This window comes from Lates calcarifer, linkage group LG18 (assembly GCF_001640805.2).
Source record: "Lates calcarifer isolate ASB-BC8 linkage group LG18, TLL_Latcal_v3, whole genome shotgun sequence".
Taxonomy (NCBI): Eukaryota; Metazoa; Chordata; class Actinopteri; family Centropomidae; genus Lates; species Lates calcarifer.
Window position 1 is genome coordinate 16,824,241 of NC_066850.1, and position 118,141 is coordinate 16,942,381.

The window sequence follows — 118,141 nt, forward strand, 5'->3', positions numbered from 1 at the left end:
GACAGCCCACACAAAGGCTCTCTCTGCCCCACGTGCAGCCATGCAGACGCAGGCTACTCCCTCGCTGCAGACCCCTCCTGCAGCTGGGGGCCTTTTAGGGGTTCAACTGCCCCCATCCCTGTCCCACTGAGAGAGGTAATTCAGCTCTTTGTGGGGCAGAGGGGGTTGTTGGGGGCAGGAGGGTTTTGGGGGTGGGGTGGGGGAGCTTTACATTGTGCACTGCAGTGAAGGGAGGTGGTGAATGTAACAACAGTCGGTGGGATTAACAGTGAGACAAGTCGAAGGGAGGAGAGAGGGGAGGGAGGGGTGAGAGGAGAGAAAGTGAAGATGCTGTAAATTTAATGACCACATGGAAATGTTTGACCACACACACACACACAATCATCATCCACAATAACACACTCCCTGTCCTTGGAAACCAGACTGGTATGTGTGTTTATACGAGCTGCAGGGTGTGCTGACGGTCGGTTCAAAGTTAGAGCATCCATCCCATTACACACACACACACACACACACACACACACACACACACACACACACACACGCACACGCACACCTCTTCTAGAGGGTAGCAGGAATTTAAGACATCCCCCTTAGATGCACAGGCCATTGGAATCTCCATTCACTTGTGAGGATTTGCAATGTTTATCAGATTTAATACATTTTAAAAAAAGAGTATGAAACAGTGGCATTCCAGCTAAATTATCTGTTTCTTGCTGTGATCACTGCACATTGCTATATTGCATTTTACACAATTGTTAACCTCTCTCCTGTGGCTGGGCCTTTCGCTGCCCAACACCTCAGGGAATCAGGTTGGTAGTTGGTGGCAGACTTCCATTAAATTCCACAAATGCAGTCTGACATGTTCTCAAGTCCAGTCCCATCACTGATGCCACATCCAGTGTCTCTGAGACCATATCAAAGTGTAAAAAAATACTGTGATTGTTCCAAATGGCATGAAAATATACATCCACATGACTTTAAGATTTACTATATAAAACTTTATTAATATACTGATGTAGATACAAGCTGACAAAAGGCTTTCACACACTATATCTACTATTTCTATATCTATTTCTGTTTCTCTTTGCACAGGCAAGGGAAAAAGCCATTTTCTATTTTCCTAAAAAACTGACGCGTGAGGGGAGTTCCCAAAAAGTGATGAGGCGGATGAAAAGATTGCTGAGAAAATAAGGAGGGAAAGATAAAGGGAGGAGAGGAATGAGGAGGTTCTGTGCTAAGAGGAGGAGGTGGAGGAGGAGGAGGAGGAGGTGAGTGAAGGTCCATGATGGTACCAGCCACAGGCTTGATTAATGGACACCTGGGTGAGCAGCGTGGCATGCTGGGTAGAGAGAGGGAGTGAGAGGTTACACTAGAGATGAAGGCGAGTGGCTCTTTATCTGCAGCATCGGACAGTGATGAAACACTCAGCTTTACAGAGAGCAGAGGTTCCTCCCTGAGAGGAATCTGTGTCCACATGCCAGCCATGCCTGGCCTTTAAAAACAAGATCCACTGCATCTGGACACGACACACAGGTTCTAAGGGATGATAATGTAACTCTGTGACTCTGACACAAAACTACAAGTAACTGAACATTCTCTGTGATAGATATCTATCCAAGCAAGACTAAGTCTTTGCAAATTTTCAGATGGAACTAAGTTGATATCAGGTGGGAAAAGGTGGGAAATAAGTCAATTCTTTTTATCTGTACGGTAATTAAACAGCTAAAACATGTATATCTATCTATCAGAGTGATGCTTCAACAGGAATGATCTCCTGATAGGGTGTCAACATTTGTGCAAACAGGGGTTTCTAGGTTAAAACAGCTGTATTTTGTTGTAGTCTACAGTCTGACCACGGAAGGGTGTTTACGGCCGTCACAGTCCCCACACTCTCCTTGGGAACAGGGATGTTGACAAAGTTTTTTCCCATCAACTATTCTGTTTTCGCCCCTGTCCAGTGGTCAGTGTGCCAAGCAGACAGACCCACCCACCCACCCACCCCGTGTCCAGACGTACCATGGATCCCAACTGGTAGTTATCTTGTAGGAAATTGACTTATGAACCGGCAAATGCACAAGAAAGATTGTGACGGTAAGGAAGTGCTGGAGAGAACTGATAATTAATCGGGCTACCTTCTTCCTATTGTCCACACTCCAAAGACCTTATTTAAGCTCTGACACTTCCTTCAGATATTTGATGAAACAGTTCCGTTTGTTTTTTAACACGTCCACCTGACCTGTCACCTTTAAGGTGCTAGTTGCTGCAAATTAGCAAGAATATTGTTGGAGGTAGAAGCTCCAGTACAAAGGTCAAATGGCATGCTCGAAACTAGGTGATGCAAAGTAAGGTTGACTGTGAAAACTTCATGTTAAGCATGAGTAGGGTAAGAAATACAAGTTGATTCTATTTGCTGATGATGATTCGCAACTGTGAAGAGACACCAGACATTTTGAACAATCGTGTCCCCATAACATTAAGGTAACAACCCAAAAACCTCATCCTTCAGCCAAATAAATGCAAACTCACACTGTAGAAAATCCACTGCTGAACACAGATCAGATACAAGTTTAAAGGACTTGGTCACACATAAAACACTGATAAAAAGAAAAGTTTGTTTAGTTTCAGATCACAAGTGTCCTAAAGAGAAAAGGTGAATTTTCAAAGGTGATCTTAAATATAGTGAAAGCTTGAACTGAAGAGGGTGCACTGTGCTGTGCTGAAATATGCTTGTTCACTTTCTTGTTGAGATTTAAATGTTCAGATTGATGCCACTCTCACATCTGTATGATTTATATAAAACAAGAGACAACTGATGGTTAGTGTAGCTTAGCATAAAGACAAGAAACAGGGGGAAGCAGCTAGGATGGCTCTGTCCAAAGGTAACAAAATCCATCTAAAGACACACTGAAAACTCACTAATAAATACTAAAAATATATTCTGCCTGTTACAAAAACCAAAGTGTTAAAACAACAAGTTGGGGTTTTTGTGGGGGACGATGTGTCTGGATATTTCCTGGCTGGGGGCAGTAACTTCTAGCTGACCAAAACTGACACAAACAAGATATAATGTGTTCATTAGTCCGCTTGTTAGTGTTAATTAGTGAACAATACCTACAATTGGTACTGTAGGAGGATTCTGTTATCTCTGGATGGAACTGTTTCTCCCTATCTTTGTGTTACACTATACTGATAGGTGAAAGTCATCTAACTCCCAATGACACACTCTTCCTTTAGATCAGTGTTTTTCAACCTTTTTTACATGAAAAAGTCCTACAGCACACCACCAACCAAAAATGTTACAAAATCACACTGTGTGCCCTGATATAGTATATAAAACGACAATATGGTCTCTTAATTTATCTGTACTCACTCAGTGTGAAACCTGGGCCTGTTTAGATGAACACAAAGCGGATGTCCTGGCAGGAACTGAAGACACACACACGAAGCTCTTCCTCAACAGCTCTCAGTCTCTGTCTGTTTTTAGTTTTTAGAGCAGTCAGGCTTGAAAAGCTCAGCTCACGTGTGGAAGGCCCGAGCATCTCAATTACAATAGCTTTGCAGGCAGGTAGTATTAATGTCTCTGTCGCGGTGTGTGGCTTTCTTGAATTGGCAATGAGTTCCACAATGTGGTAGTTAGCTTTAAGGGCTCTCTCGTTGACCTTTGTGGTTTTTCCTCATTAAAGTTGCCTGTTTCTTCCGTGCGTTCACGCAGGCGAACAAAATAGTCCGCCATCTCCATCTTTTTTTTTTTGAAGCGATGGGTGTCTCGTTTGGAGATCGCCAATTTTGTCCATGGTCCAGTTTGCATTTTTCCTTTTAAACACTTCTCCATCACTGTCACTGCTACCTCTCGCGTGCATCACTACTTCTATTGTCTTAAAGTGACAAGGTAGGCTAATTAGCTACCTGCTGCCACCCACTGACATGGAAGAGTATTAAATTACTTTGCCAGTCACTAGATTGCAGCACAGACACTCGACTCGACAGTGGCATATTATTTCCAGATAATAATTAATTAATTAATTAATTAATTAACATTTTTTTAGACCAATTAAGTGAAATTGGGGAATTTCCCACGGCACCCAAGTGTGGTTGAAAATCACTGCTTTAGATATAATTCAGGCAGAACTACTTGTGCAGAGATAACTGATGTAGAAGTCCAATAGTAGCTCCTTTAAACAAAAAATTCCTTGGTTTCCTGTGGTCATGTGAAAGTATTAATGTGCATATTCAATATTGAACATCCAGGTGGTGTGAGATGGAGAATAGGTTCAAACTAACTAACAAACAAGACTGCTGACTGCTCTTGAGTTCTGCCTTTTCAAAGTAGTCAAGTGCTACACAACTCCTTCAGAGAAATCTCGCCTCACAGTAATTTATATTAGCAAACACTCAGAAAGTACAAAAAAGTACAAAATACAGTGTACATGACTGGGTTTTCAACTGCTCATGTGATAACACAGTTAAACATACAGACACAGGTGCATATTCACACACATACACACACACACACACACACACACATACACAAATGTGTCTGGCTTTTATTTTTAGAAAGTGCCGATAGGCTTCAGGCTGAGTTTTTGGGGCTGTGTCACATGTTTTTTCACACGTTCAAAAAATAAAAGCCTCCCATTTGAATCCATCCACTGCAGTGGAGAGAGAGCGGCAGGTGCATAATTAAAGAAAAACTCTCTCCTCGCCTCTCAGCCAGGGAGGAAGGTCAGGGGTGCACTTCATTATTCAGCCTCTTTCTGTCTTTGGATGAAGCTCTTGGAGGACGGTGTGTGTGTGTGTGTGTGTGTGTGTGTGTATTTTGAAGGAGGTGGGGGTGGAGGGTATTGGGGGGGGGGTCTTAACTGTGAGATGGTGGGGAGCGGAGGGGCAGATGCTTCAGCTCTGAGTCCTACTGTGCCATTAGGCATGATTATGACCACTTTCCTATAGAATTCATAGAATCTGCACAGCAACAGCTGTGGATTTTACTCTCCTCAACTTGTGAATAAGTTAAGACACAAAGAAGCAAGGAGACAACAAAAAGACTTGGACTGGCAGCAACGCTGGTTGCAGCACATTTCAATGTTGGCACTATTTCTTAGGCAGCATCCACTGCTGTTTCTTATGTTGTTTTTTTCCTCTTAGAGCTGCATTTGTCCACAGATTGAGAAAAAAAGTTGGACTTTTCTGTATTTAACAGCCCCTCATCTGTTGCCCCTGTGAGATTCTGTGTCATATTGCATGTGAACATGAGGAAACTATAAGCACTGCATGTTCATGTACACAAACTTCACCCTACATTGTGACATACAGCACAGTATGAGGTTCATACAGACACCCTCACCCTCACAAATCCGCAAAATCAGTATAAGGCAAAAATGACACATTCAATATGTTCATCATGATTTTAGTCAAATATTACTCGATTTTTTTTCCTCAAAAAAGCACTTCAAGAACTTTGATCATTTAGGTTATATGATCTCATCATTAAAAGTGACAAGTAAATGTGGATTTGCACTCAACCACATCCAGTAGAGGAAGGTAAAGAAAGCAAAGCACTGCGCTCGTCACAGTTTTGATGTACCTCTACTCTGTTACTACATTTGTTTGACAGTTGAAGTTACAAGTTACTTTACAGATTCAAATTTTACATTCAAAATTATATATGATGGGCATATAAAACACAATGCAATATCATGGATTAAACTACCTAACAGTATGTAGTATTTATTTCTGCCAAACAAGAATCTGTACTCTGATAATTGAATGACTTTGTGATAGTATTATGTACTTTTAGATGAGTATGATTTATATATTATATATATTGTACAGGCACAGTACTATAACCAGAGTAACTACTTTCATTACAGCATAATCAGTCATTTGATTAAGTGACTACATTTAACTTTACTTAAAATCAATTTAAGATCTAGAATGTTTACTTTACATTAAGGATTTCTGCTTTTACTTCAGTTAAACATCAGCAAACATGTGTGATGAAAACAGTCTGATTACTCTGAATCGTCTGTGCGCACCTGTTGCTGCTAACGCTTCACATCGTCTTTTTTTGGCTCATTTCTGTCTTGTGCGCTGCAGCTTTAAAGTGATGCTGCTGCACGAAGAGACCCTGTGCTTTCACCCCCCCCCCCCAAAAAAAGAGACACTCTAGAATATCAAATCAAACTATTCAAACATCAGAGAAAACTTTTAGATCAAGCAGGGGGGGGAAAAAAAAACATGAGCGACATAAACCCACAGACGCACAGTAAAGTTCCCGTGAGAAACATCACAGATGTGTCGTTATTCGTGGAAATAAACCGGACTCACTGAGTGAAAGCAGCAGCCACGCGATCCTCATTGTCGCTCTCGTCCTGTTACTCGTTTCTTCTCCTAGATGCATCCTTCATGCAACAATCCCTTACTATGTATTGGGAGCTGTGGTGCAGCTCATAAACCGTCTTGTCACGCCTTTCTCCTTGAATTTGTATCGTAAGCAAATGATCTTGCCCAGTGTATTGTTATTTTTTTTTTCTTCTTCTTCTAAATTGAAAGCCAAGAATGCTTTTGTTAGTCTCTGCTGCTTCTTTCTCTCCTCTCTCCCAGAGTTGGGGATTTGGGGGAAGAGTGTTTCTGCGGTTTCCTTGGCTGCACCGTTGTTGCTCTGTGTCTCTCTACCTCCCCTCTCTCTCTCTCTCCCACAGTGGCTTGCCGCTGTATTGTGTTGAGTCAGTCCGCTCCTGCAGAGTGTTCAGCTGTTCAGCAGCCAGTGGAGCAGACCAGGAGCACTGATAGTTCCCCCGGACTGTCCCTGCCTTCCTTATCATGAGAAAGCAGGGGCAGACCCAGTACAGCCCAATCCCACAACTTCTGGAGACTCTAGCTGCTGGGACATTTTCAATAACAAAGGAAGCCACGAGACAATGTGTTGCCCTGGTTTTGATTCTTTCCTAAAATGGTCCATGACTCAAGGACATGGGGTGAAGTCACATCAACACTGATGCTGTTTGATCATGGGAAAGACCTGTTTAGAGTCACACAGTCAGCATGTCTTCATGTTCACAACGTTTTCACTGAACTTTAACACGGACGTCGGTCTTGTTCAGATGTGGTTTTATTGGTTGGGATTCGCAGACATGAAAAACTGGACTTGCACTTTGACTGTGAAGCCCTGAGGCATGATCTGTGTTACAGCCTAAGGCAGCTCAATTTGACGAGGTGTATTGTCTCTCTGTGTTTTGGCCGTCCATCTAGGAACCTGCTTTATGATATAGTATTAAGTATTATGTGGTAAACCACTGCTGGTTGTGAGCACAGCATGAGTGGGTGCTCTCTTTGCTGATGTTGATAGGAGCAAAGATTCAACCACGGCACAAGCTGTAGTCCCAGTAGTAGCCATATCCACAGCCACAACTGAGGCTAAATCACACACAGAAATTTTAGTGTGCACTGAGATTTTCCCTTTAGCACAGGTAATTCTAACTGCCCTGCCCATTGACAAGTACCACAGTGAGCATGAGCTAATGTATATGTAGGATCAACCAATCCTGTGATAAGCAGATCCACACAACACATAGCTGAGATTTGGGATGTGTGTGCATCATCTGTGAGGCCTTCAGAGAACCATAATTAAACTCTTTGACAGTGACAGTCATCACACAGAAAAGGTGCTGCTATTCCTCTGCATTTATGATTGACTGATCATGTGGATGGCTGTGATTCAGGACATACCCCCACTAATCCAAAGGTCAGTGGTTCGATCCCCAGCTCCTGCATGTGCCGAAGTATCCTTGGGCAAGATAATTGCTCAAGGAAAAATCCAATAAATATTTTGTGCCTGTTCAGTTGTCTGGCAACAGAAACCAAAATATGTAAGGAATTGGAAGGAAGAGTTGTGAGCTGGTCTGTATGAAAACACAGCATCGGCTACGATGTCGAACTGCAGGGGAGTAAACAGGCTAAACTAGCTGATATTAAGCACAATAACCGACAATCCATCCCACTCACTACCGAATGTTGACTGCGATGCACACAATGAAAAAGAAGAGATTCGGCTGCTTTCTAGTTGTTTAGGTGTTACAGCGTGGATCTACATCTTAACGAAAACAACCTGATAACAAGCTGAACGTTAAAGAAACACACAATCACAAGTCGTTTCCTTCTTTTTTTTTCTTTCTTCCGTGTCAGTTAGCATGAGCATTCAACACAGAAAAAGGCTCGCTTCTGTTTTTTTCCCCTGCTTTTTCAATATGACAGAGATCGACCTACGTTTGGTCCAGCTTGTGTTTTGTTTGACTTTTGGATTAAAGTTAGGCAGTTTGGTCCCTGCAGGAGCCGCTGAGCTGTAGCCATGACAACACATATTCACAAACATCCCAGGAATTGCTTTCAGGGCACTTTTCCTCTGCCTTCATTCACTTAGCTCCAAATCTCTTTGACTGATGGGTCACAACTGAATTTAAGCAGATTTGTCTTTGAATGCAAATGCAAGAAAGACTTTGTAATCATCTAACTGTCATTGTGATTTTTGGAATGTGATGCATGTTCCACTGGCTGTTGATGGGAAGTCTGGGAAAGAATAGAGATAAGATCAGGGGTGTGGAGGTTTTCCTGCCACTGGAACATTTAGGAGTCATTAATAGAAGGCTGTAGAGACTGAGCCTCAAAGACCTGATCCCAGCATCAGGAATCACATCTGCAAAAGTTACACCGCGTGATGTCAGGATAGCTGTGTAACTGTGTGTACAGGATCAGATGTGCTTAGTTCACGTACAAATTCATCTATCCTCCCTTTTTGACGCTAATCCATGTCCAGGCCACAATAGCAACAAGCAAAGAAAGTATTCCTGATATCTTGAGGTGTTCTTAGGCCAGAAAGCATAATTGATTCTTGTCTGAATCATATTAACTGTCTTATTATGCTTTTAGTTTGAGTTCCTTCCTGGAGGTTATACACCTTCATCCTGTCCATAAGGTTGAACTCAACTTGTATCAGCAATCTCATTGTTTGGGTTCATGACCTTAGTTGAAAGTTGGATTGTGCTTCGACATTACCTGTCACCCACAGACTCAGCTCCCTGTTCACCGCAACAATCCAGTATTACTGTTGATGCAGCACCAATCTAATCACTCTATCTTGTGTTTCAGCTTACCTTCACTCATGAATAATATACCTGGGTATGTGACTTACTATCAACAGGACTCAGGAGATGGGTTGCCCATCTCCTGAGTCCTGAGGGACCAACACTGCAAGGTTTATGTAATAATTAATCACCTGATATTAGTATTTTCAATATTGATTTTTTTTTTCTTATTCTCTGATAGCCAGAAGCAAATAAACTGTTACATCTACACTACTCCCTATATGGCTCTCACTCCAGTTGCACTAGTAGTGAATGGCTCAAAGAGTTTTGTTGTGGCTAATATTAAGATTAACATGTTTAAATCTGCTTCATCAAATATAAAGTAGAAGGTGGAGTGAGAGTTGAATGGGTAAAACCCAAACAGAGTTTGATGTTTAGGTGTCATGTCAGTCGCTTACCCTGTGCCTCATGGCTTGTCTTTGTGGCACAGTTAAAAAGTGGACAAATTATCTGATGTTGTTTGATTGACAGCCTAGTGTCTGTCCAACTGGTCCACATGCTCTCTTTATCCTGTTGGTACATGTGGCTGGGCGAGGTCAGGAAGTTATGTCAGTTGTGTTTACACTGTTACTCAGCCTGATTAGCACTGATGATGTGTGCCTGCATGAATGACTGCCAGCAGCCATCCTAATTCTTGCAGCTGGTCACAAGAATGCCACGTTAGCTTTAGCGCTTACAAAGTGGCTTGATCCTGGAGCTTCTTGTAGATTTCACCCCTCATTATCACCTTGTGGCCTGAATGATGCATCTGTTCAGGCCATCCTGGATCCTGGACAGACAGGGTGTATGTGCACTTCAGTGAAGTGAGATCACTGAGGAAAGGACAGATGGAGGGAAGGAGAGGGGGAAGGATGTGTCACACAGCTTCCTGAAAGTGACTTAGACTTAGACTTACACTTTGATGTACTTTTAGCCACTCATAGATGATCACAGCTGCGTAGTGTAGAGTAAATGAAAAGCACATACTGCAGGAGAGAGAAGACACAGTAATGACATGTCATAGTGTGGTTAATATAAATACATGAGGAAAGAGAAAGAACAAATGATAGAAGAAGAGAGAGAAAATGCTTTTATATTATGCTTTTATAATATGATATAAAAGCATTTCCCTTTATCAGAGTTCACCCAGCAGCCTCGGCTTACGGGAGCATAACTACAGGATGGTTCAAGGCTCACCTGAAGCAGCCCTAAGTATAAGCTTTATCAAAGAGGAACGTTTTTAGGCCTAATCTTAAATGTACAGAGGGTATCTGCCTCTTGAACCTAAACTGGGAAATGGTTCCAGGAGGATCCTGATAGCTGAAGACTCTGCCTCCCATTCTACTCTTGGAAAATAGGAACCACTTCTTGGTCATTACTAGCTTTGTTCTATTCTGAATCCAGCCTAGTGCAGGTTCCTTTAATCCCAATGACATGTTCCAATCTCAGTCCTAAAATCTTGTGATGATGATGCTGCACTAAGATCTTGCAGGGCAAGTATAGAAACAAGTCCACTGTCTTACACAGTTGGTAACTTTCATGAGTGCTATTTCTGTGCAATGATATAAATCCTTAAAGATAGCATTCCTTTACAAATATTCACATTAACTGGTTTGCAACAGCTTTTTTGAGGATTTTGGAAATAGTGGATTGGATATACAGTAAGTCTATAGTTGGCTTAAACATCTGGATCAAGAGCAGACTCTAAAGTAGAGGTTTAATTACTACAACCTCAAAAGCCTGCAGCATTTAGCCTGTTAATAAAGATAAATTGATCAGATGTAATACAGACGTGTAAATTAAAGTCAAAGTATACCGCAATCTAATTGGAATTATAAATGCTCCAAAGCAACCCAGGATATATTGAGTGGCCATCACAGACATACATTCACACAGGCAGCATTAAACCATGTATATTGGTGCTCTAACACCATGTCTGCACTGGTGCAGTGTGAGCAGCACATTAAAGAACAGCTTCAGTGCTGTATCCGCACAGCAGGTGTTCAGGCACAGAACTGAGCTGTAGGCCACCTGTGCTCTGAAAGCACCTCAAGCTCAACACATGATCACGGTAGTGAGGTAGCATATATATATATATATATATATATATATATATATATAATATATATATATATATATTATCTGCAATATTTCATCTCTTTTTCAAACCTCTTGAATTTACGCTCAGGTATTTTTTAATGCACAAATTGAAAATATCTTGTGAACACCTTAAAGTCCTAAATTGTTTTTTTGTTTTTTTTTTTCAGAGTAGAAAAACATATGGATTTGGACCTTCAGGTTATACTGAACTTGAAAGGTTTAAAAAAAGACATGAGCCATGAAAATAAAATGGACTCTCAGTCTTTAGTTCATCAGGTCACAGAGGAGTATCCATCATGTCAGCTGTAGATGGCCAGAACTGGCTGATTTTTTTCATTCCAGCCCAGCTTTGGTCACCCTGGTGTAAATTTGAGCGTAAGTGTACGCAGTGTGTGTACTGTTAGAAAAGTGCTGGCAGCGAGCCACGCCCTCTCATGTCCGGCGTTTGGAATTCCTCAGCCGTGAGCTCAGCCGCTCGGTGCCAGCCGGTGGTTTTGTCCGCTCTATGGGCTCGGGGTAGCACTCGCTCTCTCCCTTGCCTCATTAGCCTTCTATAATCAGGCGGGCATGCCAGGAATGTGAGAGTGCATTCTTCCCCATACACCCCCCACACACCCCCAACTCCCCACCAGTAACCTCCTCAGCACCTTTTGGGTCTCCTTTAAACACTCACTGCCCCCCACCACCCTCCTCACACACACACTCCTCCACTTCTCACATAGCATCCCCCTTACACATCTCCTCTCCCACCCGTCGCTCCCCTCCTCACCAGACTCACACTTCCCACTGCCTCTTCCAAGCTATCACAGAGCTTTCTGAAATTCTCCAGAGACGTGGTACCAATCGCAGGGAGATAACATTCTAATCCTCCCTGGGATTTTTTGTATCAACTCTGAGCAGATTTATTGTCTGTGCCTCTAACATCTGTGTGCGAGAGTGACGGTTTTCTCTTCTTTTTCTCTCAGTTAATCACTCAGGATTTAGTTCTCTGACTGACAGCCACATGCACATGTCAGTCAGTCTTGTGAGTCTGTAAATAAAAAGGTAAAGGAAAGGAAATTCATCCCGGAGGAATCACAAAAAAAAAACTGTACAATAAAACATCTTCACAGACTACAAAGGTGAAACTATAGGTTATAATGCTGACCACTGAGACTGTCCTGTAAAAAACAGCTACCCATAGTTACATTATTTAACAATAGAGCAATAAAGTCTTGGGGGTGAAGAGATGTCATCAAAACACAGGACTTTCACACAGGAGACTACAGTTTGTTTCCAGCGAGTGTTTTTATCCATGACTGTTTCAACCCCTGAATCACATGTTTATTATTTTAGTGTCCTCTAAGCTTAAGGAAGGAACTCAAAAAGTGATCTTTTCCTAATCTAACAAAGTACTGTGTGGTTAAACCTGACCAAACCATCAATATTCCACAAGTTTATCTGTGTGATTATTATTGTAACCATGCCACTGAAGGTTCAGAATGCCAGCCCCTGTAGGATCACACATTTTACAATATAGAGAAATGTTCTGTTTGGAATATTAATGTGTCTGTTGTGGTATTTCCACAAAGAAGAATTCTTTAAATGATATCTCTCCCCTCTCCCTCACTGAAAAATTTGTAGGTTCCAAGTTTCCACATCATTCCTGTGTAAGTTTTATTGTGGATCATGATGTTAACTTTCCCCCCTCAACAGACTCACTCTGCACTGTGATGCTTTAACAATCCAATGAAGCAACACCAATCTGAGCACATTATCAAGTGGAGGCGGACTTTCAGTTTTCACATTTCATTTTCTCTTAAATAGCTTTAAGGCTTGAACAAGAGTAAACATCTACAGTCACATTAAAGACTGCGTCATGGCTGCATTTAGACCTCACAGCGCCCTATTATCCTAATAGGACGCTTATCTCTCAACATACAGGCTAACTTGTGGTTTCTAGTTTTCAAGAGTAGAATGGGAGGCAGAGCCTTAGGCTCCTATCTACTGCTGGGGAGACTCTCATAAAGCACTTCTCTTCTTCTCCTCTTCTCCTTTCTCTCTCCTCTCAACCCTGAGTCTGGTTCATATGGAGGTTTCTACCTGTTAACAGGGAGTTGTTCCTCTCCACTCTCTGTTCTCTCTATAATATTGTATGGTCTTGACCTTTCTCTGTGGAGTACCTTGAGATAATGCATGTTATGTTTTGGTGCTATATAAATAAAACCCTTTGCCCTTGCTCTTCACAGATGAGGGCAAACTAGGGCTGATTTGAAACTGCAATGCACTAAAGTGCACTAAAAAATTTTTTTACCAATCTATAAAAATATGTATAAACACCATTTCTCCAGCGCAATGTTCTGCTGCAGCTCATGACTCCGGTAATATTTAACTTTTATGTTAATGGTGAGACAAAGACAGACTTGTTCAGCCATGGGGATGAGTGGTAATTAACAAAGTGATGGTTGAAGTGAGAATCATTCATCAGGAAAATGTTCAGTGTTGCCTCTGTTCTTCACAGTGTATGTGATGTGGGAGGAGGCCTGACATAAGATGAATGGTAGGAACACCGAGCACTCCACACCTTGTTAGCAGAAGCCTGGTACCAAGTGGAGCTGCATCTGGAGCCTCAAGTACAGTATGTGTGTGTGTGTGTTTTTCTGACAGAGACAGAGTTTTGGAAAGGTTCAGTGTCAGAGGGTCCTGCTCCGAGCAGATGCTTCTTTCCTCTCTGTTTTGACCGTGAAAAGCTTTGTTGTTAACCCTCCTTCCTTCAGTTCTCACCGCCACACAACTATCTTCCCCTTTCAGAATGGACAAGGAGGACGAAGGGTCAAAGGTCAAAGGGAGGAAGGAGGTGACGTAGGATAAGTTAAGAAAGGAGTGGAAGGATGGAGGGTGGTGTGTGTCTGTGTGTGTGTGTGTGTGACCTAGAGGAACATTATCCAGATGCAAGGCCTGAGAGGAAGCTATCAGGCCAAGGAGCCTCAGAGGAATAAATGACAGGAGGGGTCAAGCTGACAAACAGATACCTCAATCTGCCTGTGATAGGATGCACAGAGCACAGACTTATCTTGAGGTGCTACTATATGGCTACATCTCTGACTGACACCACAAACTATTAGTGAGATCCACAGCAGACATAAACAGTCCACTGCAACACCCCCTGGGCTTTGTTTTCCAGAAGAGAATCTCCCCCTAGAGTTTCCTTTTCACTATTTCTCTGGCAAACATCAGCAAAAATGTTACAGGAGAGCTGATGATGAAGCTCACAGTTTCTCTGAAAAGGTTTCATTTCTGTGCACAAGTTAGCAGCAGGCTGGAGTCACACCCTAAAATTATTTTTGCTAAATAAACATGAGAATATATACTTTCTCATCAAGCACAACGCACAACAATCAAGACAAAACAATCTATGCTCAGAATCCCCTTTGAGGCCCCCCCCTCGATTTTGACTAAATCACACAGTTTTCATCAACAGAGGAAGTTTGCTCAGTTGTCAAACGAAGACGTTCAAATGCTCTCTGATGGTTTTCACTTTACAGAAAATGTTATGCTTAAAAGTTAAGCCTGACAGTTCATTTTTGACCTTGGAAACAGTAGTTGACGGTGTGTGTTTTGGAGCTCTCAATGTGCTTACAATGGTGGGACTATTTCATGACATCTGGCAAACTTCATCTGCTGATGAGGACTTGGTGACATGGTCAAAAGCTCCATAACATGATAGCAAGGTCAAGGCCAAGGTCAAGAATGAATTTTCAGTCAGGTAAAACACTGCCATTATTAGTCATTATTTGTCTGATAGGATAGCATCAATCAGAGTGCTGTTTGGTCAGTAAGTACACCAAACAGGTCCTCATACTGTTACAAAAACAATTGTGATCAGCCTGCTTTATTGTTACTGACAGGCTGAATAACTACAGTAGAGATATTTATTGAGGTTATGGAACAACTGCAGTCATTGTTGAGAGAAACCAACATTAACTGTTAGTAGGCTACAACATAAACAATTCAGACAGAGGACAATTATCAGCTTGGTATATCTAGGAATTACAATTCCACACCTCAAGACTAATGTCCAATGCCAGGATTCAGTAACAATACAGGAAATAGCGTCTTCATAATGTAGGGCAGTTGCAAATAAAAGTGTGGAGAAAGGAGTGGTGGATGAGCATATAGTACGTCTGACTTTAGAGCAGGAAATAGAATTGCTTCCCATCATAGACTTGCACTTCCTGTCTACCTCTTAACAACCTTGATGATAACCTTACTCTAAACCTTGCTGTAATCACAATGCACAAACATAATACACAATGAGAACATTTCAAATGTTAGGCTGGATGTAAAAAAAAAAAAAAAAAAGAATATGATACACTGGATGGTTCTGTGTCTAACAAATCAACAAATAAATGATGATAGCATTTTTTGGTGAGGACTTTCTACAATAGGCAGCAATATAGTTTTGGTTATTAGGAAAAAATATATTGCAAAAATATTTGTACTCTAATTGTATAGTGAGGAAAATACGATGAAATGTTATACATTATGATGACATTGTGGCTGTTTCTTCAGCACTACCCTCAGGACAAACTTTACATAATCTCCACAGCTTGTAAGAGCAGCAAAATAATCAACACTTTGCCCATTTTCTCTAACATGTTTGGATTGTGAACGTGTAATGACCATTATGTAGTTTTAGTAAGATGTTTCCCCAGTATGTGTGGTGAAAAAAAAACCATAGTAAAACTTGAACTTTGATTTTGAGTACTACGAGACTGTTTGCTGTTATTTATAGTGTGTATTAAATACAACAAAGAAATGGGTGGAGGGGGGAGGATGAACAGACAAATGGGTAAAACTGATGAAAAGGAGGAAAAGGAAAGGGAGGAGGCTCAGTTGTATGTGTCTTTGTTGGGAGTTGCTCCTCAGACACAAGATCGATGTGCAGCCAGTTTATTGTGAGAGTGCGCGTCTGTCTGTTCGTGAGGGGATGTAGGAGCCCACGGGCGGACACTGAAGTGTGCTGTTTATTCACAGAGTGGGAGCGGCTCAGGAAACAGCCAACGGGAGCTTCCCGGGGAAAAAGGCTACAGGCGATCCCTGCCGTTCTATAGGAGGAAATGAGCGTCGTGGGCGTGGGCTTAAGGGAACCCACTTCCAGCCCAGGGGCCATAATGCAGGGCCACCCACAGGAAATATGACATTTTACATTCACATTACGTGTACATTGAAATATTTAGCCTGTCGAGAATGACAGAGTACAATGTCAGAGACTGATCAAGATTACACTTTTGGAAGGTTAGGAAAACTGTTAAGAATGGACACGTCACATTTTACACAAATCATATTAGAGTATGTTAACAGAAGAAGAATCTGGAAAGGTTTTGTCTAAAGTGGCAGAGAAGGATATGCAGTACTTATGAGCAACTCCTGAGGGACTGCTACAACCTGCAAGGCGAGGCTCACATGAATGACAGAAACACTTAGAGGCCTCCGTAAGCTTCTTATTGGTTGCCTTGCCAGCCTGTCTTCTTGAACTGTTTAGGTAATCAGGAAAAGCCCATGTCGATGTCTCCCTCCCGTAGTATTCTTTCTCATTTCTATCCTGCTGTTAGTTTCTGTAGGTATTTCTGCTCTGCAGCTGTAGAGTCTGGACCTGTGATTGCAAACCACCAACTCTCCCCATGATCAACACCACTGCGAAGTCTAACCTGTTTACGAGAGTTGATTAGGAATGGAAAACTTTCAGACAGCCTGGTGCAACATGCTAACACAACAACAACTGCTGTCCCCAAATGTCATACTAAATAGTCATTTCCTCAGGTTATAGCTTCTAAAATGTGAGGATCTGCTGTCATTGCCTGAATATTATATTCTAATTAATTCAGCTCATTGCGGAGCACTAAGCTGTAATAGGCTCATTGCAGCACCTGAAACTGGAGGGCATAAGATGTCTACTGGTACTTGACAGTTGGTGAGAACTTCTTGTTGTAGTGGTCATTTTTCCCAAACCACCTCTGCTCAGATGGCAGCAGATAGCCTGTTCCAGGCTAAAAACAGACAGAAAGCAACACAAAAGCTAATCACAGGAATTTTGCACAAGGCCATACCCCTCCCAGTCTACAAGGCAGTGGAGCCCTCTCCCAAACTGGGCGGATGGTGGGAGGGTCTGGGTTTGTAGAGGCTTGACATGGGTTACATGGAAAATGCCAGATGCTTTGCCCTGAGCAGTAAGACAGAGCCACAGACCACTGATTACTGAGGCCTCCTGGTACCAGTCCATGGTTTGGAGGAAATTAGCCCAGGCTCAGCGCCAAGTACATTTGCAATGCCTGATGTAGAACTGGATGGTAGGGACACTGGCCTCCCTTTCCTGATTGCTGGCCTCCTTTTCCCTGCTGTTCCTTTCCTGATAGTAAGGACACTGGCCTCCCTTTCCTGATCTGGCCTCCCTCTCCTGATCCACCCACGGTCACTAACAGAGTGGAGGTTGGTAACCACGGGCACTGGAAGGGGGGGACATACCTGTTGTGAAACTGGGGAAAGAGCATACTCGACCTAGGAGTTGTTTGGACCATGATGAGGAAGTATGAATAGTGATGTAACACAATGCCATCTCCATCTCCTGATTCACCTGTTCAGTTTGGCCATAGTACTATTAGTGGAATCCAGAGGAGAGACTGTCCATGGCCCCAAACAGACTGCCCAGCTCACTCCAGAAATGAGAAGCGACTTGAGTTCCTCTGCCACTGCATAGGCTCCACCACACCACTACAGGTGCTCGAGGAATTCTACTGATCAGGCCACACAGACTCTGAGAGCAAGTGGAGAGTGAGTCTGGGTTTGGCTGGCCCTCCTCTTTTACTTGACCTTGATGGAAAACTTAATGACGTCAGGGAAAGATGTGAAGGAGAATTCATCAGGATTTAGGAAAAGAGAATTGTGGTATTTATTTGGACTGCACTTCAAAGACTGCCGCACTTCCACTAGGCTTTTTTAAAAACTTTAACTGTATACACACGTAGCAGATAGTACAGTGAATGACAGTTTCCTGTCCAACACAGAGTCACACATCCTAAAGAAAGGATGTTTTCAATTTATATATAGGGAACAGTTCCCCATCAGTTACTTAGAGGATACTGCTGAAAATAAATACAAAAACAAAACATTTACCCGTTGGTTTCACTCCATCAGTCTTCACAACAGAAACCAGCTGCTGTCAAAAATCCACTCTAAAATGATTGGACTCCCTCTCAGAGCCCTCTCCAACCTGTGTGATCAGCAGATCATAAGGAAAGCTGTCAGAATTTTACAGGACTGCTCCCACATCCTGTAGTCAGCATTTAGGTGGCTCTCCTCTGGGTGCCAGCTTCAATACCCAGGCTGTAGGACACAGAGGAGAAGGGCAACCTTTGTCCCCAGGGCTCCTCAACTCCCTATCATCCCTGACCTGCTGTCCACCCTCCTCACTCTTTCTCATATACAGACTCACACATACGCACTCACGTACATGGTGCTCGGACAATGCTGGCCATCAGCTGATGAGACAACTATAGTGTTTGGCCACTTCTATCAGCTTCCCTGGGCTACATTGCACTGCATATTTAGTCTTTATTTATTTGTTATTTCTATTGTGTCCTTTTTGTAAATTGTATTGTATGTGATTTGTTGAAGGGCTCTTCATGCTTTCTAATTGCCCTTTTGGGGATAAATAATAAATAATAAATAGTATTTTGTTGTGATGATGATAATAACTGGAAATTAAATGTGTTTGTTCTTCATGATGACTGGATTTGAAAGAGAAGAAATCTATCTGTGGATTTGGAGCTCTGCCAATCATAACCATAAGTTTTGGATTGTGTCACAAGCGTATGACAGTTCTCTCTCAGTTCTGTTGTTTCTTCATGTATGTGTGTGTGAAACTATGATGGTGCATTGCTTTTTATGGCGTGACATTATCTCCTGTCCTTTCAGAAAGGAAGGTCCAGTGTATGAAGTAATAAGATAGAAAGCACCGAAGCTCCTTCCCTTAGCATTTAAAGAATTCATCCAGCTCTTATCGTTGTTGTCACTTAGATACTTCTGGGTCATTTCACTCAGTTAGGAACCTTCCGAAGGAAAAAAGACTATTAGACCGCCGCCCTTGTCTGCTCTCGCCCCCTCAGCCGGCTATAAATGTGACGCAGTCAGTGCAATGAGAGAATCAAGGTCAACAGGAAGTTCAAAGGCAGGAAGTTCTTCTGTCAGCCTATCAAACAACCCGACAGAAAACTGGCAGAAATGCGGTTTTCACCTTGTCTATTTTCCCACAGTGTGAAATGAGCAAAAAAGATGTAAATAACAATAGTGTCAAAAATGCTGCACACGTCTCCACTAGTGGTTTGCTGAGCTACCCCTGTTTGAAAGCTATCTACTACGCTAACAGGCTGATCTGTGTTCACCTACCAATAAGGTTAGGTTGTATACAATTTTTATATGATTTTAAAGCTGCAATTAGTTGATTAATTTGTCAGTCAGTCAACAAAAAATGAATCAATTAATTGTTTATGCCATTTTCAAGTAAAAACAGCTGCTGACTAAAGCTTCTCAAATGTGTTGATTTGCTGTTTTTTTTTAAATCATATCTGACTGTAAACTGAATATTGTAGGGTTTTGTGGCATTGGTCAAATGAAACAAGCAATATAATACTTAATTTTGAGATTTGAGAAATTATATGGAGCACCTTTCACTTTCTCACTTTTTCACACTTCACTTTTTTTTTTTTTTTTTGTACATTTATAGTCATGATCGAGCCAGCTGTCATTGGGCAAGAGGCAGGGTACACCCTGGACTGATCACGGTACTCACATGTAGAGACAAACAATATTCACACCTAAGGGCAATTTAGTAGTAAAGTATCTATTTAATCTTCATTCTATGAAGGATACAACTATTTTGTTTTCTTCCTTGAAGCTCCTCGCTCCTGACACACTTAATTTAAGGGATATTTAAGGTACAGTATATGATTAAGGGTATTTCCCCACTTACAACATGTGGTACAAATGTTTTGCCAGAAGGTGGGAGTGTTTCACTATCAACAAAACTGACTCTGGTACTTGATGAATCCTCAGCTTATCTCCAGCTGGTACTTGCAGAGACTGGAGAAGTAATATTTGTTTTTTCCATGGAGATTGTCCTGCTAAGACAAAGTCATGCTGCACTACTAATGTGATCCTCCTCTACCTCTGTCTCCCCCTGCTCTGCCTAAGTGATGGTGTTGGTTGGAAAACAGTTTACAGAAAGGAGAGGACATATGGAAGAGTCAGCAGCTAAAGGCTCGTAAATTCTGTCTTTGTCTGGCAGCATATCACACCCTGCTGGCAGCTCTGGCAGGGCACCAGATGTACGGTCAGTAAATAACACAGTGGAAGAGGCTGGTGATTTACAAAAGTTAAATACTTTTTTTTTTCCACATAAATGAAGGCTGGATGTGAAAGTAATGCTTTTATCCTCTTTAGTAAATGTTTTTGGTTTAACATAGGGTGTGACTGTGCTCTTCTAGGAACTCTTCTTCATGGACTACCTACTACTACCTACTACTATAAGTGTGCATGAGCTGAGCAGAAGATGCGAAAGGAGGACTGAGAGCCATCAGTGAACTGCCTGCCTTCCTTGTCCAAAATGGAGGGTTGAATTCTGAATTCATGGGTGTACATGGATGAGATTGTGCTTGGGGCTGCAACTAGTGATTATATTCATTACAGCAGATTAATTTTCTGCCAATCGACTGATAAAGTGGCTGATTGCTGCAGCAAAGGTTGAACCAGGATTAACTTTTTTGTTTTCTTTTGTAAGAAGCCTTATCATTCAACAGTCTCTAGCACAGCATAAGTAAAATTAGTCTAGTCTGGTCCAGATGCCATGTACTGACCTGTTTCTGCAGTCCTAAGGACAGAGACCGCTTCACGAGTCCTGACATAGAAGCTACTTACACACTCATCTAACAGCAAAAGGCAAATCTGTCCCAAACACATCTAACATGTTAGAAGCAGTGTGAAGTGTCACATATGAAGATTTCGTGGTTTATGTGCCTTTCTGCTTTCAGGTCTGGAGGACAGTTCAGCCAAACATGGATGAATACAGGAGGAATCTACGAACATGAATGTGTACAGATGCTACAGACGGCAGAGAAGAAAGCTCCAGCTCAAAGTTTACAGAGCGTAAAATGATGCAAACTGGAGCTGCTTGACACAATTCTTCAGACAGGTTGGGAATTTACTTGTGGTGGCGCAGCATGTGACCGATGTGCATTTAGTTTAGAGGGGGACAATGTAACCCAGGTCATTACCAAGTGATTATGGTAAACACTGTTATGTGATGAATGAAAAAGGGGGAAATTTAAACATCACTTTTGAATTTTTATTCAAAGGATTTACATGACATTAAAGCACATGGTAAATTGTGTGAACTTACAAAAGAGCTGCATGATCTTATGTGACAGTAACAACGTGGCTTCTCTCAGTTCAAACAGAGAAGACCTTCAAAAATAAGCCTCCAAAACATCACGTCCCCCTACTACTATCCATCCCACAAGAAAAAATAATGCATAAAAGCAAACACATTAATACACACGCACGAAAACAATTCCACCACTAAATCATGTAATAAGACTAGCCTTTAAAATAAAGCCTCAAATTCCCCAGCTGCTTTGGACGCACTCCAAAACATTTGGTTCCTCACAACTAGAAACTACACTTTCTATTCAACAGGTAGTGATTTCTCTGTACACGAGGGTTTGTGCAGATGCCTCTCCCTCCTCCCTCCTTGCCCATCTTTACCCTGTGGTGGGGTCAGAGGTCATCAGGTGACTGCGGGCCAGGTGTGAAGCCGCTGTGTTCAGGCTTGGGGTAAGTCCTCGTCATGAAAACTGGATCTGCTGTACAGTGGGAATCTGGAACACAGCCGTACAGTTTGGTTGGGAGATGGCGTGTGTGTTATTTTCTAAATCATCCAGATCAGTAGTCAGGCACTCCCAGCTGTGAGCTGCTGCTGCTGCTGCTGCCTCAGTGTGGGCTCTTACCTGTTGATATGAGGTGGTGTATACCATGACGTTCTGCTGCTGTCCATCTGCTGTGATAATCCCAGCTGGCAGTGGGTTTGCTGATGAGTGGAGAAAAGGGTTTAATGCGACTGAGCTTCAAACATAAAGTACAGCTTGAAACCACAGAAAGAGACAATCTGAACAAAATCAAAAATATTAAAACTAGTTCTACTTACTGAAGCTATCGTCTGTGAGATCCTCGCCCAGGCTTTCTCCCACAGCCACCCCAGGCATCCCCTTCTCCCCCTTCATTGCCTGGAAGAAAACCAGACAAGCACTAAGTATTACACATGTGAGCACAGCAACATGTGGAACTAAACAAGAACATGGTCTCATCTGGTAACAAACTAATTTAGTCTTTAAGCCTTTGCAGTCACATGTAGAAACCTTCAAACTAGATGAAGAAGGCGACAGACACCTGAGCCAATGAGAGGTGTGTTTCATAAAGACAGATTATGCATTAAATCTAAGGGTATATATCCTGGCCTCAGTTACCATGTAAAACCAGGTCAGGTTAGTTTTCAGGCCTAGTTTCCCCTCCTGACTGAAGCAGAGCTACAGTCAGTTTGACAGACTCCAAACAGACTTTAATCCAGAGTTCCTCCTTGAAGGTCCCCGAGGTTACACGAGCAGCACTTATTGCCACTTTAGAATCTTGGCTTGGAAACTGCTGGGTGGGACTGGATCAGGCCATTTCATCACTGATTCAAAGACTAAAACTTGCTGCATTTTGTACTCATCTAGCTTTTTACATTCCCATTACATTTGACCAGATCTGAACAAGTCTTAGACTGAAAAATATCAATCGGCTAAAACTTCATCTAAAGCCATTCTAATGACACAGATAAGATGAGCAGTGAACCATGATAGAAACATGACAGTGAGATCTGATCCATTAAATAAAATGGACTCTGCTCCATAGGATGGAAACAAAAATATGAACAGAATATCATAAATCATTTGCTGCTATAATCCGATTATGGTACATGTTATTATACGATTGCACTCCTTTCGTACGTGGCCACTTGTGGCTACTTTGCGTCTCACCTCTCTGAACTTCTGCAGGTAAAGCTTCAGTGGCTCCACATACATGTCGAAGCCCAGCGTGGACATGGCAAACAGGATGTCCTCCCCGTTGATGGTCTTCCTCTTTTCCTGGTGGCAGCGCTCGCTCGCCTCTGAAGTGATGAAGCTGATGAACTCGCTCACACACTCCTGTACACACTCCTTGGCGTCTTTTGCAATCTTTTGGGGGGAAAAAAAATCATACACACACATATTAGAGAAAGCAGGAGAGCTGTCTTCGAATAAATAGCCTCTAGCCTTTGGCAATAAAGAAGAGTTTGTTGTTTCTATGAGGCCAATGCAAAAGAAAATAATTCATTTAAAACAAATGTTCACATTCATATACATATTCATTGGCAGTGACTCCACAGGAAAACCCTTTTAAAAGAGGAACATCCTTGGTCACTTTGTTTTGTGGCAATGGCCATGCTAAAATGATTGTGGCCACTGCAATGTTAGGAAATTCCAATTACATGACTCTTCAGAGGGCTTTTAATTTGAAATGACAGTCACAGAAAGTGGAGACAGCAGTAATACCTGGCTGAGGCAAGAGGGAAAGAGAGGAAGAAAAGCCGATTTAACTAGCTAACATTAGATTTGTATTTACTACTACTCTTCACTCTACTGGGAAAAATCCCACGTTCCTGTAAAGTTTTTATTGGTCGTGTCTGTCTCTGTGCCCAAATCTAAGTCTCAAAAAACTTTCTATGTGCTGCTACTTCGATGCAAGAATAAGTAACAAAAATCTCAAAAATAAGACATTGACAATGAAACTGATAATCCTCACAAACCTTTCCAGTCTGAGGAACAGCATTCTTCATGATGCGAGCCACGTTGGCAATAGGGAGATAGATGTCCTGCTCCCTGTAGTTCTCTTTGACGCCGCCATCTTCATGGTCATTCAGACTCTCCTCTGCATCATCTACAGAAAACAAACACACAGAGTCAGCAGGTCTTTGCTACCCACCGATGGTTGTTTTCAAACCAGCCACACTCTCTTTGCTCCTCACCATCTTGAGACTGGAGAACGTAGTGACTAGATGCCATGTACTCTCCTGTGATGCCCAGCTGGGAAGCGTCGGTGGTTGAGCTGTCTCCGTCCATCTGAAACACAAACACACATCACACATGTTGACTTCAGTGTACCTGCAAAGAGTGAGTGGACCAAACATCTAAAAACCACTTACTTTGAATCGCACTGAAAGTTTGAGAGGTTTTACCAAGCTACTTCACACACATGGCATGCGTGCACACACATACACTCCCTTGGGATTCAAAACAGTAAAGTGAAACATAATGGTAACTAACAGTCTAATGGTCTGGATAAGTCTGTGTTACACGTCATGTGCACCTGAATTACTTAATGATGACCTCAAAATATAACCACAACAAATTATGTATATGTTGACACTGCACATGGACTGATATCACTTATCTCTGCTTTGAGCAATGGACTCATGCAAGCTAATATGGTACTGCAGAACCCAAGAAAACCTTTTAACAAACTAGCTGGGAGAAATTATGGGATATGTGTTGCGTTAGAGCTTGAGAATCTTTGCTCAATGACAAGGAGTAGTTCCAATTCAACTTTGGAATCCTTCAAATGCATTCTCATTCACAATTTAAAGTTGGGGCAAGCTTTATATTCTGTAAATATTACACATCCCACCTGTTTTATTGTCTTCCAACTATACCATGATTGAGTTATCACACCTATGGTAAAGTTAGGCTCCTTTAAGATCAAGATGTTTAAGAACCCAGAGACTGCAGACATATCCAAGACAGCAGTGGGGGAACATTTTGGTTGAAAGGAAAGGACAGTTTCAGACTACAGTGAGAATGCATGTAGGTCGTTCTATGTATTTTCAGTCTGGGTGCCTTGCTTCCATGTAGGGGGTGGGGTTCCCATTGACTCATAATCTATACACATTAATGAGGTTCATCAGTTACTAAAGCCACAGAAAAAGCAAAGTAGACTTGCACTGAATTGTTTTTTGCACATAAACATTGGGAATTCAATTCTTCATACATAGTCTCCTCATCTCACTCCCATTATCATATCAGGTATGCCCAATGTGATGGATGTGTACTGGGCCTTCCGTATTGAACACATGGCCATGAATAATTGCTGGAAAGACCTCGAGTTGTTGTGATGGCTAATTTTCCTATCAATTAGCAAAAAGAATTTAAACATTTCTGACATATCCACTACATGGCTGCAGATATCAACACTAAACACGTCAATTTTCTGTTTGGTGGAGCAGTTACTGTTAAACTTGATCCAAATGTGTGGTTTGCTTTGCCTATGTGTGTTTACCAGGGGACTAGCTACCAGCTGGTTCATCATTTCACTGGCTAGGTGTTTCAGGTCATTGGTTCGAGGTTTCCATGTTAAAAATATCAGCTAGTTGTGCAGAATGTTTCAGAGGTCGGACACATATTAAGAGGTAGACAACCCCTTCATATTACCCACAGTGTGCAGGGTTATATAATTAAATACTATATAGACGCGACAATAGGACTGATAGTTGACTGTGTTAGTAAGGTTAGCTCTATACTTACGTGTTATACAGCTGTAACCCGGGTGAGGCCACTTTCCGTTAGCCACACGCTAAATACACCGATCTTTGTTTAGCTATCGTATGCTAACCAGACTAGCAGATGTCAGGCGCGGGTATGTGACATGTTTAGCTAACTAGCCAGTTCACTGGTCTCCATGAAACTAAGTTAATTGAGTTGAACTCTGTGGAGAGGGTCTGTCCAGCGGGCTGTTACCTTCTGTGGTTAACCTGTTCAGGTACATAGTGTCTCTTGGACAGATTCTCAATGTAAATCCACAGCAGCTGGCGCCTGCACAGACCGCGCTGGCCTGTTCTTTGTCGTACAGAGCAGAGCAAGACGTGGCCGAGGCCGAAATGATAGACTTCTTTTCAAGTTTCACCCGCTGGATACTTCCTGATGAGCAGCACTCATTCTCTCAGACAACAAATAAAAATCAGACAGAGACGGACATTTCCATTCGAGCTAACGAGAAATCGGTTAGCAATCATTGGCCGGAGCCAAGCACAAACCTGCAATGAAGCCCTGGTTGGTTACCTCCCTGAGACGGCTGTTTGGTTGGACAGAAAATGGCTGCGAAAGGACCAGTCCCAGCGCGGAGCCGCGGCTGCACTGCCGCCTGTGGCCGGCAGGGGGCTGCGCTACGTTCAGGGACTCATTACAAGCTCCTACCCCGCAGGTCTAAAGTCACTCCGGCAATGGAAACCTGGTGGAAACGCATAGCATGTGATAGACGATTAAAATACTGTTTTAAAAAATTGTTTGTTAGCTGTTTTAGTGTAACAATCAAAACCAAGCACAGCCTCACTGCATTCTGAAACGCCATAATGAGAAGAAAGTGCACATATTATGTGTATTTATTTTTCAGAAGCATAATATAATAGGAGATTGTTACATCAACGTGTTCGTATGGTTTTATACTTTTTAAATATGTAATTATAGATGGCCTTTAATGTAAAATTCGCTCTTTCAGGGTAACGTCGTTTGGTCGTTATCGTCTGAAATTCTATAATTCCTACATTTCTGTCTGCATTTGGACGCATCTCTTCTAGCCTTCCGCCTGAAGCTCCACGCAGGAAGAGTGGTCGTCAACAGAGAGTCCCAGCTCAGTATGGGGGCATCATACACATTACTGTTCCAATTGTGATGCCCGAAATCCCGGAGCCCACCATTATGGGGTTCGACAGCTTCGTGGAGCGGGCTAGACCCATAGATTGTACAGTGTGTGTGACAGGGATATACAGTGTTATTTTTAGTTTGTGTTTTTTAAATGGTAGTGTGCCTGTGAAACCGGTGTCCCGGAACGTTCTCTCTTTCTTTCAGGCAGAGCTGAGTACCCACTACAGCAGTTGCCAGAAGACAACACAATCACAGCTTGAAATGTTTAATACATATTCCACAAATATTCAATGCATAGGGTAAATAAATATTTGATACAAAATGTTCAAAATGCTCTGTGCAAATCTTGCAAATAAAAGTGCTAATATTGCTACCAAAGTGCAAAGTGCTGTCATTAATGTGCATAGTTATTTGTTAAAAGTGCAATTAATACAAAACCCACTTGTGCAATATTTAGGTCAAAGCTGTCAGTCACTAGTGAGTGCCCTTTGTTACAGGTGGGTGTGATGTAGTGTTTTCAATTCACAGAAGTTTCTCAGTCAAAAGCTATTAACCTTAAATGATTTCTGCCTGGTATTTGATTGCATTCCACACCATAACACTGTGATCATGTTTAGTTTTACATTTAGAAGCTTTAAAAGGAATTTAACATCTCAGTGTCAAAACATTTTTGCAATTTGGGGTCATAAGAAATCCAACCTAAGACTTGTATTGTGCAGGTGGGTCCTGCAGGTTCAACATGCACTGCCAGGATGGACCTCTGGGTGTAAATTGCACAGGGGAGTTGGAGTCCCATTAACACCTACCTGCAAGTCTAGTTAGTTAGATATTTAGTGTCATTTTTATTATTATTCTTGTCATTTTTTCTGTTGGTAAAAGTGGACCTGCAGTATACAGTGTAAAAGGTATGTCCATCAGTACGTGATGATATAATCAAGGTAAGGGCGTTGTGTTCAGTAACTCCCGCATCATACATTGCACATTCAAAAACCTTACAGCCACACCTTCCCTCAAATTGAATCTCATGGTATAGGCCACACCCATTTCAAAATACTGAAATGTGTTAAATTTTAGTTTTCCACTCTCATCTTATGCTGTAAGTATAATCTGCATGAAACATTGCATGTATCATGTATGTATCTATGTCCTCTTATGAAAAAATATTAAAAGAGTTTCGGATACTCCAAAAAGGGCAAAAGTTATAAAAGAAACACTTGGTTGTGTAAAAAAAAAAAAAAAACAGTAGGTGGCGCTTTAAAAACACTGCTAGGTAGAGTGCCCTCCAGTCTCTGTGCTGCTCTCAGCAGGTCCACAGGCTTGTACATACAATTCACTTTCACCATTCAGCCACACATTAATACCAGGAACTGGTTTTAATGTTGGGCTATGAAACATGCTGTCAGTAAAAGGTCCATAATTACAGCATCCTGCTTCCCTCAATCAAGCTACCTAATTAATCAGTCCATTGGGGGATCTGTGGATAGACACCAATATCACCAAACTGCTCCTTGGCTGACATCTCCAGGACTATTGACCTCCATTTTACACTCCAGTGAATGCCTTACTAATTAAGTTTTAAAAATCTGAAGTATTAACCTACTCATGTAGTGTGAGGTCAATTTCCTCAGAGATGGACTGTGGGTGATGGGGTTTATTAAATACTGTGCATCAATAATTCAGAAAGGCAGCGTTCAGAGCAGGAGACTCATTTGAATTTGCTGCTCTGGCACTGACCCCAGACGGCGGAGCTTTGTCAAGGGCTGAACATGATAATTTCTCAAAGTTGAATTCTCAGCACAGTACCTCAAAACAGAATGTGACAGGACATCAAAAAAGTTATAGTGAATTAATAATGCTGTCAAGGGAAAAAATCAATAGGTATCAAAAGCAGCAGACAGCCATTTTGTGCCTTAATAGCATTGAAACACAGCTGTTTATATGACATAGTGTGGAAAAAAGCTGCCGACCCAGGATAGATGCCCACAGTGGCCTCCAGCTGTTGTTTGGTAAGGCCACATTTCCTCACTGCAACAAAACGTTGAAGGATATCTCCAGCACTTGGGGCCTCGATGCCTGAATCAGAGTCGCCACCATCATGTTGGAGCGAGGTCCCAGTTTCTCAGCCATTAGAAACAGTATGTCTGTAAATTTCCCCATTGTGGGAGTAATAAAGGATTATCTTATCTTATCTTATGAATCTGGTCCAGAGTCTTCAGATGTCAAGCCTGAGCCCGGTACCAAGTGCTAAAGATTTCCCACAAAAACAATAATGAATGAATAAATATTTATATTATCATATTTCAATCAGGGATGACAAGTGCAATTAAAAGCATCTGAATAATGGGAGTTTAATTTACACAAAGATAATGTGCGTCAGTGAGTGGCAGAAAACATTGATACCAACACAGTTATCACCAGCTGGGAAGAGATGAGTTCTGAAATGCATTTATCTCAAATGGTGCCAAGTCATTTGTGGTAAGAGCTAGAAATATAACAAAGGGGTGGGTGGATAAATGAGGTGCAAGCTATTGCACATCTTGTGGCATTATGACTAAATGTCCCTAGAGGCAATGAAAAAAAAAATCTCTTCTTAATAACCGAGGCATTGCATATCACACTTGGTGAGAGTCTTCACTTTGTTTGGACATGAGTATAGCTACAATGTCACCACATTAGATATTGGGAATGATTAGATACTGACACCTAATTACATGCGGTTCTAAGCAATATTATATAATGTCATAAATGTTAAAATATATGATATGAATGTATAAATTCATATAATGTGAAGAAAATTGAAGTAGCCAAGCACTTTAGCAGAGACCATTGTAGTGGCTGAATGCAGAGAGGCATGAGGTGGACAAAATAACACAAACACCTGTCAACATGCTATACAGTTACACCTACAAACACTACCTTTGTGTGAAGTACATAATGTTCTGTTTTTTGTTGAGACTGTTGAAGAGATGTCTATAGTAAACGTGTCCACAGTGTGTGAAGTTATACTGGACTACATGTCTGATGTTCCTGTTACTCATTTGTGTGAATCCATTTCATTAACTGACTAGCTTTAAAAATGCAATTCAAATTGTAGATACACACTGAATGGGCCATTATAAGTAAATGCTTATAATAAAGTATTAGCTCTTAGCTCTGTTTTGGGCTCTGCCAACTCCTGAGGGAACATCTGGGTCTTAAACTGCTACAACTGGTGATTAGTGCAATGTTAAAGTCTAAGTGTTGCATGCAGAGTCCACTCCAGGGGCCAGTAGTAGCTCTGATACACCAGCAACATGAAAACTCCTGTGTGTTTGAGCATGCATGCTCATGTGTGAGACCACAGGCGGCATATTCTGGTGGCGAGAGCACACACTGTGAATCAAAATCATATTAAGTCAAAACAGTTTAACATTGTTGTCTCTCTTGTGCTGAATTTGGCTTGGATGCTGCCAGTACTGCACACATATAAAAACACACACATGAATGTTGAATGAATGAAAAAAAACCTGCAATGCACAAACAAATAAATGTGGGCAGACTAAACACATTCCAGGCTGAGCTACACCATGACACACTCTAGGCCACTGTTGAGAGAGAGAGAGAGAGAGAATTAAACCTCTCTCATAGCCTCTTGGAGAAGGAGCCATGAGGTCAAAGAGCAATTGTTTTTTCTTAAACCCTCCAGCTTTCTAAAGGAGGACAAAATATATGAGTGACAGAGTCAGACAGCGACTGAGAGGAGAGAAGTTACATATTTAAACTTTTTAAGCATCTGTCCTCAACAATAACTGCTCCTGCCCCTTCATCTCATTTTCACTTTCCTCTAGAGCTGCTCACAGATCACTGCATTATCATAAAGCCCATTAATATGATAATTATTCGAGCTGTGAGTTGGTGTCCTCTAACTACACCACTGAGAGGAAAGCAGGAGTTACAGCTGAATGCAAGCAGAAGAATGAAAAGTACAAATGCAAATAAATTCAGGTCAGATATTCTCTTAACCTCTTAACCTTTGAATTTATTAACTATCCATCCATCCATCAGCTAATATAACTTATCCTAAAGGGTCACAGGGGGGCTGGAGCCTATCCCAGCTGACACTGGGCGAGAGGTGGGGTACACCCTGGACAGCAGGGCAGACATAAAGAGACAAACAACCATTCACACTTACACTTATAGACAACTTGAAGTCAGTGTAGAGGAAGCAGGAATATCCAAGCACAAAAAAGCCCCGGGTGAACAGAGGCCATTTTTTGTGCATGAGTTTATGTTTCGTGTCTAACATCTGTGATCTTGTGAGAGGCACCTCTCTTTGGAAATAGCCTGTCTATGTCCTAACATCTCTACCTAATTGGCAACTATATAGTATGTGAATGATGCACAGTGTAATATAATGCAAAACACGGCATTTTTTAGTGACAGCAATAGCAGAAGACAGGAGCACTGTTCCTCCTAATGACCTTAAACCTGCAGTAACTGATTGTCCTGGCCACTTGTTTTCAGCACAAACAAGTGGTAAACACAACTCTGATATATCATCAGTCTTTAAGCTGATATGGTAAATGGTGAATGGACTGCATTTCATATCACTTTACACCACAGATCACTTTCCTCCATTCACACACACACACACACGGGTTAGAGGTTTCATGTTAAATCTCAGAGGTGTTAGTAAGTAGTCAGCAAGAATGTTTTAATGTCCTGTGCTTATAGAAAACTTTAAGTGATCAGAGTCTACCTACAAGATACTGTGATACAGGTGGTAGTGAAATGCAGCACTGTCTCCCTGTTTTGTTCTCTCATTGAGGGCCTGGAACACTCACCTGAGACTCCACCTATTCACCCTTTACTGTTGTTGCTGACTCCCTTGTTGGAGAAACCCTGTGCTTGTTTTACTGTGGTACCTAGTTTAAGCTTGGTTTTTAGCTCTTTTGTCTCTGCTGACTGTCAGGAGTATTTTTTTTTTTTTCAATCTTGGTAAAAGCATTGTAGGGTTTCTCTGCCTTCTTTAAAAATCTCCTCCTTTTATTTGACCTCACAAATTAGTTGGGTTATTTTCCAGTCAGTTTTGTTTGTTATTTTGGTCTTGGAGACCTTGACATATTTCTTTCTCTCCACTTTTTTTTAGTAAAGAAAAAAAAAACACTGCCTCAACTTCTGCAGGGCAATACAGTCTGACTTGCTGACACATGCTGATAAGGCACTGGTCTCCCTCTGCTCTCTAGGTGTTTACCTCATTGACCTAAAACCTGACGTATGTCTGAGGCCTTGATGCCGGGGAAAAACTGCTGAGGTTAGCCTCCTGCTGTTACAGCAACAGCAACAGTACAAAACAGCAGAGAAGTGTTTGTAATGATACCCAGAAGAGTGGCAGGCAGCAGGATGGTGCTCCAGTGACGTCCCCACCCAAAGCCTGATGGACAGGCGGGCAGGGGCTGACGCTCTGCAGCAAACACACCTCTTGTTTTGTGTGTGTTTGTGTCTGTGCTGCTATTTAAGTTTCTTTACATTTTTTATGAACTATAGTCCCAACGATGCATTTTTTAATTCCTCTCAGCTTGCTCTCTAAGGTTGTGCCTTTGAAACCCTCTGTACACTTTAATATAACAGAGTTATATTTAACAGAGTTTTTAAAGGCTCTGGGAGAGTGATAAGACTGGGGTTTGATGCATTTACATGGAGCAAAAGTTCAGGCTTACACTGTGTTTTTACTGCTATGGCTCCAGCCTCAAGGGTTTACAGTCTTAATTGTATGTAATGAACTACCTAAATTAATAGTGTTTATTGGAAAACACTCTTTAATTGATGCATATGTTGTCTTTATCAAGACATTAGGCCAGACTTCCTGATGCACTCTCTTGTTTGCTCTTCTTGCTTTATATTTTCTCTGATTCTGCACCTCCAAGCACAGCGAAAGCCTTGAAACAACTGTTGAATATTCATGTGGATCATTAAGTGAAGTATCTGATATAAATGAATGCAGGGAGCGGAGTGCAGGTATTTCTTTAAATCATGCTGCTAACCAGCTTAGTTTTCCCTTGCCACCTCGACTCGCATTGTACATCTGTGAGTCTACAACACGGGTGTTATTTTAATTCTCGCGGTGTGCTGTTGCTTGTCACGAGTCCCATCCACTCCACATTAATGCCTGTGCTGTCATGCATTGTGTTCACTACAGCACAATGATTAAATGCACATTTTCTGAGGTAATACTCCAGACCACCTTCTGACTCTCTCTCTGTCAGACCTGCTTGTGTAAGTAAGACAGACGTCCTAATTAGGAAAAGTGCACAGGACCTTCTTAAGGTATGTGCTCACATACCATTACCAATTTAATCGAAACAAAATGGCTTCCATGACTTTGTGCAGGTCTCACAGCGAGATTAAGATGCTACATAGGGTCTATCTATCAAAGCCTGTTTGTCTTGAGACAGTGTTGAGGAGTTTCATTTAACATTTGTGCAGCCTTATACCACTAGGTGGCACTGGAGTTGTATGTGGAACAGGCAAATGAAGCTACAACTACAACTGGTTAATCACTACAATGGCTATTGATATGACCACAGGTATCACTGCTACTTCTCTACCTGTTTCTACCCATAGATTGTTTTTGTCACTCTTTTTGTCACTGTGAGTACTACTTTTATTATGGCTACTTTTAATGATACTTTAAGGATGACTACTATCACAGTAGTTAGTAGTAGTACTTAGAATTCAGTGATTTAAGAAGTAAAATAAAGGATCTGAACCAAATAAAACCATACTGTAAAAATACATCATTTAAAGTTATTTAAAATTTTAAAACCTAGTATATGGCGGCATGGTGGTGCAGTGGTTAGCACCTCACAGCAAGAAGATTCCGGGTTTGAGCCCTTGTTCGAGCCCGGGGCTTTTCTCTCCAGGTTCTCCAGCTTCCTCCCACAGTCCAAAACACATGCAGGTTAATTGGTGACTCTAAATTAGCCTGTAGGTGTGAATGTGAGTGTGAATGGTTGTTTTTCCATATATGTTGGCCCTGTGATGGACTGGAGAGCCGTACAGGGTGTACCCCGCCTCTCACCCAATGATCAGCTGGTATATGGCCTAACTGCATCCTATCTGCATTCTGCCACATTTCATCCAGTTTCTGATTGCTTCTCTCCTTCTCTGTGCTCACATACAGAGTATTTTAAAACAGCCAAATTCCTAATAAAGCTGCTCAAATTGACATGTTTCTACTTTTGTCAGACAATGGAACAAGTATGAAACGGTGACTGAAAGGTGAACCCTTAACTCTACATGTTAACCAGCAAGCACTTCCCAGCCATTTCCATGCTGCTGATCTGCTTGAATCCTAATTTTCTAGCCATGACGTCAGCTGATAAAATCACCATACACGTACACCACTCAGAAAGAAACTTGGCTGCTCAAATTGGTTGAGATACAAAGAGAGATGTGCCTGCTGAGGGAAAGCCCGACCTCGTGCTCACAGGGTAATACTGGTGACTCTGCCGTGGATAATCACCATCTCTTTTCCAACGGTGATGCTACTGACTGTTGTACAATGACGGTGGAGCACCCACAGAGGGCAACTGCCACTATCCAAAATGCTAGAGATCCCTATACTAGGTCTTTGTACCGGTGGGGAGTGTTTGAGGAATAGTGTCACAAAGAAGGATGTGACAGTGTTTTGTGAAAGTGATTTTGTCATTCTTGCAAGACCAAATAAAAAGGCCTTTTCCATGGTTAACGTGTATTTGGCAACCATCATCTGCCATGTGGATTTGAGAGGTAAAATGGTATGATGGGAGCGTGCAGGCTTCTCCCTGTCTCCGAACTGTTGCCTAATTGGATGTGGTTGTGGATCTGGAGGGGCTTGAAACATCTGTCTCTGACAACTGTGTAGCTACTAGCTCTGGCATTGGCCAAATGAGCAGGCGATGATATCCATGGGCTCTCAGGGAAACCTTCATGCTCTCAGTTTGCCCCAGAGGAAATGTGGATGACACTGAAGCCCAGCCCAACCTTTTGTGCACACTTGACACATGTCTTGCCTGCATCTGGGGCCTTATTCAGGTGAGTTTCTGTTCAGGACATCTGCCCTGTGGGGAGTTGGTCCTCGCCCCTCATTTGAACAGGGTGACTCTCTTCTGCGGGATGGTGGATGCCAGATAAGCCTGTCTGACAATGCATGAGCGACGACATCCCATAGTGAGACACTGAATGAAACGTTATGAAAAGGTTACATACATATCTCTGGTTCTTTGAGTAATACGAGTGAGATGCCTGCCCTGGACAACCCTTGATGCTTGAATGACAGTGTGTCACCCACACACACTATTGATGGTAGGTGGCACTATGAACACATTCACCACCCAATCAGGATTGGCATCATGGGATAAGGGCTTCTGAAGGTTGCAGTGAGGTTTGCTCCCATAGCGAAACATATCACTCTTATTATACCAAGAACTGTGCTTTTAATTCTTCTATATTTATTTAGCAGCTGTAGTGACTTTACAGATTAAATATTTTATGCCAACTGCCCAACACTGCACTAGATAAAGTAGTTCAAATGAGCTCTTCCTGCCCCAGCTACAATTTTAAATTGATGCCTCTTTCACTTTAAGTAAATGATCTATTCTTTCCTCCACCGACTACATTTCAGATACTCCACTAAGGGCTTTTGCATTATATTAAAGCTGCAGTTAGGAATTTACTCACAAAACATAGACTCACTGCATTATTATACATTAAACTCTCCACCACTCCCAGCTGCAACACTGAAATGCAGCTTAAACATGAATGCTTTAGTAATTATAATGCAATCATATAATACAGTATACTATAATAACATGAACAAAGGGGCTATGTTTTCTGCATAATGAAAAGGCATATGTATTAGTGCTTTAAGTACTTTTTTTTCCCATTAAATAAAACCTTGAATCCAGATGTGCAGTGTGGGAAATTTTTTGCATTGTTGTTTTGCTAAAAATGGTGAATACTTCTGCCAAGTGTCACACAACTGTGTTACTTCAAAACTGTATGTGTCTAGTTGTTACTTTTCACCACTGCTATGACCACTAGTTCTTTGTAATATTATCACACATTCTATGAAGTACATTTATCACTAAAACTGTTGCAGTGCCTCTGTATACAAATAGAATTATACTCAGCTCCTTACTGTTGGCAGTAATGTAAGTGAGTAGAATAAAAGCAGCAGTTTACAGTATAGGCTACACTTGAACAGTGCAGTTCACCACAAGTTTCAGTTTCTACCAAGTGAAATGATTTTATGAATACGAATCCTTTTAATGTGTGGGTCTGTGTCTGTTAAAAACATTATACTCCTGCGGTGTTCAGATGAAGGAAATGAAATAGTTTTAATGTGATGCTCTTGAACAGAAACGTACATCTGGACGCGCTCATTTCCTCCGAGCGGGGAGGGGAGGTACCGTCCCAACCCACCCCACCCCACCCCCCCCACCCCCACCCACAGCCCGACAGTGGTACGCTCCGTGCTGGATGCGTTCAGCTCATTGACCGGCGGACAATCCTCATCAGTACCAGCAGAGACCCCGGAGCTTCCAACAAACCGGCCCTTCATTTCCCCTCACAAAGCGAAGCGGCACCCTCCACCCTCTCCACCCCGCCATGAAACAGACTCTGAGCGAACTGATGAGGATGAGCAGGATATGCCGGATGGTATTTGCCACTTGTTTGGGATCCTTTATTCTGGTCATCTTTTATTTCCAAAGTATGTTCCAACCAGGTAGGACCTCTCTCTTCTCCTCTCTCTCCGATGTGTGTGTGTGTGTGTGTGTGTGTGCGCGTGCAGCTGTGTCTATACTGATGTATGGAGTCTTGTCTGGCAGCCTCCTGGCATGTTGACACATCGATTTGTTCAGGCTGTACAGTAACGCAGCAGATGCATAATTGATAGTTGTGTCGCGTGAAGGCGTAAATCATCCAGCAGGCGCACACTGTCTCAAATCAATCTTCTCTTTGGCACAATTACAAGAGTACAGGTCGGTTGTCTTGTTGCGCTTTTGTCCGGATCTTTTCTCTTTGTGGAGGTGTGCGTTTTAGGTGTGATTGGACGCGAGCGACCAAGCGCTGTTCGCCGTCAGCTGACAGACAAGTGGCATGGAGATGGTAAAGGGAGGGTTTTTGTCTCCAGAAACGTGGCTCGGTGCACGGGCAGGCAAGTGGGCTTTTGACAGAGTGGGCGCTCGCAGCCTGAGGCGATCCAATTTTGACCCACCTAGAGGTGCCTAGCATCCGGATCGAGGGAAAAGACCGAGCTGTGATGGGAAAATCACTTTGTCTAAAAATAAACCGTGCGAAGGGAAACCTAAAAGCGATGTCCTGTCTGATCTGCGCACGGCCGGAGACCCCCCCGTTTAATTTATCACGCGATACGTCCACTCCGTATCAGCGGGGGAAGAATGTGCATCAAAGTATGTTAAAGTAGGGAACTGAATCAAAGAAACCAGCGTTCAGACGCGCAAAGCAGCAGCGCACAGATTATGTAGACTCAGTGCTGCTGACCTACTGTACAACAGGTTTACTGTACGGAGAGGGTTTCTGGGTATCTGCTTTCCATGAACAGAGACTGAATCATTCCCAACAGAAATGATAATCCTGTGATGCTGCTGTTGGAGACAGAGAGTCTGCAGTTTAGACTCTATATGGCATACTATGATTTGTCAGGTTGTGATAGCTCCTGTAGGATCTGTAATGGAATGTCCATTGGTGAGATAAAAGGGGATGTGCCAGCCAACATGCAGAAATGTGCATCAGTCTGTATAGGTGATGATGTGGAGGCAGAGTTACAGAGACTTGGTGAATCTGAGTGATGGAACCTCTCGGAGACAAGACCGATGAATCATGAGGTAGACCAGAGAGCAGGAATCTCCCCAGCGTTAAGCTCAACAGACGTTCTGCTACATCTCTGATTCAGGAGGCGTATCTCTCCAGACACACCGGCTCTCTGTGAGTCACCTGTGTTGCAGCTGGTAGCAGCTGATATTTCTAATCCCCACAGGGAAAAATCACCATGATACACACATGACACCCCCCCACCCCCCAGTCACAGTACCCACCAATCACAGAACCACAGCAGAGTAAAGTTCATAGTATTTAACCATGTTTTACAGCTGGGGTCTCTTAGAGTCAGAACAGAGTTCAGAAATATGTCAGGTCTGCTGTAATGGGCAATTCTAATAAAATAAAATAATAGTGCAGTGCACAAACCTCCAGTAAATGACAACAAGTTTTGTTTTAACACTTTGGTTGTGTATGGATAAATATAATGTGTTGCAGGGTGATTTTTGTTCCCTTTGGACGGAGCTAGTTTCTCCATCTCCAGTCCTTATGATAAGCTAATCATTTCTGCTTCCATTCAAATCAATGGAGGTGATTTTAAAAAAAAAAAAAAAAAAAAGGTCTTCACAGCATTAAAAAAATCTTATAACATTTTGTGGCAACATCTTTCTCCCCAGTTTTCTTTGGCGCTACTCTCTTACGAAGTGATCGTCCTGTTAAACAGTTGACAGTGTCGAATCATCCAGAGTAACAGTTGCACTGATGCTCATGCTGAATGAAACCACTGGGTCAGAGCATCTCACAGCAAGGCTTGTTGGGGCTTCCTGATCAGCAGTGGTAGCTACCTAGCGACAGTGGTCCAAGAAGAAGAACTGTAAACCAGAGACAGGGTGTGGGTGGGTGGGTAGGTGTATGGGGGATATGCTCATCCAACAAGATTTAAAGGATCTGCTGCTAACATGTTGGTGCCAGATACCACAGGGTCCCTTCAGAGGTCTTGTAGAGTCCATGTCTTTGGTAGGCAGTAGCAGAGCTGTTTTGGTGGCACCTAGAGGACCAACAGGTCCGTAGGCAGCCAGTGTTTTGGCTCATCAGTGTGTGTTGTCTGTGTATTTCGTACCCTGTCACAGGAGCACTGTGTGGAGTGAGACCTCTCTTCTACTGTCCGTCATTAAATGAGCTTCCAGGGAGAGAATTCATCGTAAAAACTGAACCGAGACCCCACTAAATCCAAGTTAGCGATCCCTGGATTCTGCTCTTAGAGTCGGCCTCTGTCTGACACACACACACACACACACACACACACACACACACACACACACACACACATAGACAGGTCACAAAGTGGATGTTTTATTTTGTAGTGGTGATGACAGGGTGCTGCATCCAGGATGCTCTGATTGAAGAGGAGACGTCTAAAGTAGAGTGTTTGCGCAGGAACTTGGGTATAACTTTTTAGTGATGCAGTGGGCATTTATGTAGGCTTACACAGGTGAGATGAATACTAGTGAGTTTTGTGTGTGTGTGTGTGTTGTTGAATTCCCCTATAACCCTTCTCCTTATCTCTATCTCAGTCTGTTTGTCTTCTCTCTGGGATGACTTCATTACTGTCTTGATTTTTTTCTCTCTCCCTATTCTCCCCCCTTTCTTTCTCAAGCACACACCCACATAGACACACACACACAGCACACATCATTGTTGTCCATCAGATAAAGTTTCAGGCAGCGTCTCCGTGGTTCAGGCATGTTTAACAGACCTGGGAATCCCATCTCGGCCTCCCAATGTAAACTCTCACCTCTCTTCCAGGACTTGTGGGGTCATGACCTCTTGTAAAAAGGACAAAGGGGATGGAGTGTGTGTGTGTGTGTCTGTGTGTGTAGTGTGTCACACTGTGCAACACACACTGCAAACTTAAAGGCTTGTAATACATTGTGTTTATACCACAAAAAGTCTGATTTATGGCCACAAAGAAGCCACATTAGGCTTCACTGGTACAATGACTTGATATTTACTTCTTGTCTTCTCTACATCAAGCCACAGAGTGAACAAACCTGGAGTTACTGCGAGTACAGTGGTTTTAGCCTACACTGCTGCATTAGATTTTGTTTGGAGTGAAATGTCAGTCGTAGTTAAAGCAAACAGAGAGCATGGCAGCAGTGGAAACAGTCCGGTAGGCCAGTTCTCATGCTCAGTCTCCGGTTTGTGTTTAAGGTATATGCCAACTTTTGGTCAACTGTGGCGTTCCCTCACGACAAGCAAGGCAAATTAAAGCTAAAGATAGACATCAGAGAGAATGAAACCCAAGTGGAAGCGATGTTTCTCCTTGCTTCTCAGAACAGCATTCTGACACATAAAGAATCTGATATTGCCTGTTTGCATTCATCATGTAATTTAACGCCTACTTGTGGCGGCAGCAGGCTGTTGTCTCTGGGAGGTACCGGCAATCGTATGCAATTCTCTGTCATTTTCATGGGCATGAGCGTGTCACTGTGCAGACAAAGGCTGGAGGGGAGCAACATTTTTTTGTACGTTAGCGTCTGCACTAAGGATAATACTGGAATCTTTCATGGGTGACTAGCTATAGCCACTAGTATGCTTGTCAGGCTGCCTTTGACCCAACTTCCACCGCTCTGAGATCATTGAATGCACCACACGCATACACATATGTGTGTGGAAACTAAGCGTTTAGAGGTAGTAGCAAATAAGCCAGCAATTCACCCTCTGATTCTATGATCTCTGTGCAAGATCTGCAGTAAGTTTGATAAGGTTGAGACAGGACATTGTAACACAAGAAGCGAAACTCCTATAAGGAATATAGGAATATAATGTTTCTGATACCTGAGTATGTAGGTTGTGTGTGTAGTGGGTGTGAGAGAGAGGGAGTGGTAAGGCCAACAACTGGAGCAGAGAGTTAGAAGTTAGCAGTATAGCTGTGAACATAGCAGTGCAATGTTGGGGATATTTGTCCGTCAATAAATGCTACAACTCCTCAAGACCCAAGTTCCAGCATCTGATAGATAATCAGATAGAACTGATAGATAAATAGATATTTTGCCTCTGTATTATATCACCAAAGGACTATAATGGATGTGCCAGAATTTTCTTCATTTAAACAAAAATAAAACTTAAGTAACTGTTTTTGGAGACCAGGAAGAACGAGTAGGAGTCAGTGTGGATAGTTGTTTGGCACAGCTTGCCTGGTCTGTAAATGTCACCACATGCCACTGGCTCTTGGTATAGACCTGAGTGTCCTGGGAGTGAGAAAGTGAGATTTCTTTTTAGAAATTTTTGTCAATATACTAAATCAGTCTATACTCAATCTAAATTTTATTCACCTCTGCTATACTCTATGCTATTGGTGTTAAGGATTATAATTTGAAGTTCATTTAGGGCTGTGTTAGTTCACTGTCTTATGGGGAGTTTGATGGAGCTTCTGTGCTCACTGGACAATGTGACAATGTACCTCGATCATCCCAGCTGCCTAGCTAATGCTAACTAGTTGGCTTACATTGTCCAGCGTTGGCAGATTTGTGAAGACAGTATTGTATGCAGTCACCAGGGCTAAGCTAACCCTTGCTGTTGGAGTATCTTACTGAGTACTTGACTGCTTTTCTTTGTTAAATGATAGTTCACTGAAAATAGGTTTTGGACTGTTAGTTAGATGAAACCAACTTGGAACATTTTTGACTTATGAACTGGTGCTTAAATATGCTGTATACTGAAATTGTGTAGAGTTATCCATCACAGAATGGTGATTTTGGACCAAACCTTCTATCACATATTGGTGGACTGGGTGGAGTCCTTTAAGAGTTTTGTTCTAAATTGAAATGAAATATGCAGCTTTTGGAAAAAAAATGAGATTGTATCTGATAAAAAAACAGTCGGCGTCATAGGAAAGCTCACATTATTTAAGTTATAAAAGATGCTTACTGACAGCAGTCCTGTCTGCTTTTCTGAAATATTGAGTCGTGAATTTCAGGCCAAAGCTTTTTCCAGCATGAATGTGCAGAGTTTTAGGAAGCAAACCACAGATTCCCAGTACGGCATACATCCCTACATACAAAGAGCCGGGCATTCAGTCATTCAGGCCAAAGTGAGGTTGACACATCTGTTGTTATATTTCATCCTGAAGGGTCAGCTTATTTAGTCTAGCCACTGCTAACTGCCAACCCTGAGCAAGGACCTGTGTCCTTCCACCTCTGTCTTGTCTGTCTGACTTCACTTTGAGCGTAGGGTCACATAGTTCCTGTGACAGATCCAGTCTGCCTCATCAGGCCGAGTCTCTGCTGCTCCTTTTAAAGGCAGAGTAGCTGCTGAGATCAGCGTGGCTAATAAGGCAGTTTGCTCTGTGAGCTACTTGTTTGGTTTTTTTGTGAGGTGCCTCTGGGATATTTTAGAGTCGGCGTGTGTGTGTGCGCGCACTGAGACTGCAGCTCTGCTCTGTGCTGTGCATTTTACAGCCTGAGTGTGGTAACCTGTTGTACACCCAGGCCTTAAAGTCATGCGCTCACATTTCAGCCCTTGTGTCTCCAGAGCAGTCAGCTGCACACAGAGACTGACCTTAATGACCTCATTTCAAATCCCTCAATTTTTTTTTTTTTACTGTGCAAGGGAGAGATTTCCACAACAACTGACATGCCCCAGTTTGAAGCAAGGAATGGGAAAGTCTTGAGAAATAATAAAATATTCCTGCCTGGAATTTCTGCAGGAAACTCGAAATTCCTCACCTTCACTGGTCTGCGGCAGCAGTGTCGGCTATAACTGAAGTGTAGGGAGAGAGTGCTGAGTTGCTGGGGTCAGTGACCTCAAACACGAGACCCTGTAATCAGAGAGATGGGCTCTAATCCTTGAAGCTGTCTGTAAAAGTGTCCAGTCTTTCAATGGAGCTTTTCACTCACTCACCAAAATTCAACACAATCTAAATCTGAATTTACAATCATGAAACGGGCAGAAGCTGCAAATTCTCACATTGGAAGATCTGGAATCTTTGCCTGATTTATGCCTTTAAGGATTAAACACTTTTTTGAGCGACTAAACAATTAACTGACCAACCATTTTAACACCATAGATACTTGAAAAGATGGGGCTACACTTGAAAAAAAGCTCTTTTACCAAGTTACAAAGTAACAACATTAATGCTCCCAGGGCCTGCCCAGATAAGTAGATAATCTTTATTGTCCCAGGACGGCAGGTTTGTATTCACAATCTGAATATGTTTATGTCTCACAGTAAACAGTCACGAGCCCAAAGCACATGATGCAGACAGATAGACACATATATGTCTTCTCCACACATTCACTTGTGAGGAACACAGGCTTATATATTTATGCTTATCTATGGCAAGAAATCACCGGCTACAAAACTTCTACCAAAGTGGGCCCTTCTCCATTTTAAAGTCCTGTATCTGCAGCCAGCAGTATGGGGTTTGGACTATTGGTTGGATGAAACAAGACATCTAAAGATATCTTGTGAGCATGATGGTCATTTCTCACCATTATTTGAATACTTTATTGACCAAACAGTTAATTGATTAGTTGAAGTGATACCACACAAAATTCTTAGTTGCAGTAATAGGTTCTACAATGACTGTTGTGATGCAGCTAATTAGATTGTTTTCATCATTTTGGACTCCTCTGTCATTATTGTCATTTTCGGTGTGTACCTGGTCAGTGTCACAAAAAGCGATCTCTACAGGAAAGCTCTGACTCTGCTGATCCCTCTGCACAATCTGTGTTTGTTCCCCTGGTACTTTTTTTGAGTTGTGTCTTTGTTAAGACTGTTTGTTGCTCCTCAGTTTTGCTGTGTGTCACAGGGCTGTCCTGTTTTGGTGATCCACACAGAGCCTGACTGATGTTATCACACAGTGAGAGAGCTACTGAGTGAGGAGAAGACCCACATAGATGAAATAAGATAGCTGCACCCAGTGTTTGTGTGTATGCAAGTGCATTCATGCTCGTGGGTGTGGATGTGCTTGTGCTGCCATCTCACGACCCCAGCCCACTCCTCTACCCCCTGTGTGTGTGTATTGTGAGAGTGTATCCCGGATGTCCTGTTTGTGTGATCTTAGTGCTACTGCTGGTTTCCTGTCCAGCTCTGCTGCTAAATCCTGGATCAAACATTCCTGCACATTAGTGGGAGAAGTGAATCACTTGCTGTGTCCTATTATCCACATCCAGCACCAGTAAACCCAGTTTAGCTGCCACACATACAGCGCCCCATTCTGTTCCTCAGCAAAGCTTTGGAGGGAAAATGGCATCTATCTATTGGTCAAACCAGCACAAAATTAGAACAACTTGTGTGGAAAAAATACATTTAGAAAACTCTAGAATTTGTCATGTGAATTTCCAGTTCCTCAAATTCTTCTACTATGTTCTACTGTTACACAATGATGAATGAAAGTGGTGTCTATGAGGTGATTTCAGCATCTTTATCTCTTTTTTGATGCTGCTGCTGTTGTGGAATGTTGGAAATGATCAGATCCCATGTGGTGCATTCAGTGCCTGATTCTGCAGATTACAGTCCCATTTGTTTAGATTTCTTTAACTACTGTTCCAGATCACAGTCAGATTTCCAGTTTCCACAAACCAATCCAAACCCCCTTTTCAGACATGCTCCTTGTTATGTAAATGTGATGCTTTTGAATATATTAGTCTCATGTCTGACTAAGGATATTGGTCACTTTTCCTTAAAAGGGAGGCTTGCATATAATCAATATCTAACAGACTAGCACTCCCTTATTATGGTTATTTTCAGCTTCCATTAGTATTACTAATTCAGTGGGTTCACAGTGAGAAGTCAGGCACCTCTCATACCCACAATAATTGTTAATCAGATTGTCAGACGATGTTCACTTCCCCTCCCTACAACTTTTCCAGCATTGCAGTTTGAGTAACTCGTGCATGCCCTCTTTATGGAGTGATTGATTGGGTGCAGAGGTGAGACTGTAAGCAGGGTTGGAACTATTGTCATTGCTACTTTTCGTCACTTACCAAGAATAACTTTGAAGAGAGACTGTCCCAAAGTGTGTTTACAAAAAAAAAAAAAAAAAAAGTGTAAAATCCATCAGTGGTGCAGCCTGTGAGTGAACAGAAAACACTTTTCAACTCACCACTGTTCTCTGGCACTGACAGCACCCCCTCTGTAAACCATGTGGCAAATATTGTGTGAGCATTGTAGCTCGTTAACAATCCCGTCACATCTAAATAAAGCCACGACAAACATATATAAGTCTGAATAATAAAAGCCATCTCTTATAAATACAGATGATGAAGCCAGAAATATTAAATATTCCATGGTGATGGGCTAACCACATTGGATGTAATTATGATGGCTCTGATGCGTTGCCTTCTCAGGAGGTGAGAGATCTGAATCCTAAACTTTCACGTGATAAAAGGAAGCATGTCACAGTCCGCTGTGACTGGACCTCTTTTGCACAGGCTTGTACAAACTCTTTAAAATCTCAAAACCTGCCAAACACAGCAGACTGGTTACCATCAGGCTTTAGATCGCGTAGACCGCTTTAAGTGCCACATGTCCTCCCGAGTGTCTGTCTGAGTAATCAGACAGGCTGACTGTGCCGCTCCGCCGTCTGGACTGTGGGTCAGGCAGCGGCCAGAGCCTGACGCTGAGGACTCCTCATTTACTAGGCTGAGCTGATCATTTGTATGAGTGTCTGGACATCATTAGAGAGGCGATGAAAGAGCTGCCACAAAGAAGGAGACATAAATACACACACACACACTTTACCCAAGCTCAATTGAGAACTAAAATATCCAGTAAAAGGAGTTAACCTAGACTGGAAAGATTTGTCCCTCTTCCTACTCTTGTGAGGACACTTTTTCTGTCTAAGTATAGAAATAGAGCATACACCCACACTAACACAGAGTTTTTATGACCATTGAGTCATTAACAGACACAGTTAGACATTCACCCCGCACAGAACAACAAACAGGCTTATTCTGTGGGAAAACAATAGACAGACACTGTCTGTAATTCAGAGTGTGTGTGTGTGTGTATGAGTATGTGAACATGTCTTTTTATGCTTGTGTGGACACATTTGTGTTTTGGCCAGTCCTCGTACATTCAGAACACTGTTTTAGGGTTCAGACTTGGTTTTAGGGTTCAGGTTAGAATCAGGTTTGAGGTGAGGGTTAGGGGTTTAGTAGAGATGAGGAAGTTTAGGGTAAGGGGCTGGAGAATGCATTATGTTAACAAGTGTCCTCACAACTATCAAAAGACCAGTGTGTGTGTGTGTGTGTGTGTGTGTGTGAGGCCTCTAGACCTATTCGTCATCAGCAGGCTTCCCTGCCTGAAGAGATTTACACACATGAAACACACTCTCTCCGTCTGACACAGCAGACGCACACTGGTGGAGCTGAACATGGGAAAACAGCCGTCACCACACCCTCTTTTCCTCCTTGGAAAACTACCGTCTGTCTGGAGAACAGGAGTCTGCTGCGTCTTTGATTCTTCCGGTCCAAGGCTGAGTTGTCTGTGATTGCAATGTCAAACGCTGCCATAAAATCTAATGCAGCGAGCGTGCATCTCGTGTTGAAACACAACAGGATGAAAGGTGTGGCATGCAGATCAGAGGCAGGGATGTTAATGATAGGTGATGTTCGAGTCAAGAGTGTTGTCTGCACGTCAGCATCTGCCTGCCATGCATAGTGAAGTGTGGCTCAGGTTGATAGGGTTGTTTAATGCCTGTTTTGACGAATATTCATATGTCTTGTGTTCAGTCAGTTTCCAGAAAGCACAGAGTGAATACTGCCAAAAAATCCTCCTCTGGTTCATATATAATCACACAGTGGCAGTTTTGGATATTGAAGTATCATTTCTTACTGTGACTGCGCTAGTTTTAAAGTGTGTGTGTGCCTGAGTAAACTGAAACATGACTACCATCTGTAAGACTTCCATTTTCCACTCTGACATCTGGACTGTCTGTGGTCGTCCTTTGTGTGTGTGTCTGTGTGTGTGTGTGTTTGTGCGCAGGTGGAAAGAGTGTCTGCTACTGAAGGGAAAAGAGCCAGTACTCAGTGGAGACTCTGAACAAAACATGTAGAAGATGTAGGGCTGTCAGCTGCAAAGGCAGTGACATGACTGTGCATTTTAAGAAATCACGTAAGTTTTAAAAGAGTGAAAAGAGAAATATGTAAAACAGGGTTCAAAATAAAAATAATTGTTAAAGGTGCTGAATGATGTTGATGCTATGGATTCTTGGCATCTATGCATTTATTTTAACAGAAAGGCAGGAGAAGCTGGGAGAAAGAGGATGACAAATGACTAAGGTCAACGGCTTTACCTGATCTCTGAGCCATCTTCACTGATTAATAGATGGAAATTGAATGTTCATTTTCAGCTTGCGGGTCTCTTGAATGTTATTGTACTTTCCAAAATAAGTTGAGGCTTAGTCACAATATCAGTCCATTTCAGTGGAATCACTGTGATCAAGTGATATGTTCAAGGAGACAAAGTAAATTCCCCCATTGTCCTCTTTCGGTGAACTCTGTGCCGGGAATCTGTGCCAGTGAGCAGTTACGCACCAACAATAACAATTAGCAATGAAAATGGAAGACAATCTCATGTTGGTTGTGTCACATGACCTACAAGTAGTGGCTGCATTTCAGGACTAAATGTTTTTGTGAGGATACAAACTGAATCACTGTGCTACTTTCTGTAGTGACTGGGTAGTTGTGCAGATACTTTGTTCTTGCTGCATTTTGTGCATTTAAAACATGACCTCTTCATGGAATAAAAATGTTATCTTTGAATGCTGATTGTGCATTTAACTAACAACTATATGTACTGTGTTAAGTGAATCAGATGATTAGTTGAATTGTTTTCATTTATGTAATAGTGTCACATAAAATACAGCAATGTTTTGGACACAGATGAATTATTCCCCAAGATGCCAAAAATGCATAGTCTTGTTTTAAAGGAAACATCTGGCTATATTCTCTATATTAAATATTTTTTATTCATCAACAAATGTCATGTGCAGACCCAAACCAACATGACAACAAGTTGTCAACATGTTCTCTTCTATCCAAAGCCTGGTATATCTCATCCCTCTGTGCCATAGTGCTCCATTGTTGTCCAAAAACTATTAAAAACACATCAGTGAGTCACACCGTTGCTCTGGGTGACATGTTCTTTTATTACATATCCACTGTAGTTTATTTTGACTCAGTCCCACACATCGCCCTGCTGCCCCCAAATGCTTGTCTCTGTAACAGACCCACTGTTTGATTTAAGATCATTATGCAATTACAAAAACAGCTTTAAATTACATGCATCAAGTTTGGATGCAGGTCAGAGGGCTCAGTGCTACATCTTGTCTGAAGACCTTGAAGTCTATGTGTGTGTCTATGTGTGTGTGCTATGTGCTGGTTTGTTGATAAGTGTATAGTGGGAGTGGAACGTTTCCCTGTGGTCATTATGCACGGCTGCCCCTGCTTGTCTGCACCGCTGACAGCAGCAGCAGCAGCAGTTTGTGGTGGGAATGTAATCACATTGCCGCTGCCGATAAATATTGATTTGGTTGTTAGGTTTTACCCCCGAGCAGTAAGTTGAGAGTACGTACGACGCGTTAGCCACATTTGGACATCAATAACAGAGGAGCAGGAGGGAGCAGGGGGCATTTTTAGGTGGTGACAGAGCAGCTTTCAGAGCAGGAAAGTGCATAATGTCTTAGTAGGCGTAGAGCATGCCCAAAATGTGGTATATTTGTGTATGTGACTGGAATCCTTATCTTTGGGGATGTGAACACATTGATTTAGGAATTAGGAAAAGTAGGCATGGTGAGGCACACAGCTCTCTGAGAGTCAACCCAAACATGGTACAGAGTGTCTGTGAGGGGAAAAGAAAAAGGGTAACAGTGTGTGTTGGTGTTCTCGGCTGCCAGATGTACTGTAGACTGCATGGCGTAAGAGAAGTGAATCATGGCTTTAATTAAGTGGAGGAGGGCTGAGCAGTGTCTCATTAAAGTGCCTGGTCTACACCAGCTACCGGGACACTTTACACAACAACTGGGAAGGATTTTCCACTCTTCCTCCTCCTCTTCTTGTTCTTCCTCCATCCTCTCTCTGCATTTCAGACACATCAGTCTGCTCGCTAAAGAAAGAAGAATAATCCACTCTTGGATACTCCTTAAACACTGCTAAATGTCATTGGTCCTTGGTATTCTGGCCATTGTAGCAGGGATTTTGTGATAAAGTCCTTCAGTTAACTTCTTCAGTGTACCTACTTCCCTTCGATGTACCCCATCTCATTCTACTTAAGTTTGAGATTTCATTTTCAACTGAGCATTTGTGTTGCACCTGCGTTACAAAGTGGAGGCGCAGAATTTAAAAAAGGGGTCCAACAAAAAGATGATGTTGATTGCATCATAGATACTGTAGGATCCACTGTTTTTGGAGCATGATCAATAGTAGAGACTTAATGTCTCGGTATGTTGACTGCTGCTGCATTGATTTCAAGCGTTCCTTTGTAATCTGTCTCTCTCAAGTTCCCCAACTTTATGGATTTTCAGTACTACATCACTGGAGTACCCCTTTCAGATATCAGATGTTTTGTCCTTGCTCGCACTCTGGTCTAATTTCTGCCACTGTGGGTCTAGAGACTTGTTTCTATGCTTCTTAATAGATTCCTCTTTGTATGAGTCTTCAGGGTTAGTAGTGGTGCCAGATAAAAGCCTCTATGTTTCTGAGAGACTGACACCAAAACCAGACAACTGTGATGTCTCCATTTTGCCAACCCATCCACAGGAAAATGAAAAATACCAATCCACAAAAACCCACCAAAATGCAAGCAGTATCAGGGATGTGTTGTAGGCTTTTTTGATTAGTTACATTGATTGGAAGCTATTTCCCAGCTCTTTACAGCTTTACAGCTTTCAGTTTCTACCATAGTTGCGTTTGTGGTTTTTCCTTTGAAATTGACAACATGACAATCCAGATCTGTGGATTCACAGCAATTTTTCCACTTCCATCTTCTGTCTCTTTTCCTTCGTGCATCTCTCTTTCCCATTATCCATCCATCTGGGCACAATGTCGAGGGAGTTTTTCCAGCCATAGTTACTCTGCCAGCGTGGCCGGCTTGGCCAGTGGATTAGTGGATGCTGCCACCGGCCTGCTGCAGACTTCACAGTGCGGCATGGCAGCATAAAGCCTGCTCAGCTGGCCGCTTCGACGGAGACTCAAAGACTCCTCTCATGTCCCTCCAAGGGGTCAGGGCGGACATGTTGGCACAGCCCGCCAAACAAAACTCTCCTCATCACTGACTCAGCAATTACTATAACATACCTTAAAGATGAGGCTATAGTGTGATTTGATGAGGCCACCCCATTGCAAAATTTTAGTTCATTCTCTCATAAACCTTGCTTATCTCCTTGGGAGCATAATTGTGCAGCAGTGTGTCTGTTAGATTGTGTTGAGTTATGTTGACTTTGGCCTAGAGGTGGTGCTAAATGGCTATTATCAAAGAATGGAAAGGATTGCACAGTCTCCTATTATTATTATATATTTCCTGCAAGTGACAGAAATTTGGGCCCGAGGAAAGTTGCTAGAAAGGTCAGATTAAGATTCATCCACTGGTGACAGTAAAAATTCACAGGACAGTTTGATCTGGTGGAGGCAAAATCATGACAAATCAACCCTCTGTGCGACCCTAAGGATACCCAATGTGGTCCAATCCTGACCATCCTCAGAGGCTGAGATGAGTTGGGCCTAGTTAGTACTTGAATGTGAGGAATCGACCTTTGGGCATCTTGGTTCAAAGGGATCACCTAGCTGCTGATTAGGAAACCATTCAGACCCCTAGTGTTGAGTTGTAGTAGGATCAGAAAGGTTCTTAAATTGACAAAATGTTTGTGAAACTGAAAATAAGCCTTAGAAATAAGATTTGAGGACAGCCCTCTTGCATCGTTAGTAATTCTTTTGGAATTCTTTGTCAATGTCATACCAAAATGAGTCCTTTGTAATGTAATGTAATCACTTCAGTCAGTCAAACTGAGGTGAACTCTTCCCAAACCGACCAATTTGTGGCAAATATATCAAATCAGCAATGACAATACTGACCTCTAACAGAGCAAAATTAGTCCATAATGGAAGTGGTGTTCTCATGTTACTTGGGTCACATGGTCTGCAAGTAGTTATCAACCTTACAGTGGCAAAAATGTGGCGAGGCACGAATACATTTTTGCTTTTTTGCTGTCATGAGTGATTTGACACTTGCTGATTTCACTGCTCGTGAATATCAGTACCACATTTCAGGGATGTTTAATGATGTAGATAAAAAGAGATGGATGGATGCACAGACCCAGCCAAATGACAGACTGATCAGTTTTTCCATTCTCTGGTTGTGCCAATAGCAGAGTAAAAAATACATCGGTGTCATGGAAATTCTGTTTGAATTGAATTGCACATATTTTCCCACAAGCCCCTTCCTCTCTCTGTCTTTCTCTCTCTCCCTCTGTTTCTCTCTCTCTCTCTCTCTCTTTCTCTTTCTAATATGCTCCTTTTCTGTCTTGATTACAGACACACATTCGCAATCCCACCTTGCCCTCAAACCACTGTGAATGTAGCATCTGTGGTGTGGTGTCTGGCCGGGTCACACCAGGACACACCATGTGTAAACATGACTGAGAAGAAAGCGGAAAAGAGGAATAAGGGGGAAGAAATAAAAGGAGAGGAACAGAGGAAGAGGGCTCAGGAAGTTATGACAGCAGTGGAGAGAAGGGAGATGCAGAGCCCACAAGACTCAGAGAGCTTAAAGCATTTTTTTTTTTTTTTGTTAGAGCTGACTGTAAGGCTGTGTTGATTTATTTACATCAACAGATTCAGGTTTTCTCTAAATCAGGACCGCATTTTCCCTAAACCCTGTTGCTTTCTGTAATCGTAATCAACAAGATTTCTTTCTTGCATTTCTCAGTTTGCTTTCCCTCTGGCTTTCCTGAAAGGCAGATAAATGTGGTGGAAGTGATTTCGTGCCGGCTTTCACCCCATCCGCCATTATGTGAAGAAACTCTACAGGCCAGTATAGATAAAACTGTAAAATATCTCTTTTCCATGACAACTCTCCTACACTTTGAACTTTCAATTACTTTATGGTTGATAAGCTGCAAGAATGCAGCTATGGCTGTAGCAGGTTTCCTTCTAAAGGTCTCCTTTTTTTTTTTATTACTTTACAGCTTTAAGGAATAGTTCTGACATTTTGGGATTAAGTGTAGTTCCTAACTGAGGGCTAGGTGAGAAGATTGATATTGCTGTCATGTATGTGTGCTAGGTATGGAGCTGGAGCCAGGAGACAGCATAGCTTAGGTTAATTTAAGAAGACTGGAAGCAGGGGAAAATTAGCTTTAAAAAATTGCTGACTGACATCTACAAAACTCAAACTGGTAGAAGTGGTAGCACAGTAAAATACAGTGCAGAGGCATCTAGAAGCAGACAAGCTTCTCTGTAATAGCCTCTCTTCACAGTAATTATACTAAATGTCTCAAAATGGATGCATTTATGGCTTGTTGACGTGAAAAGGCTACAGTACACGTAGCACTTTTAAAAGGCAAGGCAGAGTTGTTTGTGAGTCTGCTTAGTATATTGGAGAGTCGGAGCTGGACTCCGGCAAAACCACATCCAAACAAACATGCGCAATGTTTTAATAGCAGAGGGTTAATGACAGCTGTCTGCTTCTCTCATCTCTACAGTAGTCTTCTTCCTCCTCTCCTCTCCTCTCTTCTATCTAACCCTGACCTGCTGTTAAGAGAGGAATTAAACAGGGCTGTCTCATCTGCTGTGCTGGCAGAGAAGACAACGAGTCTTTTATCAAGTCATACGCACAGTTCTGTGGTAGGTTTGTCTGCATATGCAGATAATCTTAATGTTTTAGTAAAAACACAAAGGGATGCTCATGCTCTAGCAGATAATTTGGCTATTTATGAAAAAACAAGCCCACAAATAAACTGGGGCTGAACAGGTGGGTCTGACAGGGCTGTCACCTCTCTAAACTGGATGTCCAGAAAGAGCGGTGTGTTTGTGGTGGGCTGTGTGGACCCTGAGCTTAAGACTGAAGGCAGCTGGTGGCAGCTTGTCTCAGGGTGGAGAATGTTTGCTATGAGGTGGTGGCCAGACTGGAAGACTTCAGCCGTATATAAACTGGGAGGTGATGGAGGATTGATTCTGCCTGTCTGAATAGCTGGGAAAATGGCCAGTAATTCTGCAGGTGGTGAATGTGATTATTGTTAATAGTATTGTGGATTTTTGCTCCTTACAGGCAGATTTGCAACTGTATATATATCGCTGTATATAGGCTGCATTTTATTTTAAAGATTCTCCTTGTCTCTTCTCCTTAGTCCTCTTCTCTCCCCTCCGCTCCTCTTCTCCTCTCACTTCTCCTCTTCTCTCCTCTCCTCTCTTGTGGTCCCCTCATGTCTGTAGCCCAGGTGCTTTCACCAGTCAGCTCAGGAGAACTTTGGTGTAATCTGTCACCGAGAAGGCCCATCTGTCTCTTGCTTGTGTGTGGGAGAATTGTATATTTACCCGAAGGCTATCTGTCTGTGTGCTTCATGAATCACCAGTGATGCTGATTAGGAGATATTTATGAGGACTAGCTGGGCATCTGTTACCTGCTGATAGAAGCAGAGAAGGATGGAGGGAGCGTCAGGTGGAGGAGGAGTAACAAAGAATGATAGAGATGGCAGAGGAGGGGTGGGGTGGGGGGGACACCAATGCACAAAGCTTTTACACCTTCCTCCTACAACCAGCTTGCCTTGCAGATGGGATGGGGTTGCCATGGTGATGGATAGGGAGGGCTGCGATGGGAGCAGAGCGATATCCCAGTTGGCTGGGGTCCACACAACACGGTAGTTTAGGGGATGTGTGACTTCTGACAGTGAGTGTGTCTAGAACAGCTCTGTTGGAATTTGTTTTCATGTTTGGTGTAGGGATTTGACTACATCTAAAATGCGAGGAGATGAAGACGATTAAAAGATTATGGTTTAACGTCTGTATTTACTGTCCCTGTCACGGAGAAAGAAGCAGGGACTCTGGGCCCCATGAAAACATCACATTTGGTCCCAGCACCACAGGCCATGGCGACCCTGAAAATATTACACTGTGCAGACATGCATGCAACATTCTGCACACAGAATTAAGATATAATTTAATATCATTAAAATATAATTTTAATGATATAATTTCTTGAATGGAAAATGACATGCATGACTACTGTAAAATACATATAACTTAAATATTCATTAACCTCTTAAAATGAATTAACATTCTCATCTACAGAGGGATGTAACAAACAAAAGAATAAATCCATACCAAATCTGCATACCAATGAAAGCAAGCAGCTGTAAAAGTGGAAATGGAAAACAAAATGGAGATAGAAAGCCTGGCTCTTATTATTAATAAGGATTTTATATTTTTTCTTTTTTCCCATAATAATAAAAGAAATACCATACATAAAAAACAGAATGCTGAAAACATAATGTCATATTAAAACAATAAGGCATCAGTAACGTCTTGAAAGTTAGCTGCAAAACTGTTTTTGGTGGCCAAAGGTCAAAGTCACTGAATGCAATATCTCAAGACTGCCCAGAGGGAATTTGTTCAAATTTGGCACAAACATTCACTTGGACTCTAGGGTGAACTGATTTGATTTTGCTGGTCAGTGGTCAAAGGTTAAAGTCACTGTGACTGCACAAAATATGTTTTTGGCCATAACTTAAAAATTCACACAGTAATTAACTGCAGCTGGCCTGGTTGGCGTAGGCATACAACCATAAGGCGGTAACTCTAGTTGGTAGGGTATGGGGGATACAGGACTGCTGAGCTAGCATCTTTTGGGCCTGGCACCAGGCAGGAGCAGGGACAGCTGATTCAGTATGAATAGCTTGGTAAAGGTTTATCTGCATTGATTACCTATTGGCTAAAAGAAGAGCACATTTTTTCTATGAAGATATTAAGTAACTTTAGGAGGCTGAAACATGATGCTCCATCAGAACTCCTCACTCACAGTTCACTGCAAGTACCATTCACCTGGTTTGGGGGCAGGGCCAAACCATTTAAACCAATACAGATGCTCTCTGGGTTTTTACTTTTAGCCAAAAACAAGTAAAAAGAAACCACTATTAGTACTTTGTAAATAACATATTTCTTGACTGATGATAGGTTAATAATTTAAGATTGAAAAGAAATTACCAAATGTTCTGATGGTTTTTTTTTTTAGCCTTAACTTCTTTGTCATCATCTTCACTTTCACATTTAAAATCTTCCAGCAGCTCAGAGGGCATAATCCATTCCTCCTTTGGTATGATTTTAATGTGCAATCCTTAGGAAGTGTGGTTTTACTGACAGTAGTACAATAAAAATGTTAAAAAGAATAGAAAATATAGTAGAAGTGATTTAAATTAAATTAAATTAAAGGGAAATTCAGATGTTTCCAAGTGACTCCAGCAAACCACAACAACCCCCACCTTTACCAGAGTATCTTTGGGTGCCAGCCTTTATTTGTTTACACAGGCTTCAGCCACATCTATTATATCAGAACCTCCATCATTTGAATGGCAGCCTTTATTTGACAATGTGTGGTATGCGTGCTTACTCCCTCTCTTATTTCTCAGCCCTTATATTTGCCTGCATCTCTCCATGTTCTCCCTCTATATCCTCCCTCTCTGATTATAAGTTGTGATGACTTAGACACATGTTTTGTGTCTTGGTACTACCCTGAATCGATTTCCCACACATTCTCCTGCCAAGTCGTGGCTAGGCTCAGCTGTAGATCTGACTGACTGACAACAGAAACACCTAAGATGTTGTTTTGTATACCTGCTGTGTGTCTCTCAGGTTCCACTGGCTCACTGAATCACGCTCAGTAACACACACACACACACACACACACTGACATATAGGCATACAGGGCCATAATTTCCCCTGCCGTCTATTTTAAGAGTTGCAGTCCTCGAAAAAAACACACACACTATAATTTAGCGGTGCATAACTGCAGTGTTGCAAGAGCAGGCAGCATTAAAGGTATCTCAGTGCACTAAGGGAGAAGGCCAGACAGACAGAGCAGAGCAACACACGTCCACATGACTCAGTACCTCTGTCCTCCATTTCTGTCTCATTCAGGCTAATGGTATGTTCTCACAAATTAGCTCTTTGCATTTCCTGTTATTCACTATATAAAGAATAAAAATAACCAGTCCACTGAAACAGCTTTAATGACTCAGTGCTCACATGGAAAAAGACGTGTTCATTGCAAGTTTTGGCTGCTGTGTGGTCAGTGTGTGTCCTCTGCTCAGGACGGCACTCAGCAACAAACAAATAAAGGCAAGAGTCAACGGCATGTCTGGTAATCTGTCCTCCTGTTTCCGAGTGGGCACTGGCAGGAAACAAAAGATTAAAGAAAAGGGCAGGAGTGTGTTATCCCTCTGTTAACTCGTCCTCGCCTGTGTTGTGGGTTTGTCTCTGTGTGAAAGTGTGGGCTTATGGAGGTGAGACTGAAAAAGAAGTGTGCTTAAAGTTGTGAGTTCATCTGTTTTGGTTGGGTGCTGATGAATCACCAGACCATTAAATGAATGGAGTGTAACATTGTTAGTCTGAGAGCAGACACACATTCAAATGTAAGACATCCTGTTAGGCATTATGAAGAGAATCTGTGGAGTCTAGGTCATTGTATTTCTAAGTGCTTTACAAAGGCAACTGGACTTTCTCGAAGATGTTTCACCTCTCATCCGAAAGGCTTCTCTAGTTTCCTTGGGAGTCTAAGACATTTAACCTCTTGTGTGTTGTTAACATCTTGAGAGACGCTGAGTCAATGTGTAATTTGTTCACCACCACCATCATATGGGGATGGCCTATGTGGGGTCACCTGAGTCATGGTGAGTAGGTGTTAAGCAGTCTGGGAAAGGGATACCATGACTACATTTTAAATGGCTGATAAGTGGTGTTGTAGTCTGCACAAGAAGTATTATGAAGTTATTGCCTATTTTATTCTTATCATGTGCCTGCTGTGCAAAGCACAGCTTTGAGGAAACCCTGGCAAAACATGAATCAAAATGTCCGACTGGGAATAGTGTGCTATGTCTTAGTAGCGTTTTAAGTAACCATGGAGACAGAAATTGCAAAAAACTAAAAATAATGGGAAGTGATCAAACCGACCTCTCATTGGAACCACATTGTTTCCTCATACTTTGACACAGAAACACGGTTGAAACTTTAAACAGGCCACAAGTCTTTTTTGGGTGAAATATATGCTTTGACAGCTATTATGGTTTTTATGAACTCATATTTTACACGGTTTATGCTTTTTTTTGACAGTTTCAGATTTCATAATGGGTGTGTATTGCGCAGAGTGTTCTGGTGTGTGTGATATCGTCCACACTCTAACTGCCCTCTGTGAAAACTTTGCCAAAAAACCCCTTTTAATGCCCACAGTTTCCAACATACACAGACACTGTATATATCAAAATGTAGAGAAATGTGTCCTCTCACACCTGCTGTGACTCTCACTGTGACATGACTTATGATTTCTGAATAACTCTTCTCCAAGTGCAGAGAGCGCTGATCAACAGCCCTTTGGACTGTCACATTAAACTGAGCTTTGAAAAAGAGAGCTGAGCTCCTAAACTGTAAACCATAAGTAGACATATAATACAGTGAAACCTTGTGACACTCATAGCAGATCCAATTTTATTGATAGGACTTGCACTTTTTGAGCTATAGGGCATGATTAATTATAAACTAAACTGATTCTCATTGGCTTGATTAGCTCTTGGCCTCACATACTCAAAATTTCTCCTGACATTTTCTAGCTAGTAATACAACTATTCCTTTTTTATTAAAGGAATAGTTCTGGATAAACACAGTTATTTACAAGTTTGATCAGAATGTCTGTATGCTAAATATGTAGCTCGCTCTCCTGTTGTGGTCAGTCACATTTGACCGATTTACAATTTACTGTAAAAATGTAGTTGTGTAGTGTTTTCTGATTGGCTTAAGGCTTCATAATATCCTCCAGACAGATCATATGAACACAATTTTGACAATTTTCATCAAATTATTAAAATTTTGTCCATCTCTGGTACTGTGGCCAGTTTATACTTGTGCGTTCAATCCTGCAGCCTGACGTGCTGTTGGATAAATAAGGACTGATACTTGGTATCTGCAATTAAACTTGCTTTATTTATTGTGCGTTAAAGACATAAGTGGGTGTTCTCAAATATGCAGAGGAGGAGAACCACAGAATTTAAATTAATTTGCCTGAAGCCTAATTTTTGGCATAACTATCAGCCCCACTGATATTCCAGCAGCTGCTGCATCAACATACATCAAATTCTACCACAGACAGCATATTTGAGGTGTTTTTTTCTGAACTTCAGATCGTTGATGGAGATGAACCTTTCATATCTTTCAGAGATCTCATCCTCTCCCTCCCTTGCTGCTTTTAAATGGGATGACAGGAGCTCATGTGATTGGTCATTAGTAAAACTGCTGACTCTGTATTCCCCATACTAATAATGTATTCAGCCACTCTTCCACCCAGCTGCTCCTGATTGCGCTCAGCTGTGCCTGGTTTGCACCAGTGCCTGAGGTCACCAAAACTGCAAAAAAAAAAAAGAAAAAAAAAATGCTGCATATGCCCATTTGTGTTTACACCAGGGGATTTTGATTTGCTATTGTGTCTGCACCCTGTTTCCAGAAAAACAGCCCTTCATATACTCCCTCTGATACATCATGACTGAACTCGAGTAACTCTTCAACTTCTGAACTCTGCACAAACTGCAGCTCACTTAATAAAGGCAACACCATCACACCAATTGTGGGAGTATGCGTGGGATTAGAGGAATTCCAAGTATAATGAAGAGGGAATAGAGAAGAAAGCCAAAAAGGTAATAGGTTCATTTCATTTGGAGGCGTAATGAGAAATTGATTTCCCTAAATGTAAGCGGAGATGAAAGCAAAGTGGCAGCTCGCTCCAAAGGAACTAATGAAGAAGAAAATGACAACATGCACTCCTGCATGCAAGGGGGAACATTGCGTGATAAACAACCTATTAAAAGAATTCCATTTCCAATGTGTCTGTATTGCTGACACACCTATCCACACACACACACAAACGCCAGTTCCAGAGACTTGAGAATCAATGCCAAGGTGCTTTGAAGCTGTTCTGGTGGCATGTGGTGGCCCAACACCTTACTAAGACAATTAGAGACATTTCCTCATCCACACAAACTCATTTTACAACTATTACAGCAAAGTTGTTTAGATGTACATACACAGTCCTACACACGCACAAGTAGGGTTGCAGTGCACACACACTCATATATCAAACCAAATGTACTCTTTATATCCCTTTTCAGTGTGCATAAACACACTCCCCATCAGCAGCCACACACACACACACACCACATCCATTTCTAGCATGTACCTAAGTGTGTATCAGCTGCAACAAATTGTCCAACCCGTGGCATGAAAATTAAATAAATAATAATCACTGTTGATAAATAAAGAACTAACTCTTTTATAATGTGACAGTGGGATGGTAAAGATTTGGTTTGGTTTAGGCACAAAAAATGGAGTTAGGTTTAAGGACAGGCCATAGTTTGGGTTAAGGATAGAGGACCTTTGTTGTCTTGAATGCAAAAATAAACGTGTGGTAAAGTAACCACTGTAGTTGTGGCTAATAGAAACAATGTTAACGGTCTCAAAACAGGAAACCCCCAACATACATCCCACGGCCACTAGAGAGCGTTGTCATTTTCTACCTCACATGACTGCTAAAGATCGCTTAACAATAAAACTATAGTTCGCAATAAGCTGTTTGCACCAGTGACCCACAGGACTGTTTTTTTATGGGAGGCCTGTCTTGTTAGCTCTCAACAGGCCCAAAGCAGCAGACAGCAGCAGTATCTCAGTTAAAGTGTATGGACACACACACCTCCCCTATGCTCCCTGCTGATTAAGGCTTTTATAATTACAAGCTTCTGAGTGCCCAACTTGTTCGCACTTCAGAGGTGGCTGGCTGTGATTGGAGGAGGAGAGGAACAATGGCATTGTGCCAGCGCTGTCCTATCATTTCTTTCCAATCTTTTTCTGTTTTATCCTGAGCCTGACATGTATTTATGGAAGGGTCTTTTGGTCAGTGTGTCTGTCTCTTGCAAATCCTCATGCATAAATTCCGCTTAATTTTCCAGATAATGGCAACTTATTCTTACAACAGAAAAGAAGATAGACCCAGTAAACAGTAAGTCAGAATATACAGTATGAGGTGCAATCAGAAAGTTCCGAGACTGTTCCTGTTGTGATCAACATCAGGAGCTGTGTTACACATGTTTCTGTAACCAGTTGCAGGTGTGCATATGTAGTTTTACCACAAAATAGAAGCAACACAAAGTCTGCGAGGGTCTCTATCAACAGGCCTGGGATGACCCAACCTTCATGTAGAAGATCAGCAGTGGTGGCAAGAGTTGGATCTACAGGTACTGCTACAAGCCAGAGACCAAACTTTGCAGTTGCACTGCAACAGTCTTTGTAGTGGAAAAGCCCACAGTCTCAAAGATAGAAGAAGGCACATCAGGTCAGGAGTGAGATTATGCTTAATCATTTTTTCCTTTTGATCGTAACTCATACAAACAACTTTAAACCTTTGTTTCTGGTTCATCCAGGAAATTAAATTCCTTCCAGATCAAGCTATTTTGTTACACTGATGCAAAAAAAAATATAATAACCAGTCCAATACAATCCAATATTGTCACAGAACAGGCCTGCTCAGCTTTGGCCACAATAACCTCATGCAGTCAGAAATAGTTACCTCAGTATTAACAGCGTGGCAAAATCTGTGCTGTTAGACACGTGTATCATCTCACAGTATTTATCACTATGTTTCCTTTCACCAGTTGCAGTAGTTTTATTTTACACTCCCGTCACAATCCTAATTTCGGATACCAAATATGTCATGCTGATTTCAGAGAAATATGTGTAGGACATATTGAATATTTCAATGTAATGTAATGGTGCAGCTGTGAAAACACACTCTTAATAAATAATAATTCACTTTATATAACCATCACATGTGGAGTAAAGAGGTGCGTCACATGCGTATTTTCTGTTTGTGTGCTGAAAGAATGACTGATTGCCCCAGTCATTCTTCCTCTCCATTCTAGCTGTGAAGTAATATTTTTATAGTGAGTTGTGGAGGACAGAATCCACAGTCCTCTTATTGTGCAAAAATGTATTCTGTAGTCCACCTATAATTAATATGAGGCTTCAGCAGTCAGTCAGTGACTTAGATAAACTGCATGGATATCTTTCTCCTGGAATAGTCTTGAAGATTTATTTCCTACTTGTGACTACCAGAGTGTATCCATCTGCCGTGGCTCAGCAAGGAAACACTGAATCTGGAAACACAAAGAAAGAATCTGCACAAAAAGTACTAAGCACTACAACTACAGAAAGTTCCTACCCACCTCATTTGTTGTTGTTGAAAGCTCACATTAGCTTTAGCTGAACTTTAGAACTTTAGTGTGATTATTTTTCCCTTGTGTAGATAGAACGGATTGTTTCACAAACAAGTGAGAACTTTTGTAATTTGGGTGAACTGACCCTTTAAAGGTGGCAAAACTTAGTTGAGGTGGTTTTACCCACCACTGCATTTCTTTGTATATCAGTGTGGTAAAGCTCTCTAGGAGCATTCACACACTCGTGCCCTTTTCCACATGTTACTGTTCAGTGAGGCAGAACTGATGGGTGATCAGCTTCTGTGAGAAATGTAGCATGTGTCTGTGCTAGAGGTCAAATCAACTACAGTCTGGTCCACCAGCAGAGCGGCTGACCAGCTGATTACCATCGATGGCTCGTGCAGATGTTTAGTAGCTGATTCTGAAGTCCACCCTCTCCTAAGTGAGCCTGGCTGCTGAGCCAGTGTTAGTATAAAATCAATCCCATTTCTCTTCCTGTCAGCACCATCACCACATGGACTGTTTTTTTTCTGCACGTTCGATTGGTGGAACTGGACTGAAACTGGCTCCTTCCCTCTCCATTTTATGCTTCAGCAGCATCAGTTGCACATGCCACAAAGCACAAATAGAGCTGACACAGAAAGTTAGCCACCAGTGCTGCTGCTGAGGCTGTAATGTTATCTGAACTGAAGGCTGGCTTCACCCTCTCTCTGATGTTTTGACATTAAAAGAATTTCATCAGTAAAGCTGCAAAGGAAGTTTGCGTTGTCAGATCAAAGTTATTAGCTGGGTCATTGATTTCTAAAGGCTGGAGCATGCAAGGCTGTCCACAATGCATTGATTTATTCAGCACTGTACAGATTTATTATGTACATGAAAGCATGGCTGCGATCAGGTGCTGATAAGAAGTATCTTCATCGGATACTAGAAGATTTAGCAGGTGAACTGTGTTGCATTCAGGGTCTACACTGTCAAGTCAAAGTCAAATAGGAATACACAGGGCAGACACAGATTAAATGAAAAGGATCATGTAGATTTGATCATCTGGTACATCAAAATGTTTGACAAAACAGGCTTAATCAAATCAATCAATCAAATCTTATCATATCCATCAAAGATACTAAGTGGAATGTAACTACTGTTTCCAAGGTCAAGACTGAACCCTCATATTCAAAAAGGATGATGTTTGAGAGCTTAATGAAGATTCTTTGATGTCTGTGCTTAGTGATACACATTACCACACAATGATAATGTTAAAGGAAATGTTTACTGTGATGGATGACCTATCACAAGCTAATTTCAAGTCTCTGCAAGTTAATTTTCACAACCGTAGTGACATTGACTGAAATGAATGGCTGCCTGGCAGATAAGAAAAACACATTGAAAAACATCACCTATAATGTAAAAACAGTGCAGCAGTACACCAGTCTGGTCCTGTGGTGCCACACTGGCTTCATGCTGAGGTTATGATGTTTGTGTGCAGTGGGACTGACCAGTGTGTACTGCTGCTGCTGTGATCTACTGATCTTTTTCACCTTCATGCCACAAAGTACAGATGGAGCAGCCCCCAGTAGTGTGTCTTAAATCACCTCAGTCCACAGTGGAGGTTAGGATTATAGAACATGCTCAGATATGCTTTCATGCTCTGCTCTTCTCACCATTTTTGTTATATTTCTTTCTTTTCCCTCTCTGTGTAACCAGCCTTTGGGGTTTTATCTAAATTGATCTCCTTGTTTTCTGGATTGCCAAGGCCTAAGCTCTCTCTCTATATTTAGTCCCAGAGGCCAGCTGTGGCTTCGGAAGGGGCTGATCTGGCTCCAAGCAGCCCTCTCTGGGACTCGGCTCTTCCACAAAATCTTAAAATGTATGGGCCGCACCCCAGAGAGGATGAATGAGATGCTGGCAAGGGGGAGAGAAATAAAAGACTGTATTTGAGGAAAAAAGGGGGAGTATGCAGACAAGTTGAGAAGGAGATTTGAAAGAGCAAGTGTGTGACGAAGGGAAATAAAGAGTGGGAGAGAAAAGCAGAAAATGAGCCCATAAAAGCAGCTCATTAGCTTTGTACAGCCTCTGAATGGAACAAAGAGAGGAAAGAAAAGAAAAGAAACTGGCACACAGATGAGCAAGGTTTACCACTAACATTTAAATCATTATATCATATATCATTTATATCCCTGGGAGGACTTTTAGACCCATCCATTTCAGTTCATATATTTTTTGCTGCAGATTATGCAGCTACTGTCATGGTGAATGACACTCGCCATGCAGGTTGAGCGTCAGTTTTTGGTTTTGTTTTATTTAATGAACACCTAGGTAGCTTGCAGGTGGCATGGTGGTGCAGTGGTTAGCACAGCAAGAAAGTTTCCGAGTTCGAGCCCCGGGGCTTTTCTGTGTGGAGTTTGCATGTTATCTGCCTGCATGGGTTCTCTTCGGGTTCTCCAGCTTCCTCCCACAGTCCAAACACATGCAGGTTAACTGGTGACTCTAAATTACCTGTAGGTGTGAATGAGAGTGTGAATGGTTGTTTGTCTGTATGTGTTGACCCTGTGATGGACTGGTGATCTGTACAGGGTGGGGACAAAAGCAGGACACTTCTCAGCGATCAGGTTTTGGTGTCAGTTCCGAAGATCACAGAGTAAGGGCAGTGAACAATCATACAGTTAGAAATCCATCAGCAAAGATACAGGGAGCCACTTCCACACCCTCTGTAGCAGACAAGTAGACCAGAACACAACACAAACAGAAGATGTGCTTTGGCTCAGTAACGTTTCTCTGAAGTGGACAACATGCTGTTTTCATCTTTACAATGCCATCACTACCACTCCCCCCACCTACGTATCTCACACAGCTGACGGGATCACATTTCTGGGGCAAGATATGTAGAACTGTGTGTAAAAGGCTCATTATAGAGTAGTTTACATGTGCACAAGCCTGCTGACTCTCAGAGTTGTCTATAAACAGATGCTGACACACCCATGTTTAACCTTGTTTGGACAAACTGTGCTTGTCCTGTCCTGACATGTATCTCTAATTGTTATTATATTAAAGTGTAAATATTGCCATGGCTTGCCCTGTTTTTATACCAGTCTCTGTATGGCTAATTTGAGTATTATACTTTTTGCCAACAAATGCTTACATCTGGCCTCAGTGGGTTGATGAAGGGCATTCTGGGAAGCATACAAAACCACTAATTGAAGCAGAAACAGATGGGGCAGGTTGAGAGAACGTGGGTACCTCCAGGGAAAAAAAAAAAAAAGCAAATTACAAGATTTCAAGACAGAAATAACTTCTGACATATACAGAGCATTGCAAAGTGATGATGTACAGTACATGCACAACAGCAACAGGTGGCGAATCTGTCCCTTAACCTAGTGTCTTGCAAATAAGGTCAAATTTGGCATGTGTGTAGGAGCAAAATTACAGGTTTCACATTTTGAAAGTTTTTCTGTATCTTTATACACAGGCCTACACTGTCACCAGCAGCTTATCAGCACTGTCACATGATTGGCTGCATGCCCCCATCAGTAGCAGTCTCACAAAAAAAGTATAAAGTAGTTTTTATCTCAAAAATTTCAAAAGCTTTAATCTTGATTTTTAAAGAAGTGAGACAAATTAAGAATGACACAGATTTTACAAACAGACAGTACAGAAATGAAAAATGTAAAAAATAACAGCCATGACAGTGACAGTTCAGTTGACGTATGGTGAAAAGAGCACTGCAGTTTGAGAGAATATCAATATGTCAGCTCCTGTCAGCGATCCCTTTACATGAACAGCTGACATTGGAGTGACATTGGCTTCTGACAATTAGAAATAATATTGGCTTCACAGCTTTGTACCGTGTTCACACACATACACACACACACACACACAGACACACACACACACACAGACACAGACTTGTGCTTTGTTAGAATATCATCAGTTATTTTGCCCCCAGCTTTTTCTGCTGACTCTCTCTCTCCTGTTGAAAGACTCACTGTACCGCGCTTGGTGACGTAGATCAAGGCGTTGTGTCAACAGCACACTAACGCCATGCTGACTTCAGCCAAACAGGCCTTCCACAAAGAGCTCTTGGTGAGCAGGCCTGTGTATGTGTTCTCTAGTTCATTCGTTCCCAAATACTGGGTCGTGACTCACAGGAGATTTCTTTGGAATTTCTTCCATAGTCTCTTATTGAAGATTTATATCTGCAGTGCCCCCATAGTTTCTGCCATAATCTCACCAGATTCTGCAGCCAGACACAAGAATTGCAGGCTTGGCTACAAACTAATGTCAGTCAAACTGATGTCCATGGGAGAAGTCAGCATACAAATGGACATGAACCAACTCCTGCTTGGCTAATAAAAACGAAGGCCCAAATAAAGACCAGACAGCAGCTAACATTAGCCAAACACACACACAAAAAAAGAAAGAAAAGCAGCATGATGGATGTGAAGTCATCCCTGCTACTGGTCGCATTCTACCCTCTCATGATGGCAGGTCTTGGGAAAAGCTTGTTCCAAGGAACTTGAAGGCCTACACGGTTGAGAGGAAACAGTGCTGAGTTGTTGTGACTGCACCAGAGCACCGGCTGTTCAGCCTCCCACCAGTACGCACTCTTCACCATCTTGGATGAGTCAGATGACCATAGTGTCGTCTGCAGACCTCAGTAGTTTGACAGCTGGGTCCTTGGAGGTGCTGTCATTGGTGTGTAGAGGGAGAATAGCAGTGGGCAGAGGACACATCCCTGGGGGGCACAGTCACCAGTGCTGACTGTCTGTATGCCAGCAGTGACTTCCCCCAGCCTCATCTGCTGTTTCTTACCTGCCAGGAAACTGGTGGTCCACTGACAGATGGCAGGGGATAGTGCTGGAGTGTGCTGTACCATTCTTACAATTCTCTGCCATTCAAAGGGTGTTTCATGTATTTTTGTGTGAATTTTTCCCATCTTCCACACAGCTATTGGTTCCCATTCATTTTGTGGGTAGTTTAATACCTAGTATCCACTGAGGACAAATATTCATACATCAGTCTTCAGAACAGATCTGTCCACATAATCAACCCACTGAAACTTTTTATTTAGCAACATTTCACTTCTAAGAAGAAAACTTTACTAAGTCAATTATTAAAATTATAAAAGTTTCAAACCCCAGTGAAAGTCCTGTATCTAAACCGTTCATCCACCGTGACCGATTTGGCGCTCATTATATTACCTTCCTAAAGCCTCTTTTCTAGACAGCCTTCACCAATTAAAATACATTTCTAAACAAAATAAAAACATTACAGTAACATTACATAACATTATATAACTTGTTCACACACAATATATGCACCTTGTGTTTAAAGTGCATGATGAAATTAAAAATCATGAGAAAATATGAATGTTTGAAGTCCTAGACTGGGGTGCTAGTGGAGCAGTTCCACCTTTTGTGGCTGAAATGAGTGTGACAAAAAGTGCCCTGAATCACTTGCCTTTGAGGGCGAGAAGGTGGAAAGAAATTCATTTGTTTTCATTTGTTGCTCAGTTTAATACACTCAGGGTTTTCCTGCTACTGTTTTACCTGATCTGGTATGACCACTTCTGAAGGTTAATGTTAGCTAACATTAGCATCTTAATCCACTTTTGTCAAGGTTGGACCAGCGGTGTAACACTAATGGCCTTTCAAAGTTTGAAATCATGACCTGCAATTGTAAGTCTTGACTTATTGATAATATAAGTCAAGACTCAGCACCTGGATCAACATGTTTGGAGGACATACTGACTCAGCCTGATCTGATCTCATCATGTGGGGCACAAGGAGAAATCCACCTCTTGAAAAATGATGGTTGGCAATTTAAAACTCACTGTGAAATATTATTGAAGTTAATGGATTTTTTAGAGCCATTATTCATAATATGATGGTGCCTGCTGAGCGTTGTACAGGCTATCATCATATCAGAGGTTTGATGGATGGTGCAGGTGGCAGCAGAATTTAACATCATACCAAACAAACACAGAACCTTCACATTTTTAAATCACAGAATAAATATTGCTGCCTGGGATTTGGACCCAGACACGTTTCTCCCCACACCATCCCGCTGCCCCAAAATCAATGGTGATTGATCTGAGGGAGAGTGACTATATTTGTTCAGCTAGCATGGATGAAATGCGGGGAAATAATCACAACCTCATGAAATGCAAATAAGTTGCTTGGTGCATAAAAAGTACCAGATATGCACTTTTACTAAAGTAAAGGATTGTGTGGTGGAGACATGATTAATCCTTTCATTGCAACTGTCTGTGTGTGTGTTAGCTTTGTCGCAGGATGTTTTTTATTGGTTATTTTCTGGTGTCATGTGGCTGATGCTATAATCTGAAACTGCAAAGGATTGATAATCGTTCCATGTTCTTCATAGATTGTCCCTGTGGGAACTGAATTCCTGCCCTCAGTGTCAGGGTTATTCTCCATAACCATTGAGAGTCACTTGAACTACACACAGTTGTGTGTATGTGTGTGTGTGTGTGTGTGTGTGTGTGTTTGTTGTGTGTAGTGTTGTTGGACTTTTAATTAGCCTGCAATCAATGTGTCTAATGAGCTACAGTAAGACACAGTGGAGGGTCAAAGGTCACAGCACGGCTACAGTGATATACACACTGTAGAGAGCTAGAGTTTAGTGATGAATACAGTTACTCTCATTATAAAAACTGTCTGGTTTTGATGGCTTCTTGTACCTTTTTGACAGCAACACTGACTTTTGAATTTATGTATTATACTTACTGTTGTTTTAGAGATATTCTGGGTTCTAATTTTAGAAACTGGCACGTTGCAGATGCAGTGATTGAATCACATTAATCTTTCATTACTTAATTCATGTATGCTTGTTTTCATTAGTTTGTTTGTCAGCAGGATGTTTGCAAAACAGATGAATGGATTTTTATGCATACTGGGGAACTGTTAGGCGTTAGGCCAAGGAACAATTGATTAAATGCTGGTGGGGATCCAGATCTACTGTTTCTTCCATAAGACAATTATCAATCTTTCATCATAACTATGAAACTGACAGAGACAGAAGCTTGGCTTCAAGGACTGAGAGTATGTGTGCAAGGTCGCTGGGGATCTGTTTTGGTGTGTTTACGACAAAAAACTAGAAGCGACATGATGTTTACTGAGAATGACTTTGAAATGGAACAAATGGTCTTGAGGGTTGAAAAAAATGTATTTTAAGAAGAAAGAAGGAGTTTGATTGTTTCCAGATGAGTGAGACTGTAGCTCAGGGCCATCGCCGAGGGGTGCAAGGCACTGCATCAACTTGACCTGCTCATTGACATGTATGCACATGAGTCATGGTCAAGCGCACACAGCTATTCTGGTTCTACTGCACGTGCGATCTGGGTGCAATACATTTTTAACAAGTAGAATAATACAGCATAATGCATATAGTCTCAGCTATGAGTTTTTGCTCTTACAGACAACGTTTGCAGTGAATAGATCCTCTACGGTCTCTGCTTCAGAGGAATGTTGATTAGCCTGCCATAGCACGTTGGGTCACACCTTCTCTGCCTGGGAGCTCCAGTAAAGTGTGTTCAGGACAGAGCCAGCACAGTGTGGACCTCCACACCATGTTTGTGTTTTCATGCATCTGAATCAGACACATAAGCCCCAGCAGTATCAGTCATCAGCAGGCTTCCACACAAGAAGTCTAACATCTTTGCTTCAGTTCCAACATCTCTTCAGCTACTTCTCCCAGGGGAGAGCACATCAGTGTCAGGAAAGTTACAGATTTCAGCTGTGATGGAGGATTTTAGTATCCGGGAATTGTTTAAATTCTTTTTCAAAAGCTTTTCCACAAGAGGAAATTTCTTGGGAAAGCTCTTTAGTCTGATATTGATTTATGTTTTGCCAAGAAAGTGGTCTAAATTAAAGATATTGAATATTGGCACAGAATATGATTCAAAAAGCCAAACTGCTATAACTGGAGTGTGTCTGCAAGTTGTATATATGGAGGCATGGGTGTTTCTGTGTGCATGCGCGTGCTTGCTTGTAAAGCTCCCGTTCTGCCTTGGATGCGTTACAGCACCGCAGATCGGAAGTAATCTCTCAAAATATACAGATGAGGACGGACAAAACTGGACACAACTGAATGAAGCTGAACTGGACTGAAATCACAGCAAGGGAAACTAAAACGATAACAGGAGCTGTGTGTGTGTGTGTGTGTGTCTATACGTCACAGTGGGGTTTATATTGCTGTAGGGAAACATGTAGGCAGAAAAAACAAGAATAAAAGCCTAAAATCCCACTAGTGGCTTCTAAAGGCTGTAATGTTCATTACTAAAAATTGTAATTTTATCCTCAGTGTGGTGCTACAGATAAGACTACATGGTTTGTGCCCCTGAGCACAAATGTGTCCTGCAAATTTCATTTTATTCTGCTAGCTAGATTTATTGTTTACAATAAATTAGCATTCAAACATTGTGGACCATGAATAGCCACAAGATCCCACACTGAATGAACACTGTGTACCTCTTGCAAAGGTGGTCTTGTCAGAGGTGAAAACTACTTTACCAAAACATAGAGGTGGCAGTGATACTCAGGCACAGCACAAATCAATTGTACTTTATATGAATACCCCCTCAGAGAATATCTGATGAACACAGTGGAGCATTTAGCAGGTAAAGACACAGGTATTTCCCTCAGCAGTTTGTAGAGACCAAAAACTGAGCTAAAAGAGAGAGAATAATGGACGAATAGAACATTCACCAGAAAGGAAATAGGCGCCCAGAAACTCAAACTGAATGCTGTTGCTCTGTATCTGCTCTGTGTGTAAATAATCATCTGTTTACCAGCCTTATCAACTTAATAGGTTTGTGATCAATTAATTGAATCAACTGACCAGAAAATGAACTGGGAGCTATTTTGATAATCAGATTTCTTCTTTTTCTGTAAGGCTTAGGAAAAACTTATTACAGCGCTGTATGTGCATTTTAGGCTTTACTGAAGGGAGGCGTATTCCAGAGAGAGGTCATTTATACTGTCTGTGTGTGTGTGTGTGTCTGTCCAGCTCTGTGTTTGTGTGTGTGTGTGTGTGTGGAGTGACCTCTCTTATCCCGTATTTAAATGTGACCCAGTGAACCGATTCAGCAACAGTACGAGGAATGGCTGGAGGGCGCATCCCTCGCTGCTGTGTGAACACCGCTCAACCACACTGATTGCAGTCGGCTACAACATTAAAACCAGTTGTGGCCGATCGGTGTATAATAACAAAGCCTCCGGCTGGGATGTGGTCAGGGGCTGCATGTCAGGTCATGTACCGTTTCGAGACAGATTGAATTTAAACAATAAATAGCATTGGAGGACTGGAAACACAGACACTTTCATCCAAAGTGTCTCAGGCATATATTTTTAGCACGGGTGGCCCCAGTGGAAATAACAAAAGCAACGCACATGAGCTTCAAACAGATGAAGAGGAGTGTGTTTGAAACACCACACAGGTATTGATGTTCATAAATCCACCATCCACAGAGAGAGGGAGTACAGCAGCTGGTTAAGACATCAGTGCCACTCTGAGGAGCTTTAAAAGAAGTGTAAAAAGTATTTAAAAAATTAACAGTGGTTTAAAAATAGAATGAAAATGACTCCTCAGGATACAGTTTACAGGCTATGAAACTGGTTTAAATTATCTTTACTCTGTCATATTTTTAACCTTGATGGCCAAACAGGTCACTGTACATTAACATTTTAACCCTTGCAAAGCTGTGAGGCAAATGTGTTAGCAAACAGTTACCTATTCACACATACACAGACATATTAACAGTCATTTTTGGTTAAGTTTTTGGCCACTTAACCTTCTCTCTGTTGTTTGCAGCTGAGCAGGTATGGACAGTGGGTCTATCAAAATGTTTCCACTGGGTTCATCACTTTCAACAACACCTTTCAAATAATGTAGTTATTTCATCCCTTGTATAAAAGTAGTGCAAAGAGAAGACCCATGGACACTCAGGGTTCAGATAATCTTGCGGGACACCCGGGCCAGATGTTCCAGCTTACAATCATTCCTCCTCAGATCCACTCAAAAGAATCCCTGCAGTAACACAACACACAGCAACATGGCACCAGGACTGACTCAAAAGCCACTACATACTGTATAGACTCAGACTTTGGTGCTCACTAGTGGTTATATCAAAACTAAGAAATCATATCCATGTAAAGAACAGGGAGCTGATGATTAGTCACCACAGACACACTGGTCAAAGCTTTTATTTATGATTTCATGCTAATATATTCAAATGGCTTTGGAGCAGCTTTTATTCTGAATGCCTGTCTCTCCCTGTCATGTTTTACTGCCCTGTGCGCTCTTTACATTGGGATGTGCTGCATGTTTTCAGTCTGCCCTGAGGGAAGCAAACCTCTAACCAATCCTGACTGTGTTTGTGTGGTGCTAAGCTGTGCTGCACATGCTTCTCACTGCAGCAGATGTTCCATCTAAACCAATCTAGTCAGGATGTTGATATAAGTTACAAGTAGTGCAGTAAAATCATTTCCCTGAAATCATCAAGACAAATTGTTGTGATTTACAAACACCATGCTGTTAGCTGTGGTTAGTCATTTTTACTCTGTACATGAAATCATTCTCTTTCTCTCTCTCTGTCTCTCCCTCTTCGTGGCTCGTGGTGTTAGAGGAGGAAAATCCAACCTTAAGCACATCAACTGTTAAAAACAGCTATTTTAGGTTTAGCTTTTTGGTGGCGTGCAACTTGTTTAATGTAAACAAATATTGTCATGATGAGCTGTTTCCAGAGGCTTTAATAGAATATGTTTCAGCAGAGTAAAACATCAGTGGTAAATATGATGTTTTAGTACCAGGAAGTCAGACAGTAATAAAAGTAAGGAAAGTAAGTCACAGTATGTTTTGAGGTGAAGACTTCATGCAAAACTAAATACAAAAAATGACAAGTATAGTTCTAGGTAATGTAGGAATTTGGCAGAAACATCAGAATATCCAACAACAGATTTTGTTCGTAAATAATCCTTCTTGTTGGCCAAACAAGAGAGATAAAGTGGAATAATGATTATTAGGCTTCTTTTTTATGGAAGCAAGACTAGGTAGAAGGTAGAGATCTTTTAAGGTTAATTGACTGAGATACAAGCACAAAGAGGTTCAGTTTCAGGTGCACACGCATTTATCACTGATTCTAGAGTGACACTAAACATTACAAATGACAGAAAACAAAGGCACAAAAGAAGAAGAGGGAATAAAAATACTAAGCTGTGGTGAGTGAATAAATGCGCAGCACAGTTCAAATGTGGAGATGATATGCGAAAATGAAATGTTTCCCTGTTCCCATAAACACAACGCCAGGAGAACTCCTGCAGTGTTTTGCTCAGCACACGCTGAGGGAGTTGCAACCTCACACTTCCAGATGAGTTTAGCCTGAAAACCTCCCTAAAACAAGCTGCTGGCGTGAATGCAAACCTCCCGTCTGCAGCAGCTGGGGCATCACTCCACCCGGGCCTCATTCTTCTTCCTCTGATCTTATGTCGCGGGCAGAGCTGCAGTTGCTCCGTATGCTCAGCTTGAATTGATAACTCATCTCTTCAAGAATCCTTTCACGTCCACCCTTCCTCCATCTCCCCTCTTCCTCTGCTTGTGGCTGATGGAGCTGCTGTGTCTGACTCATCTTTCTTCATGTGGCACTTCTCTGTGTCACTAAATAAACCAAGGACACTGTAATATTCAACTCTATTTTTAACGTCTATTATCAGGCCTCTGTGGTTTAGATGCTCGGTCTCTGCTGTGGGCTGGTGATTTTCGGGAATGAGAGCTTTTCTAAGATTGCAGTTACTGTTCAACTCTCCAGACATAGGCGAGAAGCTGAAAGTAATGTAAATGCATTAGCAGCTGTATTTCTATGATTCCCACAGGCTTTCTGTTCCTGCCTCACAGCGAACTTTAGTAAAGGGTAAACTCCTTTACTAAAGTTTTCTAAATGCTAGTGGAAGGAAAATCACACCCAGTACAGTACATTAACCCTTGAAATCAAAGAGCATGCATAGTATTTGAGGTGGGGGGACAGGACAGTCTATGGCATTGGCTTCACACTCAGATGATCAGGTAGCATGTTTTTATCAATGCTAACAACATGGGTGTATGGATGGCAGTGTAGATTAGTTGTTCCAAACAAAAATACCTACTGTGAAATTGAATTAATAATAACTATTGGATGGATTTACCTTTACCTTTACCTACGGCAAAATTCATATTCCTCAGAGGATGAACCCTACAGACCTTGATGATCCACTAACTTTTCCTCTCCCATTGAAAGCAGGTTGACAGTTAGGTTTTTAGTGAAACATCTCAAAAACTGCTGGATGGATTGCCACGAAATTGAGTACAGATGCCCATGGTGCCCACCTGGTCATACATGAACATAAATAGAAAAACACACACGTAACTTCGCAATACAGGGCTGAAATCTGATTGGATAAAATCTCTAACATAAACAGACTGTATTGAAAGCAGCGCAACCAAGAAGAAAGCTATGAGCTGAAGAGAATAGACTTTTGGAAACAGTTTAATACATACAGTATCAGTGGAAAAAATGTATTTAAAATATATAATCCAGTGATTGTGACAGTGTTTAGGCAGCAGGGAAGGCCTTGCTGGCCCTGACAGCCCACCACTGCTATGAATAAATGCTGTAATTTTATGCTGTAACTCATTAATGCATAATGAGCTGGAGCCTTGATTTAAGTAACTCATAACCTCTCAACCTTATTCTTATTCATGCATCAACTAATGACTTTTAATAATCTGTAAAGCTGTAACAAATGACTCTTTAATGATTAATATAGTCAATAGGTATTTTAGGACTATATCCAATCATTAAGAAACACACAGGCTAACACAGTTAGCTAATGTCTTAATCGTGCTTCTGAGTCTTGCCCTGCAGACAGATTTAACAACACACAACTCCAGCCAGCCCCCACATGTCCTCATCATTAATGCTCAATATCTCTCCTTCCTTGACGGAATCTCATGGCTAAAAACCCTCATCAATAACTCAGGGCCTCTCATCAACTGAGAGTGTTCTTCGACTTTAGATGTTTTATGCATAAGACCCTAGAGTGCAGGCAGTGAGGACCAGGAAAGACTAAAACCATTTTAGTATGTAGTTTGTTGAGAATTAAGTATCTTTGTTACTGCCTTGCATTGACTGACAGATTCTTCTCTCTCCATGTCCTCTGTATCCGCCTGTCTGTCTGCCTGTCTTTCTCCTGGTTTGTCTGCCTGCCTGTCTAACTTTCTGTCTGCCTGTCTACCCTTCTACCTTTCTACCTGTCGGACTGTGGTGGTTTTCAAACGACAGCTCGACTTGTCAGCTTCCCGTTAAGCCTCAGGGATCAGATACTTCCGTCTGATCCTTGCACGCTTTTCTCCTTCACTCATGTTCGCTTCCATTCACACTCTTTATTGCAGGGTGGAGTGTGGGGAGGTGAAGGATGCAGGGCATGTAGTGTGTGTGTGTGTGTGTGTGTGTGTGTGTGTGACTCCCACAGGCTGTGCATATGTGTGTGTGTGTGAGGAGGTTCATTGAGTTCATTTTGATCTGTCCAGTCAGCCTGTCTGTATCCAGGCAGGCTGAAGTCTTTCCTCCTCTCCTTCACCGTCTCTCTCCCCACGCTCACGACCGCCTCCGGTGCGTTTGCTTCGGTGCCCCTGTCGGCCTCTCTCATGTGACTGGGTCTCTCTCCACGCTTGGCCACCTTCCGACTGAATTGGCTCATGCTTGACCACATTTCACCACTGCTCCATTTCCACTTAGTCAGATTGTATCTGTATGTGTGTGTGTGTGTGTGTGTGTGCATGTGTGTGCACCAGGGGAGGGGCAGACTGTAAACAGTCATCACTTGTTGACTTCCTGCCATCCATCAAAGCCTTGAGCTCCATGAAGTCCATGTGACCTTAGCCTCCCTCCCATGTACAGTACTCAAACCCTTATCACAGTGGTCCCAAACAAAACTTTATTTTGTTTGCATACTTCATTTCTTCACTATTCTTCACAATAATAGCTTTGCAAAAACATCCATTATTTAAAGGCAGGATTTTCTCTACTAATACAACACCCCCGAACTCAGCAAGATTTCCAGTATTAGAACGTTGTGTGATATCAGTTTTTTCATATGTTTCCATGATCTGATTCATGCTTTACTAATAGTTTCCGTGCTGACGTACACTTGGCTGGGCAGTCGACCATATATGTTGTTGGTGTCACGAACCAGCCACAAAGAGTTAAGTGAAGATCTGTGGTGTTGGTTCCCATCTTAAGGCTACTGGGTATGAATTCCTTTCCTTTTTAGTGAGGGGAATGTTGAGTCAGGCAGTGAGAGGGTAGGTATGACTCAGGGTTCCTGTGACTTTGGGAATAAGCAGATGTGGAAGTTAGCAGGTGATGTCATACACAGGAGTAGATAAGGGTTTCCAGATATTTTGGGTTTTATTTTTCCCGATTTTGAGATATTAGTCGCTGAGATTTCTGTCTCCACCGTAATACACTGAAGGTAAATAGACTTTTTCCACTTTGTTATGCTTACTGCATTGTAAAATAAAACTACAAATCTAGCCACAAACAGGGTCCAAGCATAATGCAAGCATTCGGATACCACAAACATGAATTGCCACATTGTCGGCAAGTAAAACTTGGACAGATGCAGATTCAAACCCTGGATCTTTGTATCCCCAGAGAAGGTGACTTACTGACTGTGTCACTGGACAGACACAGTTCTCCACACACCTCACAAGAGGAGGCAGTGACATATTCATTAAATTTTGACTTGTTGTAATAAGCCACACCCACTTCAATCAATCATTGCTACATCTTAAGCTCCAGCTGAGTCCTAAACCTACATTATGCAGTCTGAATTTCATACAAATCTATGCAACGATTATGAGATATGAACTTTTCATGTTTGTCCCCTACAGGTGAAGCACAGTGCTTAAGGTATGTGTCTTGAAAATGTGTTCATGAATTATTGCAAATTTTGGAAAAATTGATTGGCTTGTATAACCAAACCAGATTGACTCAATGAAATTATCTTAAGTATAGAACTGTCCTTTCCTTCAAAGTCCTTTGTAATGATTGATCACTGGTTGCTGACGAGATGTTGAGAGAGGGTTGTGAGGAAAATGCTAAATGTGCTTTTCTGGTCACATTCACTCACTCAGTGATGACTCTGATGTGTTAAAGGAGGCCTAGAAAGCCTGTTCGTTCTTCTTGTTGTATGATGTAGACGTTTTAGAAACTGTCAGGTGCTGTCTTTGTCCCAGCCACTTCTGCATTCACTGTCTGATTCTCAATCACACTCACAGTCCCAGAGTTAAAATCACTTCATTTTCCAGCTGTAGTGAATGAAGAGGAATTTATCTGTGTGACATCAGTGAACAAACATATTGTCAGCTAACGTAAAAGGCCGACTGATACACTTGGTACTGGACTACAGGAACCCACATTCAGTGTGAACAGGCTTTGTTGTAGTAATGGCACTAATCATGCTGTCTGGTACAAAAACAGAAATTCAGGAATGTCAGATTTTATTTTTCTTATCAGAGATAAATAGTCCTTTCAAGCACCATTTGCTTAATATTAAAAATCTGTTTCAAGGTAACTGGTCTTGATCTTTCTTAATAAAATATCCAATTTAATTTCAGTTTGAGCTGACAGGAAACAAGTGGGTGGACAGCATAGTTGTTGCAAGAGAAAACTGACTTTTTATTATGGTGAATTGATTAAAGGCAGTCTTCAGTCTTTTCTGCAAAAATATGAATCTAAATGAGGGGAATAATCTTGTATTTCTATTTAAAACTGAGCTGGACTAAAGACAGGTCACTACACAAAGTCTAAAAACTTGATGCTTGGAAATCCAAGCATTCATTTCAGGCTGCAGACTACCCTGACAGCTTCCTGCAATAGAGAATAAGGTCTACAGCCCAAGAAGTGAGGCCTAGGACTAAAGAAGTCAGCAAAGCACTTGCCACTGCTTGTTAAGCATATGACTTTGAGCTCACAGTACATACTGCATGAGACTGATTAATTAATCAACATTTTTATTGATAGATTTTCTCTTATCTGGACTACAGAGGATCAACCTCACACTAGAAAAGTGAGAGCAACAAAAATAGGATTTTGGAAATTGAAGGGGAAATGATTTTGTGTTAGGGTGTCTTCCAGTTCATGTGCCTTTTGATGGTATTGGAAATTGTACTCACTGACACCTTGGCTTTCTTTGCAGTTTCTGAGAAGGGAGACCTACATTTTACAGGGTTATAATGGTCTATCTGTCTGCATTTCTTACTTGCCTTTTTCTCACCATCCTGACAGTAATATTCAGTACCTCTTCCAGCAGTACAGTATTGTCCTGATAATGCATCAGTGGGTATGGTAACACTGCCTTTATACAGACAGAAGGTCATTATTAACTGTCAAGGCTTCATTATATTGCTACAGGAAATCTGTAAATGAACCAGTTTCTTAATTCTTCTCAATTTTTTTTAACCTCTGGCAGTGTACCACTGACCTTTGTGCCATTTAAAGTTACTGGACTTGAACTGCTCCCATTTCAATAAAAACTGGAAAAATGACAGTGTTGTAAAACTTTTGAGTAGTGTATATAAACTTTCTATTTTCTTTTTAACTCTATCTTGACTTTTTTAAAATCTCATTGCTTGAACGTGGATTAGTAGATTGCGTTTTGGAGTGGCCTGAATAATATACTATTTTCAAGAAATCATCTGTTGTTTGGTTGATACAGTGATATATTTTTAATGTAGGTTTTTTTTTTTTTTTTTTTGGAAACTGCAATATTAGCTATCACAAATGTCTTTCTGTTATCAGTTTCCAAAGCTGTTTCAGTGTGGATTTTATCATATTGTCAAACTGCGGTATATTGATTGGCATCTCTTACCGCCTGCTGTGTAAAGCTGTCAGTCAAAGCTTGAGGGATTCTAATGATTGTGAGTGATGATGAAACTGAGTAGAGTAGAAATGAAGTTAAGAGTATAACAGATCTCCTCCTGGTTGTCCATGAGCTTGAGGCCTGATGAAGCTGGAACTGAATCATCATCGAAGAGATTAGTCTGAGCACTCTAACCATGAAGAGACAGATACATACATGACCTGTTCTAACCCATCCCACAGATGCTGGATCAGATTGGGAGTTTGGAGGCCAGGTCAACACCTTGGGCTCTTTCTCTGCCATTTCTGAGCAGTGTTTGTGGTGTGGTGGGAGCACTGTCCTGCTGGAGGAGGCCCCTGACATTGGGGAGTGTCATTGCTATGGGGGTGTGTGCTTAGTCTACAACACTGTTTAGGTGGGTGGTACGTGTCAAAGTAACATTGTGTTGTAATGAAATCATCAATGCTATTCACGTATACACACACACACAGACACACACATATGCACAGAGAAAATAATTTCCCCAAGTTCTTGTTGAGCTTTGTTTAATGAAGTGCTAACGTTGCTAATCACCTGTATCTCCACTTCTCTGCTCTGTTTGCATTGTTCATTTAAATCCCAATTAGGCTGCAGCACTTTAGTTTTGTGCAAGATGATAACAACCCAACACACTCTCTTGCACACACATACCCAGAAAGAAGTAGTGTGTGTCCATGTTTAGGCTGAGTCTGCCCTTGTTTATGTGTGTGTGTGTTGGCTGATGTGTGGGTGGCCCAGTGTGAAGTGCATCTCTACCCTCTCCCACTGTTAAGGTAAGATTAGCGACAAATTAATCCTCCTCCAGCAGACCATAATCCTTTGCTGATAGATGGCGGCAGATGTTGTGCACGATTGCAGGCCCGTAGTGAGCATGTGCAAGAGTGAGCCTGCTGTTTATAGGGTGCTTGTGTATAATCAAACTCTGGGAAAATATAGTGCTGAGTAATATTTACTGACTGCAGTGTGTTTTGCATTAGGTAACTTCTTGAAGCTTGACGACTGAATTGAAGCAACAACTCAAAAACAGGCATTATGAGGTTCACCAAATGGGTATTTACTTCACTGTGAGATGTTTAGAGACATTTATTTTGTACAATCCCTGTTTGTCTCGCTCTGTCTGTGATATTTTGGACTTACTAGATGTGAAAGATGAAACTAAAAACTCTTCATTTTGTCTCCAACTCACACACTTAAACCAGCATTAATTGATGTTTGGCCACGTGGAGACAACTGAAAAAGCACAACACTGGTCAACTGTACTTAGGTATACTGTGGCTATACGCACACAGTTTTCCTGTTTAATGAGGGTTTACTCACTGCTCACTGTCAGTTTGACCTCCAAATACAGTGGTATATATAATCTGGATAAACTGTTTTTTTAACAACCTGACTGCTTGTGTTTACCCTGTCTGACATTATCATAGCAGTTTACCTTATTCACAGCTTCACAGTCATATCCAGTCATATTTATGCAAGTGCACAGCATGATCATTATTACATAAACGTAAGTGTCTCTGTGAGAAGTCATTAAAACCCAAGTTGAAATAAACCAGAATTATCTCAGTTTTACTTTTTAATGACTATCCTTGTTTTCTTCTACTCTGGCCTTTTAGAGAATTCCTCTGTGTAATTTCTGTCCATACATTTTCATCCGCTTATTCAGGGTTGTTTGCGGTGGCAGTAGGCTAAGCAAGGTATTCCAAATAGCCCTCTCCCCAGCAATGCTTTTCAGCTCCTTCTGGGCGATCCCAAGGTGTTCCCAGGCCAGATGGGATATGTAATCCCTCCAGTGAGTTCTGGGGCTACCCTGGGGATCTCCTCCCGGTTGGACGTGCCTGGAAAACCTAATCAGATACCTGAATGAGTGAATGAGCAGTGGCTCTATTCTGAGCTCTTTACCCTATCTCTAAGACTAAGCCCAGACCCCTTACAAAGGAAACTCATTTTAGCCCCTTGTACCCATGATCTCATTCTTTTGATCGCTGCCCAAAGCTCATGACCAGGTGAGGGTTGAAATGTAGAACAACTGGTAAATCAAGAGCTTTGCCTTCTGGCTCAGCTCACCCTTCACCACAACAGTTCAGTACATCATCTGCATTACTGCTGAAACCACGCTAATCTGCCTGTCAATCTCCTGCTCCATCCTACCCTCACCTGTGAACAAGACCCAGAGATACTTGAACTCCTTCACTTGGGGCAGACACTCACCGCCAACCAAGAGGGAACAATCGACCTTTTTCCAGCAGAGAACCATGGCCTCAGACCTGGAGGTGCTCTCATGCCAACTGCTTCAGACTTGGCTGCAGACCCAGTGTGCGCTGAAGGTCTTGATGAAGCCAAGAGAATCACATCGTCTGCAAAGAACAGTGACACATTTCTGAGATTCCAACCAGACACTCTCCTCACCTCAGCTGCACCTTGAGGTGTTGGTCATGAATATCACAAACAGGATCAGAGACAAGGGCAACCTTGTCTGAGTCCAACAGCCACTGAGGGCATGTTTGACTTTGTGCCGAGAATGCAGACACAGCTCTGTGTTCCACAGTGTTCCACAGCCAGGATAGAATATGCATTGCTCCCCCTGAATCCAAGATTCAACAATCTGTGTAATTTTCAAAACTTAATTCAGGTGATAAAATAACAAACAATAAACACACAGGATGGTCATACTTTACTTCTTTATATTAAGAAATACATGTTAATGTATAAATATATAAAAGATAATTTAAGAAGAGATGCACAGTACACATGGCACACACTTTATTCTGATCCCTCTAATGTTTGTCTGTGCTCATGAGCCCTGGTTTCCTACAATCTTGTTTCCTGGCAGAGGCAGCTTTGGATAGCGCTCTCACTGGGATGTCACTGTTTTGTCCTTTTTCCATTTAAAGCTAACAGATATTTTGTTGGATGTTTTAAGTGAATTGTGAAATTAGTCTGTTTCTGACCTTCCTGGGCACAATGCAGCTTAATTCACAGGGACTGTGCAGCGTTGGGAGCATTAAGTTTTACTAGGAAGCGCTTTAAGTGTCCTCTCTGGTTCTTAGTGGATGACAGAGGGGGTCTGTTTGTTGTATTGAGCTGAAAGCTTCTCAGCTTCTCTCCACCTGCTTTTAAAAAGACTAATGAAGTTGTAATCAAAGCATTTCAGAGCATTTTCTGTAACAGGATGATGGTAAAAAGGCAGGAGGAGGAGGAGGGGTGGAGGAATGTAAGCATGACAGTATCCCTGCTATGGATGATGAAAGAGAGTTTGAAAGCTGAATAGAGTGTATGCTGTTTTCTGTGCTGCGTGTGGATGTTTGTGCAGCATACAGAGCATCTCTTACCTTCTGGGTACATACCAGAGCCTGACTGGGCTGCTGGTGTTTGGGCTGGCAAGGACATGCCTCAGAGCATTAAAGCCAGAAGAGGGGGGAGGGAGGCAAGGTGGAGGGAGTGAGGCAGAGGGAGAAAACGCTAAATGGAGTTCTTTTAAGTTATGTTTCAATTACTCAGAATGACATGTTAGTGTTGATAGTAAATCTTATTAAAAAAAAAAATCACCCAAAACTAAATTGTCTTCACTTTTTGTAAACTAAATCCTGCAATAAGTGATGAAGTCCAATTTTCACCTTTTTTTTTTTTTTTAGCTCCGTCTTTGGTCTCTATCCGGCTTCTGAAGGAAATGATATCCAGGTAGCAGGCAGCGGCTCTGATCTGATGCAGCCTAAAATGATGAAAGAGCAGTGAGAATGAACCAGACCAGTTACGTTTTTGTACAGACAGATAAACAATGAGCTGAAACTCACTATGAAGCTCAGTAAAAGGGAGTTGCAGATGCAACTGATAATTGTGTGCTTAGTTTTTCGGCAGCACAGTTGTCTGTGCCTAACTGGTCAACACTGAAAGTTGAAATTTGTCCTGAATGGCACCTGCCATTCTCCCCCACATGATCCCATCATGCTCCTGTGGGTGGCTTCTTGTAGAAGGATGAAAGCGAGGCAGTAGCTTTACTGAGCTTTGCATGATCTGTCTGTCCCAGACTGCAGGGAAGTCTGAAAAGATCCAGCCTCGCTCTACAAATACACATTCAGTTTTTCCACTAGACATTAGGGATTCTAGCTAGCTACTGAAGATTAAAAAAGGAATGTAAGAGAGTGTATTTGTATAATCAGCTGGAGTGCTGATAATCAGCTGATCACACTCTGCTGTGGTGGCTGAAACTATTTTTTCCCACCCCTCCTCTACCCTGGCTTCCTCTCTTTGCTAAAATGTTGGATTTTCTGGCTCCAGTAACTTTCTGTGGAAGTGAAAGGGCACTGGTGTTCAATTTCTGCACCAGTGTTTCTCTGCAAAAGACACATGGTCTTGCATTATTGACCACGCTCTGCTAGCTGTAGCATAAAAAATGTAGCATGTTCATGAGAATGGGTACAGAGCTAACTTTCAAAGTAGACAGTTCACAACACTGGCCTCATACTCACTGAAATTCCTGAACCTATTGGCACATCATCATGACTGTGAATTTGGGTGTACATGTACTTTGCAGTGGTGCACTTTTAGTATCTGTCAGCACTGATGAAATGAAAACGTTCTGTTTTCCCATGACCTTACCTGGTTCCAGCACTGTGGAATCTGGCCAGTTGGTGCAGGTGAGAGGATGGTGAAAGGCAGTGGTTTCCATGGTTACAGCTCAGTTCCCACCAACCCATGAGCCAGGTGTTGGCAAGGGACTTTTTGGTGACCTTAGGTTCCTGTTGATTGGGTGGGTGTATACTGGCTATACACAAAAGCTGTGTAAGCTGGTTTTCAGCTTTGGTGTATAGGTCCCAGTGCCGTGTGTGTGTGTGTGTGTGTGTTTGTGGGATTTTTTTTCGGGGGGGGGGGTTATTTTGCAGTCTGTAATGATGCCACTAATACCACAGTAGCAGTCATGAATTGAATGCATTTCACTGACAGTGAATCTTGGTGATTTAGGGTTTATTCCTCCCATCAATACCCAAGCTTTCAGCCTGATTTATTTTGGTGTCCATCATCATTAGGGGTAGGCTCTGTGTCCCATCAGTGCCAAATCCAGTCACACACACACCCACTCACACCAGGAACGAATCCTCATCACCTTGAGCTCCACTTCAAACCTGCAACCACAATAGTCACCAGCGTTCTGCTGATTCAGCCTGCTGGGAATGGAAGTGTGTACATGCGTGTATATGCTTTCTGAGTGAGCGAGACTAAAAAGCAAATATTCCATGATTGTATTATTGCAGTGAGAGCTCTCGTCCTTCTGAGAATACAGTAATTGCCTGTGTTCATCGTCCGCAGTAGGACGGAGAGCTGAACTGCATTATTAAAGACCAGCTATAGCAACAAGGTTATCAATCACACTGTTTTGTGTATGCGTGCATGTTTGTGTGTATTGGGTTAATTGTGTATGTACAGGAGTGTGTGTGTGTGTGTGTGTGTGTGTGTGTGTTGGGTGTGTATAGGCATCTCTTCCCTCCCTCTATCCTCCCCTTGGCGTTTGAAGGTCATGGCTGTCTGTTGGGGCTCGTTACACTAACAAGCACTCAGCTCGCTCCCCAGGGCTCTGTCAGTGGATCTGGTTCAGGCCAACAGAGGGATTACAGTTCACATACAGGGATATTAGGTATATCTGTGGTCAGCGCCAACCTCAACACACTCCATTCTTCAATTTTTAATCTGGATTTTTTTTTTTTTAAATCAACATCCTGCTGAGAAATGTGAATCCTCTTCTTTGCTTTGATATTCTTCTGATGTCTGAGGATGTGAGTAAGAGAAGACGAGTCCTTTGACCAGGCTTTAATACATAAGAAATAGTAGATGAAAATCCAGACAATCACAAACAGCATCCTCATAATGCTGATATTGTGAATACTGGCTAGAAAGAAGAAACATATTTATATGTTTGCAGTCAAAAGATTTGTAAATGTCATGACATTATTGGCTTTAAAGAAGCACAAAAGTTTGCTGGAACCACCAAATATGTGCCGGTTCTTCTTGATTAATCAATCCACAAAATTGCTGTCAGTAAATTATTTGATTGAATTATTGCATTTATTCATCAATGTTTTGAGTAATCTGTTCCAAACTGCTCAAAGGGGTAAGGTCACTAATTGAGACAGCATAATTTTGTTCATATTGTCATATCATCTTAATTACTTTTGATATGAATACTAACATGCACTGTAATTTGACGGAGTTTAATGATGGAAATGTACTGCTGAGAAATGTATCCATTAGTGTGAATATGCATCATCTGTGCGTTATCTTTCCTGATGGCAATAACACATGTTCATCCATGAACATGAGGGAGATGACGTATGGAACAAACTGACATTAAATCCTTGGCTGTCTCCTTAGTGGTTCATTTTCTTTTCCTGTCGATTCTGTGCCGTCCTTCAGCACTTTTCCATCCAGAGTAATTGGAGAGAGTGTGTTGGCGGGGGTGGAGTGTTGTGCTGGCTGCTCCCACCGAGCCACTGCCAGCAGCTACTGCTCTGTATCGAGTTGTGTAAAGAGCTGAGATCCAGCCAAACAAACGCTGAACTGTGGCTTTGCCCTTGGCATATAGTCACTGCTCTCATTATTTATCCTTTTAGCTTTTTGCCTCCTACTCGCAGCAGTTGGTCGTTTTAAAGTGATGGTTCCCAAAGTGACATCCTTGAGGAGGTGTCCAGGGGGTCCACAGCAAAACAAGGGGTATAGCAAGATTTCACTCTTGCATCAGTCACAAGAATTTAGCACAGTGAAGGTGATTATATGACTTTTCTCTCTTAGAAAAAGACAATAAAAGTCTTATGGAGTGGGCTCTCCGGGTGACAAAACCCTATGAAAGCAGCTATGTGAGGGTTCTTCTTAGGGTTAAAGATACTGAAAGCTGCGAAGAGGAAAGGGGACACAGGCCAAAACCAAATGAAAACCATTGCATACTATGTTTGGACACACCTTGTCCATATATCACCACAATAAGTATGTCCAAAAAAATCACAACTCAGTCTTCCTTTTAAAAGGCATGAAATGAAAAGTTGAATTCACAAAAAATGAAATACACTCTTGTTCAACTTCATACACTCTGGTTTTGCTTATATAGCATTACATGGTCTGGTGTGACCATTAGGTCATGGTGGCTAAGGTTGTTACTATTAGCTAACTTTATACTGCTGTGTAAATGTCTCTTTCCTATTACTGTTTTACTACATCTTAGCATGTCACATGTTGACATTTTAGCACATGAGGCATGTTGCACCTGGGCACCTCCTAAATCTCAACTAGACATTGCAAAGACGTGAGCATCGAGCACACTGATTTGTCAAACCACCCCGTCAAAGAATGTTGGAAAGGGAAAACAAAAGCAAATGTAAACACAAACTACACACAAATACAATGTAAACATACATTTTATAAGATAAAGAGTATGGTCTAGACCTTAAACAGCCACACTAGTGATCCAGCACATGTTCGACTGCAGCCGTGACTCTGTCTTTTGCCAGGCCTGCACGGCCAGCAGACTTTACACTGAGATAACATCACATGCATAAAATAGCTTTTCAAGGGTGTTGGAATGTTGTGAAACTATTAACTCTTCGTGTTTTAAAAATAACATACACAAAGAGTTATAAATGACCTTGTTTGCAGTGTCAAGTCCACATGGAATTTTTCTGTTGCAGTACCAGAGTTGGCCACTGGGATAAATTGGCACAAATACGCAGCTCAATTCATTTGTGCCTCATTCTCAGTCACGCTTTCTAAAGCAACTGATACCAGCAACTGAATCATGGGAAATAAAAGTGACTTTGGTGTGTCCATTAACATTGTTTGATTGGGTTGGCTGGTTTGAACGTGCTTAGTTCTTATTGTGGTCTCATCTGTTTTGCAGTCATGCGCAGGAACCCCTTCATGGTGGATGGCTGCTGTAGGAAAGGATCCCGCAATGCCCTGCAGGAGCTCTACAACCCCACACAGGTAGGAGGTTAACATGGTCACACAACCACTCTCTCTCTATGTATCTGTCTCTCTCAACCCTCATCTGTTCCTGTCTGTGCTGTTCTCCTCACCCATCTGTCAGAGGTCTGACCCAACAAGGCCCTCTGAGGCCGGACCCCAGCTGGCTACAGTTTAGTAGTTTCTTTGTATGCCTGCTTGTGTGCAAACTGTTTTTAGCTTTCTCTCCAGTCTCTGCTGACCGCATGATGCGTGTCAGCGCCTAGATGTAAACCTGGAAGTGACAGCAATCTGAGTGATCCCCCTTCACACTGACTGTTCCTACTACAGGGGGACAGCCTTAGCATAATGACTGTCCATCTTGTGTAGTCAGAGAACGTTCCAGCTCTGAGGTGATGCAGCCATCTTCAGTCTTTCAGGGATAAGAGTGGACAACAAGGGACAAAAAGTGAAGGAGGTTTTGCTGAGGTTCAAGAACTCACCCACCTCTCTCTCAAGGACAGACAGGATGGAAGAAAGTACTGAAACAAAGTGTTAAGCATCAGCGGTATTATATTATATTATAATATTTTTCACTTGTCTCCATGAAGAGCAGGACTATTATTGCGCTGTCAGTGTCTGTTTCAATCAGTGAAGCCTCACTTCATTTAACAGTTCACAATTTGGATATAAAGAGCTTCACGAGATGGCAGCCATCTGAGAACATGACACCTATTGTAACTACATGATTGCCTGAACAAAAATTACAGCGTAATATGGGTTTCAGCTTTAATAGTTCATCATTGGTCAGTTTACAGTGAGTAGAGATAGTGGGAGGATGGCAGAATGAGATGGTGGTAGTAGCAAAAGTCACCCGTAAATTTGAGTCCATTCAATCTCAGTGTGGGAAGGTGGGGGTGTTTGGATGCATTGCTTTTATTATTTATTATCATTATATTGATTTATAAAAATCGTAATCATACAATTGCTGAGATTTAACATAAACACTGCAATGTCACTAACAATAGGTCCATAGGGGCAACAAACACAAGCAGTCAGAGAACATACAGGCTGTAATTAAGATGACACTTTAGTCAGATAAGCTACCACTTAACTGGAAGGTAAAGAGACAGTGGGTGCACACTGATGTCACTAATATGCCTTAATTGTGTGTGCACACAGCTGCAGCAGATATAGTGGGGAGGGGTATAAGAAGGATTCAGATCCAGTACTTAGGTTTACATTGGAAAAATGCTCATTTACAAGTTGTCCTGCATTTGAAATGTTAGTTCAGTAAATGGTGTGTATAATCAGCAATATGCAGGTAGTATTGTGGAGGGGAAGAGACTGAAACACAATACCGGTACATGTGTTTGAGTGCAGTCTATCAGTAGAGTGGTACAGGGGCTGAGGAGAAGAGTGAGACAGGAGGACACTGCTGGAGGTGATGCTATCACAGTGATGGATTGGATAGTTTCTGCTCCTCTTCTGTTCTGTCATCACTGTCCCCCTCACTATCTATCATGCACTGTCCGCCTGCCTCTTTCTTCTGCAAGTAACCCTGGCCTGTCTCTTTCCTCACACCTCCAACTGTCCTTTATTCCCTCCGCTCCGCCTCTTCTACCCTTTGCTGTCTCAAGCTAGCTTCCCCCTCTTCTTCACATTTGCTGTCTGCTGGTTTCTTTTTCTTTGGTGGCCAATAATCACTGTGAACCTAGGTTGAATGTTTTTTTTTTTTTTTTGCTAAGATTAGACCAGGTGCACATAGATTTGCTATAGGCTGATTTTCCGTGGAACATTTTTCCACACGTTCTCACTCATGTGAAGTCTCATTGATATATTTCTGTGTGCTCAGAGGGGTGTCGCTGAGGCTAGAGTAAACTTAGGCAGGGTGCATGGGGTCAGTGGTTAAGGGAGAGCTGTTCCACTCTGTGGGTGTGTGTTTGTGTGTGTGTTCTTGTACCTCTGTCCTTGAGAGAAGCTGCTTGAATAGTAAACATTCAGTTAGAACATTTTTGCCATATTATGGCAAACTTTCTGGTTTGGTTTGGGGTTGGAGTAAAGCTAACAGGGTGTGCAGTGGCACAAGTTAAAGAAATACATAGAATATGTGAGAAAAATTGTGTTTTTTGCTCTATTTCTTGGTGCTACTGTCGGGTGCCATGTCTGTACAGAGACCATCTGACAACATATGCTGTAGCTGGGAACCTGTCCTGTTCAACAGAAAAATCAGATCCACTAAAATGTACATCTCTGTTCATGCACAGCTCAAACAAAAACTGTGTCAAAAAGTCTGTGTCAAAAAACTGTGATCAAAAATACATGTCTCTGGTTTTTGGGAGCAAATCCACACAGGCAAAGGGAGAACATGCAAAATCCCCCCACATAGAAAGACCTCTTCTCTCCAGGGGATTCAAACCTTGCTGTGAAGCAACAATGCAACTTACCCAATATATTCAAATACTGAACAGGATATTTTATTCATCACCAGGAAAAGAGCACTTTCACTTCCACTTTTCAATTTGACCATGTTTGTTGACAAGACCTCCAACCCCTGATTTACATATGAGATCTGAAGTATAAGAAAATCAAGCTTTTAGGTTTTTAGAGGTTGTTCCTTTTCTCTTCCTTTGGCTTTAATGTGGCAGGCTGAAAAACTAACATAATATACAGCTCTCAGAAAATGCACTTACTGTTATCATCTGTAAATCAGCCAATAATCAGTTTTTCCTAAGATGTGCCCAGTAAAAACTGAAATAAAAGTCTCCCTAACATTTTTGTTCCAGGACTTCAGTTCAACTTCTGACTTGTCTAGGCCTGAGGGTAAAGTTATCAGGGAGCATCAAGGTCTTTGGGGCATCCAAATGCTCACAGACATCCTCCTCTTTGCTATTTCTACCTGCTCATGTGTTAGCACTACATTATAGTGAAATTAAACCGTGCGTCCTCGGGGCCAACGCTGGTTTTATTAATCTGAATTAAAATTAGAATGAGTTGATTTGCAAAATGCAATTAACCTCCAGAGGAAATGATTTGATGTGGCCACACACACGCGTCAGATATCATCTAAACACCAGGAAGGAAAGCTTAAACAGTAATAATCTTTCCTCCTTATGGAAATGTTTTTTTTCTTTCCACCAGTAATCACAGGCTTGCTCACAGAGGCATGTAGACGCCATTATTACCCAGCCAGAGCCCTGCTCGTAGTCAGATGCTGATTCAGACATCAGAGCTTTCGAGTTTCGGGTCCAACAGTGGGTTTGTAACAGGGCAGAGTGACTCAAGGCTGATGTGAGCACTGATGCAGTGACACTGTAATGGAAGTATGTGTTCGTGCATTCAGCTGTTGTTATATACCTGTGTTTTAGAGGGTCAGATGTCCCTACAAGGGTTGAAAGCCAAAGAAAATCCTGTGATGATCTGTGTTTCAGGTTTAGGTTAAGGTTTTACCTAGGGGTCTGATTTGAATGATGTAAGATTTAAGTTACATTTTGGATAAAGACTTAGTGGTACTGTATATTTTCCATATTTTTGCATCTATAGATAGATAGGTTTTACTTGAAACAAATTCAATTTTAAAGAAGCAGAATCAGATTGTTCAGACTGGGAGCATTAGTAGTTTGTTCAAATACTTGTGTTGAATTTTTTCTGATATGCAACCTCTTCTGGTCTTGCATATTACTGTATGCCTGTTGTATGAAGTAGAGTGAAATGGTATTATGCTCCATAAACGATGAGTTGGTGGTGGTTGTGCATACAAAGCAACCTGTGAAACTGTTTGCACATCCCGTAACTAAATAATAGTCAACATTGGTTTCTTTTAAGCATGATCACCATCTTTCCTTCACCTTAACCAAGTAGTCTTTGTTGTCTAAACGTAACCAAAGCATAACCAGAAAAGCGGCAGAAGATTTCTAACCTCACAATATTGGTCATTTGTTATTTTAGGTGAGGAAACTCTTACTGGGGTTTATTTTGGCAATGGCAAATGACCTGTTTCATTCATCTTGTTAGAGGCGTTGTTTGGCAGGAAAGGTACCCAATCATAATGTCATGTTCCCTCCACTGTTTATCTGGGTTTGGGTGGCCTTGGCAGCATGCAAAGCAAAGTAGCCCACACATCCTTCTCCCCATCCACCTCCTCCAACTCTTCCTAAGGGATTACTAGTATTCTGGTTCCCCAGGACTTCCCCACATTCAAACATGCTTAGACATGCCAGTGCATTTGACAAAGGCAACATATTGCTAGACCAACTGGAAAATTGGGTGGGACTCTTTCTGGCACAGTCCTAAGCTGGTTTGAATCCTACTTAAAGGACAGGAGCTACTTTGTGTCTATAGGTAATTACAGATCTGAGCAGACAAAAATGACATTTGGAGTTCCCCGAGATTCCACTCTGTGGCCTCTTCTGTTCAACATCTACATCCTGCTACTAGTTCTATCCATCCATCCATTAGCTATACCCCTTATCCATTAAGGGTTGCAGGGGGCTGGAGCCTATCCCAGCTGATGTTGGGCAAGAGGCGGGGTATACCCTGGACAGATCGCCAGCCCATTGCATGGTCTAGCTCAGATCATGCTAAACAATAAAATAAGTTACCATGATCATGTAGATGACATAACACACAAATGTACATAACCATATCACCAGGGCACTATTCTCTTCTATAATCTTTTATTGCTTTCCTTGAGAGAGATCCTGACTTCAGGCCCAGGTTGGATGGTGACAACTGTGTTCATCAATACAAAGGTTGATGAAATAAATAAAAATTTGGATCATCAGTCCTGATTGGACAGACAATAGTTTTTATTAGAATATTAATCATGCTAAGGAGGGGCGTCATTTTAGCCTTTCATAAATGAATGTATTAGTTAGTTAGTGAGGAAAGTATCTGCATGTCTGTGTCACCTGATAATACCTGTCTGGATTGTTTTACCAGCTGCAGATATCCTTCTAACCTCACAATCCCCTCACATTAGTCAGGTGTTTTCTCCCACTTCCTCTCCAGCCCTCTCTGGGGGCACCCTGGGCCAGATTATGCAGGAACACAGCAGCAGAGACTGGCATGGACTTGAAAGAGCTGTCGCACCTTTCACCCACAGTAAAGAAGCCAAAGCAGCTGTCTGAGTGTTGCTCTGCTGTAAAACCATCAGACCAGAGCACAGCCATACACTGTGGATATGGGTTTATGATGTGTGTGTATGTGTGTGTGTGGGAAGCTGGATAAGTCATTCTGGGTTTAAAGACAAAGGGATTTAGAGGAGGAGGCTTTACTCTTTTTGTCTCCGTCTGTCTCTGGAGGCTACATATGAACAGGGCTGAAGAAAGGAGGTGAAAGGAGAGAGACAAAAGGATTTAGGAGGAGATGAGTGCTCTGTTTTCTCTCTGAGAAGATAAACTGTGCAGAGAAGAGAGTGTAAAGCTCAGAAGGCCATGGATAAACAAGATTTTTAATTTCATTATGATCAAAGAAGAATTATTTGATGATCTTGACATTACAAGCCTATTTCCTTGGACTCATGAAACAAGCACTTTACAGGACTATACATAATATACACAGGTCATATCTGGTCCAAATCCACCTGGGGGCCCAGTCATCCCCGTCTCTCCTCTGAAGGCATTAGACTTATGCTTTTTGTTACCACTTCTCACCAAAAAATTCACAGATTTTTGTGAGGCTTACACATATTTTTGGCCCTGGATTTTATGTTCACACACACCCTAAAATTTGCTGTTTGTCCTTCTGCAAGAGATGCAGTTCACTGCAGTTCACAACTCTTGTGATGTTGCATAAGAAAGTGAATGAGGGGGGAATGCAAATGAGCTTCTGATTAAGCATCACAGTAAAGTAATAAACATATATACACTACATAATACACTGTAACTAATTAAACTACACAGTGTTAGTACATTGAAAAATCATTCAGCAGAGACTTAAGTTCCCCTTCTACCTTTGAACTAAAAGTGAACTAAAAGTTAAATAGTTAAAGATTTAAATAGTTCAACATTATTTGCAAATAGAAAACTGAGTTAAGTTCACTGAACTTAAGAAAAGTAGTAACTTAAGAAAGTAATCACAGACAGGTTTCCTTTATGTCTTCATCTGACATGAAAGACTTCTGGCTACAACTATAGGAGCCACTTTATACCAGAGTCAGTACAAAGACATCATGGCTGCGGCCATGCCTCGATGGAAAATGTCATGAGGTCGAGGAAAGATGTGAAGGAGAACTGGTAAGTGGTAATATTTAGACCTTTTTTTAAAACCAACTTTATTTATAACTTGTGGAAGACACACAGTGAGAGACTCAGTGCTGTAGGCTACAATTCAATAAGGTTTCCTGTCCAACACTGATAATATGATAACATGAAAGGAATGGGGGATCAGACTGCAGTTTGGAGTGACTCTACTTTCAAAAAGTGTAATCGTATTGTGTGCTAAATGTGTTGTGGGATAAATTTAGGAACTGCTTTCACAACTGATTGTTGTTTCTCGGTGGGATGCAGCAGGCTCTTCATTGTCTCTATGCTTAGGCGTGATACTGCAGCATACAGCCTTTCTCTTTCTTCCATGTAACATTTGCATTCCATGAGTAGGTGTTGTTTTCTGGACATTCCACACATCCCATCTTCATGCTTGCCCCAGTGCCCCAGTCTCAGTCAAGTACAGTTTGCCTTCTCTCTCTCCCTAAGTAACAATTCTTTACAATTTATTCTGTATAGCAAAGTAGTGGCACCACTTCATGTGTCCCAGTGAGTACTCTTACATCTAATCTCAACACGAAAAAGTAAGGAAATTTGTGTTTGGTAGATTATTTCTTTGTTGTAACAATGTTTCTTGGCAGTAGATCTTATACTGTTGGAAAGCCTGTTTATTACCCTTTTAAATGGTGCCACAGTTGTAAGGAACATGCATTTGTGGGATGAGCAGCAGAGCTGAGTATGTGGGTTGTCCCCATGAAAAATTTGCCAAATCTTCTCTGCCAATGCCAAACAGCTTATATTGCTGTTGCTATTGACTCTTGTTTTGAGCTTCTGGTCTCATAGGGCTGCCAGGAGGCCTGCCATGATGGTGTGGGGCAGCATCTCCCTCACTGGAAAAACGAGGCCTGTCATCATTGGAGGCAATCTCAATGCAGAGAGATATCGAGATGAGATTCTGCAACCAGTGGCAGTCCCCATATCTCCAAATGCATGTTCCTCACAAATGTGGCACCATTTAAAAGGGTAATAAACAGGCTTTTCAACGGTATAAGATCTATTGGCAAGAAGATTGTTACAACAAAGAAATAATCTACCAAACACAAATTTCCTTACTTTTTGTGCTAGTTTATATCCCCCTTCAGTGCCATTTTGCCACTTTATATGCCGCCTCATTCCCTTCTACCCCTACATGGGCTGGCACCCATAGGAACCCCACTAAATCTCCAGCCCACTTAATCCTAAATAGTGTAACCAACAGCTCCACTCTAATGACTCTGTTATATTGTACATGCACAAGAGACTGAATTCAATACTACACATTATTCATTAAAAGAATGAATAATGATGATGATAATAGCATCAGATTGTTCAAAAATACTATTCAAATGAAGAGGGTTCGCATGGAAAGACAAATCCATGGATTTGGGCTGAGAAACTCAGAATCAGCAATCTGATGTCTTCAACTAGCTTTGAATTTCCATCTGACATCACAGGGCATGATTCACAGGGACATGATTTCTGGGTAATGAAGTCTGCCTGTTATAAGCTCTTCCTTTCTGCCATTCGAGGGCACCAATCTGTGAACTTTAAAGATTCAGGTTACAGAAAGAACTGTTGCCTATAAGTGATAAGTGAACTGCTCTTTTTCACATTTTCCTTCTTCTCTTCTTACTTCTTCCTCCTCTTTGATTTTTGCTCCCTGAAGGGGAAACACACCATGCAGAGAGAGAGAAAGGGTAAAGTGTTCATGAGAGGAAAGGGAAACTTTGATGGCTCTGAGAGAGTCAGAGCAGTTTATCATTATCTTGTCTGTGGTGCTATAATTATACCCCCACTTTTCCCTTTGAGATATACTAACACACACACACACACACACAAATACACACTGTACATTATTAGTTGTGTAGAGACACACATGTCTCTATACAAATTGTACATGCACATAATACATGCACACGTGTACAAATGCACATACACTCCGGTCTGCAGATGTGCAGCAGCACAAGTACAAATGTGCAAATGCATTAAACAGTAAACATCCACCTAAAATGCAGTGTGCAGCTGCTCTACTAGTCAAAAGCTTTAGAACACCCTCATTTTCCATCACATTTTTCCAGTATATATATATATATATATATATATATATATATATATATATATATATATATATATATATATATATATATGCTTGAATTAGCATGATGCATCTGCTTGAAAGTTGATGCAAACTGTTGCCTCAGGTGTCCTAACTTTTGATCACATACAAACCCTCTGTCTCTACAAAGTGTTGGAACAAACAAAAGTGTTGGAAGTAGTATTATAGTATATTACTATCAGAATTGTGAGAAAAAGGCAAGTTACAAATTAAGACAGACTGATTGGTCGCAACGATGGAAGATTGGTACAGTCTCCAGACTTAAACCCTACTGAGCTGTGCAACACATTTATGGAAACTTTCCAACGGTGTTGTGAGAAACTTTCCAAACAGTGTTTCGTTTCCATTGTCATTTCCACTTCCTTCTTGCTGAGATATTACACATTACATTTCAGTAACAACTGGACCATCTTTCTTCTTCTGTCCTGTTCCCAACACCATTGAAAAGTATTGGGTAAGAATCAAAGTTAAAGCAGTCTGAATGTTCTGTGGTGCAGTCACAGTGAGACTACTGTAGTCAGTGTGTCTCAGAACTCATGTTACAGGTTTTATGTTACCGTGGGATCGGGAGAGTGAGGCTTACCCAGGTGTCATATGTCAACCTGAAGTGACCACCGAGATCACTGCCCTCAATTTGTTTACACGTTTATGTGATACGTGTGTTTATGTGCACATAGTTTGGCATCAGCAGTCAGCTGGAGTTCCCATGTCCAAACCATTCACTGCAATTTGGATCAAAGTTTTATTATGGTGCATTTGTGGTTGTACAGCTGTAAGAGCGATGATTCCCAAGATTCTTCTACAGACAGGTGGTGCATTCAAGTACACACCAGAATCAGAGAACTGGTATTTGGCCGTTGAAAAGCAGTCCATTCAGAAGATGGTAAACCAGAAAAGAATGTTGACATTGAATCATTCTTCAAAACCGCAGGTTATTTTCAATGACAATATTTTTAACTTTCACTGTCAGTGGTTCTAAAATTATGTCTGTTCATGCTAACCATGGAGCAGTTAGGACTAAAGTTACAGTCATCTAAAATAAACTATGGTATGGTGATGGTCGGGTATGGTTAAAGTTAAGCACCTAGGGTTAGGGTTGAATGGGTAGGGTTAAGAAGGAAAATGAGAAATGGATCCTTTATGTGGCATATAACTACAACTTAAAACACGTGTTATGGAGTGCTATTCTTTTTTCAGTTTTCTATGTTATTACTTACACTCATTATTATTTTACAAGATTCTGTGCTTTGTCCATGGTTAAATACTAAAACCTCTGCTAGTGAAATTCTGCTAAGTGCTCCTTTAGCCAAGGTGAGACCTCAGGGTTTCACTGCACATTTCCATCATATTTTAGTCAGCAACAGTGACCTAAATGGGATATCACAAATTGGTACAGAGAGCTGATTAAAAATTGGACAAACACAAAGCTTCACATTATGCATATGTCTCAGTTTGTTTGTGTGTTTGTTTGTCCTTGTTGGCCCCAGCAGGGAAGCCCAGTGCTTTTAGCCCCTGGCAGACACACAGCGTCCATTCACTGCCTCCCTGCAGTACCTTATGTAACAGGCATCATAAAGCACTGCACAAAAATCATGAATCAGTAAATTCACTTCTTTTAAGTTTCCTTCTTTGATGCTTTTCTAGAAGTTTGGGGGGGTGTAGAGGTTAGAAAAGCTGGCTAAGTTCAGATGTTTAGTTTGGATGTAGAGTGAGTGTTATAGTATAACCAGGTTGCACCATACATGTTAGTTAGAGCATAGTTAATATTTAACTTAAAATTCACACCTCCACTGAGCAGGTGTAAGTCATTAACCAAACACTGAAAAAGATTATTGAAGACCACCAAGAAAAATAATTTGCCTTAGTATAACATAGCTCATGTAGCCTTGAATGGACTACTTTCACTTTTTTAAGCAGTATAGGCTCCTTTTTTGTAATATCTGATGGCAGAACTGTGATTTTTCTGATGCATCGACTCAAAATGGGAACTGCTGCATTGCTCTTATTGTAATGTTGGATCATAGTGGCTCAAGGAAAATATATAATCAGACACTACTGTAGTGTAACTGGTGGGTTGCGCATATTCTAATACTTCACATAAAATAGTACTTGAAATGTTTTATATTTTGTGGAAGTGAACCAAAGTCTGCAGGATGAAAATGACAATGTAAATTAATTTGCTATAAGTTAAAATGTAATATGTACCCCATAATTATTGTTATAATTATAACTTCTTTAATATACTACTGAGGCCTGTGCATTTACCCCACAGCCTCTCCTTCAGTACATGCCTGTGGTTGTACTGAGTTTCCTCCAGGTATGAATGTGTGACCACGTGCATGAGCATGTGTTCTCAGTCTTTTCCCTGCATAAGTAAAGATAAAGAAACATTTCCTCGCATCCTTGCAGCGGGTGCAGGTTGGTCAGTGGCCGCTGTGTTCCAGCAAGGCCCTGGTCTCCCTCTGCTGGTCCCAGTCTTCATAACTGACATGATGGAAAGTTAATGTGCCGCCAGCCTCAGTGGAAAGGTTGAATCCGCATCATAAACAGCGAGCATTGTCAAGATTTTATAGAACGGCCTTGCCTTGTTGCTTTTTACAGAGACTCAGGTAAAGCATTACGCAGTAGAAAATCAGGTGTGTGTGTGTGTGTGTGTGTGTGTATTTGCTACAGTTGTGGTACACTGGCAGCTTTATTCCTACCTGCTCTATGAATGCCAGTCTGTAAGCAGTGAGGGTCAAAGACAGACTGCCTTCAGTGCTGTGTGTGTGTGTGTGCACTAACAGAGGACAAGGTCTGCAGGTTTTAGGAGAAAGCCTTCCAACATTACCAACATCAGATTGACATGAAGATAACTGTTTGCAGACACATTGAAGTCTTACAGAGACAGACGAGTGTAAACACTCTCAAAGCAGCACCAGAAAAAAACAGAGCTGCACAATTAATCGAGGGATATCTGAAAAGGAGTATTGATTGCTGCAGTATTTAAATTGCAATAGGAAGCAGTTTTTATATCTTATGTTTATGAATTATGAAATTATGTTTTCAGGCAGCTTCTCTAAACAAAGTGCTCTGATGCTCTGCAGAATCCCTGGGCTACAAATCTTGATGCATTAGCACCACATTTTCTCCCCAATGCTATTTAGAACATATTACTCAAGTTCTGGGGAATAATTCATCTACAGAAAGCTGTTTCCAAACGTATGCTAATACAAAGTGCCCATGTAACATTCTGCAGATATATTTCAGTATGACTTTTGGTTGCCATCTTGAAGCTCTTGAAGCTGGCTGCTTTGACAGTATGGAGCAGAATGTGGAATCATCATCTTACATAGAATTTTCTTGCTAACCTTGCCAAATATGTACTTCCAGTGAAGATTTAAGCCAAACTCCATTTAGAACCTGTGCACTTTGTATTGATATTGATATTTTATTTTAGTGGTACAGACATGCAAATTAAATGAGAAAAAAATGTGAAGCATGAACTTGAGGCTTTGCACCCCTGAGAATGTGTGGTGACAGGGTATTTGCCTACTTTATGCGGTTAGTAATTCAGCCTTGGACATGGCACATGGATCCAGAACTCCTCATTTTCTTCCTTCCATCCTTCCTCCTTTAACCCCCCCCCCCCCCCCCAGCTTCTTTCCTCTGTCTTTCTGTCTTTGCAACCATCAGCAGATCAGGAGGAAGCTATTCATTACAGTCGTTGCATCTAGAGGAGTCCGCCCCGTGCTGCTTCTCAGATCATATTTCAAACTCATAACAACTTTCAGTGAGAATAATACAGCTGTGGCAGGGAAATGAAGACATGAAATATGGAAACACAATCTCCACGGTCCCTTGTCATCAGTTTCTCACACATTTTTTAACAAAAAAAAAAAAAAGAAAAAAAAAAGAGCAGCGACAACAAAAGAGCATCGCTGCGAATGTTCAGTGGGCTCGTCTCAAACTCCTCCTGACATCTGAAGATAAGAAAGTAGAGATTTTTCTATTTGCATAGGCAGCGCTGATAATGACCATAATGGTGAGATTAGGCTTAAATGTATGCATAAGGATTTTTTGTCCCTCTCCTCCCATTTTAATTGTCTTCTGGTTTTGATGGACAAGTTTTCCAGAGAAAATGGATGCAGTTGCCAACAGAGAGTGCAAAATCTCATACACACACACACACACACACACCCTCACATCTAAATCAATATGTAGTATCTGCTGTGACACTAAGTAATTCAGCATATTGCACAAGTGCACAGGAGAACTGCTGAGCTGAAGGTTTGAACCCCTTCTCGGACCTTGACCAGTCAGAAGAGATCAAACTAAATTGACCATATTATGTGAGGCTGCTAACTGCTTTTATAGCTATGGTTTTATGGCTTTTAACTAGCTTTTATCTGATGCTGACCATTTGTTCATGTCCACAGGGGAATGGGGGGGATAATGTACAAGCAAATAGGAAAGTAATGGGGACTGCTGTCCCATTGGAAGGACCAGATGGCCAAAGGTCAGTGACCTTCATCACAACTTCCTCTCGAAGGACTATCGACATATCACCTCTCTCATCTCCTCCTCCTCTCTCTCCCTCTCATCCTCACTCTTTCATCAAAACTGCACAAGAGACTTGATTGAGCTGCTTGAGGAAGAGATAAAATGGCAGAAAGTAATCCTATGGAAAGAAGAGAGATAAGGAGGGGAAAACTGAGGCAGAACAGATGACAAGATTCCCTCCCTTGTTTCTTTCTCCCATGTTAATTACGATGTTTGTACCCCTGGGATAAGAGGCCGCACATTCGCAGCAACATTCGCGTGAATGATAGCTTGATGTCTCTGAGCAGATAAAAACTGAGAGATTTTCATCAACAAAGAGGCTGTTATGGCTTAGCAGGCTTTGACATATTGGTGTTAGCGTGAATAGGGAGGAGTGGAGAGCAGACAAAGAAAGAGGTGGGAGGGGTACAAACGAGGCCTTTCTCTTGAGCAGCGATAATCCATCATGCCTTTTCAACTTACACTTCACTCAAAATGCTTTAAAGGATTGTTTGATGTGACAGACAACATGGAGAATATTGTTAACATTTGAATTCACGGTGGGAAAAACCCTGCTTTTCACCTCCTTATGCTTTTGAAGGAATTAAAGAAGGAGAGCATTGATCTATAACCTATGTAGCAATTGTATACCCATATACCAATCCTGATTTTGTGTTTTACTGTTTCCTTCATGACTACTTAGTTATGGTATTTTCTTGCTGAATAACTGATGCACAAATGGGGAACATATCACTGGTTTTGTATGTTGACATCAGATAAAAAGGCGTAAAGACTGGTTTTCTCCCATGGACATGATGATGTCCACTTCGAGACATGGTTAGACAGTGACTGATACAAACCACAGTACACAAATTGTCCTTGTTTTTGAATCATTTCAGCACTTCATGCCAGCAACGTTCCCTCCCTCAGCCCTGGCCAGTGTGTCACTGAATGGGCACACTTGTGAGTGGGATGGATTCGTAAAGATGCAGGACACAGTACAATCAATTTAGATTCCATGAGGAAACTGGGGCACTGCCCTGGAGGGGAATTCAGACCCAGAGGAAAAATAATCAAGAGGCATAAAAAAACATCCGTGTCCTTCAGATGCAAAGCCTTCAGGCTGCTCTCCGCCTCAGACTCTTGTCATTCCACTCCGTCTTCCTCCTTTCCCTCCTGCCAAGGTCCACTTCATCACAAGCCTCACCGTGAATATGAAATATGTTTCAGATGAATGATTGCTGACTGAATCTGTGCATATTGAACTCTCAATATCTGTAATATCCTCCAATATCATTATTTTCCTCCATACCCATGGACTAATCTCTATCATAGTCTGTGGAGTGACTCTGATAGGGGAAAAAGATAGAGTCAGTAAAGAGATGAGTATGATAATGAAGGCTGAGCTTAACACTCTCTCACACCATCTGTCTGCCTGTCTTCCCATCTATATCTTGTCGATCTTTGTTCAGTTTCATTCATTGTAGAGTGCTTTATTGGCACAGTGAGGTTTTCCTTACACTGCCAAGGAAATTATATGGTAACACATAGAAAAAGGTGTAAAGACAACAAATGATTATAGAGATAGGGAGTAAGAAGGAAATTGTGTTACAAATCTCCATAATAAACTAAATGAACAAAATAGAGCTTTCATGTTTGGAATATGAATGCATTTTGTAATATATTTGCAGTTTACTGTGGAATCTATACTTTTTTGCAATTAATTGCATGTTCCTGTTTTTCATACACCATATATGTTTCATATATTTAGAACCCATACTGTGACTAAACATAGGGACCATTCTGATAATTTCACAGTGGTATTAGTAGTTCCTAGCTTATGCTGGATACAAACTGACAAGCTGTGTGCTGTTGTTGAAAATCAGATCTACAGCTTTTTACTTAAATTCATTGCAATGACTCTTTCTCTCTCCCCCTCCCTCCTTCTTTGCTTCTTCCTGACCAGCCGGAGTTGTCCGGAGCTGCCGTCCTCCACCAGGCCAGGAGGGATCAGGTAGTGGATGCCTGTCGAGTCTACAGCGCATCTAGCCGTAAACGGCGAGTCCTGACACCAGGAGACCTCAAACACCTTGTGGTGGATGAGGACCATGAGCTCATCTACTGCTATGTCCCCAAGGTGGCCTGTACCAACTGGAAACGTGTCATGATGGTGCTCACAGGTCGGGGCAAATATAGGTGAGTCTAGCACCTGTCTCACTGTCAAAGGAGCATAGGGAGTACTAGAGGCCATTCATAACCCTGTTTTACTATTCTTCTTCACTGTCCTTGTTCCTCTCTTCTACAGTGACCCCATGGAAATCCCTTCCAATGAAGCCCATGTTCCATCCAACCTGAAGACGCTGAACCAGTACAGCATTGCCGAGATTAACCATCGCCTCAAGAACTACCTCAAGTTCCTCTTTGTTCGTGAGCCCTTTGAGAGGCTGGTTTCTGCATACCGCAACAAATTCACCCTCAAGTACAACTCGTCCTTCCATAAGCGCTTTGGCACCCGTATAGTCCGGCGCTACCGCAAGAACGCCACACAGGATGCCCTGCTCAATGGTGCTGATGTCAAATTTAAGGAATTCGCGGAGTACCTGGTGGACCCTGCCACGCAGCGTGATGGCCCACTCAACGAGCACTGGCAGACTGTCTACCAGCTTTGCCACCCATGTCACATCCACTATGACCTGGTGGGCAAGTACGAGACACTGGAGGAGGATGCAAACTACGTGTTGCGGCTGGTGGGTGTTGGCGACTCCCTGCACTTCCCAAGCTACGCCAAGTCCACTCGTACCACAGATGCCATGACAGCCCAGTTCTTTAGCAATATCAGCACTCAACAGCAGATCCAACTCTACCAGCTTTACAAGTTGGACTTCCTCATGTTCAACTACTCCACACCCAGCTACCTCCGGCTGGACTAACAGAAGACAGAGCTGGGACTCTGAGAATGGTTGCCCTGTTTAAGGAGAGGCAACAAAATGAGTGAAGGGCAGAGTTTTTTGAAAGCAAACTGATTTAAAAAACTGTCATTGTACCTTGCGGGTGTGGAGTCTGGAAAGAACATATAAACAGATGCTGAAAGAAAGAAAAGTCATGCGTGCTTGTCTGGGCATAAATGGGAGGATGTCCAATCAACTCTGGGTGATACAGAAAGCACTGATTGGAAAATGTGGGATAAATGGATTAAACGCATGCAAAGACTAAAATGTGTGGGTGAAGCAGGTCTTCAAGATGTTTTAAAAGCAGAACTTATCCTCAGAGGACGGACTTAAAGAGGGACTCTCCTGATGATGTTCCCTACATGTTTAAACAAACTGTTGACAAATTAGGCTGCTTCAGATTCTGCAAAGTAAACAGCAGCCTCGCACGCACCCTGACCCCAATGCATCGTGGGAACTAAGCTTATCTCCCCCTCGCCCAGATCAATAGAGAAACTCCGTCAAATTGTAAGAGACAGTTCATGTCCTTCGCTGCGCTGCCAGCATGGTGTGTTAGCACCCATAACCCTTTCCCTCATTACATTCATACATTTCAAAGAGAAACTGGCTTGTCACCGCTCAAGGACACCCTGTAATGGATGGCTACTGACTTCATTCTCAAGACCTCTTCAAGTGTATGGTGGCTTGGCCTTCAGCCAACAGTTTAGACCAAACAAGTTTTCTCCCTGGTCTCTGTTATTAAAATGTTGGCAGAAGGGACCTCTCGTGTTACACACTGAGGACCCTGTAAAATCAGAGGTGCCTGCTGCAGCAGAGAAGAATGGAAGTGATTAATAAATCATTGCCTGTAACAATCCATGAGCTACAGGATGTGGTTAGAAAGGTACAGGATGCGGTCAGATGATTTGGGCGCACCAGCTGGGAGCGCAAAGTCTGCCACTGAGTTAAAGATAAGGGATAGTCTGTATGGATGTGAAAGGATTACATCACATCCAGGGCCACACCCTCAAAGCCCTTGTTCCAATGACCAAACATGTCTTTCAGTAAATTAAGATTATCCTTTTGTCTACATGCTTAGTTTTGTTTTTACTGAAGCATTGCTGCGAGCAGCAATTACAAAATATTATTTAATTTGCTTTGTTCATTAAATTAAGAGAAAGATTTAATATTTTGTTTTCCTGGGCTGATGAACATTTTAAAAGATTTTTAAAGTTGAACTGTTTTGTGAAGAGTTTTGTCATGTTGATTTCTTTCTTCACAACTTGCCTCTGATGCCACTACATCATTAGTGCATCACAGCAGTTTCATTTCTGAATGGGTGTATGGTACATTTCAGCCCATGGCTTTGTTCCTCTGTGTCTGAGATCATCAGTAATTTGTGGGTGAGTTTCTATTTCAAACAAATTGATGCCAAAATGGCTGTGAGAGTCTTAGAGTTCCACACTCAGTGTTCAGTGCACATCATGGCCCTTAAGCAAATTCGTGGGATGATTACCCCATCTCCAGCCATAACATGAGAACTAGCCGCTGCTCTTAGTGTACATATCAATACCTACAGCCCACATCACAGAATCACAGACTGTATCTCATACTGTAATGTGATTTATGTTAGCGATTCTAAGCAATGTCAAGGTTAATAACTGCACTCTCCATCATGCTGTGAATTGGATTACTGGCTGTTGTGTAAGCATTATACAGAAGGGAGAGGAGGGAGAGAGAGAGAGAACATCTGACCTGTCTCTCTCATACTGAAGAGAGAGAGAGAAAGTCATTTTGTTTTTTGCACCTCCTCTAAACCACTCCAACTTCAAAGTAATATTTTTAGGATAAACTGCATCTCTTTGTTGCACTTTAGAAGAAGAAATATATTCTTATGTGTTTGAGCATGCTGTATTTCTCTCTCTCTCTGTTACCAAGCCCTAGTTTAAAAGCAAAAGTAAGGGTTATTATTGTTCTGTCTATTACTCCTGCTGGTAATGATAACATTTAACTCTAAAAATTCAGTGTAGAGAAGTTGCTGATACTAATACTGTTTGACAATTCTGGATTGCCAAATTCTGGCCCTGGAGCCCCAGACCCCCCAAGGACCCCAAAAGCCCCACATTATATGATTACCAATTGGTTTGTGGTAATTTGATTAATTGTAACTTTTTTTGGGAATATGGGGATATGCACCACTAAAACACAAAACTAACTGACGTGATATAGGCAGGTTGCACTTAAATACCTGTTGAGGCCCTCATGTCAAATTTGCTTACACAACCCAATATGACAAATTCTCAGAGATGCTTTAAAATCTGTATAATCAGTATACACACAGTATGGCACTTTGTGTAAGACCTCAATTCAGAGAACAAAAAACTCCCAGGACAGACATCCAGCAGTGCTCTGTGTACACAGTAGACCAAAGCAGCATTAGTAGAATTACAATGGAAAACCAGAATTACAATATCATATAAATGAAGTAGTTATTTCATGTAATAAGTTCAAAAGACCTTCATTATTATATCTCTGTGCTTATATGGTGCATATAAATGATGTGTGTCAATTCAAAGCAATCCAGAGGCTATGTAATATACTAGCATAAGAATGCTGTACAGAATGCACAAAGACAAGGGGTTAAAGGGGAACCCCAGCAACTCATTTCTGGCTCCTTGAAGCTACACAAACTTTTGTAAATAACAAAGTTGCTTCCTTGTGCAGGTTTGAGCTACTGTACTTTAAAGGTGCACTCCGCAGATTTTATTTTTAAATCAAGCGTGGTTTACCTGTCATTATTAGTGCTACTCAACCCATGAAGAGAGTTGTGCAATGTTTTTTTCGGCTTCGGCTCTGGGAGCTTCCTCATAGCTTTTATGGATTTTTGTCAGAGGTCCTGGTTACAACAAACTGGGGGGTTAAAGACTTGGGTGTACAGGCAAGGAGGATCAAATGAAAAATGCTATTGGGAAATACAGAATTCCATGTTTGTGGTGCTTGACTTGCTCAAGTCAGGATATACAGGCTGCTGCTTTGATTTTGACCATTCTATTTTAATCAGTTTCTCCTGACTTTGGAAGTGCAACACTTAATTTTTGGAGTAGCATCTTTAATCTAACTTGGCGACCGTATAGCTTTGCAGTACAGGAAATGTTTTTAGTAGACAGTTTACCTAGGTATTTTACTTTCAGACTGATAGTTAGGCAAACTCTACTTGTTTACTTGATAGCTCGTACTGCAATTCCAGGATGGCTTCTCTATAAAGTTTTTCTTGTGGACCCCATGTTTTTAAATGAAGCTGAGTGAGTGAGATGTCAGCAGAACTGACAGGTGATAACCAAATCTTATATTATAAACAGACACACTCCAGTGGATGTTCCAGCTAGCTTTTGAAGAATTATTACTGTACATGTGTGCACATGCCTGTGTGTGGTTTGTAATGAGAGAACAATCTTCTGTTTTTACCCTCACACAGACATCTGGCTTTAATAAAGAAGAAACCCTCCTGGTCTTGCCTGTAGCCCTGGCCCTCATCCTCCTGTAGGAACAATGGCTGTATTCTCAGCACAGCTTCCTCACATTAGCACTCCTGCTGATGTTGATGCCACGCAGCATCTTACTCAGCAGTTGTAGGCAGAGGCACGGATGGGCACAGCACCTCTCCCCTTTAACACACAGACTGAGCCTCAGCTTAAACTGCTCATTCAGCCCCTGGATGGAAGACGAACGATACACAAAGGACCTCTTAGCCTGCAAACAAGCTATTACAGAGGCCTCTGTTTTCCTCGCTCAACCTCATTTCAGAAGTGGCCTCCTTTATAAAAAACACAGACACAAGTCAGTGTTGATGATCCCCACCATCCCTGCAGGAAAAGGGCAGCCTGCTTAAACAAACAGAGCTGGTATAAAATCCCCACTGGGAACTAAGCGAGCACCAAGCGGCCCCGGCTGACTCTCTGCCTCACATGTAAACAAACGATCGTAGTTCGAATGCTTTTGTCCCTATTCTTAACTCATCAGTCTGCATTAAACCCAGGCCTGTTCACTGCCCAGTCGTCTCATACTGTAGGGGTGTTTATGGGTTTATTTCTGCTGTTTTTGGACGACGTCTATCATTAGACTGAATTATCAATTTGCTGTTTTGCTGAAAGGAACACAGGAAGTCCTCTAAACATATCTGATGACGTTTTTCTCTGGATGATGTCATATGTGCTTATTTCTTCATTTTGTTATTCATGCACAGATTTACACATCTTTATACACAGTAAAACATAGTGTCATAGCAGGTAGATCATTACCAATGAAAGGGATACTCTGACATTTTGGGAAATATCTGTATTGCTTTTTTGCTGAAAGTTGGATGATAATATCCGTCAGATATGGAGCTACAGCCAGGAGCCACCTAAACTAAGCTAGCTGCATTCACCAAGAAAGCAAACAAGTGTATTCCCCCCAAAATGTTGGACTTTGTAGAGCAGAAATATCTTAGAGTATAAAGGAAAAAAAGATTTCTCTAGTTCCTCAGGTTTTGTTTTGGATCATTTTTGTCACCAAAAATGAAACATATGAAAATAAATTCTACCAGAAATATCATCACATCTCATATCATCAGTACAGGGGGACAAAGCCAGGAACCTCTGATCAGCTTCTCTCTCTCTCTCTGCCTGTCGTTTTTCTGACATATCTACAGTCCCAAAGCAGGATGTTTTTGTACAGTGTAGACATAATGTTTTTCCTTCTGCTGATGTTTTTGGAGCTGTCATGTTTGGATGTTATATTGATTAATTTCTCTAGTTGCCTCACACACACACACACACACACACACACACACACACACACACACACAATGTATGGCACTTTTATCTCTCTGTGCCTTTCATTTACAGCAACACAGAGACACAGAGACGTTTCAGAACACCTTCCCTCTGTGTCGCCTGGGCCTTCCTCCATACGTACATACACACAGACATACACACATACACACATACTTATCACTTGGTCTATGAATGACAAAAAACAAAGAAACAGCAGTACGTTTTGCTTGAAGGATAATTCTAGTATATTACAACAGGTCAGCTGTTGAGATCTGGGAACACAGGAACATTACAATCAGACAGGCTGAAAATGAAACCAACATTTATCCACTTAATTCAGAGGATGAACCAAAAGGGATGAACCAATCAGGGCTTTGTATACAGGATTGTCATCCTTTTACCTAGCTACGTCTAACTAGAAATGGAGGAATCTCTGTCTGTCTGAAAACAGCTCATCCGACTGACTTCAAGATTTGTTGTTGTATTGCTGAGGAAACAGGGAGGTGCAGTGTCCACTGTGAAGTCTTTTGGATGACATGTTGGTGAGAAAATCAACAGACAGAGATTCCTCCATTCATTTTAAACCACAAAATAAAAATTACATTAACTAGTGCAGTGCCTGTTTCTTTCATTAATTTTAAACTGGACCTGCTGTTCTCTTTTAAATTGAGACATCATCACCCTTTGATGATGTCAAAGGTCACGCTCCAGTTTGACAGACACTGCGCTAGTTCATGAAAAATAGCAGACAGACAACATACGCTCACAGCAAAAATAAAAACTATTGGATCTTACTGAAGAATGTTAGCTGTTGTTCAGCTTCACGGCATGAACACAGTGTCAGGCTGTCAGATTGTCTTTTGTAAACATACATCACAGTTTACAGACCAACTGCTGGTTTTCACTTCAGCCTGCTGGACCACACAGACTTTTGATAATCTGACTAAACTGTTGGCTCTGACTACGCATGTTCCTCTGATGGCTCATGTTTCTTGCCCCTTCCATATTTTGTTGTAGTGCTATTGCCTGTGTCCCTGATCTCAGCAATTCATTTCTTATGAATTATGACAGAATTGTCCTCCAGACAAGCTGCTTCAAGTGATTTCTACCAAGAAGCTTGATGCTATTTTTGATAAGTTCTTTGTTGTTTACAGAGCAACAGTAAGAAACATGTTGTGTCCTTCAGGTGTCCCGCACATGCCCAGTGGAACACATTGAAGTGACAAACAAATGAACATGTTATCACATGTTAACAGAATATGTTAGATTAGTCCACATTAACGGGGCCGTGGCTTCCGTGAGACAGCTAGGTTTCATCTTGAGCGGCCTCCTTTGTTAAGCAGAGGTGCTTATGGCACCTTCACATGCTGCCAGATGGTGTGGATATTGTGGTGTAACCTGTACAGTAATGTGTGTGAGTAACCTTTTGAAGAATGAGTCCTAGATCAGCTGTGTCTGTGAATTTATACCATGTCATCAGCATTTTTCACCATTGTGTCTATCAGAGTGCCTAATGTGCTGTAACTACAAGTGGAGCAGCTGGATAATGGCTGCATGAGCGTTTGAAGGTGGTGTATATGTGTGTGTGTGTGCGTGTGTGCGTGCGTGTGTTGACACTCTGTGCTGTACCCGCTCTGCCTTAGAGGGAAGGCGAGACTCATTCAAACAGGCGCCATTTATTTATTTATTTATTCTCAGACAACTACCAACACTTCTTCGTCGCTATCACCATGGCAACACACCTAAACTCTCTGTATCTCTCATTTCCTCCTGGGACAGCCTCTCGCTGTCCTGTTGTACTCAGTTCATTTTCAGGCATACTCACTGAAATCATGAATAATTGAGTGTGTGCTGTGCACTGAGTGTGGGAGAGTGGTGTTGATCCTGCAGCAGCACAACCCCACCGCTCATCCCGTCTGATGTTTTCACAATAAAATAACACTGAAAACTCACAGTGTCTCGCATTGCTTCTTTCATGAGTGGATGTCAAATATGAAGCAGTACATATCAGCTGTGCATGACCTCTGACACAGAAAATGCAGCTGCCATATTTCAGTCAGAATAGAAGCTAATGATGGAACTCGAGACGTTATAATACACTTTATTGTGATTATTGGTAAACATACTGTAAGTATAGAAGAAATGAAGCTTTTAGTTTAAGCTCAAGCAGAAGAACAATTAGATCTCTGTTCTAATGCAGTGATTTCACTGGGACTCATTCCTGTCAGCCAGTAATCATCATTGCTAAAGGATATTACATCTCTCTGCTGTCATTACAGTCTGTGCTGCCTCACCCCACTGCACAACACCATCACCAGTTAAGACCCAGTCTATGGCTCCCCAGGGGCGGGGGGGGCTCTGAATGACTCTTATTTATAAATTGACAGGTTCTGATGATTTATTAAACTGAGGCGTCTGCACACTTGTGGTCTTTTTTTCTGATTGAAATTAATTGCCAAGTGCCAGGGGAATATATTCCCTAATTCACTCATTCACTACTCTCTATAATAAAAGTTTTATAGCAGTAAATTGAGAACTTGGTGACTTGTTCGACTTGGTAATTTTGCATCATTACTGACAGGTGTGGGGTTACACAATGGGGCTGTCATATAGCAGCAGCTATTTCAGGAGCCCTTGGTTCCAGAAGTTAAAGTCTCATTCATTTAAAAATGCTGTGCCTGTGGAACCTGCAGGACTAACACTAAACTACAGCTTTTATTCATGTTCATCACTGACTCATACACACACAAATCAATGGAACAACTGATTTCCAAAATTGATCTGTTTCTGTCTCTGTCATCCTCTCCTTCTTCTCATCTCCACACACACACAAACGCACACACCCTCACACACAAATAGAAGTATCAGCCATCTGCCCTATAGATACATATGACATCAGTCATGTTCACATCTGTAGATTCATGAGGCTCAGCAGTTCTGTGAATTGTAGTGTAAGTCTGAATATGTCAAAGTATGTCAAACATGCCTCCTCACCTAAACAGCAGGACCCACACATGTATCTCCAAAGTGACACAGCAGCTGTTACCTCATTATTATTTATAATTATGAATTATGTGGACATGCAGACTGATTGGTAATGACAGTGACAACAAACCACGTACTTTCCTCTATAACTGCCTCTACAAACATGATAGATGTCCTACATAGGTCCTAAATGAATACAGCCAAACAGAAGTCATCCTCAGGATGAACTCTGAACTCTGATCCATGCCTTCTCCAATTTAATGAAATTCTGCTGATTGCACCAAAACAGCCAGGCCTTCCACTGTTCAGAATAGCTGCCTCCATTAGCAGCTAAAACAATCAAAGTTAACCTTCTTAAAGGCAGTGAAGTGAAGCTGTAGACTTCTAACTTTACATTGAGCGTTGTTTTTAGGAACAATTTTAAGTGTAAAAACATTTCTCTGTGTGGTTCATGTATTCCTATCATATAACACACCTTACACACAGTTAAATATCCATCACCACAGCCAAACTTATAAAGCTTGTAACTGCAGGAGCATGCACATGCTCTTCAATACTGTGTGTGGAACTCTAGAGCAACAAAATATCTGTAGATGGAGTGAGGTCAGAGGAGAATGCTCACACTGACCTGGAGCTGACAAATAACTGTGGAGAGCAGAGGAACATCTCAGAACACACAACATGTCCAACCTTAAGGCAGATGAGCTACAACAGCAGACAACAAGAACACATCCGACCAATCGAATATCTTGGCTAACAGAACCCAGGATTGAGCATGAGTTGTATCCTCCAGTAGCACACGCTGTCTGTGATGCACCTGGTAGTTCTAAGCCGTGGCTCATTAAAGCTGCAGCAGCTGTGTGCGTATCCCCGCCAACGTCTCTGTCCTCCTCTGAGCCAGCACCGCCTCTCCGCAAAGACCCCCCATCTCTCTCATTACTCCACCGCCAAGCCCTGCTGCATTCAGCAGTTCCTTCAAAGTGGCCCACTTTACAGATGGTCCTGGGTCCAAAAACTACCAGATGAAAAAATAGTAATAATAAAACAAAAAGTAAAATAAAAACACCCTTGATTTTAATAGCTGTAGCTTCATATTTAGCAGATATGAGTGTTATCAATGTGAACGTAACTTTGACAAAGAAAAAGAATAAACATACTGACTGATTTCTAGAAAGCAGCTATAATTGATATTTTTAGAATAAGAGTTTATCAGGTAGGTTCATGAGCCTTTATCACATTTGATGGCTTGAATTGTTGGGTCTCTGTAATTATCTATCTACAGAGTACGGTCTAGACCTGCTCTATATGAAAAGTGCCTTCAGATAACTTCTGTTGTGATTTGGCGCTATATAAATAAAACTGAAGTGATTTGAATTGAATTGAACCTACATGAGATTCATCAGGTGGACACAGACACCTGCTCCAAAGCACGAATGACCATGTTATTCTGTAACTGCTGGATGTGGAAATGAGATTGATTTTATACATACAGAAATTTGACCTCTTGGGCAGTGAACACACCAGCTAGGAGCAAAGAGCACATACACACTTAGAGCAGTGGGAAGCCACAGCTGCGGTGCTGACGGAGCAGTCGGCGTGCTTGGTGCCTTGTTCAAGGGCACTTCAGCCCACTTCATTTCATTATTCTCCTGTGAATCAAATCAGCGATCTTTTCAGGCCCAAGCATCTTCTCTAAGCTAGAAAATCCATCTAAATTTGTCAAAGATCTGTGAGACTCTTCAACCACAAAAATGATCCAATACAGACATAATGTCTAATGCCATGTAATGTGGAAGTGGAAGTTCACTGCTCAAGTTCACAAACCAATCCACACTGAAACAGTGACGTGTCTAACCTCTGTTTAGACCTCAGACTACCACCCAGGATAGTCAGATAGACAGCTGTGCTATAGCTGGACATCCATTAATTATAGGCTTGGTGGTTCAGCTCCACATGTCCAAGTCCTTGGAAGACACTGAACCCCACATTGCATCATTGCTCCTGATGAGCAGGCAGTGTGTGTGTAGGTGAAAGTAACACATAAACGCACTGCATTTACCATGAAGTGTCAGCGCTCGACCTGAAACAGAACCTGTTTGAACACCTTTCTACATCTCCACACAGTAACACTGGTGCTGTTATATTTCCACACTCCATGTGTCCTGCTGTAAACAGGAAGTGAAATGACAGGGACCCCCCCCCCCCCCCCCCCCCCCCCACATACATATTCAGACATACACAGAACTGACAGGGTTCCTCCTCAGGGCTGACCTTGTGGTTTAGACTCTTAAATATACATCGCCCTTCCTATGATCCCCTATGACACACCCTGTCATTAGAGAGTGGCCAGCAGCAACTGGTGAGTGTGTATGTGTGTGTTTGAGTCTAGAAAAACAGAAAAGCAGCTTCATATTCCAACTGAGGAAAAAGCCAGGTTGTCACTGGTCTCTTCTGACACAATAAGCTGCCTCATATTCTGTCATCTTCATTAAAGATTTGGTTTTCCCCTGTAAATAAACAAATTCCCAGATTCTATGTGACACAGTTCAGATCTTTTCATTGCTTTAAGTCTTGAATTTCTTGATCTAGTTCCCTTTAAAAGGCTGGGGGACTGAATGTAGTCTTAAATCAAATCTCCACAAGGGCAGCTTTAACTTCAGACACTCTTCTAATTTGGTGAAGATGAGCACCACATGCCAAACAAGAACTTGTTAGATTTAAACATTGGTTCACATAAGCCTTGATTTGGAGTTTATGTTTATGTCTATTTTATTTTAGCAGGGATAATCCACATCAATTAAATGAGCACTTGGGTGTATCATGTAAATATACAGGCTATATACATACAGGCTATGCTGGCATGCTGTTTAAAATCAGACAGCTCTGTGTGGTTCCGTGTACACAAACAAAGGTGGCGTATTGTCCTTGACACCAATATTGCGCGATCTCTGTGTAAAATGGGCTTCTGTCTCTTCTCTCTCTGCTTGACTGCAGGAGGAAGCAACAGTTCTTTCCCCAGCCTCAGGGGCCAGCTCTGCTCTCTCTGTGAAAAGGCCTGCAAGAGACCTTTTTATCAGCGGCAACAATGCAAGTGCCTGGCTTGCTAAAACTAAAAAAAGGAACTGGGCCTTACCCTTAGATAACATCACACAGCTAAGAACAGGACAATTCAAACTTTTGTATTCACTGATGTTGGGCATTGGTAGGTGTAATTGTTTATTTGGTACTGGCTAACAGCAATATAAATATAAAACATTAATATTAATAATATAAACATACCATTGCATAAAGTAATAGGATTTAATTTATGTTAATGCTGTCTCTTGAACAGCAGCAGATTAGAGAGGGCTCCTGCTCTCTTGATGAGCCGGGCAGAGAGATAATTTAAGTGGAGCTCCTGGTTTTATACAGCCTGGTGATATCACGGGTCCTCAGCCATAGTGACCAATTATAGCAGGAGTTGGGGAATTTTGAAAAGGTGAAAGGGCCTCAGGAGTCTCGTCCTCCATTATGGCCCTACACTGAGCTCTGATGTTGCAGCCATCTTTGATTCTTTGATTGATCTCGCTCGAAGCTTCAGTTCGCTGTGTCCCAAATCAGGTCCTTGAGTCGGCTTAATCTCTATCCCCAATCTGTTTCCAGCTTTGTTTTGGCTGCTGGTTATTTATCTATTCAATTCATGTGTGGTCACATGCAAGCATGTAGCCTCCATACAGCAAACTGTTACAGTACAGTTCAGATAAGGTCTGACTAAAGATCAGACATAGGTTATCCTGTGTCCTTGTGTTCTCATGCCAGAGCGCTTACTATAGGGATGAGAAAAATTCTGGGCCGTGCAGATGAATTTCAACACTAGCATGGAACATGTGCTGACTCACTGCATAAAAAAACACATTGGATGGTTTTCATGCCTTTTTATCACAGATAACATCAGATTTACCGAGGCTTCCAATTTAGGTTTTCCCATGACCGGGACAAACAGGCTCATGACCTGTATGTTGAAGGTCCAGGTTCACACCAGTAACTTTTGATTCCAAACCCCACGTCTCTAACCACTAGGGCACTGTTGCACCCTCTAACAAAACAACTAAGAGATGTTTTTCTCTGCCTTTGAGCAAGACACTTACTCCTCAGCTGCCGCACACTTGTCAGCAATAAAAAACTCCACAAGTGAGAGGGAGGATTTTACTGTACAGCATCATGGCATGGTTAGTCAGTTTTTCATCCATAATGATAAAAAGTGTTGGCAGGATATCCAGAGTGAATTATCTGATGTGATGATAAATCACCCACTGATTTATGCAAATTCTGACATTTAGTGTTGAGGGCTAAATGAACAGAATAGAGGCGGATTGCTTCCTTCATATCCCAGGCATTATTGTGCACTGAGGGTTAGCGTTGCCATAAAAATGTCATCTGTCATCAAGAGGGAGAATTTAACACATAAGGTGGCCTCGTGGTCAGAGAGACTGAGCTTTAACTGGAGGATGTCAGTGTCCTTCAGCAGGGTGAAAACACTGAATCTCTGCCAAACAGGAGCCACTGCAGCTGAATGTCAAAGGAGTAGGTCACACCAGAAGAATATCATAACATAATCAAGTTATTTCAGTAGTAATAGAAGTATATGCAGAACCTCCATTTTGCATTCAAGTTACAGTGACAAGGAAAAGTAAGTGAAGCCTGTGGAATTACCTGGTTTTCTGCCTTAACTGGTCATAAAATCTGATCTGCTCATAATCTAAGTCACAAATATAGACAGAGACAATGTGCTTCAGCCACTGAACACGCCCATTAAACATTTTCTCCGACTAAAATCCAAAGAACTTGTAAAAACTGGAATGAACTACGTGATGTTAAGTTGTTCTCCTCTAGTAAAAGTAATAAAGTCTGAGTAACTGAATGCACAGGGAATAAACAAGAACAAATAAAGTTGTAGAGAGGGCTTCACAGAGCCTGCCATCTGCGGTGCCCTCCTCCTGGATCAACCATCAACCATGTCAGGCTCTTAAATCGCTAAATGTTCCACTACGTTCACCAGCTAGTCTCTAACTCTGTCTTTCTGCTGTTTGCTGCTGAACAGTTGATGAGACTGAACCAAAAGAGTTAAGTTGTCTGAAATAAAACCAAGCTAAATGAGCTGAAAGAGGCTAAGATGCTCATTTCGTTCTTAGTTTTGTGCTTCTTCCTTTCCTTGAGCATCAAGAATGACTAGTATAATCTACAGTATATGTAGCAGCTTTCAGTGTGTTTGTTAAAAATGTGCTGTGTTGTAAAGATTTAGCTGATGAGGTTAAATGAACTGTGACAGTTTGTATGTGAGATAATCCATCAACACTGACGCATCCCCGCTTTGCTTAAACCCGATGGAGAGTGGAGGACAGTAACTGTCCTTTGCCCTCTGTGTCCTCACTCAGTGTCCCTCTGTGTTGACAGAAAAAGAATAGGTCTGGAGCGTTCACAGAATCTCCCCACAGAGTAATGGCTATCAGCCTTCCTCCTGCTGTCTCAGTGTGGGTTCGGTGCCAAATGAGATTGATAACTGGCTAAATAAAGACAGATCGAACAGCGTTCCACTCCAAGAGCACTGGGCACCCACTACAGGCTGAGTCATCCGTCCTCACCAACAGCGCTATCGATCTTCCCGTGTTGAGAGTACAGTTACCGTCAGTGCATAAGACAGAGGACACACTGAGGTGGGGGATGCAGAGGTCACAGTGTCACGTCCAGGCCGTCTACCTGCTGTCTCTGGGCTTTTCTGAGAAATGACATTTAGGCCAGTGAGATATTTTCTGTGTCACTAACCACTCTTTGAAGAGGACAGAGAACTGCAGGTCAAAGCAGATCAACGACATAAGCATTCAACAAATTCCAGAGGGAAACATTCCGAGTATGTCCGGTGTGACTCTAGAGGAATGTTACCCCAACATGTCAGGAATTTTTCCGTTTCCCCAATAAGAACACGTAGCCAATCTTTCCTCTGCAGTGGCACCCTCAACTCAGACAAGAAGAAAAGTCAGTTAATCCCATTTACAAAAATGTCAGTTCCCCATCTATAACTTTCAAACAAGATTTAAGTTCACCATTAACAAGTTCAGGGCAACCCCAGCTCATCATTTACAAGAAGATAATGATGGTTAGCTGCTGTATGAATGCAGGGATTGATTTGTGAGCTAAAAAGCTGGAGTCAGTCCAGTTGATGTAATATCAGCAAGTGGTGTCTTCCTCTAGGGGCTGAAGGAAAACTGGGGCACACATGATCCCAGGAAAAAATGGTAAACAGAACTTAGATTAAATGTAACAAGGTTATCTAGATTATGTTAGAATACTTATATGCCATTTTGCTATCTATATTAGCTTCTCTGCATTGGCTCCCTGTAAAATCCAGAATAGCATTCAAATCCTTCTCCTCATGTACAAAGCCCTTAATGACCAAACTCTATTGTATCTTCAAGACGTCATAGTACCCTATTATCCCAGTAGAACACAGCTCTCAAAATGCAGGTTTACTTGTGGTTCCTACAGTCTCACAGAGTAGAATAGGAGGCAGAGTCCAGCTATCAGGCTCCTCTCCTGTGGAACCAGCCCCAAGTTTGGGTTCAGGAAGCACATACCTTCTCTACATTCCAGATTAGGCCTAAAACTTTCCTCTTTGATAAAATTTTCTCTTTGAATAAGCTCTAAGCTGTTGAGGTAAGCCGTGAACCATCTCTTAGTTATGCTTCTATAGGCCGAGGCAGCTGGGGGAACTCCCATCAGCACTTCTTTTCTCTTCCTCTTTCTCTCTCCGTGCATTTATATCACACAGCAAGTTGCATGCATAACAGTTAAATGTTATCCTCAATCCAATAACTGTCAACATGCTAACAGTACCCTATCTGTAAACATACACAACAACAAAGTTCAGGGCGTATACTGAATCAAATCAGTACATTACACAAGCAAAGATGAGAATGCCTTGCTCAGCTGCACTGTGCTGTTAAGGTTAAGTTACATTAAGTCTGTGAAAGGAAAAAAAGACAATGCCTTTTTGGTGTGCTGCTTTGCGAGGCCCTGTTGTTGTCTTGACTGTACCTACTTCTTAGAACTCACATCACATCACATCATAACTGTGGAAAGTACAGCGTGTCGGTTATCCTATACATGACATTAAACTCGATTCATTTTGTTACCAGTTCCTCAAATACCGTCAGTGGTTAATCAGATGTCAATTGTTTTCCAGTAGAACTGATAGGAGGGGATGACAGTTTGTCATGTAAAAGAAAAGCAAAGCTTTTCAGAAAAGGTGTAAGAACCACTGATTTAACACATATTTAAAATCAGCTGTTGTCAACTGGCATCAATACACTTCACATCAACTAGCTTGTACAATGTGCTGCCCAGCCATGCCTAAAGGATCTGAAAAGTTTATATCTGGTCCAAACGGCCACATTGGAAGATGATGTGAAAAGCCTGCCATTATAGCCTCCTCGTGACTACATCACTGCCTCTCCCTGATCTGTCTCCAAAACCTCAGTCTTTTGTGTGCGATGAATTGCAGAAACGGGAATAGCACACTTCCGCACAGTCTGCTCTTGAAGGTAAACACAGGGTTGCACTTCACTGTACATAACAACATCTCTATCTATCTATCTATCTATCTATCTATCTATCTATCTATCTGTCTGTCTGTCATCTACCTGTCCATCTGTCCATCCATCTGTTTGTCCATTGTCAGCACCACTCCACAAACCTTCTGCTCTGTTGCCTCATGGTGCAGCTTAATCTCCCTGTTTTCAGTGTGGCACACTGTTTGACATGCCTGAGCACCTTGGCTTGACTGTTAAGACACACAGGCCTCCGGAGAAATCTGTTTCCAATTACGCTGTGTATGAAGCATCTATTGTTTTCTCAAACGCCTTGGGTGCTGCTGTGGGATTTGAAAGCTGGCTGTTGGCCACTGCCAGAACCTCCCAAAGGCCCCCTATGTCTGGAGGCTCCACATTAATATACAGCTAATAGCCCCAAGGGAGGCTGGATGACTGACAGAGGGAGGGTGGGAAGGTGGGTGGGGGTTAGATTTCACAGGCCCTCTGTTCCCATCTGGGTCACTTCTGCTGAACTGACAGACCAAGAGGAGCGTACAGTACAGTGCCCCCAAAACTTCACAGCTCAATCTATCAAGCTAGCACTGTGTCCCATTGACCTTATTAAGAACAAACTGTCTGGACTCAAATAAAGGGGTGTTGTTAAACACAGCACATGCTCCCACACCAGCAAAAAACATACTAATCATAGGTTCTCCCTTCAATAATAAAAGAGTGCAGCCTGAAGCGAGCCAGGCATGTGTTGTTCAGCTCTCTGATAATGAGGTATTTTAGATGCTGTAATGTGATACAAAG

General features: G+C 41.8%; 2 protein-coding genes across 6 annotated transcripts; one reads left to right on the forward strand and one right to left on the reverse strand.

Annotated features, from left to right (window-relative positions):
- Positions 1 to 21,583: 21,583 nt before the first annotated feature.
- On the reverse strand, positions 21,584 to 26,543 carry nfyba (nuclear transcription factor Y, beta a). 4 transcript variants are annotated; one of them, XM_018697200.2, is made up of 7 exons: positions 26,416 to 26,543; positions 24,355 to 24,448; positions 24,136 to 24,266; positions 23,327 to 23,524; positions 22,456 to 22,525; positions 22,259 to 22,338; positions 21,584 to 22,129 (listed from the first exon to the last, which is right to left on the reverse strand). In XM_018697200.2, the coding sequence occupies exons 2-7, from the start codon at positions 24,446 to 24,448 to the stop codon at positions 22,097 to 22,099; spliced, it is 606 nt and encodes a 201-aa protein (XP_018552716.1). In that variant the 5' UTR covers positions 26,416 to 26,543; the 3' UTR covers positions 21,584 to 22,096. The 4 variants fall into 4 exon arrangements, with proteins under 4 accessions (XP_018552716.1, XP_018552713.1, XP_018552715.1 ...); XM_018697197.2 differs by having other exon boundaries at positions 22,456 to 22,534; XM_018697199.2 differs by lacking the exon at positions 26,416 to 26,543 and adding an exon at positions 26,120 to 26,398 and having other exon boundaries at positions 22,456 to 22,534.
- Positions 26,544 to 36,510: 9,967 nt separating this feature from the next.
- chst11 (carbohydrate (chondroitin 4) sulfotransferase 11) lies at positions 36,511 to 108,730 on the forward strand. 2 transcript variants are annotated; one of them, XM_018697161.2, is made up of 4 exons: positions 36,511 to 36,770; positions 86,112 to 86,197; positions 101,004 to 101,233; positions 101,343 to 108,730. In XM_018697161.2, the coding sequence occupies exons 1-4, from the start codon at positions 36,653 to 36,655 to the stop codon at positions 101,965 to 101,967; spliced, it is 1,059 nt and encodes a 352-aa protein (XP_018552677.1). In that variant the 5' UTR covers positions 36,511 to 36,652; the 3' UTR covers positions 101,968 to 108,730. The 2 variants fall into 2 exon arrangements, with proteins under 2 accessions (XP_018552677.1, XP_018552678.1); XM_018697162.2 differs by having other exon boundaries at positions 36,511 to 36,755.
- The last annotated feature ends 9,411 nt before the right edge of the window (positions 108,731 to 118,141 follow it).

Excerpts from the sequence above, each read along its gene's own strand:
- chst11 (XM_018697161.2), top strand. The coding sequence starts at position 36,653 with ATGAAACAGACTCTGAGCGAACTGATGAGGATGAGCAGGATATGCCGG. Across the intron at positions 36,771-86,111 it reads CCAAAGTATGTTCCAACCAG|TCATGCGCAGGAACCCCTTC; the intron begins GTAGGACCTCTC and ends TCTGTTTTGCAG. Across the intron at positions 86,198-101,003 it reads AGCTCTACAACCCCACACAG|CCGGAGTTGTCCGGAGCTGC; the intron begins GTAGGAGGTTAA and ends CTTCCTGACCAG.
- nfyba (XM_018697197.2), bottom strand. The coding sequence starts at position 24,448 with ATGGACGGAGACAGCTCAACCACCGACGCTTCCCAGCTGGGCATCACA. Across the intron at positions 24,267-24,354 it reads CGTTCTCCAGTCTCAAGATG|ATGATGCAGAGGAGAGTCTG; the intron begins GTGAGGAGCAAA and ends TGTTTTCTGTAG. Across the intron at positions 22,535-23,326 it reads ACCTGCAGAAGTTCAGAGAG|GCAATGAAGGGGGAGAAGGG; the intron begins GTGAGACGCAAA and ends GTTTTCTTCCAG.